Below are 130439 nucleotides of genomic sequence, written 5' to 3'. Positions count from 1 at the left end.
ACTTTCCCTCCTAATCCAAAAAACATCCTTTCCCACCCCACCATATGTGACAAAGATGAAAAAAGAGATGCTCCATCTCCAAATGATTTAAGCAAACCAGATCGATTTTTTGAGAGAGCTTTAGCCTACTGTCAGAAGCAGGATGTTAGAATAATATAGCATGGTTATTCACTCTGTGCTAAAACTTCCAGTTACAGAAAAATTAGGTGGTTTCTACTACCACTGCTTCTCTAAAGGCATAGTTTGGAAAATCAAGATCTGAAAATGTAGAGAAATAAAAAATGTGGCACAGATAAGCCCTGTCAGACACCAGGAGGAGAAGAGAAAAATTTCCAGTGACATTTAGTGACTTACCCAGAGGTATTAACAAAGCAAGTATTTAATTTTTGTTATATGTTTCATTTTTTCTGGATTCTTTGAGTTTTCTTGAGGAAAGTATTGTCTATTATGTGTGTCATTTGTCTAATACTAATGACAATGACAACCCAAACCAGTTGAAACTCACTATTATGTCATATTGACATAATCTAATAATAAATTAAGATTTTGGTGACCTAAACTCTAAATTTCAATCCCTTCTCTGTTATCTCAGACTACTCTTTAAAATTTCTGTTTAGGTAAGGTACCTTTCTAGGCTTCATTTCTCAGAATGGACCATTAATTCATAAAAGAAATGCTGGTTAAAAATAGAAGTCTTTTCAGAGCCAGAGGTTTTTAACAATCCATTCTTCTGAACAGAGAGTAATTAAAAAAGTATTAGTGGTATTTTACCTTAAGCAGAAAAACCTTAAGTTTAGGCTGATGATTTTTAACATCCCTTTTTATAGGGATACAACAAAACTCAATTAAAATGCTCCAAGTCCCAACCAACCTGCCCTTGAACACTTCCAGGGATTGGGCATCCACCAGTTCTCTGGGCAGCTTCTTCCAGTGCTTCACCACCCTCTCAATATGGAATCTCTTCCTAATATCTAATCTAAACTTACTCTCTTTTAATCTAAAGTCATTTTCTCTTATCCTATCCTTACATGCTCTTTTAAAAGTCCCTCTTCAGCTTTCTTGTAGCATCCCTTTAGGCACTGGAAAACTCCTAACTACAAAAGGGCCCAAGTATTAACATAGTCTGCCTGGGTTTTCCCTACAAGGATGACCATTTATTAGCTCCCACATATTCATTAAAGTCTGCCACTTCCATCTTGTTGCATAATAAACTTACCTTGAAGGCATCTAAACCAGATATTTAAAAGACAGCAGTGCATAGACTGCTACCACTCCAGAAACAGCTCTGAGCAGTCAGCTTTCATTTCCAGACTCCTCAGAAACCCAGACTCTGCAATAGCTTTTTTCTGAACATCATTTGATGAGACATTGCAGTTTTCTGCAGTTTGACTTGTTTTCAGAGAAAGAGAATTAGCTTCTTAGGCCTTAGGAATGCTAAATAATATGTGGACAGTTAATAAGCACTTTCATGGGTTTAATTAACTGCACTGGTTGTACATGCATGCTGTACACACAGACAAAATCAATGGCATATGCTGACAGGTTCACCTGTCAATTTCTGGTGTTGTTGTTTTGTTGGTTTTGTTTTATTTTGTTTTGTTGGGTTTTGGAGTTTTTTTATGTTGTTTTGGTTTTGGGTTTTGTTGGGGTTTTTTGTTCTGTTTGGTTTTTTTAAGTTTTACCCAATTCTCAGACATATTTCTGTCATTGAAATCAGTGGAATTTTGGGAGAAATGTCTTGGAACAGAAGAGGGATGAATGAGGATAATTCCAAGATGGGAAGTCTGGAAGCTGGGAGATGTGCATAGATGAAATCCAGACATGGTGGTCAGTCCCTCTGAGCCCAGAAAAATAGCAGCAGGGCTGGTCTCCAACTGCAGGGCAGAAGCAACACCACAGGATATTTAACCTCACTTTGGAGGTGGGTGAATGCCACCAGGCCACATCCTTTAGCTTTTGCAACCTTATTGCAGTGGTGGCAGGATCCTGGGAAGTTTGGGAGCATAAACAATCACATGCTGGCTTGAAGTAACATAATATCCATGGAAGTGTCAGCCATGCCTTTGCTTCTTGTCTGACTACAGTATGTGCTTTCCCCTTCACTGATTCTGTATTTAAATAACTGCATATTTTGATGGCTAAAGCTAGCAATGACTGTAGGGTCAAAGGGCACACTTAGGTTCTGTGTGTAAACATCTTTTGTTTGCTCGCAGCAGATGGAATAGCTGGGGCAGAAGGCAATGTATGCTCTTGCACCTGCATGTGTTCTTATCAGAAGAGTGGGAAACACCAAGGCCTCACTGCACATTGTGTATTGTTCTCATCCCATTTATTTCAGTTGCTCCAAAAGCTCATGAGAAAGCAAATACAAACTCCTTGCCCATCAAGACATTAGAAGAGGGGCACCATTAACTGTAGGATACGTGACAGTTACCTCTATAATTATTTCCAGCACAAATTAGCTGTGGTCACTACACTACGATTTATGATTGCATCTGGGAGAGGAGAAAAAGGTTCAATGTCAGGACATTCTAGATGTAAAGAATCCACTCAGACATGGTCAAATATATTATTCTTTCCCTGCCCCTTCCTGCAAATGGTAGAAAAACCTCCCTGGCAGAAAATATTCAGGCCAAAGATATTTACACATGAGGTAGCACCTTGGACATTCCTCCCAAAAAAATAACAATTAATAACCAAGAGAAGCGTGGGGGTGAAAAATGGTCTTCTGACAGGTTTGTGCTAGAAAATGCTTAAAAATATAGTAATGCTGGCAAAAGCAGTTCTGGCTGTTTTTACTGATTCCAGGCCTCTGAGTATATTCCATACCAGCAAAAGCACTCCTGCCAGTTCTGTATCACATTAGGGCTCTTGCCAGCATCAAACACTGCCAAAAATCATATTCTTAAGAGATATGACTTATACTAACACACATATCTAAAACAAAGCTGGCTTTACAAACTCTAATGAATACTCCACCCAGACAGGCAAACCCACTTTTCCCTGATAAATAGTGAACCTAAGGAATGAGAAAAACTTTACCTGGTTTCTGAAGGGCAGAATACAGTTCTGGACAATATTCAACATCAGAAAAACAGCTCTCAAAGTATGTTATATTCCCAGCAGGCTGTCTTAGATTTTAGTCAAGGTGATGATTCAGTTGTTAAAAATCTGTGACACAATTTAATGCATACACAGAATTTGAAGCAAGAGTCCCATAGTAATGGGAAGCTAAAGCCAAAGCTCAAGTGTGTACTGAAACTGCTGAAGGCAGCAGCAGATCAAACTCAACACTGTCCAGCAATGAAACTTGTAAAGAAGATGGTATATTCAGCAGCAAAAGTTATATCTGTATTTCTGTACTTACTAGATCTACTTGCACTCTAAGAGAAAAAAAAAAAAATCATTTCTTCATGGAAATCTGGACCAAGAACTGCAATGTGGGTTTGTTTTCTGTGGGGTGTTTGGCTTTGTTTATTGGTTTTGGGATTGGTTGGTTTTGGGGTTTTATTGGTAGGGGGGATTTTGTTCATTAGATTTGTTGTTTTTGTTGTTGTTTTTTTTAAGCACTCCCAGCTCTACAGAATACAGAATTGTCCTGGCTTTCATATATCAATAGCTCAAGGAAAATCATTGTTTTCCTCTAGTATTTATCTTAATGAAGAAATAAATATACCATGTCTTAATGTTGATGGAACATTAAATTATATTAGAAGGAGAACATACTAAAACTTTAAAAAGGATCATTCAATCAATGATAAATTAGCTGACAAACTGGACTGAAGAATATCACAGCAGGAACATTCCTGAATGGTGAGCATATGGTTGCCAAAAGGGACTTGGAGGAAGAGCTCTGAAAGTGGTAGAGAAAGATCTCTTTCTCTCTTGAAACAACAAGTGGGTTGGAACTTGTGCCCTAGGGAAAGATTAACAAGATATCTTTTGTACCATGAAAACATTTGTTTCCTCTCTGTAACTAAAGCGGTTTAGTTTGCTCAGTTGCTAGATTACTTTATGCAAAGTGTGTTCCTTAAACAAAGTATTTTTTTGTTTACACCATCTTCATTCTGTCACTAGCCAACTTCCCACAGCCAATATTCTGTTGTACTCTGCAGGGAAGGTTCACTTAGTCCATTCTTACAGAGAAAAGGTACAAAGAGACCTCAAAGGAAGGCAAACAAGTTTGGCTTGAGTTTACATTTCCTACCACTTTCAGCCAGTGAAACAAAGGCAAAGACCCCCTTGGCCCAAGCAGGGTTTTGCAGAGAGCAGCTCTTAGTCCTTGAAGTGATGCCTCCAAATCCAGATCCAAAGCAGAAGCAGCAGCAGAGAGCACGGACACATGGCACTTCCTCCTGCAGCATTAGACTGGGCAAAACAATAACATCTTTCAGGCTGGGAAAAGCCTATTTTGGTCCTAGTTCCTCATTAAGTCACACTTCATTTATATTACATGTCACTAAGGAAAATATTCTATATGACAGTAAATAAAAATCTGATGGCAGAAGAACAGGGTTAGGGTCAAAAAGATCATAACTTAAACAGCAATAAGCAGTGAGGCAAGAAAAATACTGTTCTGTCTCAGATTTTATTGTATTATGCTTCCAGAAATTATTAGCATGCTGTACTCAGTCACACTTGGGTAGAATATAGCTGATTACTGGGGACGGACAAAATAAGATTTTTCTTGGTACTTTTAGCCTGATTTCCTCAGGAAATAGGGTCAACATGCTCATACCATTTCTATATAAGACTCTGATTGATCCTCACCACTACTTTGTGAACTCATGAGCCAGTTCAGCCTAATGCAGGCACAGAATTCTCAGTCTGGGTAGAACACTAGGTTTCATAAAAAGGCTCAAGTGTAAAAGAAAGCTAAAGATACCTGTGGAGGAAAGGTACCTCTATTATTAGACCTCAGAGACTCACAGAAAATTACAAATGAAAGAGGAATGAAATCAAAGCACAAAATCCAGAGAAAGCTTCCTTTTCTAACAGGAAAAAATCCAGTTCAAAACAGAAATTCAAAAGAAATTTGAATCCTAAAGCTGCTCTTGCTCATAGGAACACAGACATCAAGAGCCAGAATCTGATCTCACTGTAGATCCCAAGCAGCTCTGCTGAATTAAGTAGTAGGTGGCTCGCTTTGACTGTATATGTTGTCAACATGGACCTGTTTTTCAGCAATGAGTATGTTAAGAACTTGAAAATCTGGCCATGGGTGCCTCACTCTGGGAGTCAGGAGATACCAGACGCCCTTGAAAGACAAGGCTTTGTTTAGGTGCCTGTATGGAAAGCAGCTGCTTCTGAAAATCAGATTTAAGATATCAGGGAAAGACCTGAAAAATGCCTTGTAGCAGTATTAAAAGCTTAAAACTGATTTTATTCATGTTAGATAGGGGTTGAAAACTCATGTCAATAATAAGAGTTTCATATTCTTTGTGCCATTTAAAGCTGAAATCAGGTACTTACTAGATTGGGTTTCTCCTTTTTGTTTCAGCTTGATAAAAATGCAGTTTTGGAAATGCTCAAAGGCACTAAAATTTTTAGGGTTATACCTCTTTACCAACTTGAACAATTATTTCCTAAATATTTACCAGTTGCATCATAATTATATTTTTTGCCTGTAAATCAGCTATTCATTCCCTTTAAAATAAACTTTACCTCCACTAATATAGGAGCTAATAAGCCCTAAAAATCTAAAAACTACAAAAATCATTGTTTTCTCTTCATTGTAAAGTGAGAGGTTTCGGGTTTTATTCCTCCCATTGAGAACCTTTCATCAGTTTAGTAGAAAACATTTCTCCTAAGTCCAAGGATGCTTTAGCCTGTATTAATAATAAACCCAAATGCAATTGTTTCTATGAACAATTTATCATAAAATGAATTGTTTTTATGAAATTGTTTTTATGTGGTCTAAAGAGCAGATAAGTAAGAAGTCAGCTGAGAAGTTGTGAGTGGAGCTAAAAGCTGATTTCTTGTCCCTCCTCACAATTACCTGGCCTCCATAATTCAACAGCATGGTGCTGCTCACTGTGACATATCCTTGAAATGTGATCTGTTAGAATAAGCCAGATGACTGCACATATCTGCAATAAGTGAAACAATACTCTAAGGTTACAACATTTTTCACCTATCATATCTGGTATTTTATGTCTAATACCTTTAGTATTCATTAGTCATATTCATTGTGTGGTATAGTAGATAAAGAAGTATAAAGGTTACCTCTACAATGTTGCCTACAACTAGATAGGAGTTAGGCTTTCAATAATGTAGTACAAAAAATATTATCTTTACAGCTGTCATAGAATTGCATGAGATGCCTGGATTGATCACGTTTTATTCATCAATTACTTACACGTCATTTCTGAGATTAAAAAGTTACTGAGTTTGGTTGAATTTTCCTTAGATAATTTGATCATATTGATTTTTACAGTGACTCTAATCAGCAAAGTTCTACTAGGCCTTTGCCATATATTTTTGGTACAGGATTGTGCATCTGAGAACTTACTTTTTGTGTGTTCATTTCCTGGGAGAAAGCACTCTGTTTCTCACCATCAGGTGCATCAGGCAAAACAAACCTTTTTATAACAATGCAAAGAAAAAAAAAAACCCCACTGCTGATAAACTGTTTTGCGTTGTATTCACTCAGGTGTTCAGTCAGGTTTTTGAGTCAGCAAAACACAAATTAATCTTATGTTGATGCATATTTAACCATGTATTTTGGTGTTTTGTTCTTTAGGAACAGTATTATCATTTACATTGCATATGTATGTTTTTTTCTGAGCCAGTATCTGAGCTCTGGAGTATGTATCTCTCAGCTTCACAAGCAATCAGCACTACATCATCATGATAATTCTGGCTCACTTTTTAATAACAGAAATGTAATTTTAAAGAAGTTCTAGAAACATCCACCTGACCTGAAAAAAAATACTTCTGTAACTGGAACTTTTCTTCTTTAACAAGGAATTTCCCATGCACTATGAGTACATGACAATTACTCCTAACTCAGTGACCCCACTCCTTTCAGAAAAGGCCTGGCATTGCAAAGGCACCTTTGTAACCTAAAAGCAGGACCTGGCTTTAATTCCCAAGTGACCTCAAAAGGCTAATCTGAAGCTCACATAAAGGCCCAGAGACAGCCTTTCATGTTGCCCAACAAAAGGAATATAATTTCTGGCTCCCTTAGGAGTAATAGGGCAGGAACCCAAGAGCTTTTCAGTTGAAAAGTAACTCTGGCCAGCTCTGGACAGAGCTGTTGTTACCTCTGTGCCCATGGTGCTTAAAAGAGAACCTCGTACTCAGTAATGCCTCCAGTTGCCTTTGATTAGCATAATGACAGTAATTAATGCCTACACCACCAGAGCAGAGTGTGCTGGCCCAGCAGCCCTCCACCCATGGCTGGCACCCCCAGCCATTTCCTGCAGCACACGAGGCAGGGCTGCTCAGCACTCCCTGCCTGCACTGACACCTTCTGCACTGAAGCTGCTGACATGGGAGCAATGGGAATGCAAGGAGAAAATATTCTGACTTAGGCTTCCAGTAACATCGCATTTCTCTTTGTTTCCCTTCTCAGGCTTTCAAAGGTTCTGACTAAAAATGATTTTCCAGCTTAGAGAATACCTACAAGGTGCAGTAAACAGTGGGATTTAAGCACAGCATAAGCTGAGAATGCAGTTATTAAAAGAATTAATTATGCCAGATCTGTTAGTAATCAGGACAACTCTGCTTAAGTGAAGGGAATAATTCCAGTCTGCATTTGCTGAGGATCTGATCCCTACCAAAGCTGTTAAACATGGAACATCAGTACTCTTAGGTGCCTGTTAACAGAAAGATGTGGAAATAGAGGCATATTTGGTTTAGAGGTCTTATGGGGACCTGTTCTGGAAGGCAGGTCTCTGCAAATCGCTGAATATTTTGAGCATTGACTAGCTCGAGGGAGTGCTCAAAAATCTTGCAAGGTTTGTTCCTCTTGCCTTCATTTTGAATGCAATGATTTATCTTTGTTGACACCTACAGGAGCAGATAAGATCAAATAATGAACTGCTTTAAACTTCTTTAAATGACATGGGTGGTTTCAGTAAACATTTTCCATCAAAATAACGCAACCAATGCTTAACCTGGCATCTTCCAGTGTCATAAACAATTCTTTTTGGTTTTTAAATCTAGTGCAGTGAGGAAGTTGTGATTATTCAGAGGCAATGAAATTGCAGTTTTGCTGATTGTGATGTTAACAGCTGCAGCTTTGAGGACTTCAGACAACTTTTGAGTTTCGATCAGCAGTGGTGCTGCCTTGTGGCTGGAAGTTCAGGTAGGAATAAAAAAGAATAAAAAGGGTTGTAAAACTACCTCAAGTGGTAAGAAAAAATAACAGTTGCATTTCAGTAAATGCATGCACCAAAGTTAATCAGTCTAAGATAGTTTAGAGTCACTGGATCAGAGAGTCTATGAGGATTCCCTTTGCATGCATCTTGCTAAAGATCAGTTTCAAAGACATACACAAATTGGACAGTGATGCTGCCATACTTCAGCAAAACATACACACTACAGTAATGCAGATGCAAAAACATGTAAGAAATGCTCATAAATACTTGCACATGTAAAACCCTACATTTTTGCTTTTATATTACTAATTACTCATTTCACTTGGTTAGTTTACTGGCATTTTTGGACTTAATTTCTAAATATAAAAATACTTTTTTGGAATAGGGGATTATTATCTCACTTTATTAACAGTGGACAAGTTTAATCATAGCAAAATACAGTTCAAATATTAATCATTTGAATATGAAGGAAAAGAACTAGTAAAAAAACCTGAAATAAGGTACAGAGAGTACTCTTCCTGATGAGTGCCTTGAAATGGATTCTTCAACAACATCTGCGAGCTGTGATTTTTTTTCCCCTCATAAACATGTAAAATCACATACAAGCTCAGTCATGATTGTTAAATTGTGGATCAAAGGCACAGTTGGTTATGATGAGAGTATTTAAATACGCCCACAAAGAGTGTTCATTACCAGTGCCACCAGGCCCGTTGTTGCTGCCTTTGCTGCTTTTGAGCACAGGCACCAAAGCAGTTCGGTTGAACAAATATACATATTTCTGATCTGGCATTAACAATCCTGTTGTGAGCTCACACTGTGTTGCAGCAGGTACAGCCTGTTGAGCCTCACACACTGAGAGGTCGAGGTTTGTGTGTGAATCCAGGATTCTGTTCCTTGGTAGCCTGGGCCACATCTCCTGCACTGCCCATGCATTGCCTTCACTCTGGTTCCTTTACCAGTGTTTATTTGCTGGCCAGCTGCATGTAGAGCATTTAATTTCAGAATAGAATAATTGCATGCTGGACTGCCTCTTGTGACACGACTTTTCCAGGACTCATTTCTCTGGTCAAAACAGCTCTGCATGATACCAGCCCCTTCAACTCAGGGCTCAATCTCACTTCCCCCTTCCCTGTACCCAGATCCTTCCTCACACACTGAATTGGACAAATTGTGACAAGAAAATTACTAATAAAGTTATAAAATCTGCTAATGAAAGCTGCATTTAAAGCCATTCACCCAAAGCACATGTGCATGCATGTTTCTATGAAGTTTATAGGAATGACTAGATCTTCTCTAATTGGTGCCTCTTCTGTTCAACGTTTGATCGAGTTCTGGACATTGGGAAATGTATTTATGAGCCAAGGAAAAATGTCATAAAATACTTAGATGAATTTGTGTATCTAGTTCTGTCAGATACACTTTCCTTAGAACTTTCCGCTTCCTTGGAATCTCAGGCATTTTCAAAAATTCCTAACTTGACAACTTTTTGGTGGATTTGACCTTGACAAATCATTCCTGCCAAAATGTCTGTGGCAGTTCAGAAATTACACCCTTCACAGACTTTAATCCTTGCTTTTTTGCCAAAGATTCTGTAGCTGGAGCTCATCTAGCATAACATATCAAGTGACTGCTCCTCATTGCATACATAATCTGAAATTGTACTTTGAAAATCCTCCTACTGCAAGCCCATTCTGCCATTTGAATTACAAGGTGCTAAGCTTTGCTGGATATCTTACTTCTAGATTTCAGGAGTGGTGACAAGTAAGATTTTGTCTTCTTTTGCTGCAACTTATATTGGAAGAATCTCCTACCTTTGGAATTTTCCATGTAACTAAGTATGAAAGAAGGTGATTTTTAAAACTCACAACACTTTGCAAACAGTTCAAGCAAGCATTTTAAATTCATTCTTTGCATGTGTCCAAGTTTTCCTATTGTGACTTGAAAAAGTCAGCTGAGAAATTAAAACCATTTCTCCTCCACACATATGTTATCCTTTTGGTCAAATTCCTTGTATCATCATCACAGTTTTTTTTTATTTGGCCTTCAAAACAACATCTTTTTTGTGTAATTTGGATTAAATTTTAGAGTTTTCTATGCCTCCATAGGTTTGTCACATATAATAATGGTATTATTACAGTCTGAAGCTATGCCAAATTCAAAGCATGGGCATTAAAATGAGCAAACAGAGCCTTTGCCATCTCTGTTTTGCTACCCATGTCACCAAGCTCTCAGTAGTATTGGAATTCCTCCAGAAGTTCCCATGACAAGTGTTGAGTCTCAGGGGTGAATAAAATACTGGAATTTTATCACTACAACTTCTCTATACTGAGTAATCTTAAAGACTCCATACGAACTTCTTGTCATTATCCATTTGTGCTCCAATAAAGTCAGTTGCTTTTGCTTGGGAAAGTTACTCTGTCATCTACCATAACTGGATATCCTTTACAAGATCTTGAGATCCATTATTTCTGTTGTCTAATTCTGTGTAACTGGAACTGCACATTTGTTTTTTATGCTTTTCCAGTCGTTCTAAAGTACCAGGATCACATCTGCTTACAAAAAGCAGTTAAAAAAAGTTGTACTCAACTTCTGAGAGACAGGCATGTCTTCAGGTTATTCAATACAGTGACCTTGCAATGAAAATCTTTGTCTCACAAGATTGATACAACTTAGAATTTTGCTATGATTTGCCTTTTTCATTCTTCACTGAATAATGAAAACTTATCAAGTCACTGGTATTCCTTGTGGTAGTTCAAAAATTAAGAGCTTTGGTGCCACAAACTTTTTTTCTTTTTTTTTTTTCTGATTAGGAAATCCTTGCAAAGTAAATTTATATAATCAGAAGTCATTCTCTACTAAAAGCTGCATGACCACAGAGATGGAGCATATGGTCTCAGACTTTGAAGTAAAAACCCTGAAAGTATTGAAATTACAGTGAGAAGAGAAAGGGTTTCATTTCCCTGAGCTACATGGAAGGAAAGGCTTTAGTGATTCTCTGATGAAACGTTTCAACTGTTTTCCTGAGACCAAGTATTATTTTTATTTGTTTCAGGTGCTGATAAGTACAAACCATTACTGCACCAAGAAAAAAAGGTTCACATTTGATGATAAATATAATTCCATTTTTTAATTAAAGCATTTAAAATACATTCAATTTTAAATACATTTAATTATATCTTCAGAAAAACATTGTATTTTCTCATTATTTTGTTCAGTCTCTGCTTATTACATTTCTCAAAATATATAGACCTCCTGATAAATGAAACTTTCTAGCTGAACTTGGATTTATTTGTTAACTGTGGTTTATAGAGTAATCTGAAATTCAGCAGGATGTTGAAGGGAAAGTCAGAAAGTTAGGCTTTTACTTGAGGGGAAAAACCAGTTAAGTACATTTACAGATAACCTTTTTTTTTCTTAAAAAAAAAGATTCTTGCAACTTCACAAAAAATTTCCAAGAGAAATAATGCAATTAAGCAGAAATTTTGACTAAAAATTTAGATTTTTTTTTACTTTTAGAATCATCCTAAAATCACAACAGATTTTGGGAAAGTGATGCAGATTTTTCAACCACAGTTTAACCTCACCACCAGATTCACTCTTAAGAAGTGACTCATACAAAGTTCCCAAACAATATTGGCCAAACTTTCAGTAAGTGCCAGGCTGGCTGTAAATACCACTTTCCTTTATGTTGGATTTTTGAAAAGTAAAAAACCATGAAAAGAGCTATAGCTAGTAAAAAAAAAAAAACAAAACAAACTAAAGCCCTTTACTGTTTATTTACCCTAGAACATATCCTGCCAAAAGCTTCAGGTTCATTTTCTCTATGAACAGCAATATTGCCATAAGAGAAATATCTCTGTAGCTCTAAACATCAGTAAAACATTAATGATTCAGAGAGATAGAAGTGACATAAAAATATGCTGCCAAATCCTAATTTCAAAAGATTTTTTCTTTGTTTAACCCTTTGTTAGATATAAAACACTATTTAATGTATTAGAAGACTAACAAGAAGGTTTCCATTAAATAAACAGATATGAACTATGCCTTCTTCATTCCATAACCAGGAGCCCAGTGGCTCTATAAAGTAAAAAAGCCAGATTGAAATGGAAAATCTATTATATCCATGGAGTATGAATGGTGTATTTTTCTCCATGTCCCTTTCCTTCCCCTTCTGATTTTTTTAGTGTCCTTTCCTCAGTCAATATCATGAAGACCAGCAGCAGTCCACCTATGAAAAAAAAAATCGTTACATTGTTCTGAGTTCTGAAGTTAAGAGAGGTTTAGATTTTGATTTTGCGTATTTGAATGTCACTGTCATGTTTAGTAACAAAATTCTCATGTCAACATACATAACAATGTTTATGTTTATGTTTATCTTATAACATTCATAATATTATCAACTTTTTTGTTGTCACTTTTTCTATGAAGAAAATTTCAATTATTCATTGTTCAGTGGTACTGATAGTATTACTAATTTACCCTTTGAGCATAAAGGTTTCAAGTTATATATTTAACTTGAAAATTTTGCATTTATTGATGTGTGCATTTACATGCTTTTCTGATATCATATTTAAGGGGGCAAAAGTGTTTAAATTCAACTTCTACAGTAACATACATTATTTTGAAAAATTGACTCTCTTGTATAACAGATATCCCATGGAAAGATGAACAAAAAATGTGATGAAGTGGTTTTTATCCATACCACATTATGTTCAGATGATTTGAATAAAGAGATTCTTGAATGTGATCTGTGTATAAATATTTGAAACCAGAGTGAACAGACAATTTGAAAACAAATAATACTCTAACATATTTTACAAACATTTCCACTAACAAAACACCCATGAGTCATATTTTTAAAGCTTTGCAATAAAAAACCTGCTATAACAGGGCTCTATTCCACACGCACACACAGAAATGGTTGGAAACTCACATTAGTTTGATAGTGGAATAATTCTATTCCAGAATCTATTCTTTTGCCAACTTCCTTTTTTTTTTTTTTTCCTATGGAAACAGCAGAGCTTTCCCCATGAAATACAAGGCTGGAAACACAATGTACTCAATCACCAGAAAAGCATGTACATTTTCACAGAGCCTCCTTGTAACAGGATAATGCAATTAGAAATAAAAGCATATTTTTCTTTTATTGATATTTCAGTCAGTGAACTCATAAATGAAAATTTTATGCTTGTCATTATATGTATAATACATACTCCTGAAGAAGAAAACAGAAGTAAAAGAGAAGTTTATAAAGCATATTCTAACAAACTTAGAATTTCCAAAACCTTATGAATCCATCACATATTCCAAGGTATTTACAAACACAAGGTTCCGCAAGCAGATGTAAATCAGGTGTGTTTGTGCCTTCCAGAGTTTGCTCCAGGATCTTTCTAAGAGTGAAGCAGAGAGATGCTGCATGATACAATTGTTTGCAGGTGATGACCTTCAGAGCATCCAGCAGTCCTGGCACCCTGCCACCTCTGATAAACCCTGCAATTTGCTACACAGCTCTGTGCTATTGGGATTCTATCAGAAACAGTGCCAACAGGCAAGAAGGAGGCCAGAAAGTGAGGAAAATATTCTATCCAAATATTTGCCTGGCATTTCTGCAGGAGCCTACACGGAGCTGTAAGACAGGCCTGGGGCAGGTCCATCCAAGTGTAATCTGTTTCAGAGAAATTATGTGGAATGTTTTATCTGGGAGGGCAAAACAGATACCTCAACAGTTCATTCTAACTTTATGATCCATGAAAAATGAAGGATCCCATAAACTTCAGAAAAGTATTTGAGACAAAGATATGGCCAAGCCTATGAAGAAAATTTATAGAGCCAAGACCAGTTTAATATACTACAGCAGCAGAGAGCAGGCCAGGGATGGTTTGCAGCATTGTGCTAACACAGCTGAAGCGTTTGAAAAAAAGGGATGAAAGAATTTTTAATGGAATCAAAGATGTAAAAAGGCTTCTTGGGGCCATGTGATAACTGAGATGCATCAAGAAAAGACTTGTTACAGACTTCTCTTGATGACACAATTTTCATTTTTCATGCAATGATTAATAATATAGGAGCCTTTAATTTTATTTTTTTCTCCTATTTAAAAAAGACCCAACAACCCACTTTAAATCCCATTGGGCTGCAGAGAATAGTGCACAGCCCTAACAAACATTTGAATGCTGATTTTTTTTTTTTGCACCAGTATTTTGCTGAACATAATTTACCACTGGGTCCCATAAATATCATTCCTTACCAAACAAGGTGAACACAGTAGGCACATAGGAAGGTTTTTCATGGAAGTCATGAGATTGCCATGGGCAAAGAGGTGTGGTCCAGAGGCTTGTGGCTGAAGTAACCTCACCAGCTTCAGGAGCCAACAATGGCAGGGGCTGAGGCTCCATTGCCATGACACCTTCTTCTCATGAAATGGAGATGATCTGTGGGTTTTGTTAATGATGTCACCCAATTATCCAAGTGAGACGTTGCTAGATGTCTTTGAATTAGCAGAGTTTATGCATCCTTTTGCTTCTTTTTCTCTCATTGTCTTTGATGTTCAGACTGCACATGTTGTCTTAAGGGAGAAAGAAAACCTTTCTTCTTGTTCCAGGGCAGCTTTTCTGTGTTTTCTTTTCATAATACTGACTGAAGATAAAACTCACAGGTTCACACTTGATCACTGCCAGATATACTGCAGAAAGCTGCAAGTGTCTTTTCAGAAAGCCTACAAACCCTTGGGGGTTGGTTGCCTGTTTCAGTTCTGCACCTGCTGTCTTGTGTAATAATAATTATACAACAGAAGAAAGCCACAGAGAACAGGAAGAGAATGAAGACACTTTTGGCGTTTCCTGTAGTGTTCCTCACTGGAGGACTTGTAACAGGAACTAAGGGAATTTGAGACCTATTAATCCCAAGGGTCATTAAGATCTGGAAAGAAATCACCTCCTGGAACAGAAGTAAAAATTTTTTGGAATCATGTAGCTGTGAACCAAAACCAACTTAGCTGCAGTGTTTCCTAACTTCCAAGCCCTTGATTTTGGAACACAAGTTTTCAACAGAACAGAGAACAGCAGAGCAGCGAGCACACAAACCATCTCTCTGTGGTCTTAATTAGGGGAAGGCAACACAGTTTTAATGAGGCATTTTTCAAGCCTCTGTGGGATGTGAATTGTAGCACCTTTTCCTTGTGCTAATGACCCTTGAGAGGAAATTATCATTTTTCAGGCTACAAGTAAATGCTCAGGAAAATAGTTAAGGTGGCCTTAATGCATGTTTGGTTCTTGGGTGTTTTGTCTGTCTCCACCTCTCTGGGTTAAACACTTTCTAGTGCAGTGCAGGACAAGTGACTGTTATCAATCTTCAAGCTTCCCATGGAAAATTACCACTCTTAGCACAAAAATATGTCTTTTGTATGTATTTCAGCAGTCAGTAGGGATGGCTCTTGGCCATTGGTAGTCAACAGCCACAGTTCTGGAATCTGTGTTTTGAAATACTGGTGAAATTAAACAGAACTGCAAAGCTTTGAAGTGTGTCTCATCACTAATTGCAGTTAAAAAAATAAAAATTATTTTAAAATTAAAAATAAGTGTTCTATTGTGCTTTGTGGGGACAGTTTGTCACTCAGAAATAGGAAATACTGGTCTTGAGAGCTGATGGTAGTAAGTTAGATATACAATTAAAATGTTCAGTTTTCAGTATGATTAAAACTTGGAAACTTTCTCACTAACAGAAAAATTATTACACTTCTAGTCTTCTTTTGCAGTTTTTCATCCTGCTATCAACTTTTTTTCTTCCAGAGGACTTTTTTTCTTTTTTTCTTCCAGAGGTCTCAGTGCCAAAATGGTTGCAGTCACCAGCTGAAGCTGTTAAAGGTTTTGAAGGCAGATCTCTCACTGAAGCATAATATTACTGTTTTGCATGAGGATGATTCTGTGTTGCTCTCTTTATTGTTTAGAATCAGCCCATGGATAAAAGTAAACTCACTATAAACCCACTTTGATTAAGATTCTTACTTTCTTTTTCAAGACCTCATCAAAGGAAGTAATATACAAAAGGGGTTTTAAAAAAGAAATTAAATTCCAGGTTACTTTCATCGCTGGAGTGCAAAACAACACTTCACCTTGGAAAGAAGCTTTTGCTGCTCAGGCTCCCCAACATGCAAAGGAAGAGCAGCTACTCCCAGTCACCTGTCTGGCTACTCACCCTGCAACATGGAGCAAGAAGAAAAGTGCATTACAGTCATGAGAATACATATTAGTAATAGTTTACAGTCATGGTGTCTGTCAATGCAATGTACAATTCAGTCTGTCCCTCCAAAACACAAAACAGACATGAAATGAAAGTGAAAGAGGTCCCAGTCATTCTTACACTGCAGTGCACACTGTTTCTTGTGTGATTTTTAACCCTAGAAACAGCCAAAAAAAAAGACTGCAGATTCTCTGCATATTAAGCTTTGTGCTTTAGCATATGATCAGTATATTGGCATCTCATACAAAAAAAATGGACTGACCTTCTAAACAGTTCATAAGATTCCTGTAGAAATTCTTCTAGCTTTATGTCTAAGCTTCTGCACTTGCAAAACCCTGAATTCAGCATTTGTGTTTACTGTTTCTTATGTTTAATTAGAATTTAAGAGAGAAAAATTGCAGTCAATTTTTCTTTGTTGGTAACAGAGTCAAACCCTTACAATATGAAAAACTGTGTGTCCCAAGGAAGCTTTGGGATGGGAGTGTTTTGAAAAATCGATCTTTTATCAAATGACATATCCAATTCTCATAAAGGATTAGGAAAAAACTGAGCATAGATTTCTCAGTTCATTTGGAGAAAAAAATGTTCAATTCAAATACATGAGTGGGAATCTTCAATAAAGAATGCTTGAGCAGTGATTGTGCCCTACAGCATGCATTTATTTGGAAGAATAAAAAGCACTCATACATTTCTAAGGACCAGTATGTAGGTGAACAGTCCTTTAACACACTACGTGCTTTCAATTCTCAACTAAAGTAGTGGAAAATGCATGAAGGTTCAAACATTTATACATCTAACATTTTTTTTTTTCAAGAGGATAGGAATCCTTTTATTTTTTTCCCCTAAAGGGATTTCAGTAATTTCTTCTAGCAGTATAGTATGTACCATATTATTCATTGTGTGGAGGGCACTAGCCTGGAATCTGACACTTTACTTTACTACAGATTTCCAATATGACCTTGAAAAAGTCAGATTCTTTTAATTTTTTTAAAAAATGAAACTAAAATCTTTTGAATCCCAGACCTTATTCTCACTCTTCTATCTTCAGTACTGTCTTTTGGCACATAAAGTAGAGATAAAAAGGCTCTTCCACCTTATAGATCATAACAAAAAGTAAATTTTAAAAATTAATGCAGTCAGATACTGAAGAGCTTTTCTAATAAGGCTGTTAATGAAGCATTTTAGATGTAGTCTGCATATTTGTTCTTGCTGGGAAAAAATGGTGAAATTATACAAACTATAATTACAGACTTGTCAGTCTCTGTCTTTGAAAACAAGACACTGCCAGTAAATTAAGACACTTAGAACTTAATATATGATAACCACTAAAAAACTAGGCTACTTTTAATTGTCATGACAAGCCTCTTTAATCAGAAAATTTTGAGAGATCTAAAATTCAATATAGGTCATTGTAAGTGGAAGATTGAGAATATGCATGCAGACATAAGAGTTCATACAGCTCTCTGTTATCATAGTCCCAACAGAACAAAGTATTTTCTGCCAGACAGGCTATGAAAAACAGGCATTTCACATGTGTGCAACTGGAATTCATTTTCCTCTGGAATTAATACATATGTGGAAAAGTAAGAACTATGCACAGATTTTCAGATATTTACACGTAAATATAGAAAAGTACACATAGGTGTATGTATCCAATTTATACAGAGTGGGAATAGCTAAGAAAAAAATCCCAAGAAACAATATTTAAATATGACAGGAGAATTAAAAAGATGTAATTTCACAGTTCTGGGAAAATGAGGTATGGTTTATTATTCTAAGGGTTTGGGTTTGACACTAATAACTCTGTAATAGAAATAACATCAGTAGTTCTCTGTGTCTTGGAGTATTGCCTAGGACAAAATAATTATGGAATCCACAGTTTGTGGCAGCCTTTTCCCATTTTTACATAGCATGAATTTAGAGCCTACATAGTGAAAGAACAGGCCATACACATGCACCAACATATGACATAGATATGTATGAAGTATTTAACAAGGGAACATGTTGTACAGTAGATCCCGAATTTCATAGATGTGATCCATAATGCAGATTGTTTATTGCCCAAAAAACCCATACCAAATGATAAAATAAGGAATTCCCCAAGGGCAAAAATAAAGATCTCTGATTCTACAAAGACAACATACATTCTCTCACATATAAACAAAGCACTTCAGCACTTCACCAGCATCATATAAGAAAACAAAATCTTTCTTTTTTAATTAAAGTCTCTAATACAGCAAACTCTGATGCATCATTTTAACAAACAGGATTTATGCATTTCATAAGTCTGGTTTTATAAACTGCAACATGTAATGGCAAGCACAAATTTATTGAACAGACACAGATGAAAAATAGTATCTAGAACAATCAACAGAACAAAAACCAGTAGTATAATGACCTATTATGATGTGAAAATTCAGATCATATCAGCTTCATGATTAGTCATTACAGTTTAAAATACATACTCATGAATGAAAAATAATATCCCTTCACTTTGAAATATAGCTCCAATTAAATAAAAAACAACCCAGTATTTATATTTAGACTGTAAGGAATATTTCTTCCAGTAGCAAAGAGAACTTCCTCTAATAAGTTTGGATGTAGAAAATAAGTATCTAAAAAATCTTGCTTAAATTTAGAACTCCTGTATGATTTTTCCAGGGATGGAAACTACTATGGATAGGTACTAAGTGGAAGCATGTAGGGCAGCAAAACTAATCAAGAAAAGACACCATGACAATTTATTTGGGAACATGAGAATACTGAAGCTATAGATGATGCAGAGAAAATGGAACCTGTAGTGAGAGGAAGAATGTAAAAGACATTTCAGGTTTTTCTCAATGGGAAAAAATGAGACGAGGAAGGATGAAAGCTACCAAAATACAGAGAAACTCAGGGGCTGGAGAGAAACCACCTCAACCTTAAATTTTCTACATATTTGACATCTTATTTCGTATTTGATACTTTTTTACTGTCTCATATTTTCCATTAATTATAATTTTAGTTTGTGTCAGACTGTGCCTTTTTCATCTGTTGACTCAAAGGAGAGATCCGTTTATCTTTGATTTCAACCTTTCTAACCTTTCAGCCTCTCTAACCAGAAGAAATACGTTAATTACGTGAAACTTGAAATATTGAAAAGGTCACAAAAACCTCACAAAAGAGTAAGATGTAAATTTTACATCTTGGGACAAATGCCTATGCATATGTCAATCTATTTGGATTCAGTCCAATGCCAAGCTTATTTTAGCCTTCTTCAGGCATGCACTTTACAGATTTCCACGTCACATTTCACCTCAGCTCTGCAGCTTTTTTTTTTTGTCATTGCTACTTGCAGCTTCCTTTGCATCAGCCTTTTTCTAGGCTATACAGCAGGCTGTGCAATAGGGAAGGAACCACAGCATAAAGATGCTGGAGATGATGGAAATGAAACCTAGAAATGTTCCTCGGCAAGTGGGTGAACAGAACAGAGCCCCCCATGTCGTGCTGTGTGGGAAGGCAGGGATGGAGAGGAAGGCACCTGTCTGCCACCCAGGATGTGAGGCTCAGGCTTGGCAGGTCTGCCCTGCCCTGCCACTGCCAAGAGCTCTCTCTTCTTGGCTCCTGGATCCGTTTTAAGTCAGATGGGGAGTGCCACCTGCTGGGTGACCTTCTGAAACTGAGTCATGGGTTTAACATTAAGATAATTGTAGCACAAATTTACACGAGTAAAAACTCAGCAAGGGCCTAAAATTAAAGAATTGACTAATCAGACTCAGTGAGAAGGACAAATTGGTCTTAAGTAGCTCCCCTACAGTTTCATGGCTAGCTTGCTAACACTTTTAGTAATCCTTTTCCTGCATGCTGGTTAAAAATCTGTAGGGCTTGCCCTATTTTAAGTGTAATAAGGCTTTTCAAAAGGCAGCATGCAACACCTACCTGCCTGTTAAATGTCTCATAGATCTTAGGGTTTTGGCTCCAAGGTGTGATATCACTCTCTCTTTAAATAAAGGAAAGAGAGCTGTCCATCAGCTCTTGACAAGGTCTTTAACATACACATATCAAACTCAATAACAAAATATTCTGAGTCCTCCTAGAGATCGGGAAGGAATTATCCACAGTTCACTCAGTATAACAGTGAACAATCAGTGCATGAGATGGATCAAAATCTTTTGAGCAGTGTGTTTTGAGCACACATCTCTCACTCATCCTGACTCCAGGATTCTTAAAGTGGGGAGACTTACAGCACAGACCAAGAAAGGCAGAATTCTGTCTTGGCTGGGGACATCAGAAAACACTAGTTTTATAAATTGCTACAAGTTTTCCTATCTATTTAGTCTCTTAAGTATGCCTCCAAAATCTGGCCCGAGGAAGTTTAGGAAATAATTTAATGCCTAGAAAATGTTGCAAGTGGTGTATAGAAGATGCATTTCTGTAATTTTCCCTTTTATGGGAGCTGCTCTAAACTAAGGTGAAGGTATGAAAACGTGGCACTCTATAACCAGATTTGGGCAGCTCAACCTCTACCTAAGAATAACTACAATTTACAAACAAAATTCTTATAGTGGTTTAGTTGAAGAAATTCACATTACACATGAAACCTCAATTGTTATCTGCTGATGTTTGGGGGTAAAAGTCAAACCAAAATGCCAAAAGATGCTAATAGTGAAAAGAAAAATGGAAAACTGAAGATAGAGCTGGAATAAAATGTGCTAAAATTCCAGAAGGTTCATGCCTGATGATAGATCTGAATAGGCTAGTGAAGCACAGCAAAGTCTGCAGACTTGGCTGTTGCCAAAATTCACATTGGAAATGGGGAGGTTATCACTTAATTAAATTAACAACAGTGCCACCATTTCCCAATCTGACTACTTCCTGACAAGAGAAAATGGTCTAAAACATGGCAAAGTACTCCTGAGAGAGCTGAATAGAGTTATTTAATCAACGTCTATCTGAAGCACAGGACACAGCAGCAAATGTGACTCTAGCAAAGGGTAAAGCAATAGAAAAATGACACATGCTGGCATTAGTTTAGGTTTTAAGATGATGGTCAATGTTCAAACATAGCAAAGATTTTGGTTCTGTGGCCAAATAAAAAGAAAGAGACTATCCTGCTGAGAGGATTTCAAAGGGACTATCCACAAAATAATGGAGTGTAATTGAGAAGGGGGAGCCAAGCTGTTCATAACAATGTGGTGGTGTTGATATGAGAGACAATGGGTGTAAACTGAAAAAGGAAAAGTCCAGACTAGATAGAAGGAAAAGCTTTTTTAGCTGAAATAGGTTGCCTGGTTATGAGGAGAATGTGTTATGACCATCCTTTGTTTTCACAATAAAGCCCTGAGAAGCCTGGTCTGCCTTTATAGCTGATATGAGCAGGAAGCTGAACTAGATGTTTCCAGAGATTTCTTTCCATCAGAATTTTGTGAGAGACTAAGATTATATTATACTGTGGAAACAAATAGCTGAAAAAATATTTAGACTCTAGGTAACCTACATGAGAAAAAAAAAAATGCTTAAGAATTGATTGTCAGAAAAAGAATTAGATGTCATGATGAGAAAAACAAAAAGAACACAGTAAAATTTCATTATATAAGGATTATACAAGCACTCAAATACCTCTGCTCATGTATAAAGATTGCACAAGTCTTGAAATACTTCAGCTGACAGGCAATGATTGTGAATAGCAATATTAGTCTAAGTGTTAGTGGTCAGGATGAATAGAATAATAAGATGCAAAATTGCCACAACAGGAATATGCTAAATAATCTGCAATGTTAAGTTAATCATTGAACTAGATGATGATTAAGCAAGTCACAAAGTACATGGCAGATTGCTGGCCAGCAAGGAGGGCAAAAGAATTACTATTGCACAGAATGAAAATAAGATTTTTTTGGGAGAGTTCTGCATAAAAGGGCAGATATGCAGAGAAATTCTAATCACTGTCTAGGTAACACCTTTCACAGAATAGCTATGCGAAATGAAAGATTGCATAATGGCCAAAAAAACCCCAAATTAAAAAAGGTTAAAGAAATCACAGGAAAGAACAGAAAGAGCTGAAAGAAATTGTAGTCAACTTGAAAGTAATGAATGAGATCTTCTGGCTCTAACACCAGAATAATAAGACTACTTAAGTTAATATACCTCTATTGCATCTGAGAAAAGAAAATAGTATGAAATAACAGTATCATTTAAAAAATAGTCAGGGATATAAACAAAGACAGAATTTCACCCCTGGGCTTTGTTAAAAAATGCTGATAATATCAAGATGCAGTCTAGGAGGTCTATGTTTCTGTGAGTATTCCTGCCTTGGTGTTGTCCTAATAAATGCTATGTAGCTCTAGGCTGAATACAACAGATGATGACACAAAGGGAAAAGACCAAAGAAAACATACATATGAAGATGCTCTTTTTACTTGAGAATATGAATATTTTAAAAGGGTCCCATTGACGTGCTATACTCACACATTTTCTTGCATTTAACATCCAGCTCATCAATTTTAGTAACAATCATTATTTCCAGCTGATCCATTTCCACTGAGCTTTCCCTATATTCTTTCATTCTGTGTTCCTATCATTCTCCTTTGGTCATTTTTGAGGCTAATATTACTATTTTTTAAGGATCACAAATCAAAATGAAATTTTGAAAGTTGATTTCTGTTTGAAATGGGAGTCTAGGAGCTATAATTTCTTAAAAAGCAAAACATTCCAACAGTTGAACTCATGTTATTGAAGGCAGATATGTTTCCTGGGCTCTTTAGTGGGTGGATATTTGGGCAATGAGTTCCCAGGAACTCTAAGCTTTCACATGCTGAATTGCACTGTCCTGGAAGGATGGAGCTCTTGATTGTCAGGAAGCAGCAAGTATCTGAAGGGCCAGTTAATGAAAACTCTGGGATCTTGATGTCTAGATCAGCAGCCAAAGCCTAAAACCCACTTTGTGAAAAAGCCAAACAAGTGCCTACAGAGATCAACATTCCCCAGGATATTTTCATTTTCAGCAGGTCAGTTTTCTTTGACAGAAAAACTGCACACCAGAAAATACCCAGCTGTCATTCTCACCTTATTATCATTTCTGCACAATGGGCCTGTACACACAAAATATATCATTTTATCATGTCTCCTGCTTCCAGCTTCACAGATCTGCATTTATATTTCTAGGCAGCTAGGAAGTGTATTTTATTGTAGCATACATGAACCCTTCTGAATTCTGCAATTGATGCTTTGGATTTTGTGCTAATAGAATTTTTCCTTGTCATAAAATTGGGAAGCAGGCATTCATAACCACACTGACATCTTGCTCTTCCCAAGACGTTCTTTGGGCAGGATTCCAACTGTTCATGTTGCACATCACAGCAAAGGGTGTCATGCCCAGTAGGGCTTGGGGGCAGCTTTGCATGGTATAAAATTAAAGACAAATGAAAGCCAACAATATCCTCCACCCCTCTGCCAAAAAAAACCAACAGCTTAAGAACTAGGAAAGAGCTGTTCAGTTTTCTTGTGTGGTTACAGTATGTTTGTTCCTTAACAGTAAAGTAATCATCTTCTGGGAAAATATAAGAGTTCTGGGGAGACTGACTGACCCATTATCAGTGGCCATCTGCTGTTAGAAATATGCATAAAGTGAAAAAAGTCCACTTAATTTCTTCTGATTTTCACATTCTTACACTCCCATCTGACATTTGCATCTAGGACATCTGATTATGAAATATCTGTTGATACATTTATTGACTTATGTGTGATTAGCAGTGCTGTGTCTGGAACAATGTTTTCAGTGGCTTCAGGCTTATGCTGGTTTTATGACACAGGAACTTCTACTGCCTGACTTGAGTCAAATCTGTTCTAGCACTGGACCCCTGCCTTAAAATAATACTTCATTGTATGGCTTCAGATATTTTACAGTGGAACTTTTTTTTAATTAATGTTCCCATGCAAGCCAAAGTGCAGAAAATAATACCTTGTATTTTTTTATTTAATTAAAGGATACTGTTTTTATATAACATAAAGGAAGTTGTTTCTATCATTCCAACAAAAGCTCAGTCTTAAAGAAAAGTTATATCACTTAACTTTTCCAGTGTTTTCATTATAAGCTTTACTCCTTGGGGCTCTGCAGACAGAGAATAAAAATACATTCCTTTCATGATTCTTTTGCTAACATAAAAATGTGCCATAGTTCAGAGCTTCAGTGCTTACACCTAGAAAATAGAGAGCATGTGTATTTGCCTTTATAGAATATTTGAACTTCTAAATGAATCAAATTTCAACATCTTGAAGGGTAGAAGGTCACCCATGGGATTTATTTTCATGGTAAAATCATGCTCCAGTTACATTTTTCATTTTTTAAATTGCCTACATTTTGCTTTGCTTATTTTTATTCAATTCCATTTTCCAAGCTGAACTAAATTTGCTTGTAGTTCACTTTTGATTTCAAGTAGCATTTAAACTGTTAAACCCCAAAATTTTACATATCATTTGGATTTTCCCAGCAAAAATCTGAACATCTGCACAAACCACATTTTCCTTTAGAGTATAATATGGATTGCCCCAAATCAATATTTGATGTCCTATTTTGATGGAAATATCTAGACAAGCATTAATATCACTAGATGTCACTAAACCATCATTTCCTTTTCAAAGATTCTACGTCATTGTTTTCCATTTGGTAAGACATTCATATTTCAGTAGTTTAGTTTTCATCTCCAGATATGACTTTGTCTCCTATGACTGCTTTGCTGATCATCTACATTGTGTGTAAACCATTGTGCTCTATGCTTCAGTTTTGGGGAGCTTTTCTGGTCATGGTGCATAATTGTGTGTGGGAGCAGGTAAAGCCTTATTGTGGGTTTTTTTATAAAGTGCTCAGTTTTCACATACTCTAACATCAGAAATTTCATCTGTGATAGGTCAATGCACTTTTTAAAACAAAAACACTAAAAATTTTCTCCCTGTTGAGAATATATAAAGAGACTGTTTCCATCTGGATTTCCAAGAAACTTGCTTTACGTTTCATGTGTACCAAACTATGTATTCTGCTGAAACTTTTCAAAGGAAGCAGAAAATGAATTTGCAGGAGCAGATGGGCAGCCATCCCCACACTTCTCATGTTCAGCAAGTAGAACAGCAATTCCTCTTACCTGCCCATTGTTGATTCCTGTTCCAGTTACCTTGTTCTATGTTGTCAATACCCAAATAACTCACTTTCATGCCATGCTCAACCATTAACAAAAAAATTGGCATGTGCCAGAATACGCAGTGGTGCCACAGCTTATTTAGAAACAATCGTCTGGGTTTATGCCATGCTTGCTGACACTGGAAGTGCATTTGTTCTGAATGTAGTAGCTCAGCTTGTCCAAGTATAACCATTTTAATGCACTGTCCTTGCCTGAAGAATGTATTGCTTCTGCCTTGCCACCAGCCTCTGAGTTGTTGTTTGTGTGGTGTGGAGGACACTTTCTTTGCTTAATGGGATTTTAATATAGTTGAGACTCTTAGTAGCTCCCAGAGGCTACATTTTACTATGTGTCTTTTTGATCCATGTTTTCCCTGTCTGTTGGTGACATATATATATCTGCCTTTTCAATAAAAGCAAAACTTTCAAACTATTTTTACAGAGCATTAGAATTTTGCCTTCCTGATTAAGCTCTTTGTTTCACCTTAATTACAGATTTTTGGTTACCCTTGAAACTTCACCAAAACTTCAGTCAATTCCTCCTCCATTTTCAACACTCAAGTAATTTCTGTCCCATACCTAAATTAGCCTGGTTCAGACAGCACTGGGAACATTTGTGTATCTTGGAGATTAAGCTTTCCCTCTAAAGAATCTCCATGGGCATACATAAATTCCTTTTGAATTTGACATTACTAGTGAGAGAATCATTCAGAGTAAGCCCCTGAGAGCCCAGCTAGGGTTTAGGTAAAGAATAGGTACAAACAGTATTTCTGAACTTCTAAGGGCATTACTTTAACAATCTACTTCCAGAACTGAATGAGGAGGTGACAGTACTTCTTAACCAAACATTAGTGACCAGCTTTGGAAAAAAAAAAATTAATGTGGTCCAAAAATATTTTATTAGAATTGAAAATGTAAGAGAAACAGAGAACTCACATTCGAGCATCAGGTTTTCAAGGAACTCAAACTCATTGAAGAAGAGGTATTTGTGCTTATATAGAAGCACTCTGAAGGAGGTAATCTGGTGCCTACTTCCCATTTGATCAAGCACTAGTTTGGAAGGGTTTCCAAGTATTTTAGTTCTCTAACAAGATTGATTCTGAGCACAGATATACATCTCTATTAGGTAATATATATGATATAAAGGACTTCTAAAAAAACCCAGTCATTTTCACAGAAAAACTTGGCTGGTGGTCACAGCTGTAGAGGAATATTTCAAAATCTGTGCAAATTATTGTCAATAAGACATCCCTGAAGAGAAATCCATTTTCTTTAACAGCTTCCAGATGTAATAATAAGAACATGAAGCTGATCTATCTAATTTATAGCATGAATATTTTCTTCTTTGTGTTCACAGAATCACAGAGTGGATGAGATTGGAAGGGACCACAGTGGGTCATCTGGTCCAACCTCCCTGCTCAAGCAGGGCCATCCTAGAGCACAGGGCACAGGATTGTGTCCAGATGGTTCTTGAATATCTCCAGTGAGGGAGACTCCATAACTCCTCTGGCTAATCTGTTCCAGTGCTTGGTCACCTGCACAGTATATAAGCTTTTTCCTCATGTTCAGGTGGAATTTCCTGTGCAGCAGTTTCTGCCCATGGCCTCTTGTCCTGTTGGTGGGCACCACCAGGAAGAGCCTGGCTCCATTCTCTTGGCACCCTCCCTTTGGGTGCTTGTAGAGATCCCATCTCAGCAGTCTCTTGTTGTGGTACTACATGGCAATGCATTGCTGCAAAAGACCATGTACACTGAATTCCACAAGCTAATTGCTAAAAATGAGAGACCTATGAAAATAATGCTTATAAGAAAAAAAATTATAAATGCAGTACTGATCTTGGCAGGAAATTTCCATTTGGTGAATTACTGTGAAGAGGTCCTTTGATCCAAAAACTTAACAAAGATTTTTGCTTATTCCAAGTGGCAGATGCATGGCTTTCAGAGCAGAAGCACTCATCTTTTCTCCCTCAGAATTTCCACATGGGCTCAGCACATTTTACAGCAATGAAGAAAAAGGAATACGTTTTTACACATTTGTTAGGAATACTAAACTCACAGCAAGAAAGATCCCTTTGCATCAGCAAACTCTTCACAGCTTTTTCAGTGAAGTTTTATCCAATATATTGCTGATTTACCCTTTTCTTTTAAGAGCACTTAGGCAATGTCAAAAAAGTTCCTTCATTGTCTTTTATTAAAAAAAAAAAGTGAACAAAATGTTAGAAGAATGGCTAACCTTTTAAAATTAAAAAGGTTTATAAATTGTCCTTAAACAACAACAGATGATTTAGGATTAGGAATATTTTATTTTACTTTTGATGAAGAAAACAAGGCATACCAGGGCACTGTTTATACTGTTTAAGTAGTGTACTTGTGCCTCAAATTACATTCCTCTGGGGAATCTATGTGCATCTATATTTTGTCCTTGCTCTGGTCCATTTCCATAGCAACGTTTGTTCCTATGGAGAATCTGGGTGAATAATTTCAAATTGAGCCTGAAAGTTTTGAAACAAGGTTTCAGTTCTCTATAAAATAATTATGAACAAAATCAATTTTAAAAAACCTGAAAAAATAAACATAATTTTTCCATTGTTTCTTTTACCCTACTCTAGGCATGATTAACTCTGAACAATCCTTTGATCTCCTTCCCGTGATGTTCAGACTGGGAGCAGACTTATCCACATGATTTCAGCAGCTGCTATAAAATCTGGTCAGGAATTTTTCATTCCAATTTCAATGGCTCACTGTATTCACTAATTATGTTGTTATATACACACACATTCCAAATTTTTACTCAGAAGCTGAGACCTACACTTAAAGAAACCCCTAATAAACAAAAATCCCATGAGGAGAAGGGGGGAACAGAACAGGGCAAGATGACTTTAAAATTACTTTAAAATAATAAAGTTCATTTTATAGGTTCTCTTTAAACTCTAGCCAGTACCACTTCCTGTCCATATTTGTTGCTGTCCACTCTTTCATCTCAGGGAAAGATTTCATAACTGAAAACCATTTATAGCTACAAAACAATAGTACTAAAATAAGTTTTTTAAAAAAAGATAACTCCTCATCAGCATTAATACTAACTAAATAAACGTTCCTTCATTTCTTCAAATGCATGCACTCAGAGAAACAAATAAAATTGAGAAGTTTTTTTTTTTTTTTAAGAGGATATTTCCATCAGAATTTGCTGGAAATTAAATATTTTTTTAAAAAGTCAAAGCAAAGAAAACTAAGGAAAAAAATCCCTAATTACATATTGTAGGTTATTACCATGACTTTTTATAGAGTAGTAGGTCTCTTAAACCTAGCTGTAAAATGATCCATCCAGTTTTTCAGTCAAATAATTTCAGGAAGTCTCTAGGAATTGCCAAATTTTTCTGACCAATGTTACCTTTCCTGCAATGCACAAAACAACAAGACTGAAAATCCTGTGTGCAAACTCACATGAAAGAAAGGACCTCTGTTTTACTTGGTTGGTCAGCTGGCATCAGCCTATTGAATCCAGCTCAGTTTATGCCATTCATCCAACTTAGAAAATTACTGCTGCAAAGACTGAACAATTTTGCAATATTTTGAAGCAGACCCAACATCTGCATCATCTGGAGATAATGATGCTTTCATTCTCCATGCCAGCAATTCAAGCCTTACATCTGATATTCAGAAAGTTTTCACAGATGGTCCATCCCAACCTGCTCTTTTTCTGCTTCCCCTGGGTTTGTACTTTTTTAGGCATTTCCCATCTGCCTGCTTTAAAATCTTTAAATAGGTGGGATTTCTGGTGAAAGGATGAATGTTTCTATTCTTCCTCCAAATTCTTTCCCAATTATGCCATGTGCACACTAGACCTGGCACGTCCATTCTTTGAAAAGAAGCATAAAGTTAAGAAGAAAAATATAGACATGTTTCCTACAATAGTGAGTCACTGCTGCATTTTAGTCACGGGCTACAGACAATAAAAGAGGAATGAAGTGTCAATGATTGAATTGGGAGTAATAGAAGCTCTGTAGAGACAGCATCATCTCTTTTCAACAGAAAAAAAACCAAAACATGTTCATTTACAGGATAGATGCCCCCTACCATCAGCCAATGAAGATGGCTTTAAAAACCTACATGGCATAAGTGAACAGGACATACAATCATGGAAGTGGTTCCTGAATATCACTCAGAACAACATACTTGAATCATACAAAAATGACTGAGAAATAGTTACAGAGTAAAGAAAGATGGTATCAATACTTTTTAATAAAAATGTTGGAAGAAATAAATTCCTACTCCACAGTGAGAAAAAAAAGTTGCAGTATCTGTAACAATTGTTAATAATACAAGCCTACTTTGCCTAGTTCAGCTAGGCAAAAAAAACCAGAAAAATGTGGCAGCTTTGTTTGGAACCAAGTCTAGCTTTCTGTAAGAAAAATGGTGTGTGAAACCATCTTTAGATTTCAGATCACAATCCACTTGGTTTCAGTGAGAACTAGAAGGAAAATCAGCTCCTGTGTAAACTGGATATCCAAAATTATGTTAGTCAATTCCAAGGTAATTTGAAGCCAGGCCATTTTTGAAAATCTGGGTTCAGTATATCACAGTCCACTCATATTTGTAATTCAGTACTTCTGTTGGGAAACTGTATGAACACCTGCAGAAAGAAAGAGAAGCATATTCACCAGAACTGAAGGTATTAAAAACAAATTATTAATCAGGTTTGGGCAATGTTAGTGCTTTCTGTCCTAAATCCAAGCTGATAAATATATCTTGTGGTGGAACATCTGTGTACCATGCCACAGTGAAAGCCATGGGCACTCATCCACTCAGTAGAATATAAATCTAAAAAAACAAGAAAGTGAAGTACTGAAAGGTGCTTTTATGTCACATGAAGATAGGATAATTAACAAGCTAGCCAGGAATAAAACATTGAAATGTGAGGAAAAAAATCAGATTCATTTCAGTAAGTTACAGTAAAAGCTGAGGATAGATATTTCAATGAGATGTTATTAAAAGGCCAAAGGCCTTTTCCTAACAAAGTAATATTTGGAAACTCCCCATCTAAGAGCAAACAGTCATGGATAAATAAGTTCTTCTCTCCAAACCCATTAACTGTCTCTAAATGTGTGGAGCTACCATAGAAAACCCCTGGGAATACTGTATGTGCTTTTGATCACATAAATAAAATGTGACTTTCAAGTGTGGTTATTCTGGTATCTGTGTCATTCTTGAGGTTGTATGAGGTTACACAGGATAAGAGATAAATAGCTGATGAACTGAGCAAAATAAACCAGATTACTATTTATCAGCCTTTGAGAGTGCATATGTTTTGTATAGTCTCATTTCACTCTAAATAAACATTACACTGTCCTCATGAAGGACACAGAGGAATGTCATCTTTCCAGAAACAGCTTCCTATATATCTGTTAAAGAAAGACAGGCTAGAGAAATGTGCTTTGCACTTGGAAGATAATGGGAAAATAATTGAAGTGTTTTTAAAACCCATAGAAGCCAATTCTACCTATGTTTCATATACATAATTTTTACCTTAAAAGAATAAAAATAATTTTATGGAGACAGAATAAGGGCACAACATACTGTATGATTTATGTAAGAGACAGGTTGACATTCTCATTTACCAAAATCATAAACCAGGAGTTAGGGCAATGTTCCAGAATCTGAAAATTGTTAATCCAGGATTTGCCTTAATTACTACACTAGCTTTTCCACCTTGGGTTGGAGAACACTTACCCAGAATGAACTATCCAAGCCTATGTATTACCAGAAAATATTGTTGAAGTGGTGCACTTCAATGAGTTTCTCTGAGAGTGACCTGCAATTTTGGGGCCAGAACACACTTGCTAAAATAAAAACTGGCTGGCAAAACAGGACAGATCTTGGTATGGAAATCCAAGGGAAGGTTTATTGGGTCCCAAAGACAGCCCAAGGACAAAGACAAAACTGGGTTGAGGGTACAGGGTTAAATAGAGAACAAAAGAGGTGGGTCTGAAGGTCAAGGTGCAATAGGAACAGGTAAAGTTGTGCAAAGGACGAGCAACCAATGGGGTGGAGTACTGCGACAAACCAGGACCAATAGGGATCAGGAGAGTGGGGAACATTCTAGGAAGTATACAAATACAGGGACAGAACAGGGGTGGAACAACTGTATAAACCAATAGAACTCAAGAGATTAACATGTGCCTGCAAAAGCCTATGGGAGAGAGGCACTTCTCACCGTAACCTGAGGGGTGTTTCTCCTTGTCTCCTCTTGCCCCTCAAAGGTTGCTGTATCTTCACATATTCGGGTTTCAAAAGAAGAAAAACTTGCAGTTTCTTCATGCATCTGTGGAATTAAGAGCATGTTACTGACTGCTAGTATCTAACTGGGGGCATTATAACAATTAGAAAAATTTTTCAGCGAAGCAGCCACAAGGAATTGAAAACAACAAAGATGCTAGAATATCAATCAGTCAAATGTAAATGTGAGTCAATTAGCCAAAAAGATCCTTTAGACTCCTTAACACTTCTTTAACTCTTCTTGGTTAGCTTTATCACAGACTTCTTACAGGAAATATTCTTATTCAACATTAAGTTGACAGCATGGTTCAAAGTGATGAACACTAATTATAACATTGACATTTCACAGTAAACACAGATACACTCATTAACATAAAATAAAATCCTTTATGTGCACCCTTATACACAGACAGGTAGATTTTACATGACAAATATATAAGAAGAGAGACCAAAATGTACCAACATAATAACAGTTAGCTACTTACAAATTATCTCCCTGTCAACATCCCCTAAGGCCTACCCATTTGATTTATTATGTCATGGATCATGCCTTTCTCCATAAATAGTCTTCCTCAGCAGCTGTTCCTGAAAAGGCTTACCTAGAAATGTAGATGCAATTTCTGCTTTTTTCTATTTCATCGCCTCCTCTGCAGCTCTGGCCCTCTGTTGTGTTTTGTTTACAGAGTAGGAACACTTGTGCTTTACTGTTTCCCTCCATTTAATACTGCTGTATAGCAGGCTGGGAGTGTTGTCTAATTTGGAAGCTTTGGCCACTTAAAACGTAGCCGTCAGCAGCAGTTGCTAAGAAACTACAACTTAACTGCTTTCAAACACAGTATTGCTAAAGTGCAATTACCCACACCTGCTATTATTATTTATATGAGCTAATGTGTAATTCCTTCTTCACTATACTGGACACGTCCTCTCTTACCTCCCATTTCAATAAGCCCCTTCTTTCTGCTAATTTCTGAGATCATTCCTCATCTCATCCAAACAAACATTTCAAACCACCCCCATATCCCAAATATCCCCAGCAGGGAAATGCACCACAAAATATCTTTGTGCAGCTCAGAACAAGAGCACATAAATGCCCTTCTGGTCACTGTCACTTAGAGAACCTGATCATGAGACAGAGTCTCCAAATAAATTTTCCCCTAAGAGAGATTGCATGTTTGAATAGGAGTGGATGGACATTTTTTACTTGAAGAAAATGTTTATGAAGTAATAAAATATTTAACTAAAAAGTAAGTGGATCATTTAGTAACTCTGCTTCTATTAAGCCAGCCTTCATAATTTTAATATATGAATGGAAAAAAAAAAGCCAATAATAAGGAATATACATACAAGAGGAGTGGGTGGAAAACTTTTGTCCTTACCTTTTTTATCTAGTAAACATCTATTGGTGCCTCTTGAATAAAAATGGCATCTTTTACAGTATTTTGGCTGTATTCCACATCAGCTCTGCCCATTCTGTTTACTAAGTAATTTCAACCATGTGAATTAGGTGTCGCCTTCTTTGCTTTCTGGAGATGAATGGAAACCTCTTGGAACCAGTCAAGCAGAGATGTGAATGAGTGGAAGTCTGGGCCAGATAATGGAAGTGAACAATTAAAATGCAAAGAATTTGCAAAGCTTGATGCTTGCCCTTTTTCTGCAGCCTGAGGTATGCAGCAATGTAAGGAGAAATAGACTCAGGAAACGCATGGAACCTCTCCAGAGGTGGGAACAGACAGCTTGGTTTCCTCTTTCCTTCCACTCTTTCCCACTCAGAGCTGATGACACAAGCTAGAGAACAGGCTCTGCAGGGAGGCAGCTGTGTTAGCCCCAGTCCAGCTATGCCTTATTGCAGCTGTACATCTTCTGAAGAGACCCTCGCTGGCACCTGAAGATTCAGAAATACTGGAAATCGGGATTACGTATGTCTGCAGTCACCCACATGGGCTCACACAAAATAGAGGATATGAAAAGGGGAAAAAAAAGAAAAATGAGAGTAGGGAAAAGGTAGAAAAGAATAATTGTAGGTAATAAATATTCACACTCAGGCAGACCTTATATCTCAGAAACTCCGTAAAAGAAAGTAATATATTCCAATGTAAATCTTGTTAGTTGCTGAATTACTAGTCATTTAAGTTAAACTACTTGATTTTTAACATCTGGTTCACAGTCGGGGTACAATTCCTTGTCTCAATGCTGTATTTGGGTATTTGTTCTGCACATATGTAGTTTTTTGGCACTGCAATTTTGACCATCTGAACCTCTCTGTGGGGTGGTGAGGCAATGTGTCCTGCATTAGAGTGCAGAGGTAAACAACAGGATTTGTAACTGCACGTGATTGTTAATTATGCAAAGAAAAACTTTGGGAAAATTACAATAAACAAATAAGGTAATTTGTAAATCTCTCATTCTCTAGTTTTAACTTCCAAACTACATAATACAAATGCAGTCATATTTTCCTGTAGGAAAATGGCAGTAATTTAAAAAAAATAAAAAATAAAAAAGAAAGGCAAGTTCTGCATCAAAAGATATTATTGTGTAGTTATTTAGAAAAACAAAGATGCATTTCTTATCCCTAAGGGAGATCCTTGAGCCTACAGTTTCTTTCAGAGTTTTATTTTCAGTAAAAAACATTTTGATATCTCTAGACAACTTAAGAACACATTGTTAGAATATATATCAACACATCTACTGCCTAAGTGCAACAGTGTAAGCTCAGGATAGTTCATTTTATGAAGCCACCCGCCATTTCCACAAAACCGACTTAGAGAGGAAAGGGAATAATAAGTAGGAACAATAATTCCTGAAGACACTATTTGAATGATCACCTTTGGAGATGCTCAGGAGGCATTACTTTGTGAGAGAGGAAGGGGATCAGCTGCCCTGCTGCGATGGCCATGGGGCAGAGGATGTATGTGCTAAGGCACTACCAAGGGTTTCCAACCTCCAGATCTGCACACAAATTATCATTCATGTTCTGAGTACAACAGGAAGGCACCAGATTGAATGACATTTTTATGATAAATTTATCAGTAGAGTAAGACTTTGGGGTTTAGGATATGCTATTAAGAGTTCTTCGAGATGAACAGGGCTTGCTGGAAGAGCAACAGACTCCAGAGAGTCCTGTATATATCCAACTTTTTAAAGATTGTTTAATCTGTATTTTTATTTGTTTTACTTTTGGATGGATTAGAAATTCATTCTTCATCATATTCTGCTTACTAACTGAGGCAGAGACAATAAAACACACTACTGATATATCTAGGGATTGAAACTGCAGCCCTTGGCTGCCACCTAAAGGTTTGCTATACTCCTTTAGAGGGATAACTCCAGACTCCAGTCTCGTGTTTAGAATGGAAAAATGCTTGTCTACTACCATTACAGGCAACCTCCATGGTCACTATTACTAAAAGAAATTTAAGGGAAAAAAATGTGTTGTAAAAAAAAAAAAAAAAAAAAAAAAAAAAAAAAAAAACCCCAAAAAACACCATCAAAACAAAAACAATAGAAGGAAAAAAAAAACATGGTAGTTCAACAGTACTATGGAAAGAATGCACTTCCAATTTGAAAGACAACCTAAAATTTAAAAAACCAATCCAAAAAAAAGAAGAATAAAAAAGAAAAAGAAAAAAAAAAAGCATGCTACTTGGTTTTGATAAAAGAAGACAGCCAGAACAAAGAAACAGTACAAACTGCTGAGCAATGAATGGCTCAAGAACAAAAAAAAGGATGGTGTGCCCAGCCACCATTTGGGCATCACAATGGGGGCAGCAGGCACTTTGCATAGGTCTTATGCTCTCCACTGAGGAGAGAATTATCTCTACAGACACTCTGAAAACTGAAACTCCTTGAAAATAGAGGAGCTGAGATGGAAAAGAAAATCCTGGCCAGGGCTTCTTTTATCACCAACAGGCAGAATTCTTCAGCTAGGTACAACTATCTGATTGTCATCAATTAACTCAAAATCACTTTTCCTTATTCAGCTAGTGTATGTACTAGCTAGGCAGTACTGACTTCTGTCAGAGGTTTTAAAAATCTATTATAACGTTTTCATTTTTCATGCACTATCAGTTTTACACAATGAAATAATTTGTTGAGAAAACTTTTTTAATGTATGTAGAATTTGTAACATTGCATGGCAAATGTTGCACTTTGCTTCTTGTATAAGGGAATTTTTTTTTTTTTTTTTTGTTAGGCTTTTGATTATTGGGTGTGGATCTGAATGAAAATGAGTGATGTGGCCACCAAGCAAAAAAGTACAAATAGCAGAGAACCAGCCCACAGTTTGAAATGAACCTTCTGTATTACTAATGAACTTTTTATGATTTCATAATGTCCATCATATATTTCTTACATCCTGGAGAACAAATAGCAAATGAAAGAATATATTAAGTAGGAAGTATTTCAAGATACAAAAATAGCCTCTACTATCATAGGCTCAAATAAATTCTGAACAGCAAAAATCTGTTATTTCCTATGGTTTGAGCTTTGAAGTTTAATCCTTATTTATATATCCAACTCCATTTTGACTCTCCACAGGATCTGATTTGTTTAATTTTTTGTTCATTCATTCCTCTTACAGGAATGACACCTCTTGTGTTCTTACAGGGATGTGGATAGACAAATAGACAATGATGTTCAGAAAAATAAACCAAGAATCTACAGAGAACTAGTGGTTTTCACCCACGCATGGGAAGAAGCTTAGTGACAGCATCATCTTGGCCTCCATAGTAAAAATTAAAACCCACAAGTAATCAGTAAAGTCATAACTGTGCATTTTCAAGCTGTGGTCATTGTGTATTTGCAGAATTCCCTGGGGGCAGCTAATGGCTAAGGGCTGAAGATCTAGTCATTCTCTTCTGTGCTTTTGAGTTGTCCATGTGTCTATGTCATCTGTGACAGGCACAGTTATATTTGAGGTTATTACCTGCATCACATCTCTTGTGATCATCACCTCTCATGGTAGTTATTAGCATAGTTTGTGTGTAGGTAAGCAGCATGTCACTGATATCTTCTCAAATTGTCTATGGTGCTGGCTTTTCTGTCCTTTATTTTGGTTTGGCACCTGTATTTTTATATTCAGCAAGGCGAATTTTTAGTTCAATTTGATGCAATCTTTATGGTTTCAGAGTCAGCCAGGACACATCTGCAGATTAACTTCATGTGTTCTGTTTTCTCTTCCAAGGCAAGGTCATATAGTTTTGTTGATCACCTTTAGAAGTGTGGACACGTAGAAGACTGATAGAATTTAAATCAAAAAAGAATTGTAATGGTAATCTTTTCTGATCTCCTGTGCTGTACAGGCTATATATACAACTTCACCCAGGAAATTTAACATGAATACTTCTGTTTCATCTATAGTCTGTCTCTCATACAACCATTAAGTTTTGAATTCAAGACCACCCATGATGAAAAATGGTGCCAAAAAAGTTTTATCAGAAGCATTTTTCTTTAAACATAGTTAGGATCACTAAACTACTCTGCAGGCTCTATTTCCCCTCATCTTCCAGTCTTCATTAGTGTGTCATTCACACAAGGATTATTTGCTGGTACAATATCATATCACATTAACTAAATGTTAATGGAACAAATTATTAGCCTGGCTGTAATTTAATTTTATAAAATATTTTCCATTTGAGATAAAAAGATACAGTCTGGCAAATCCTAAGGTAGCTGTATACTCTATTCAAGTACAAACGAACCATGCGGCCTTAATTTTGGTCCTCAGCTCATACAGACTTTATATATTGTTGAACAATGCAATTACTCCTGACGGCCTCAACTCAGGCTAGAACTGCCTGTCCCCAAAAAAATCTCTGTCCCTTAGCAATACATTAATCCCATAGTCCCTCTCATGCCTTACCCTGACTTTAGTCACAGTTTAGTCACACTTTTATCCTGGCTAACTTGAAGGCACATACAATTCATATAAATACCTCATCTATTTTTAAATCCTACAAATTTCTTATGTACAGCCAATGAATTCCAAGAGTTAGTTATATGTTATTTTAAAAAGAATCTTGGCTTTATTATAGCTTAAAGGATGAACAGTAAAACCGATAACTGCAGTTCCACTGGATGCTGGAGTTAGACAGGAGACTTACTGATATGAAAAAAAAAAAAAAAAAAAAAAAAAAAACAAACCCAGAAGTAGAGATATCTTTTAGAAGAAGGGATGAATTTGTGTGAGGTGCTGGCCGACATACATGATCTAATGCCAAAATTAAAACAGTCTGAGGATAAGCAGGATGTAAGAGGTGAGAAGATATATACACTGACACATACTTGAAACAATTACAAAAATCAACAAGCAATTTTTTTACTATTTCTAATTGTTCCCATCAGACTCCATTCTTTCCTGATTCTGCATTTAAATATTTCTTGATTTATTTTAATTGTCATTTTAGCAGTGAGTGTTGAGCAGCAGTCTGGTAAGAGAGGTGGGAGGATATGCAGGTAAGTACAACACAGAGAGCAACCAGGCTGTAATTTGCACACCATGTTTCAAGACTGAGGACAAGACCAGATGAAATTCTACCAGAGATGTTCAGAACCTTTGATAATTCTGAAAAATCACCCACTTCCTGTCCATGCTCCCCATCCCTCCCACTTCCCCCCTCTGCCACACACACTCAGAGTTTGCCTGTGGGATTTTTCCACTCATCGGTCACTGCTCAATGCAGCAGCTCTGCTACGGGCAGGAGAAACAATTTGTACTCATCAATCACCCAGTTACAAACTTCTGCTTTTGAACTGTAGGACCTTTTTTAGCTTGATCTATACAGGTTATACTGAGCTAGAAATGAACTTTAATTTCTGTTAAAGAGCATCACTGTTGTTTTAAACTGCATGTTAACTTTCCCTTTCAATCTCTAACACCTGATTCCCTCACAAGATTCTCAGGAGGAACTTCAATCTTTCACAAGTCACAAGAAATATTTCCTATTTACTACCTACTCTCTACCACTTCCTTGTAAAACATAACATAGGAAACCTCTGGGAAATAACAAGTGAGCTAATGGTTGTCAGGGGCAAATGTGGGAATTTTCTCTGAAAACTTCCAAAAATGTCAGGCCTGCTGTACTATTACAGAGTATTTCATCTGGACATTTGGTAAGCCAAGGTCTTAAATCCAGGGGACAGAAAAGAGTGGTGTGGAAGGAGGATGTGGAAGAAGAGTCAGTGCTGCTTGAGACAGCTGCAGCAGCAGCAGTCATGACCTTGGGACTCTATTAGGGAAGTGAGAGACACTGGGAAGGAGTAGGTGGGAAAAGCAAGTTAGTATCTGAGGATCCATTCTAAGTGACTGAGCAGGAGGGTGAGAATAAAAACTTTTTAATGCAAATGAGGAAGAAGGCAAAATGGGAGTAGTAGTCTTCAATGGGGAAAAAAATAGGAAAAAAATGTTGAGGAAGAAAATGAAAACACCTGAGGTGTCATGAAGTCACTTCAGGGGCATCTGTGCTGGCTCTCAGCAGAAAAGGAGATTACATACTTTTTTCAAGTACCAGAGAGAAAGGTAGGAGACAGGCAACAAGAACAGAAGGAAATGGGTGGAGATAAAAGAAAGAAAAACACATGGAGTGTCAGTGCTCTGTGGACAGTTTGAGCTTGCAATAATAACAAAAATAAATAAATAAATAAAAAGCCCATGGCTTGCTAAACTTCACAGTGGCTATTGTTCCTCTGTAGGAAGAAAAATGCTATTTGTGCATGTCACAAACTATTCTGTGAAATATGTGTTTTCAGGGTTCAGTTGACTCAGGACCTGTGGTTCTATACCTCCATCTGCCAAAATAAAACCTGGTCTTCACCCATCTTCCATGGAGCTGGAAAACAAGATCTCTTCAATGATGCTATGACTATTTTGGAGTGGGCTGCAGTCCTTTGTGAATATAAAGCTAATTAAAATTATATACTCTTTATTCTCTGTTAGTCACTGAAGGAAAACAGGTGGCACACAGATTACTAACACAGGGTCAGGTCTTTGGCCCTTCAGCCAAAGCCCCACTGGAATAAGGTTAATGAAATAACTCATCTGGCCTACTGTTCTTCTGTCCATTCCTTTCAGAAATCAAGCCATGGTGCCTGTAAGTCCATAAAGTAATATCTGCAAAGTATTAATGACAGCATATAGAAGAATCCCAGGTAAACTTCATACTTCAAAGACAGACCACAGGGGAGCTCATCTCCCTGAAATCAGAAAGACTCTCAAAACACAGCACAGTGTATTTGTCAAAAGAAAACACTTCTGTCTAAAATACCAGTTCCATCACATAAAAACACATAGTGGAAATACCAAAAAATCTTAGTGTAACACTGTTCTTTAAAACTCTTCATGTGACAACTGAAATGTTCTTCTTTCAGAATACATCTGTTCAAGTAAATATACTACTGGGGTTTTTCAGTAATTACTTCCAGAAAGAGATTTTTAGATCATTTGAATAAACAACTTCACATCTGACCACTTGTTACAATACACATTTTTATGGTTTTGAGCATCCTAGGGGATTACATAGATAATTTCTTATGCTCCCTTGTCTCTGGAAAAGTCATCCTATTCTTTCTTAAACAGAGGACAGGGACACCTTCACTGAGGCCTCCCCCAGTGCTAATTTATGGATCAGCTGTCTGCACTACAAATGAGTGTCTGTACAGAACTTAAAGCATTGGGTTTAACCTAGTAAACCCTGAACAGAGTGATACCTTCTCACCTGTGAAGCAACTGCTGTGTCTGTTCTACTGCTTGCTGACCATTTCTTGTGACAACCTGTCTGCACTGGTGGTTTTTTCCTGGAAATAGTCTGAAATATCTCAGGTTTATTGTCTTATTATAAATCTTCTTCAGTGGACTTGTCAGAAGCACTAAAGTACACAAGATCAAGCTCTGGGTATGTAATCAGGAGGATTACATACTCTATTTTTAATGTAAAAATTTTATAATTCAGTTGATTATATAAACAAGAAAGAAAAGTGTACCAGCAAGGTATTGCAAGTAGTTTTCCCAGAAAAGCAGAATGAAGAAACTTCTGCCACATAGACCAGGAAAGAAAATCACTTAAAGTGATTTAAAAGTTTGAGTAACAACAGCATTTATATGCAATATACATAAGTCACCAGGCTGATCATATGGAATATAAACAGTGGTTTTCCACCTGTCTCTGCCTGGCATTGACCATACTGTTAACTCTGAGAGAGTGAAAGGAAAAAGGTGGTGGTTCAGATGTTTCCACATGGTTTCATGCAAGCCTATTGAAGCTGCAAATCTAAGTAAGATTTGTAAACTCAGATAAAATGTCCACCTGAAATAAATGTAAGCCTTCACAAAAAATTAAATAGAGTACTATATAAAAAATTAAATAGAGTACTGGACAATTTGGATTACTGTTTTACCTTAAAATGGTAGCATGGGCTGGTAACAAAGGTAGGTATTAATGAAAAAAAATAATGAAAAATACTATTTTGGGGAGTAAAGATTTTTCTAGTTTGGAAACTGGCATTACCAGTTCTCACAAAAAGAACTGAGCCTAGAAATGAAAATCACAGTTTTATTATGCACAGTTTTAATATCTTATAAAGAAATACTTCACAGCTTTTTCAGAATTACAAAATAAAAGCACATTTTGTTTAAAAAATTGTGTACTGCATCAGGTAGCTGGAATTATATATAGATTTTTTTCTGTATATAATAAACAGCATAGGTGGATTGTTCATAGCCTGCACTTCTGAGGAAGAGGCCTATGACTTCTTGGCAATTGTTTTTTTGGGAATAGTCATTGATTTTTAATTGCTCCATCATTTTTAATTGATGAGTTATAAAGGATTTGCACTATACACTGACCTTTTTATATGAAACATATGCAGTATTAGATTCAAATGGTGTATAAAGAAATGAACCCAAGTGATAGCAAATGCAATTGTATCTGACAGACAAGCATATGATTGTCTTAGTTAGTTACACTGCAAAAAAAATCCAGTTTGCAAGTCAGAGGGATCAAGTGAAGCCACCAAATCCAAAACAATTACTGCACTGTTGCAAGATTCTGTACTACTAAAACAGGGAAGTTGAATTAATTTAACAATACCACAATGCTTTTTATGGGGATTTTAATTGTGTCTAAGATTCCATGATAATGTAAGAAATCACAAGATCAGATTATGAACACTTTTTATTTTAAAAAAGTTTTGATATTAGAAGTTGTAAAACACCATCAGTCTTCCCTTTGCAGTCCAGGTTTGGACTCTCCCCTATGAAATTGTACATTAAAGATGGTTGGAAATATTCAACCAAAAAAGGAACATGGTTTGTGTAAGAAAAGTTTTGGGGTTTTTAACCAGCTCTAGTTAACATTCATTGCAGATGCATTATTTTCAAGGTTGTTTCTTGAAAAGAGAGACTATTCACCAACAAGGTGATAAACAATTACATTTTCTTTCAATAAAGCAAATGTAAATACTGGAAAGAAGCCACAGAAATAACACTTCAAGTAATTTGGGATACATGTAATATAACAACACACTTTCCACCACAAAAATTCATAGAATAACTTAGATTAGAAAAAGCCTACTGAGGCCCAACCATCCCTCTGCTCAGGTCAATTAGTTCAGCCTGCTTGAGAACATGTTCAGCTGAGTTTCAACTCTCTCCAAGGACAGAGATTCCACAAACACATTGCTGCAAGGATTCGTAGCCCTGTGAGTAGAACAATGGATTGAGACTTTCAGTACATTTCCAGTGGTGTTAAATTCCTTGATACAGGAGTTTAAGAGTTGCATACTCTCTTATGTGACCTGGATGATTCAGTTTCTCCACTTTCAAGTCTAGATTATTAAAAACTCCTGCCTATTATATATATAATTGCATTTTAAAAACCATCTAAATAACAACATATTCTAAGATGTTATCACTGCAAAGTAAACGTTTTTAAGTCCTTGGATTCTACCATGGGAAGAATGAAACTAAACAAATAGGGCACTTCACACAAACCAGCAGACTATACCTTAAACTCTTACAGCAGCCTCTACACACTGAGGCCTAAACTAGTGGCATCTTCAGCTCTTGGCTTTTTTACTGGTGACTTTATTCAGGATGCATAGTTCTCACCCAATATTAGCATAATTTTCATTATGTTCTAGGGGTTTAAGTTAATGGCCAGAGTGGTTTCATTTTGGTTATCTTATTATTACATTTTATATAAAAATAATCAATCTTTTTCTTCCACATTAAACTGCAGGCATTGTCTTCCTGCTCAGAATACCAAATCCTTGCATGATGTTCTCATCAGGAGTAGTGCATGCATTGATTCCTATTTGAATGATGAACAGCCTTTGCTTAGAATGCCTCTGCTCAGAAGATAATTCATGCTGTTGAGGACACAGCCATTTTCTTTATGCTGCTTATAATTTACACTCTGTCTAATAGTGTCATACACAATATATCTGTATGGGATATTAACTGTATCCTTCCTCCCCATTAGCAGCACTTAGACTATGCAGGTGAAAAATCCAAAATAGGGATCCCAGTTTCAGTCACTTTTGCTTTTGCTGGCATTTTGCTTAAAAGTATTTCCTTGAATTTCTTCATGTATCATATGAATCTTTTTTTTTTTTTTCCACATACATTTGGATTACCATAAATTCGGAACATCATGATCTACAAATTAGATGTTACAGTACACAGCAGGAGTAAATTGAGTTTATTTCACTCATCACCAGTGTATCTTTCAAGTGGCACCCAGCTGAGTTCTCAAGGGACGTGTAGATTTCCACCTACAGTGTTTGAGATTGTGACCCCTGAAATCATAGAGCTTTTAAGTTAAGAATGCTCCAATATTTGAAGTCCTGTAGATGCTACACTTCTTCCTGCATATTATTGCATATGGTTTTCTCACATCCCATACCCTCATTTGGGCTGTGACACTCTAGGAATCATAGTCAGATGTCTGAAATGGGGATTTTTTCAAAATGAAGCAAAAAAGATGATACATCATTTAAAAACTCCCAAGAGTGGGACCACGGGACTGCTTCATTCCCAAATCCTCCTCAGCACTCTTGAACAATCCCACCGTGTTCACTTTCTGACTTCTGACATTCAGATGCTAAACCACCCCATAGCTCCTCAAGGCTTAGCACAGCATCTGAAAAGGCTTCCACAGCATTTATTTCGTAAAGACAGTGAAAGAGCACAACAGCACTGGTTGTATTTGCGGGATTTATTAACGCTGTAGCCTGCACAGGCAGACTTGGATGCTGCATAAAGATCCTTTTTAGGATCCTGCGCGCACTGTCATCTGTTTTCGGTTTCAGGAATGGAGATGCCACGGGGCTGGCCATCAGAGAGCGGAGATCGGCACACCTACCCTGTAACGAGCCGGGCGGGGCCCGGCCGCCGGCGTGTGGCAGGGCAAGGTGCCCAGCGGGGTTTCACCTGCCGGGGAAGCGCCGGCAGCCCCGTCCCCGGGGAGCGGAGCGGGCGGCGGCCGGAGCTCGCACCTTGGCCCGGCGGGGCTTTCCTGGCCCGCACGGCGCGGTGCTTTCCGGGCACGGATAACCTTTGCGTTACTCCCACTGCGCCCGCAGGGGTGGAAACTCCGCGCACAAATCATTCGGAGAGGGCGGTAAAGGAGGGGAGGTGTTTTTAGGTGACATGAAGTGACGGGGTGTTTTGCCGGTCCGCACCAGGGCCCGGCGCTGCTGTCAGAGGCTCGCCCCGGGGGAGCGGCGGCGTTCCGGGGTCCGGGGCAGCGCCGCGGGTGCGGAGGCGGTGACGGGGCGAGGGTCACACGAGCGAGCGGCGGCGGGGTGACACGGAGCGAGGGCCGGCCCTGCCGGCGGGGCGGGGCGCAGCGGCTGCCACGGGGCCGGGGCGGCGGGCGAGGTGCGGCGGGGGCCGGCGGGGCAGCGGCCGTGCCAAGCTCGGGGAGCCGCGGCCGAACAAAGGCGCGGGCGGGCGCAGTGACTTGAGGGCCGGCCCGCCCCGCACTCCCGCCTGCCCGCTGCCGTCTCCTGGCAACCCGCGGGGACCGCGGGCCCGGCCGGCAGCCTCCGCGCTGGGGCCGGACAGCGCCGCGCAGCGCCGCCCGCCGCGCTCTCCCGCGCTCCCCTCGCCGTGCTCGGCGCACCCCGGCCCGCCGGCGCGGAGAGGCGGCCCCGGCGGCGGCTCGGGACGGCGGCGGGCAGCCCCCACCTGGCCCCGGCGGGGGCGGGCAGGGGGCGGCTGTCCCCGCCTCTCCCGGCAGCCGCCCTCTTCGCCCGAGGGAGGTGCGGAGCCGCCGGCGCCGCTCCCCGCGCGGTGCCAGCAGCCTCCCCGCGCCCCCCGGGCAGGGCGGGCGGCGAGGCGCCGCCGGCGCGCCGGGCTGGAGGCTGATGGAGGGAGCCAAGCTCCGCGCTCGGCCGGGGCCCCCGCTGCCGGCGGGGGGAGGCCGGCCCTGGCGGGGCGCGGGGGCGCGGCCGGCGCTGCCCCCGAGATGCGGCGGCCCCCGCCCGCCCCGCCGAGCGCCCTACCTGTGCCGGGCCCGCCGCCGCCCCTCCCCCGGCCCCGCCGCCGCCGCCCCCGCGGGGGCCGGGACTGAGCGCGCCGCGGCGCCGAGACGCGGCCCCGAGAAGAGGGCGAGGGAGCGCTGCCGGCCGCGGCGCATGATGTGGGTGCCGCTGCTGGCGTGCCTCACCGCGGGGATCGTCTCCGTGCCCAGGTGCCAGCGCGGCCCCGGAGCCTTCCTCGGGGCGGCCTGGCTGCTGGCGGCCGTGCCGGGACTCTGCCAGCGCTGTAAGTGTCCGAGCGCCTGGGGCTGCTCGCCGTGCCCCGGCTGGCCGGGGCTGTGGCTGGGCTCGGTTCTGGCGCGGGGTCGTGCATGGGCGGGGGGCTTGCCCGGGCCCGGCGGCTGCCCTGGGGCACGGCTCTGTCAGCTGGGACCGCCCGGCGCCGCCGGCACTCGCCGGTACCTGCAGGGAGAGCCGGGCTGGAGCGGCTGCCCCAGCCTCACTGCCCGGCCAGCCCGGGATTTCACTGTGCTCGCCTTTAGGGAGCCGTGGTGGCTCCCGGGGAGCCGGCGGGAGGATCGCCCTCCGGGGTGCTGCGGATCCTGAAGCGCACCCTCCGCAGCGCTCCATGGAGCGGCACCCGGAGCCGCCCGGGGCACCCAGCTAGGGATGGACAGCTCTTGGGGACGGTAACGCTCTGTTTTACGTAGTTTATATGGCATGCAATGGCAGGGTTAAATAGGGATAGAGCTACAAGAAGATTGTCTTGTGTTTACCTTGGGATAGTGCGCGTGTTGACAGTTCCCCGGGAGAAAAAGGCTCCGGTAAGCGTGGGTAACCCCTCGCGTTGTGGAATTGCTTCCCGAAGCCCCGGGCATCAGTTTTAATGTGTGCAGGCTGAGAGGAGTTAGTGCAGCAGATGACAGAGCAAGCAGGTTAGTCGAGTTTTTCATAAAGGATCTTATTTAGCTAGCAGTGGTCATAAAAGCAGATCTGGTTGTCAATCATCTTTCTGTAATTTTTTTTTTTTTTTTTTTTTTTTTTTTTTTTTTTTTGCTTGTGGAATAATTGGCATTTCCCAGTTTAAGCCTGGAGCTGATTTAAAATGTTAACATGTAACTTCTGAGACTAAGATTTACAATGGGAACAATGTATTACTCTTAAGTTGTTTATTGCAGATGTGACAAATTCATGCCCATTTCAGCGGGATTTGCCCAGTGCTATTAAAAACAATGGAATAATTTGTTAACTTTCATAGGATAATTTATTTTGCTTTTTTGGCTTTGTATTTTGAATTCAGAACCAAACTAAATGTCAATAGGAAAAGTCAAATATATTATTAAATTTCTTATGAAACGTGTCATCTTCTATGTAGTATCCCAGATTTTTTTTTTTTTTATGCAGTGCAATTGAGTTGAAAGGCTAATTGAAACTTTATGAAGAGGATGGTTCTGTGCCTGAATGCAGTGTTGTGCTTGCTCATGAGTGTAGTTCCTGGGTACATGCTAGTGCAAATAATGCATCAGAGAGAATGCCACAGGGGGGAGGTTCTGCATGGGGCTTTTGTGCCAAAGGATGCTTGCTGTCTTTGTTGTGCTTCAGAGTGAAAATATATATGGGCAATGCGTCATGGGTTATGTGTTTATTGTGACAACAGCTCTCAGATTGGGCAGACTGTAACTCACATAGACCTTGTTTTTTTTCCTTTTCATTTGAAACCTCTGCTAATTCATGAAAGCTGAAAGGCACACTGAATTCTTTCCTTCATACATAATCACTTTACAGGCTACAGCCGCAGTTGAAGCAGGAAAAGTTTTCTGTTTTGTTTTTCTGTGAATGAACTCGTTAAATTTTTTGTTATTATTAATGCTGTTTGTGATTTTTACATTTGGTGGTGATATTTACATTGGTTGCAGTGCAGCACCACCTGGATTCTTTGAATGTCTGCAGGCTGATTTGAGAGAGTCTGGGCAGCAGCTCCATGTACAGATATTTGGCAGCATGGCTTTGTTCAAGCAGCCACTCCTCTTCTCCATCGACAGTGCTGGGCATGGAGAAAAGCATCATGCTGCTCCCGTGCCATCAGCAAGTCCAGTTTATTTATGTGCAGTTGGCAGAACCTGCATATCTGTTGTACTGAATCTCCAGTTCTAAAAGAGACTGGAAATAATATGAAATGTACATGGAACTCAAACTTATTTCATTCTTTTTTGGAGCATTTGTGCTCTTGTAATTGAAAAATTGAGAGCTTGGTACTACCTGAGGTATTTGTTCTGCAAACTGCAGTTTGAGACCTGAGTCGTTGCTTGGGGATAAGTAAATGTAGAATTTGGTGCAGGGTTTGAAGTTACACGGAGTGCAGAAGGAAATCTCACAATGCTGTAAATTTGCAATTCCCAAATCACAGGTTCTGTAAGCTCAGATAAAAAGAGTAGTATAGCTGCCTTCTACAAAGAGTCCCTTGTTCAATAAGTCTCACCAAAAGGAAATTTTCAGCTTAGTAAGCCAACTATAACAAATACCTGACATAAGAATCAAGCTAATTCTGTAGGGATTTCTACAGATCCCTCCATTTATGTTTGAACATTAAAACCTGACAAACTCTTAAAGATGTAAACCAGTGAACTGAATAAAAGCTGGATTCTACACCAAAAGCATGTAAATGCATTGTGCTAACCAGTTGAGTAAGTGCTCACTTCAGTGAAGACAGTTCCCTCGCCTTGTTCAGAAACCAAATGCTGAAACTCTTTTTTTTTTTTTTTTTTTTTTTTTTTTACCTGCTGTATAAGTACATGGGCTGTGTGGGGCTTAAGTACTGAATAATGACTGGTTGGTCAGGGTTAACAGAGGACATTGGTTCAAATCTCAGCAGTATCCCAAAACCGCTTATAATTACTATTAAAATCTGAAAACTAAGGTATTTGGTGCTTTCCAGAATACCTAGGGAGTACCTCTATGAAGCTCAAGTAAACAGAGTGTACTTGTGATGTCAAACAGGGATGGGATGGAATGAAAAATCTTTATCTCTGGTTTAAAAGTTGGAGAACAGTCACACAGCAATTCTCTTAGATAGCTGTGATTGACAGTCTCTTTAAATACCAACTTTAAGAGTTTGTATTTTAAGTCTTCTTGAGAGTGTCATTTGGAAAGACCACTGGGGCAAGTGAGGGATCTGTGATCATTAAGGGGTCAGTTGTTAATTGATTTATGCCAATAACATAACTTTTGATTGATTAATTTTCTCCCATTAAGGTCTTTGGTGCTTTGCCAGTCTTGTCACATCCGATTTCCATGTGTTCCCTCCAGTAAGAAAGTTTTATAAACCATTACCATGTTACTTCTCAAAGGAATAAGAAAAGTTATTCAAACCACCCATGGAAGTTTTTGGAGGGAGGTGATCAGGAAATGTCCCATGACACACAAGCACACAAAAAGTCTGAAATAAAAGATACATCATGATTGCTTTGATTGGTGTTTGTCTGTTAATTCTCTTGTGTACTCACGTGGCCTGTTTTCTTTTGGGACTCAATGGAAGAAGCTGAGTTGTATGGAATACCCAACATTGAGCCAGTTCGGCCTTTCCTGAGGCTTAGAACAATCCAAGAAGAGAAAACTTATTTTTCATTTCCTGAGTCTGCGTGGGTGATCTGCTCCCTGGGGCTAATGGACCATCTTTGGGAAAGCCAATCTTTTGGCAACCTTTGGGAACCAGCTGTTGGGAAAAACAACCTGGTGTTTGAGAGGGCTGTAAGTTGCAGCTCTGAGTAGTGAGGGAGAGGTTGGTTTATGTTTATGTTGCTCAAGGAGAGTATTTTGCCAATAACATGCGTACATTTGCTTTGTCTCTTTGGGGGGCTTGTGTGGTAAGGTTCTTTTTTATTTTATGGATTTTACAAGTTGAATGAAACTCATAGTTGCATGTGTAGTATTTACAGTGTTTTCATGCCGCAGATGTTTAGATGAGACTGGCAAAAAAGAGGAGAGGGGCAGTGTATGAACTAGAAGAGCAATAACCACACTCTTAATGCTCTGGGAAGGTTGATTCTGATGTTTTGGATATGCTGTTGCTGAGGAAAGTTGTCAAGGCAGCCTGAAGATTGCATGCAGCAGAAATACTCTCTACAATTTGAAGAGGCAGTTGTTTCTTTTTGGGCCCTTAAACTTTCAAGGACTGGAACTGCAGTGATGAAGAAAAGCAAAACTACACCCCATTAGTCAAGAGGCCTGAATGAATAAATTTGATTTTCCATTAAAATGCAATCTAAATTTAATTTACTTCCCCAGACCATCAGAAAGATGTAAGAGTGTGAACTTCATTGAAACTAAAGGAAATCTTCATTAAATGACCCCCATTCCACAAGTGGACATTAAAATGTCAGATTATAACCTCCTTTGTACTTTACAGAGCACATAAATGCTGGTAATATTTTTAAAATACATGTGGGGAATTTGTGATGACTTGTCCATGTTGTGTCTTGAGTTTGGGACAATTAGAACTAATTGCTAATTACCATAGAAGAAAAATTGAAGATATTTACAAATTGTGTAAGGTGACATGGGCTAATATTTATCAAGACTTTTTCAGAAAGTCAGAGTCATTATTATTTTTGTAAGTTCTTACTTAGAAACTAGGCACCTCACATTTCTGGGTGCCTTCTGCCAAGTAACAGGTTGTAGGATGAGAGGAAATAGCCTCAAGTTGTTCCAGGGAAGATTTAGATTGGATATCAAAAAAAAATTTTCACTGAAAGGGCTGTCAAACCTTGGAACAGGCTGCCTGGGGAAGTGGACAATTCACCATCCCTGGAGAGATTTAAAAGACACATAGATATGATGCTTAGAACATGTTTTAGTGGTGGACTTGTGCTGGGTTAACAGTTGGACTTGAGGATTTAAAGGATCCTTTCCAGCCTAAATGATTCTATGATTCAAGGAGGTACTCCTGAGCTTACATGTGCTTTCTTATCCTCATCTCTGAAGTTCCACCACTTATATGGAGATGGAATCATTCAGAACTAAAACTTGAAGAACAGAAGCCTCAGACAGCTGCATATAAACTCAAGTTTTTCATGTAAATATATATTAAGGTAGAGGACTATTGGTGGACTTGGCAGTATTGAGTTAAGCACTGGTCTATGTGATCTTAGCAGTCCTTTCCAACCTAAATTACTCTGATTCTATCCCTATGATTCTATGAATAGATCTGATGTAAGAAACCTTAATATACAAATTAAATCTACATTACCTACATGATTTTTTTTCAACAGTGTATATTTTGAAATCTTCATGTAGAAAAAGTGTACTTTTTTTAGGTCAGGATAGGTGTATCTTAGACAGTGACTGGGATTTAATGAGTTGTGTCAGGGTAAGGAGGACAAGTGGAATAACTTGGTATGCTGACCTTTGAAGTTGGTTCGTAAAATATATTAATGGCACTAAAGTCATATGTTATATTTTTGAAGCTTACATATGTGAACTATGGTAATCCAGACATCTTAGTAGAAATTGTACCTCTCATGATGAGTTTACTGAAAAAGAAAACTGGAGAAGAATATTGTTTCCATTTTGTTAATAAACCTTCTGGTTTGGTTTTGTTGGGGTTTTTTTGTTGTTGTTCTTTTGGGTTTTTTGTTTTGTTTTTTTTTTTAATAGAATTCTTAAGGCTTAGTTGCTTCTCGTTCTACTTGCATTCTCCTTTACAGCAAAATCCCATTTTCAAAGTCATGTATCTCCACTACTAATTGCTGACTTCTGTCTAACCAGTGGAAAGATGTAATAATTCTTTTTCATCTGCTTAAGCAAACATAGTTTTTGATGGACAAAATAGAAATCAGTCTGTTATTCCTTTATAGGTACTTGAACTTTAATTTTTTTTTTTTGGCAGTTTACATAAGTGGACTTGGGCTATTTAGTTTAACTTTTGGGAAGGAAGTGGGCTCTAATGAATTAGTTCACTGTACACTGTAATGGAACCTTTCTCCAAGAAGAAAAGTAAGCTTCTTGCCAGCCATTCAGGATTCCCCCTTGTTCTGGTGGCAGAACAAGAATAACCCCTTGAGCAAAATGTAAGTGTTTCAGGATGATTGGAATTTACAGCATTAAAAAGCTGCCAAGAAAGCAACTTCTAGCTGAGGCTAAATTGGCCTAAATTGAAAACTTTGCAAAGCTCATAATTGACTTTTTTCTTTATATGTTTCTCTGCTTCCCATGACTTCATTGTCATATGCCTGTGGTGACTTCTTGGTATTTACCCATGGTGACAATAATAATGTGTCTGAAGTATTTATGGTCATCAAAAGATACTGAGGCAAATTTTTCAACTATGGTTATTGAAGGAGGAAATTTCTGTAGCTTCAGGCGAGTAGAATGACGTTCCTGGATGTTTGATTTTTATTTTACTTCAGGCCTCTTCTCTGCCCACTGATTTGGGAGTTAGGTTGTTTAGCAGCAGTAGTTCACTGGGTTCAGATGTTGAACACTTCAGTGTTTTTTGGTGTTTTGCAATTGTAGCAATGTTATTAACGCAGCTGCATGATGTATGGTGGCATCACAAAAGTAGTCCAAGTATGATTAAACCAGTAGCTGCCCTTTCCAAAATAAATTCTGTTCCTTCTCTATATTCAAGGGAATTAGGCTAAGTGAATTCTGCTTTTTCTATACTTGAGAGTACAATTTATTTCCATCTTATCTCTGCAGGGTGGAAAGGGTTAGTACTGTGATGAGGACAACTTGCTTCTCTCAGATGGGAGCTCCTTCCTGGAAACAAGCAAGTTCCCATCTTTTTGTTGGAATAAGACTACCAGGAAATAAGAAAACTTGTAACAACTTACATGCTGGCACAAATGGCACAAAATAACTAAATAAAACTAATGACATCAGCAAGCAGGCTCTTCCAATCTAAGCAAAATTGTTGGAGTGCATTTTGCTGTTAAAAATGTTGTGGCATTACTTCAGAACATCAAATAAACCACTACCTATTTAAAATCTAGAATTTGCATGTTTGAAATTTGTCCTTTAGAGAGCATTTAAGCTGCACCTGCAGACCATACACATGTGAATGCTTCTTGAAGGAGCAGAAGCAGAAGCTTGCATTCAAACAGTCTGTGTGCACCTGTAGTTTAGTTATAATTAGTACATGAGTCTGCATATTTTATAGCCTGCAGTCATGTTTTGTGTAATCTTTGCCCCCAGATTATAAAATTTTTTCAGACTAAACCTAAAACAGAGGTTTGGCCAGTGTCTCTTCCTAGACAAGTGGGTTTGGTTTTGAGGTTTTTAATTATGAAAAAATCTCAGAAAGTTTTTTACCAATTTGTCTCAGGGATAATAACCATCTTTGGAGATTGAAAATAGTATTGAAAAGCAAATTACTGAAATCACAAGTACCAAAGACTTGGTACTTGTAACATTTTTTAAATATCCCTCTTGCATAAATGTCTCTCCCAGTCTTGTGGGCTACATACAAGTCCTTAGGGAGCAGTGTTTATCTTCTCTGATACCAGTCATAGCTTTTATTTCATATTCTTGAGGTTCTCTCATTGTGAGTGTAAACTATGTATTATGCCTTCAGTATTTTTTAACTCTGACCTGTCTCCATAATCCATATGTGCACAGCTTTTGGTTTGGCACTTTTGGTTTGTTTCAGGAAAATCTTCTGTATAAGGACAATTCATTTTATGTTCAGAACTGAGGGACTTGTTCCCCTAGGTTGTCAGCTTTGGGAATTTTGGTCTAAAATTCAAAGTAGGTTTCTTCCAAACCACCATGTATGCAGATAAGAGAGAGTGAAGCAAACTGTTTGCATTGCTATGGACTAAGATCCTATCAGGTGGTCTTTGGTGGCACTGTGTGGGAAGAAATAGCTCTGAGCTATTCTTAGCAATTGCTGATCCTCTGCACTGCTGCTGGGTATGTGAATGAAGACACAGTGCCAGGATGAGGTCATGCTTCTCTGGGGCAGAAAGCAATAATTCAGTGATGATTAGATGTGCAATTAAAAGGTACCTTAGAGAAACAACTGGGGGTTGAAGGCATGGTTTGAGAAGGTAGAGCTATAGAAGATGTTGGGAGATAAAGCTTGGGTCTGTCTTTTATTCAAGGCTGAACTTCTTAAGCAGGCAGAAAATAGTCATTTTTATCTATCTAGCTTTATATCCATCATGACCTCCTAATTAGGTAAGACTTTATAGAATACACAGGAACATACCAACCATTCAGGGCTGTTGATGGGCTACTTGCTAGCACTGCATACTAATGTACAAGAAATTAAGTTAGCAGTGATATATGTCACTAGCCATTCCAGGCTTTGCTTAAGCAGCATGGCTGTATTCAAGCTGGTCAACTCCGAGGGAGCTTCTAGCAGCTGTAGATGACTGGAGTACAATGATTCCTATGCCCATGTTCCATCCTAGGAAACAGAATTAACACAACTTCACACATCTTGAAGTTTCCTTGAAATTAAGGGATTTAATAAAAAAATAAAAAAATTTAAAAAGCAGCATTTTAAGTTCTCTGGTTCCATATACTTTGCATTTTTATCGGTGCAAAGCTGTGCAAACAGGACCATCGAACGTGTGCCATAGAAGCATTAGCTTTTATGACTGTGGGAAATTAGTCTCTTCTAATGATAAAATTCTAGTAAATTTTCCTGTATGTTTTTATTTGCAAGAGACAGGATAGGTTAGTTTCTGAAGCCAAGTAGTTTTTGACTCATTGTTTGCAGGCACAAATTGCATCATCAACAAATTGTAACCATCTCCAGAAAAGCAGGAAGTTTCATAGAAATAGAGAGGCTACAACTAAAGTTGGCCAAGAAACAAAAATTGTGTTGTGAAAAATTTCAAGGTTGCATTGCTTGTTTTCAGTCTGTATTGTGGCTTGGGAACAAAGTCAGACTGAAGTAGTCAATAGGTCTGTCTCTCACAGTCAAGGCCATGTCTGAGGCTGTGGTTTGAATGTTGTGTTTTTGAGTCCTAACTGTGATGCCAGTATCTAATATGAGTAATAAAATGTTGCTATATACATATTTCTGGGAAAAAAAATCTTCAAAATTAAAAACTTAGGTTGCTACTCATCTGTCTGAGGCTTATGTTCCCCAAGTCTTCATCTTGAATGTAAGTGCTGGAACTCTTCAGAGAGATGAGGCTAAGAAAGACACGTAGGCTCAGAGAATGTCAGGAGCATCTCTTCAAATCATAGCATCATTTACGCTGGAAAAGACCCTGAAGATTCTCTAGTCCAGCTGTTAACCCAGCACAAGCCCACCACTGAAACATGTTCCTAAACATCACATCTATATGTCTTATAAATCTCTCCAGGGAATGGTGACTTCACCAGTTCCCTGGGCAGCCTGTTTCAAGGCTTAACAGCCCTTTCAGTGAAAATATTTTTCCTGATACTCAATCTAAACCTTCCCCAGCACAACTTGAGGCCATTTCCTTTTGTCTTGTTTGTTGTTAGCTGGGAGAAGAGGCCATCCTCCACATTGCTTCAACGTCCTTTTCAGGTAACTGTAGAGCCTGATAAGGTTCCCCCAAGCCTTCTTTTCTCTAGACTAAACAACCCCAGCTCCCTCAGCTGCTCCTCATAAGGCTTGTGCCAGACCCTTCCCCAGCTCCTATGCTCTTCTCCGGACACACTCCCCCCTCAATGTTTTTTCCACTAGCAGCTTTCCAGCCCCTTTTCCCCCAGCCTGTAGTGCCACATGGGGTTGCTCTGACTGAAATGCTGAATCCAGCACTTCCCCTTACTGAGCCTTACGTAATTGGCTCAAAGCCTAGTATGAATATCATTCTCTAATTACAGAAGTGTCCATACACTTCTTGGGAGCTCCATGTCTACGTGCCATTACAGAGCAGACTTACTATGCATTTTCTATCCTCCAGCATGAGCTATGACTGTTGTTTTCTGCTTTCCTAATGCTGTGTTGACAGAGGTGTCCTCCCCTTTTGTCTGCACTGTTCAGCTGAAATCCAGCGTCAGCTCTCTCCAGTGACATCACTCAGATCTTGCACAATGTGCAAAAAAGGAAGATCTTGGAGTTTTTTCCTGCATGTTTTGCAAAGGCACAAACCCACTCAGGGCAGACTGCTGCATTGCTTTGCATTTTAATGGCTTTTAAAATCACTTGTGTTGCTCTCACTAATGACCCTCACATTCAAAAAGTACTGAGGTCATGTGGTAATACAGATTAATTTGGGACCCCCAAAACTCTCAGTATATTGGCAGAGTTAGGAATGGAAAGTCCCTATCAGTTATCAGGACTTGTTCACTAGTGATTCTTTTCACTGCATTAATTTAGATGTGTAAAGACTTTTTATTCAATTCTCACCTCTACCTCTTACCATCTCACTATGGTTTATCTCTTCCAGTTCCATTTTTCTTTTTAGGAACACTGTAACAGTTGCTTAGTTTGGTTTTGGGATTTTTTTAGCTTTTGTTTATTTTTTTTTCTGGAAAGATGTTTTTACTCACTTGCCAGGTTTACGGAAATATTTTTTGAGAGCTCAGAATTTAACAATGTTTTGCACCTTTCTTTTACACATCTTTATTTTCTTAGCAAAATCATGACTGTGCCATGCAAAGTTTTAGTTTACTGCTTTTAATGTTGCTGGCAAAAAACATTTTAAAATCAGTGTGCAACGTATTTTCTTTCTGTCTGAATAATGAAACTAAAGTGCCCAACCATTAATGGAGAAGTGAAACAAATCAACAAATCCCATATATAATAGAAAAAAAAAAGGGATAAGAAAGAAAAGTTCCTTGGTATTCTTATTAAGTAATCTTAGGATTTTATTATAAAACATAAAAAGTGTCCAGTATTCAAGTTGAAATCTCCTTTCCTGGGCAAGGTTGAGTACCTCTAAAAGCTGATTTTGAAGCATACCTTGTAATCTTATTGAAAAATCTGGCGATGGCATAGTGTGCTTTTAAAGCATGGCACAAAAGGCAGACAGAATTATTTCTGGTCAAAAAAAAACCCAAAAAACCAGGGGAAAAATCCCTAATTCCAGGACTGGGTTTTAGGATTGGCAGTTAAAGTACAGACACTGATTTTCTTCATGTAATCTGAGCAAGTAACTGACACAATAATAATGGAAAAATAATCCCTCCTCTGTAGCATTTTTATAATGCTTTTCATTGTACCTGCACACTCAGCCAAAGTGAATCAGGAGTCCATGTTTTAGGTGGGACAGCCACTGTCTTGTCCCCTCTGCAGGGGCATGTTGCTCTGTTCTGAAGACAGAAAGGTGAAGGTAACTGCAGTGTACTACATAAAAGCTGCAGCTTTCCTCATAAATTGGGCTATACATGAGTTACTGAAGGCCTCATTCATTATCTGTGCAGAGGGGTAGCCTGGCTGTTTGCTGCCCTAGAACAAGATTAGATGCACAATTGAAGGAAAACCAGCTCTGTGGAAGCTGGATCATTTCCTATCTTCTTGCCTTAATGAGTGTTCACCAGTCTGAGGGCCATGATCAGGGAGTATAAGCTGCAAGCTACATTTTGGCTTTCTCTTTTAAGAAAGCAAGTGGTACACCCTCCAAAACCAGCACAAGCCTGTACCAACTGTGAAGCTGATACAAATCCGAATTCTTGGCTGTACTTGAACAAAGTGCTGTCTGTTTGAAAACCTGTTTAACATCCCCTCTGAGACGCCAAAGTGCTTTATTGCCATTTCATCTCTGAGATAAATACCCTGACTGTGATAAGGTTACTTTCATAATAAGGAGGCAGGATATAATTATAACATATATGATGTTTGTCTTGCCTTGATCCCTCTTGTTGCTGAGAGTTTAGGCTTGCCACACCTGTGATCACTGTAAATAGCTGCAGTTGTTGGAGCATGGTTGTAATTTTGTGGAGTAGGCTGGAAAAGTGTAGTTTAACCTGATGCACTTTTTATTATATGCATATGCCTGTGCAGTTCCCAGCACAGAATTTGGCCCTTGTTGAAAATACCTTTTGGCATACATCAGTTCAAACTAAGCCAGTAGAAACTAGCCCTTAGCTTTGGCTGCACAGTAACTCAGTCTTGTCTGGACTCTGTTTTTGGTGAAGTGGCAGGAAAAATCTCAGTTCTTTTTTAAGTCAACTCATAAAAAAATATTTCTTGATTTGCCATGATTTTTCTTAAGTGACTGAAAAATTTATACTTAAACAGTTATGGTTTTAGAGTAGGCTTACAACTAAATAATAAATATTTGATGAATGAAAGCACGTCCATAAATGTTGCTGTTATAATGGATTATGTAGTTGGGAACCAGAGAAGTGATGTAGACAGAATAATAAATAAAGAAATTAATTCAACTATTTTAAGTTTCTCTTCATTAAAGAAAAAATAAATAAATAAATTCAACCTTTTGCTCCAATGGTACCAAGCTTGTCTATTGCCAATCTGTGACTTCTTGTGGTGTAAATGGATCTCTTGAGACTGGAGAGATATCAGCAAAGAAATTTGCATCCAGCAGTACCATATATCTCATTTGTTAAAGTGTTTTGTCTTCTGTGATCACACTGAAACTGGATTTTACAAATTTTTTTCTGTCTTAGCGGTCTGCAAAGGCACACAGACCCCCCTATATTTTACTAGACAGGCTGTATTAATAACCTAAACTAAATCAAGTTTCAATAGATTACAAAAACTAACCATACAGAAAAAAATTGGGACTGTTATTTTTCATTCAGTTTTCCAATGCATCTGGAAAATGGCACATATAACACATATTGTTATTTTTTTAGCAAGTGCATATTAAAAAAAAAAAAAAAAGGTGTTAATATTTTGTTATATGGTCAATGGCATTTAAATTAAAGTATGTGTTTTGCAGATAGGATTATATGTCTTAAGAAAGGAGTCTCAGATATTATTGCAGGAAATCACTTAGGCCATACTTATTATTTGGCTTACTTGGTTTAATGATTGCAATGACAATTCCTTATCTGTACAGCTAGAAATACAGGTGTCTCATTTTTTCATGTCAACTATTTATTTTTATCAGAACAGCTCTCTCTCTTACAATGGATATTAACTTGAATGACTAACTTCAAAGTTCATGTTGTTTTCTCCCTGTTTTGCTCCATGATGGTCTTAAAACCCCTATTATGCAGCAGATCAGCAGCTTATATTTTTCGCTATTCTTGGACACTTTTACTAAATCTATCACTCTTTTTTTCTTGTAACACCTTTCATTTCTGCTATCTTTGGTATCCAGTTGAAGATGGGAGGAATCTTTGTGTGCCAAGAACAATTACATTACTTTAATTTTACTCCTTCAACAACTTTTCATTCTGAATATTTCATTATGAATACTGCCTAGAAAGGGATCTGTGTCAAGGTCTACAGCCCTGGGCATGTCAGTACCTACCCAAAACCTTCATACTTTTTTCCCTCTCCTGCAGTATGTGGTAACATTTTCTATGGCCTCCAGGTCTGCTCTTTTAGACTTCAGACCATAAAGTGCAGTTGCTATCTTATAGATGCATAAAAATTTTTTATTGTGTTAGTGCTGAATGAGCTTACTCTCATTTCACATCCAAGTTAAACTTGCTGTGTTTGTTTTTATAACAAAAAAAGACCAAACAAAAACCTTTAAACCTTTCAGATTTTGTCTTGTTCTTTCCTCTCTCCTTAGCAACTTCTCCTTTATTTATCCCTACTAACCTCTCCCACCCTTTAATCAGTTTTCCTTGTGTTCCAGCACCTTCCTGGGCTGCTTTTCAACTTACTGTTTATATCATACCTGTAGGTCTCCTTTTCTTTTGTGCTTTTTTTTTTCACATTACCTTCATGGCAAAAATTGTCAGCAGCAATTGATATGAAATAGAAATACAGGTATGACCTTTGAAATTATTTAAATTGCCACTAACATAAGCATTATCAGTATAATGCTGCAATTGTGCTGCACTAGGCTTGTTAATGCTGATATTAGTATATGTGTTCTTGATACTGATAACAAGCAAACTGTGATTAGTTCCTTGCATCAGACATTTTTCTAAGTGACCTGTTGAAAACCAGCTGTTTATATGATACAGGATCTCATCTTAGAATCCATAGCTGAAATCAGCAAAATAAATCTAAATAAAGGATATTTTAGTACATATTTTCCTAATAGAGCTGTTCACTGAGAAGTTTGTCTCATTACCTAAAAAGAGAGATGGTTTTCATTAGTATTGCAGGCTGGAAAGAAATAATCTGAGACAGTGCACGTAGCCAAAGTTTTGGATGGAAACCAAACCTTTCATCAAACTATTTTAATACAATGATGCCTGCTATCACAATGGACCAATTAACATATGTAGTCTTTTGTTGTTTGCAGAAATTAAATTTATTTTGTTCCCTGTATATTTTCTAATATGGCATGCTGAACATGCCACAAAACAGTATTGTTGAACAGCACTACTACCAAGCTGTGCATTTTGTGCCCTCCATATCACTCTTAGCAGGTGATTTCTGTCTTGTTTAGAGGTGCACTGGTCTGAAGGAGAGAGTTGTGCTCAACGTGCTGAAAGGATACACTAATGCTGGCATTGAAGCTGAGCTGACCAAGTCCCTTGAAAAGACTTCTCAATACCAGCTGCCAAAGTTTCATAGGAAAGAGTAGTAACTTAAGCAATGATTTATGAAACAAAGATGTGAAAAGGATATAAGGGACTTTGCTGGTAGACATGTAAGTAGGCACAATTTGTGCAATTGTTGGTACAGAATGATGTGTCTTCAATCTGTGACACATGTAGTGTTGGATACATTTCTATTTGCTTCTGGAAAAGAAAATCTTCCTCTTCTGGGAAACTATTCATTGCAAAAATGAATATGCAGAGGGGGAATATTTATAGAAGGTGAGAAAATACTTTGGGTTTCATGAGGAGTGAAAAATGAATAATTCAGTCAAGTGTAAATGACTTAAAGGGAAAATGTCTGTGAAAAGATAAGCTACCTAGTAAATTTTTTTCTGTTAGGCAATAAATCAGCACGATGCATGCCAAAGATAAACTTGCACTTCAAAATTATTCTAAATCAGGATCTTAAAAATTTGGACTTGTGAATTGTGAATGGAGTTTATTCAATCTGTGCATATAGTTCTTGACTGTAGATAAAAGAAAATTATAAAAGAAAATTGTATTCCCTCACCACAGTTCCCTTGTTCTGTTTTACTTCTGTTTTAATGAATTGTCATCACTCTTAATCTGGAGAAGTAATTTTTGAAATCTTGGTTTAAAATTAGGTACTTTACAATTTCACATATCATCATAAATCATGAATGTTTGGGTTTGTATTTCATTGCAGCGGAAAACAGATGTGCCACTTCAAATGCAGTAACGTGCACAAAGTGTCTTGCTTTGGGTCCAGAGTGTGGATGGTGTGCTCAAGAGGTATGGCATTTTACTTAATTACATTTGACTTGATATTTTACCTGCTTCTGATCTTTATAAAGATAAAGACTTTTAAACTGAGAAAATTATAGCTAGAAATAGCAAGAAAATTTTTAAATGATCTCTAGAGACAGAACCTGAGAAATCATGTTTCCAAAGGAGAAAATGCAATCTTTTATTTGGAAAATTGCAGTAATTTTAAATAAAGTGAGACATTTTTAATGCATTCCATCTGCTATGTAGACAGCTTTGGCAGACTTACAGTAGCTTTGAGACTTTAACAGCTTCTGGCTTCAAAAGGAAAATTACTTATCAGTACTTTATATTAAGTCCTCATCATATTTGAAAACAAGTCTATACATATATGTCTACTGCATTTAGCAGTGGAGTTGATTTCAACTTCACCTTATATTAGGATCCTATCACAAATGGAAAAAATTGCTCTTTTCTCATTTTGACACTTGAAACTATCAGTTCTGAGACTTAGCACAGAAGTAGATCTTAGTAAGAATTATTCTGAAATTATTGTTACTTTGCAAACTGTAAGAATATAGGAATTTATGGTTTTGTTTGACAGAAAAAAAATGACCCTATTGGTAGCATGATTTTGAGTAATGGCTTCAGAGGAGTGAGCTTTTGAAGAATATCACCAACAATCACAATCTCATATGCTCTTTAAATTCACATGGAAATTACTGGTAATAGCTTTCAGGTTAGCAGAGTAGGTAGATAAGTACCTGGGGTGTGTCTGGAAGAGATAAGGAGTGTAAGGCACGGCAATATCTGAGATATTATGTCTTGGAATCATTAACTTAGTCTGCCAAAGGTAGAAGGCAGGGATATGTAGATAATGCAGGGATAGGTAGAGGCATGCAGGGCTTGTTTTCCCAGAGGAAGCTTAGTATGTGGAGATGGCACAATGGATTATTACAATGTGGAGGGGTTCATTATTCATGTCCTGTCTTACAAAGGGCAAAGTTTCATCCTCCTCCCTCTGCATTATCACAGAACAGCATTTGCTGACTTTGCAGTGCTATGTAGCTGCAGTGGGTCCCCTTCTAAGTAGGCACATGGACTTGGCCAGTTTCATTTCTGTTCTGCTTGTCTTGCTTCACTTCTCAAGTCAATCCTGAGAGCTGTTCGTGGACACCAGGGCTTGGTCAAGCCCTCCTAAATAGCTGGTTCACCTGCACACCATCCATGGTTATGAAATGGCAAAACCCATATTACTGCAGATGGAAATATTTCAGTGCAGTTTAGCCTGCCTGCTTCATGAGAACAACATTTTTAATAAGAAATTAGCCCTGAGGAACTCTTGAGATGTTTTGAGTTTATACCCACACACAGTGAACCTCAAAAAAACACTACAAATCTACTAGTCATTACTGGTAAGGACAGTAGCTAAATTCTTTATGCATTTAAAAATCTAGCCTTTTGAAAAATATGCACTAAAAAGAGTATATAAATAGCAGTAACATAAAAAATAGTCTATGTTGTTTTTAAAAAGAGGGTTATAAAAATATATCAGAGGTAGACGACAAAAATAAGCTGGAATTCGAAAACCAAGATACAGGACTGTCCCATTTCATTCTTCGGGGGCTTTCTCTAGTATTTACAGGGTCTGGATGACTATTTATTATCTAATATGCAGTTGACTGTCTTTTAGATTGCTTATTTTCCTCATTTGCATCTGAAAGGTCAGGAATTGTCCTTTGGTTGGTTGGTCTTCAGCTTTGACTCAATAGACCAATACTTTGAAAAGATCTTGTCCTTTTTTTTATCTTTTTTTTGATCTTTTTTTTCTTTTTCCCTGAATGTTCAGAATCATATTAATCATCAGATTAGTGGTCAGGAAGGAATTTTGCTTTGGATCATTTTGGCACAATTTGTGACAACTTTCCATCAATGCAGAAAAGGATGGACTGCTTCTGACATCATCCTTCTACTAATCACTTTTCTGTTGCTACAAGGGCTTATTTATGTTGGTGGCATTTTAAACTGTCCATTCTTCTAATAATGCATGGTTTCCTCTTTCTGGGAATTGAGATTGTGTAGTACAGCAGGTCTTTGGGTTTTGAGTAGTGGGATAGACAAATTCAGGTTGGCTTACTCTAGAGCTGACCTCTGGTGTTCCTACTAAATATCATCCTGAGTAATATTACCAGTGGATTCTTCTGAAAACTAACTTGATTTGATGTTGAAGAAATGATGCTTTCTTGCTAAAACAAGCTCATAGCATGGCAGAGATTTTTTTTTTTTTTTTTTTGTGACATAATAATTTCTTTTATATTTCCTTTAATAATTTCATTTTTCTCCCAAGTCAGCTTGTTCTGAGTGTTCAAGATCCTATTTCTCATTAAAAAAAAAAATCTGTGTAGAAAAGGGTCAATGTGGCAATTTGGTTTAACTTCTAATTTAAATATTGCATCATTGCCATTATTAAAATCATATGGCTTCATGAACTTGTTCTGTAATTTATGCAATTATAGTAGCATATTTTATTGTTTCAAAGACTATTATTTTGGTTTTCTTCATCCTTTGAAGGTGGTACGGGGTTTTTTTCAGCTCAGATTGTTTTGTACTTTTTGTTTCTTACTAAACAGGATTTCATGGCTGGCACAACACAGAAGGGACGCTGTGACACTGTTTTCAACTTAATGAAAAGAGGCTGCCAATCAGATTTGGTTGAAAACCCCACGGTTCATGTCACAATACCTAGTGACCATGAAACAAATACACAAGTGACACCAGGAAAAGTTTCAGTCCAGCTGCGTCCAGGTTGGGTCATCTCTAACACAATGATATTGTAATAAATTTAAAATAAAAACAATACTTTCTAAGTGCAGATATTTTGTGAAGAGGCATCTGGAATAATTATTTGGAAGAATGATGCTATAGCATTGTATTGTAGAACTGTGATAGTGTTGCTCCCATATTTGAGTATCACCTGCACCAAGAATTGTTTCTGTCAAATACAGCTGAAGGTCAGAATAATGCAAGTAATATGTGGAAAGGGAATTTTAAGTAGTCTTTTGTGTTTTCTTATGTGGTTTCTTGATTCTTTAGCCACTTACACTAACAGTTTTGCCTTACATGTGTATAAACTATTCCTTCTGAAAGTTGTTGTAATTCTTAAATTCATAATTTGATACACTTCTTGATTATTTCTTTACTTTCAAGCATATTGCTTAGACAACTAGATAAATGCCAAACCCATTATATAAGAAAGGACTAAATTCCTAAGGAGGACTTAGGTGTTCACTGCCTGCATTTTTTATAACTAGTATATCTCCATTTGCCCTCAGCTCAAGTCTAGTTAAATCAGTTTTTATTCTCTCTCTCTAAAAACACCAACAGCAGAAGTGAAAGTGATATAAAGGGATGCAGGGTTATCTTTTGCTCAATAAAATTTAATTTCTTTCTTTCTTTTGCAAATAATTGGATAAAGAAATATGTGAGAGGGATCGGTCTTTGTCAGGAAAACATTAGGTGTTTAGAATAAGTATTTTGCTGATCTCCTCTGTAAAAATGATAATTTTCTGTCAATTACAAGGGAAAAAAGAAGCATCTGCATGAGTGTAAAGCACAGAGCAGCTCTGGTTTTCACTCTCTGTTATAATAAAACAGTCAAGGTAACATTAGCACTTATCCTTTCCTCACTCCCCTTCCAAAAATGTGAATGATACTCACTTTGTACTGAGAAATGGTTTCAGGGACTGAGCTACCTCTGAGCTCTGCCTGCAAACACATTTATTTCCAAAGGCATACTGGATTCACAGGAAAAAAAGTTAGCTTTCTAAAATTTGATTTCATTAATCTTTTTTCCAGTAAATAATGAAATTAAGTTTGGTGTTCCTTATGCTTTGCTGAAGTTTTTGCATCAGGGTGGCAGAAGAATGAAATTTCAAGAAGAAAAACTTTTCATATATGGATATCTTGCCCATATTTTCAACCTCAGGCAAACACTTAGATATGCCACTCTAGTTTTTCCTGTAAACAGTCATTTGATAGAGTGTAATCATGCAGACAAACATGCTTTTGTTTTGATACTGGGGGGTTTTGTCACTGTTTACATATACTTCTCATTTAGGATTTATGTGGGAAAATATAAAAGCTGTGCTCAGTATCTCACTATATGCAAGCTGGAGACCTGCAAGGGTCGTTTACAAAAAGTAATTCAATTTACACTGGCAAAGAGGAAACATAAATTACAGCACACTGAAATTGTTTTCCTCATGCAAGACCTAATACAGACAAATACTGACATTTCAGATGGATTATGTTCAAAGACCATTGGAAGAAAGTACTTTGCATATTTAACAGAGTCAGATCCCTGTACTGGATGTACCTTTTGATAGTTTTTATTGAAAACCTGCATAGTTCTTCTGTAACATCTTCCTTCCTTCTGTCCTTTGCTGTATCTTCATTGCACAATACTGGACTAGATTCTACACTCACCACATGAAGATCCTGAACTCATTCCTGCTGTGAGCTCACACTTTGGATGACATAAAATGATGGCTAATTTGAAGCCAATTCTGCACTCTGCCCATACAAATCACTTGTTTTGCTGACATTACAGAATTAGACAAGCAAAAATGTGAGGACTAGTTTTAGCAGCTTCCAAAGCATTAATTTTTTAAATTATATATAAAAATATGTTGTGGTTCTGCAGGGCACACAGACATCTATCATCCTGAAATTAGAGTTCTGTTTTATACATGCCAAAAGATGGATTTTTTTAATATTAAAACCTTTTTTAAAAAAATATATGTTTTGATCCTATGGAGTTTTCTCATCAAATCTTTGGAAACTGTTTGAGATAAACTTGTACTATCATTTATATGAGATTTTTCAGTCTGTGTTGTCCTTGTGGTGTGTATGTGGTTTTAAATTCTGTCATATGACAAGCTATTTGCAGGATACATTTACATACTTTGAAGTGACAACCTTGAAGGGACTGACCCCAATTTGTATGCAGATCTGTGTCCTTTGTGAGCCACAACTGCTTTTTGTTATAATGCCAAAGGGATTGCATAACCATGAATTTAAAACAAAATGGGGAGAAGTCAGAATTTTACAATAAATTACGCAGTGCTCCTGCAAGAAGAAAACCCTGAGATTTTCTACAAAACATCCCTTTGTGGCTTATTTTTGAATGATTCTTCAAGGTTTCATTTACTCTTGGGAGATTTTCTTGTTTGTTTGTTTTTCTCTTTGCTGACACAAACAACTTTGTGCTGAGATTGCTACCAAAATAAATGTATTTTTAAGCATGTCTATTCAAAAATAGTAAATAAACGTATTTGTTTCTTTTTTTAATCAGGAAGTGAAGCAAACTTTATGTTAAAAGTTCGTCCTTTAGAGAAATACCCTGTGGATCTTTACTATTTAGTTGATGTCTCAGCCTCCATGCACAACAATATAGAAAAGTTAAATTCTGTTGGATTTGCTTTATCTAAAAAGATGGAGAATATTTCTCTTGATTTTCGACTTGGATTTGGATCTTATGTGGATAAAACTGTGTCACCCTATATTAGCATTCATCCAGGTAGAATCCATAACCAGTGCAGGTATGTAGTCTTTTTACATTTACCATAGCACTGAGATGTGTATTGAATGACAGAAATATGCATTATACATATTTTTCTTAAATTCTTAAGAATTTATGTTTGTTTACTTTTACCATGGTTCTTTGACAAAGTTCCTAAGCAAATGCTGAAAATTGTTTAGGAATGATTATTTCTGAAATACCTGGTGAGTGATTTCAGAAGAACAGTTTCTGTATCAAAAAAAATGTTCTGTATTTTCTTTAGCAAAACAAGGCCAAAACCCGTGCTGCTTTGGAATATTTGGTTATGTTTTATATTTAATCTTAAAGTCAACTGTTGTGGTTTTGGTTATTTTTGATATGTTACCTAGATTCACCACAAAGTTTTTCCTTTCTGACCTATGTACTTTCTACTGTGTGGTCATGTATTCATTATCTCTTTCCTGAAAATTCTACTTTTGTCAACATGGATGTAGTTTCTTTCAGCTCATTTAATGAGCATAAGTGATCCTCTGATGTTCTACAGTTCTGATGTGAAGGAACTCCCCTTTTAAATAGAAAAGATGTTCTGGACTGCATTTCTTTTTTCATGCCATGCCTTACATACCTTGAGTATATAAAGTAAGGGATCAATTTCAAAAGCCCCTGGAGAACAAGATTATTTACAATAAATTCAGAACTTAATAAATAACAGTAGTTGGAAAAGTGGATATTAATTATTCATACTTTCTTACTTGCCTTTTCTGGGAAGACATGATCCAAAGTTCTGTGAAGTCCCTAAGTACCTTTTGTGATTTCAGTGGGTTTTGAATTGGTTCCTAGTAGTGGAATTCATTCTAGAGACGTGACTATCTATGGATAAAGCAATCATGGAGATCATCTATATTATATATAGTGAGTGGATATTGATTAGCATTTCTAGGTCACGATGCATTTTGCCCGAGAAGAGACATTTGCAGAGGTATTAACCCTTTCAATGCCAGTTTATCTTCTTTGACTGGACCTTGATTTGGAGGAGGACAGGTTACAGTCTGGATGCAGTAGAAATTAAGAGAGTTAAAACCTGCTTAGCATCTGTGAAAAGGATGAGCCCTTCAACTTGTGCCATAAATCACAGCTGTGAATGGGTCCCAGATCAATGACCTGTATAAGTGCTATTTCACTAACTTATCTATGACAAAAATCAGACTTTTTCCCTTATGCACAATTTGAGAAAGTATCATTTGCTATGATGTTACTTAAAATGGATTTTCTCATCTCTTTGATAAGTTAATTATTATTAATATATATATTAGTTTATTTATGTAACACTAGTGGATATAGGAACTTAGATTTTGTTACAGTTTGATCCAGTAGTCTGTTTAGCAACCTATTAAAAGACCTTACTATTGCAGTGTGATATCCTTTCTCAGGATAATGAAAAGCAAAGCTGTAACATGCTGTAGATATTCCAAAAGAATTTACATACTGCCTGAGATCATACCATCCTTCTTGTTGTATTTTTGTTCTGTATGAAACACTACGTATATACTGTTAATATATTAAGTTGTTATATACACAGTTCCAAAAATACAAGATAATATTAATTTTTAATTATAGTTAAAATATTAGTTATATTATATATTATATTATATTATATTATATTATATTATATTATATTATATTATATTATATTATATTATATTATATTATTATATATTATATTATTATATTATTGTTAAAATAGTTAATTATAGCTACTTCCCACTGAACTTAATTTCATATGGAATTGCTCTTTTTGCTGTGTTTCTTATTCTGTGCTACCTCATCTTCATTAATATGAGGATTTTAGGGGTTAATGGGGAAGCAATATTTTCATCTCCTTCAAAGGAAAAATAAGCCTTTTGATTTGTTTTGTTTTTGTACAGTGATTACAATTTAGATTGTATGCCTCCTCATGGTTATATTCATGTGCTATCCCTGACTGACAATATAGCAGAATTCAGAAATGCAGTAAATAAGCAAAAAATTTCTGGGAATATTGATACACCTGAAGGGGGTTTCGATGCAATGCTCCAAGCAGCTGTGTGCCAGGTAAGGAAGGAGCTTATTTACAAAAGAGTAAAGAAATAGTAATTCAGGATTCAGGCATATTATATATATTTATATATATGTATGTATGTATGTATGTATATGGGTACAGTGGTGGTCAGTTTTCATGAATTCAAAATGCCAGTGCTATGCCTGATAATACTAAGATTTTTTTCCTCCTTTTCCATTATTTCCCCCTTAACTATACATTTTCAATAGAAACTGAAAAAAGGAGAGCATGAAGGAACATGTTTCAATATTGATTATGGATCTTCAATTTTTGGCTTTAACCAGCCTAACCAAGATAGGATGGATGATGAAAGCAACTGCTTTTTATTTGAACAGACAGATGTATTAATTTCAGTCAATTACCTAATTAGTTTTAAAAATCATTAAAGTACTACTTGTGTTTATCAATGAAGACATACCATTTGACATTTCTTCTCCTTAAGAACTTGAAAATTGAATGAGAAGTTTTACATATCTGCTTTTATAGATAAGGAAAACAGAAGATCTTCTATGTTCTCTGCTTTTAAAGATTTCAAATTTTAAACCAGCAAAAATCAACTAAAAATTAGCTTTTGTATATTGGTAAAATTTCCTCACAGTCTCTCCCATGAAGAAAAGGATGGAAAAAATCTGCATCAGTAAATCTCAACCTATAAGCATGTTAGATAGAGTTTGTTTTGCTCTAGAGAGCTATTTTGGTTGTTGTTTTTCTTCTTATGCTTATTAAAGCAATGCAAATTTTGAAATTTGGCTGATTCGTGGGTTGGGTAATGCTCTATAAAATATTCAACTCCCATTCAGATCACAGGCTTGGCGTGTTTCTCATCTAGTAGCATGATGTCAGGACAATTGTTTTATCTTGTCCATCTTCACACTGCTTTTCTGAGCAGTACAATACCTCAAGATGAAAAGTAACTCAAACTATGCTAAAAATTGATAGTATGGTCCAATTATTTTCAAATTTTGATGAACAGGTAAGTAAAAACCACTCTTCATAGACACTGTTATTGAAGCTGTTACAAAAATTATTCTGGAACTTCAGAAAAATTCCTAAAAATTCAGTGTTTCTCACTGGACACATTCCACACTTATGACATGTGAGTTCTAGAATAATATATTCTGTGTTCCAAGAACAATAGAATGGAAACATTCCTAAAAATGTGGAGGCTTTCCTGTTAAGTGAATTATGAACTGGAATGGATGGAGAAAATGTGCAATTCATAATGATCATCATGAAATTATATTAATGTGCACTCATTTTGCCTACAATAGACCTTTATAACTTGCTTCATCTTGCTTTAACCAATGCATCATAGCTACAGGAGGTAGCAGGTTAGGACATGGAGCTACTGTAAAATTTTGCTTGCTGTGACATATGTAACTAGGAATTAAGAGTCACAGAACATTTCAAGTCAGAAGATCATTGAGTCCAACTCCCTGCTCCTTACAGGATTATCTACAATTTTAAAAGTCTCAAGGTGAAAAAGTCAAATGATGGAGTCTTGGGAGAAGAGGCTTTTACAGTGCTGGAGGAGAAACTGAAATTATTTAAGACAAAATCTGTTTACAAATAAAACTTGTAATTCTCCTTCTTTAGAGGAATGCTGTCTAGGAGTATCCAAGGGAGACTGATGCCTGAAGTATAAGTTGGAAAAGACATGACACCCTCTGCATTTGTTATTCTTGCTGGTTTGAGATATTTAATCCCTATTCAGAGATAGTAAGAGACTGAGCCTGAGAAGGGAGCTAAATCCCTCTCCCTGAAGAAAGGAAAGCAGAGAGTAAGTCACAAACATGTGGCTGAGTACCTGGAATGTATTGCAGGTACATGTTTCACATGAGAATGGCAGAGATTCTGTGTCATAGGAAGGAGACAAAATGGAAGCAGTGAAAAAAAACATTGAATAAGCAAGAGAGGGAATAATGAAAAAGCATACGATGTGTTTCCTGTGTGCCTCAGAAATTTAATAATAATCAAGGGGAGATAAATGTTTTGAAAATACAAATTGGCATCTAAATCAATTTAAATATAAGCTTACCCTGCTGAATCCTTCACATCACCAAATTCCTAAAAGACATTCAATTCACTCTTGAGGTTGCCACTTTGCTACCAATCCCTTAAGATGGTGGATAAATGTAGCATTTTGCTCTATAATAAGGATTTTCTCAATTTGTAATTGCATGAAGACCTTCAAACTTTAGTTTATTGATTTGTGCTTGCATACTAATGTCCTTTCCAGGAAATTATGTAGGAGAAGGAAATTATAGAGTGATGAGAATATAAAGTAATTAAATCCAAGTAAAAATAGAACAGAGTGCCAAGTATCAATATGGATGAATGCATATTCACTGGTTGTAATGCTTCCTTGGACCCCAGAGGATTTTACAAACTATGTGCTTTGTATTTGTACATAATAGTGACACACATAATGTGGCAGCTGTTATCAAGCCCACTATATAAAGCATAACTGGCATGGATAGTGGGACATCTTTCTTTAAAAAGCAAAGAAAATGGTAAATGGAAAAAAACAAAGGAGTTGGTAGTTTTCAGATGTAGTACATCATGTCTTTTTCCACACAAAGTACTTTAAATAACCTGGTTTAAATGCAGTGCTGCCAGGTAATGTAAAATCTGAAAGTGGTCTTTCATGTTAATTTTTCATTTTATTGTTGATTATTTTAGAAAATAGGTAGCTACTGCTTTCATATGCCTAATTTTGTTTTCTTTGTAGAGCCATATTGGATGGCGTAAAGAAGCAAAGCGACTGCTCCTAGTGATGACAGATCAAACTTCCCATCTGGCCCTGGACAGTAAATTAGCAGGAATTGTAATTCCCCATGATGGAAACTGTCACTTGAAAGATAATGTGTACATCAAAGCTACGAGTATGGTAAGGTATATGTCATAGATTTTGCCTTCAGAGAAGCAGTGCAAAACTGTGTAAAGGAGGTTTTAAGACTGCTCTCAAAGCATTGCTTTTATTTCAGCTATTAGAATAGCATTTTTCCAGGTAGGCAAGTTGTGAATTGAAGAATTGGTCATCTGGTACATTGGCATTCTTTTTGTGTGGACTAAAGTATTTTGGAGTCTGAAAAAAACAGTACACAGCAAAGGAGGATATGTTATGGTTTTGGTGTGGGTTTTTTATTAGACTTTCACAAAAATCACACACATTTTGTATAAAATATAAATAAGAAGTGTGTGGTGCAATTTTTTGCACAAGTAGAAGCTGGTAGTATGTAAGAGTTGTACAATTTATGCTCACAAGAAAGGTAGTGGCTATGGTTTATGGCCAGAGGATGCACAGCAGCATTGGTTGAAAAGGCTTAGTAAGAGTAAGCCAGAGGGCATACAACAGAAATGAGCTGCTTCAAATGGATAGACTAGCATTAAATGCATTCAGATTTCACAGAAGAAAGCCAATGTGTTGTGATATACACCTCTACAAAAAGTCCCATCAAATCTGCTGTAGCAAAATGAGACGCCTTCCACAGATATTTTTAGCTTTCAAAATATTTTCTTCAATAATAGCTAAAGCACTCATAAGTGACTGAATAAAGGAATTTTTGCCTAAGAATTGTAGGTTTCAACTACTTTGGGTGTTTTCTTAAATAAATATCAATTGTTTATATAGGAAACATGAATCACTGCTTAATTGTGATGTAATCAGAAAAGCAGAAGTATGAACTGTGGTACAGTTAGGGCACATTGAAGTTTTGTTCTCTGTGCTGGCTGCACTTAATTAAAGTGTTCAGCCTGTGTTCAGCCAGAGCCAGCAAAGTGCAAGTGAAGCCAGTGAGGGCTTGTTTAAGTGAGGTTAGACCTGAATATCATCCTGGCAACTGGTGTTTCCAGGGATGGTGGGGCAGCAGGAAGAGGCTGCTGGCTGTTGTGTGACCATGAAATGCGGGAGTTCTGGGAAGCGGTGAGTGTTCGGGACCTTGCTGCGCGGAGGAGGGAGATCAGCGTGTGCTAACAGGAACATTATTTAGATTTCCCATTATCTGGCGTTCTTGCATTCATATACTCCCTCTGTTACCTCCTGGATATTTCCTCACAGTTGTCAGAATTATTTTTTTCCCATTCTAATCAGTGTATTCAGTTTATTTTACTTAGAGCAAACTTTTCTTTCCCAAAGCAGAACGTTCCCTGTTTTTCTTTCTTTTTAGTTTTCCTTAGTTACAGTACTGTAAATCAGAGGATGTTTGCTCTCCTTTTTAAATAATTGCTAAAGGTAAAAATCTTTCTCTGGTGTTCAGGATTCCTTTGTTAATAAAGATACTGTCTGTTTCAGAAAACAAACAAACAAACAACAAACTGTATTTATTTTCTTTCCAACTTCGAGAATTAATTTCTGTCATAACTAAGAAAATCACCAATGGAAAATAAAGACAAAATTAATTAATGTCTTTCTAAGCAGCTATGATAGATTGATGGCAGACTGAAAAAAAAAAAGCTGTTTTAACTGATATTCTGCATTCTGGTTTGAAAGATCTTAATTTTACTGTCCTGTATGGAGAAAGAAATCTCCATAATGGCTACTATTGATGTGTTTTATAAAATGAGTTTTTTCAGCCACCCAAATGAAATTACCTTGAAAGACCTTAGACCTGTGGTGGCACATTTAGATCCACATATTTTCTGTCTGCTAATCCTTTTTTTTTTAACATGGGCTAATTTTTGCATGCTAACAGTAGGCATGCACTTAGTAGTAGGAATTGCATTTTCTGGAGCAGATTTGATGAAAACACAATAGTGTCTGTAAGGGAAAATGTGCTGGTTTCTTGCTTTTTTCTTCTTATTCATGGTGCATGTGATTATTTTATTCACAGATATCTATAATGAAACTTCAAATGAATGAGGGAAATCTGGGCTAGGATAACTGTTTGATATTTAAATGAAAGATCACGAAAGTCTGTCAGTCTTTTAGAAAACATCATATGAAACATATTTTTGGGGTTTTTTCATATCAATACAATTTTGTTTGGCTGTGCTAAAGAGACTTCTGCAATCAAATTTTTTTCCTGCTTTGATTCTAAGCTTTGGGTAGTCACGAGAAGATTGCATTTTGGCATATTTTTATTTCTTACTTGTGCCAGTTATGAGGACTTGACTTTATTTGAATAAGCTTAGCGTTTACATCAGAAATATTTCCACTTAGACATTTTTCTGCACATTTCTTTCTAACTTTTGCTAAGCAGTCACAGAAAGGTCAGCAAAAAAAAATGCATGACAGGAAAGAAATCCAGTCTCTTTTATTTAAATCTGTGCTTGGTTAACTCCCTTTCTGAAATACTTAACATTTGTATTAATTATCTTCTCAGCTTAACACAGTAGGTTAAAATAATAAAATGAATTATGTAATTGAAATAAGAAAAATGATCTAAAATTAAACCACCTGACCAATAGTGGGAAGAGATAAGATAAAAAGACAGTGTACAGCAAGGTTTTCACAGCAAGCATGCTTAAAATTAAAAAGCTAATGTAGGTCTGTGGATGCTTTGGTGTTTGGTTGTGGTTTTTGTTTTTTTTTTAAACTCAATTCTAATAAAAAGAAACAAGAAGCTGGACACTCTAGAGACTTACTGATGACAAGTACATGGAAGTTCAGCCTTCCTTGTGAGCAGATGTAGTCTGGGGATCCTGTCCCTCTAGCCCTTGCCTGTCTATGGTCATCTTCTCTTGACTTCAGTAAGCTCCATCTGAATAAGATTTGTTTTATGAAGGCTTGGAAAGCTGTTTCTGATACTCCTGATTCCAGAGTTCAGCTAGTTTCAGAGTTCTTGAGAGGCCACTCTGCTGGAATTCAGACAGGTCTAATACCATGTGCTAAGCAGGAAGGCTGACTTATTTTGCCACCATCTCATGATCCCTTGATATTGCCCCTGTCATCCCCACATTTATGGTGCAGGAGGTGTTTGCAGAACATCTTCACTTGTGTCCTGGGACCCCTTGGTGTGTCTGTGATCTGCCAGCCAGCTGCACATGGCCTGTAGGACTGTGCAGCACAATGGGGGCCCACCACTGTGCTCTGAGCCATGGAGAAGGAAGGAGGGCTTAGCACTGTGCTGTAGGCTACTCTCTCCAGCTGAGCTGTAAGAAGGCCTGTTTAATACTGTGTTATCTATCTTTCATCAGTTATCTTAAGGAATATAATCTTTTACCAAAGCATTGAAACGTTGAAGGAGGCATGTACCCTGGCTGATACCAAACTGCACAAGAAACTCTTGTTCTCTCTGTACAAGGCTCTTTGTAATGGTGCAATATGATGGAAAATGGATTTTGCTCCCTTGCATAACTTTGTCTCAGTTGTCTTGCTATTCAGATTATTGCTAGCAGAGCTACTGACTTGCAGGTGCCTTAAGTAACAAGGGACAACGTGAGGAGAAAAGAATTGTTCAGGGTAGCAGACTGTGTTTGTGTAAGATAGATAATATGGGGTAGATGGTGAAAAATACCAGGAAAAGAAAGACAGCAAAAACATGTGGGAGATAAAGGTTGAAGTATCTGACATAAGTGGAGGTGTCCAGATTAAATCTCAGTAAGTGGAATCACAGGCCAAGGCCCCAGTAACTTCTTTCTTTTTAGTAATGAATTTTAAGTATTGAATTTACTTCTTGAGAACTATTCACTTAAGACTGGTTAATAAGTGGTGATTTTCAGATACAGTTTGGTTTACAGTACTGGAGCTGAAGGGATCTCACATAACCCAGGTGTGGAAAGCCCATTGGGTCACACAGACCCCCTGAACTTTACCAGATCTTGGATGAAGAGACAGAAACACAGCTCTTGTTCTTAAATCCATGCCAGATCTCTCAATGAGAAGTGTAGAAGAGCAGGTCATTGGCACAGGACATGCTGCCATAGGTACTTCACCAAATAGAACAATGCATTACTGAGGAGAGCTGTGAAACTCATGCCATCTTCTTCAAGCATGAGTGTGGTTAAGAAAATGTAGTAGTGAGGGCTGGAGTCATCAGTCCTTAGAAAGGTCTTGAATATGCAGAGGAGAAAGCTGTCAGTCAGTCATAAGTGAGATAAGCATAGAACACTGACATTGCCAGAACCTGATCCAGTGGCTGCATTTAATGCCAAACCACATGTCTGAGAATCAAACATTTTTAATTACCCTTCTTGCTGTTCCCAAAAGACACCTCATTTCAATGCTTCATGTTGTACTTTCTCCCTGACTTTTGCACAAGAACCCTGTTCTTCTAGAAGGACCATGGGCCACATCATATCCATATTTCTTAAGCATCAGACTCAAACCAACAAAACAGTACTGTAGAGTTGGTCCTCCCACTGTGCAGCAGATCTACATAGCTGGCAACAGATAAGCCTAGCTCATGCCCTAATGATTTTTTTTTTACTGTTTGTTCAGATGGCCTCATCCTGGTTTTGATGTCAGTCTAGCCTTCTCAGTACATTTAGAAGTTAGGACTGAATTGGTTTTGGAAATCTATAATGTATCATATGTGAAATATAAGACTTTTCCCTACTAATCTGCAGTCTTCTCTTTCCTGTCTTATTTTGCAGGAGCATCCATCTCTTGGGCAGCTCTCTGAAAAATTGATTGACAATAACATCAATGTTATTTTTGCTGTTCAAGGAAGCCAGTTTCATTGGTATAAAGTAGGTTAGAAACCTGATTTATTTTTTCAATTTTGAAGGCACAATATTTATATTTAAAATTAAAACTGTGCATAAATTATTGTCTTTTTCATAGGATCTGTTGCCTCTCTTGCCTGGTACTGTTGCAAGACAAATAGAATCCCAAGCAGCAAATCTCAATGATTTGGTGGTAGAAGCCTATCAGGTATGATGAGAGTGACACTGTTGTAATATTTGTACACTTTTCATCTTTCATAGCCTGAAGTTGGAATTTCCAGGACCTTGTCTTCTATCCCAAGTCCACAAGGATACATTCCCTACTTTTCCTAATGTCCAGGTGGATAAATGGTAGTATCTTATGATAGCTCTCAAAGTCCCAGGCTGACAGGGGCTCAAAGCCAAGGGCTACTGTTTTTTAATTTCTAAGGATGTTTCTAAATATTCTGTTTGATTCTCTGCACCTGTTGCTATGTCACTTCAAAAGATGGTTTATTTATTTGAATTGTGGAATCTCAGTTCTTTAGTTTCAGACTAGACACCACTATCTAGGCACCATATAAATTCAGAGTTAAAACCCAATGCAGTATCTGGAGAGTTTTGCAGCATAATTTTTAGCAAACAAATGAGATGGGAATTTACAAGGAGGTAGTTTGAGAATGGTAGATATCATAAAAAGCAGTATCTGTACTGTAAAAAGCAGTGTAATGACTTGGGGGTTTGAGGCATGGAAGTGAAAAAGAGTTTTGATAGGGATTTGGGAGAGAACAATGGAAATGGCTTTGTGAAGTCTTGCTTGGAGTCATCTATTGAACATAATACTTTGGAAAAGATAATTAAAACATAATAGTATGGGAAAGAAATAGCATAAAGTCATTTTCCACATGATTGACACAGACTGGCAGTTTGAAAGCGAAACAGGCATGTTTTTAGTGAAGGAAAGATGGTATAAACAGCTTTGAAATTAAGTCAAGAAATGGACATTTGAGGTAGTAGAGCACGGGGAGAGAGCAGAATCAAAATGAATGTGATGGGTTGCATGGTTGAATGCTGTTAAGTTATGCAGTCATACACAAACATTCCATTTCAGAAAAGCTGATATCTCATCTACAAAACTATATGCAAAATATCACTTCATTTTTTTTTAATTAGTTGGATTTGGGAAGCTGAAATTATGCATTTTACTTGCTTAACCACAGAATCAAGCAATTTGCTCATAGCAGATTTGCTATAATGAAGAGCCAGCTCCCATGTCTGCTGCTAGTCCATAGAGTGCTTTTGCACACATTGTTCTCACTGTCACATTGGAGACACTGGGAAAAAGACAAACACATTCAAAAGCAGAGGAGTTTAGGGGTAGTCAAATTGCAGAGAAGTTCTCACTGGTATTTTACTGTCTCCTAAAGTCAAGAGATCTTGTTTCGAATATGGAGGTTTGCAGGAAGTTGCTGGCATAAAATTTTGAAAATTATGGTCCTTTTGTATGACAGCTTTACACTGCAAAGCTAAATTGAAGCACAGTTTTTACCCAGTGCAGGGCAAACATGCAAGGGGAGGAAATGCAGTTTTATCAAACAATTGTTTAATTCAATTCAAGATTCAGTGGGACTTTCCTGGTCCAGCCACCCCCAGCTTGTTTTTGCTTTATTTTCATTTTCAGACACTGTCTTTCTTCCCATCCTAACCTTCATTGGATTTCACTATTTGAGATTTTTATCATAGTTTTAGGGGATTTTTCATATATAAACACATGATGAACAGGTTTTGAATGGGTTGCATTCTAGGAAAAAGAAGAACTTAGATAAGAAAATAAATTTAGTGTTGATATTCAATGACAGTGGGCCTCTTGCACTCTTGTTCCAAGCAGGGAAACCTTAGGCTTAGCTATGGAAAATCCTGGCTGAAAATCCCTGGCTAAAAAGCCAAAGATGAGTCACTGATTTTCAAAAAGTTACTAAGACAAACATGTGTTAAGATTCATATAATTGAATTTCCATTTGTAGCAGTAAAAATATCCCGCTAAACTCATCTTTAATAGTAATATGACAGGAATTTTAAAAATCCCTCTGTACAATTTTCAGCTCATAAGTTTGTACAGCTTTAATAAATTTTTTAATGGTCAGGGAGCAGTATTTCTTCCTTGAAGGATTTTAGGTTATGTAGTGAATACAAGTTAGAAAGCAGTTGCTTTTTCATTTTTTTTATTGCAAAATGCCTTAATGGGATCAGCCAATTGTTGGCTTATATATCTTAGCTGGCCCAGAAAAATTAGTAAGAATAATCCCAATAGCTTTTAGGTCACCCTAGGGTTTGTTCAGAGAAAATTTTTCTAAGACAGATGCAAAATATCAGAAGTTTTTAAAATGTCAAGTCAATTAGGAAGCTTTTCTGCTGGATAACAGTGGTTGTATATATGTTTACTGTTGTATTTTAGGTGTGTGGCTAAAAGGCAGCATAGACTCAAACAATGAGCAGTTTTTGTTGCTCATGGTTGTTGGAAGAGATTTTCAAATTGTTAAGAATTGCAGTCTCAAAACCATGTTAGCAAAGCTGAAAACATTTTTATCTGGAAAAACTAATCCTCTTTATCAGAATTACCAGTTCACTGGTTATGTATATTTGGAATGTAATTGGGTCTCTACATGGGAAACAATGCTTTAATTCATTCCTTTATTCACACAGACAAGCTTTCTTTGCTTTTAGTCAGACATAGGAGCCATACTTGGTGTTAGTCACTAATGTACATTATATTTTGAGATGCAATGCAATTAAAACTTGTTTTCTGGTTACAGAAACTAATCTCTGAAGTGAAAATTCAAGTGGATAACCAGATCCAAGGTCTTCATTTCAATATCACTGCAATCTGTCCTGATGGAAGTAAAAAAACTGGCATGGAAGGATGTAAAAATGTGGGATATAATAAAGAAGTATGTTGATAGTTCTCATTCTTCAAGGAGCTGGAATACTTAGTTTTCTGTTTGGTTGGGTTTCAATGGTGTGAAATCTTCTAGGGATTTACTTAAACTGAAAATGGATTTATGTGATTAATGATCACAGGCTCTCTATTATTCTCTGGGTTTATTTTTCCTGAATCTTATTTTAATTCTCACTAATCCCATGGAACTAAGGCTCAAAGCTTTTCCTGAAAGCTAACGTCCATTAAAACTTTCCTTCTTTGTCCTCCACTGGGCACAACCACCACATCCATTGTGATGAAATCTGTACGTAAAGAGGTTGAAAGATAATCACCCAGTGGAAAAAAAATCACTGGAATTTGTGTTCCTTGGGTCTGTACTAGATGTCACCTTTCTCTCTTCCTGCTTTAGTAGTCTTCCTGCACAAACAGGGTTCTGCATAATTAATTTATTTTATAAATCAAATTAATGGAATAATTTGTTCCCATTTGAATTGGTTCCACCTACTGAATGAAAACAGAGCATCATGTACCATGAAAATGCAGGGGAAGATGTTTGGCTGATGTAAAGAACATGGTTTTCTTCCCAGAAAAACTTCTCTGTGCCTTGATATATTTATTTAATTGCTTGGACTACTGGAGTAATTATTTTTGCTTGCCAGGAAGAGGTCTGTGTTTCTAGAGAGCAGGGTCAGGGAGTTCTTTCCTGCTTGACATGTATATATGTCTCAGCTAGTGTGATAAATAGCTTGTGTCTGTGTGTAGAAATAGCAAAACAAATTAAATGTGTGAATTGTAAATTTGAATATATCTTATACTCTTCTGAATTTTATCTGCATGCTGCTGATTGTAGCTTCTACAGTTTATGGGAGATTTTCTGTTTTCATTCTTGATGCATCTTTTCCCCACTGTTGCTCCCTGGGCATGTCATAAGAAACAGGACTGGAATTTGTTCTGTTTAATGAAAAGAAAAATATTTATATCTGTTTCTTTTTAATAAAAAGCCAAGCCAGTTGATTGTAAAAGATTGCATGTGGTCCTAAACCTCTACAACTGTTGAAAATGAGCCATCCTTAAGAGATTAATTTATTTTAACCGTAAATCCTTCTTTCAGTATTTGTTTACAGACAAAATGCTTTTCCTTAATTCTCACATTCCTTTCATTGTCTAATCCTTCTTCCTTCCTTTTCTTACCAAAACACAAAGTGGATTAAATTCTGGAAGAATCCTGTGGCCTCTTCAGGGTGTAAAACTAACTTTGGCTATTAGCAAGTGTCATGGTGTTGTAATTATTTAGTCACCACAGGTTTAATCTATTTGCTGCTGTGTTCAGAATCAAATTTCACGACTCATATGCACGATATGATTTTCCCTTCCCTCCCATTTCCCTGCCATTCTTCCAGTACTGTTTTATACATGATGATGATGTTTTCTGGCAGGGCTCTGTGTTGAATAAAAAGCACATTCCCTAGCTGCAGCCTGTGCTCCTCCCCAGATACACACCTGCTGTATGAATCAATTCCCCTACAGCCACACTTTTGCCCTGCAACCTAAGGGAAGAAATCTCAATGCATGGACAGCGTGGGCTACTGAGGGGTTATGTGTGTAGTGGCACATTTGAGAAATGAGAAGAAGAAAAGCAAAGGGTGAGACAAAGCCTGTGTGCCCCCTGAATATGACATAAAGTGCATGTTTCTGCACAGCATTCTTCTCCTGTTGTGTGTGTAGGCAGCAGCAGCCCCACTGGCCACAAAGCCACCATTGTCCCCAGGGGCTGGGCTGTTCTCGTGTGGGGGCGCAGCGGGAGGGAGAGACAGTGATGAGAGATGAATGGCCTTAGTATTTGTGGGTAGTTTCAGCCTCATATGTAATCAGTTTCTCGGGGTTTCTCCTTTTTTATTTTGAAATCTTTATTTCTTGGTAGTAAAGATTAAAGGTACTTGCTTCTCTGGTGTTCCTTTCTCACTTTTTCCTCCTGGTTATGTTTTCTTTGTGAGGAGCTGAGAAGGAGTTGTTTTAGATCAGGAAGCTGAAAAAATTCAAAACCTTTGAGAGAATACTCTGTCAGAAGAGCACTGGTGAAAAAAAAAAAAGCCAAAAAACAATTGTGAAATACAAGATTGATGTCTAGTGTGTCACACATGTCAGAGCTGTCAAAAACTTTTACGGGTGATTGATAGAAATTCTATGGCAATCACCTAACCACCAAAATGATCCTTAGCCCTGTGCCAGGACTGCCAAAGCCATGGGAGCTGCTGCTGGGATAAGGACCTGGAGGATGGTGGTGATGGCCATCACATGGCCTGGAACTAGGCACTGGGTCCATGGAATTGGGAAAAGTGACTGCTAACTTGTGAGCCATTTCTGTGTTTTAGTAGGAGTAGACAGGGTCATCCAAAAACCTGTGTAGTTTCTATGTGCATGACCAATTCTGCAGCAGGACATTCATTTTAGAGTATTTTTATGAAGCATATCTCTTTCTGTTTGTATATTGTCTTACTCAATCTAGTCCCCATTCTTACCTGTGTATTGCTGTGATATAACAGAATATGCACATTAAATAATAGCAGGAAGATGGTGGTGATATTTCTATTTCCATTTAATTTGTATTAAACTTGTCCTTTGCAATTATGTTTTCTTAACTTGAAAAGTAGTCTTCTGTCAATCCTCTGTTGTTAGGACTTTAACTGTGTGATGCCTATCAAATATATCATATTTGACAAGTGACCACTGTGTATTTTGCTATTATCAACTACTGCATATTCATATACAATATAATATTCTTCTTTATTTATGTATTGAAAAGCTTAAGCAAATGTGAGCACGAAAATAATAATAATAATAATAATAATAATAATAATGTTAAATCTGTCTTTATTTCTTCTTAGGTACTTTTCAATGTGTCAGTCACAATGAAAGGATGTCACACAACTGGAGGAAGAAAATATGCCATACTTAAGCCTATTGGTTTCAATGAAACTGCCATTGTCAATGTGCAGCAAAGCTGTGCCTGCCAGTATGGAGACAGCACAGGGCACAAAAGAGTGTGGGCTGATGAAACTTCTCTTGACAGCAAACAGTCCCAGTGCAGTGACAATAACTGTAGCTCTAACAGAGACACACTACCCTCAGAGAAGTGCAGGCAACACCAGGACCAACCCATCTGCAGTGGTCAAGGAAATTGCATAGATGGAAAATGTTTCTGCTACAAAAACAAGCTAGGCAAGGTGTATGGCAAGTACTGTGAAATGGATGATTTTTCCTGCCCATATCACCAGGGAAATTTATGTTCTGGTAAGTTGCAGCATTTATGTTTGTATTTTCCTGGTTGTTTTGCTTTCTGAGGCTACTGATGCAGCTGAAAACAATGATATAAGGCTGTCAAGAACAAGAATTGTTTGTGCAGGATTAGTGTGGGAAATGTCCTGAGCATCCTGTTAAGGATTCACACTCCTGGGCTCTCTTCACCACAGCATACACACAGTCTTCTAAATTTCACCACCATTTTCTAGGGGATGCATTGATTTTTTTTCCTAAGTTTAGCTATTTTATTATTTAAATCTCAAGATTCTTTATAAGTAATTATGCTGATTTCTCAAACAAAAAATAATGTTATTCTAGAAAGCTGGTTGAAACATTTCAGTCTAATGGGAATATGAGACACTGAGAGACTAGGAAGGGATCATAGCTTCCAGGTGAGGTTCTGATTTTGTACCATTCTAAATCAGTCCTGTGAGAGATACAGTGGCACTTAATTTCAAATACTGATATGAACACAAATACTGTAGGGAGTTCCTGCTTCAGAAAGGAGACTCTAAGTGAAAGAGAGTTGTTAGAAATTCCTATTCTTGTTGTAATCCACTTTATGGTAGGGAAGAGAGGAAAAAAAGAGGAAAAGGGAAAAAAAGGAAATGGAAATGGAAATGGAAAATTAAGGAAAGAACCTGGCCTGTGCACATAGACTTTATTCTCCTTCCACTGAATCTTGCTGTTTACTTGAATGGAATGTTTTCTTGCTAAAGAGAAGTTTGTTTATTATGCCTGAAAACTATTTTCCTGGTCATTGTGTAATTCCTAATCTCCATTGTTTTGATCCAGAGCAAAAAAGAAAAATTTTAGTTAAAGGTTTTAGGGTAACCTCATAGTAGCAACTTTTGCTCAACTTTACAATGAGCAGCAGTCTTAGTATCGGTCATGCCAGTAACTTGAGTCTAAGTTGCTAACTTAAAAACTAGTTAGAATGTCCAGGTCTAAATTTGCTCTGTTTGAGGTAAAGCACAAGCAATACGAATATATCCATCTAAAATTTATTTTCTGTGTTTTCATGGAAGCATATGACTCCAGACTCTCTGTGTTGTAGGTAATGGTGAATGTGAAGGTGGTAAATGCAAATGCTTTGCTGGCTGGGAAGGTGATCGTTGCGAGTGCTCATCACAATCAGCAAAGCACTGCCTGAATTCAAAGGGCCAAATTTGCAGTGGAAGAGGAAAATGTGTATGTGGAAAGTGTGAGTGCACAGATCCAAGAAGCTTTGGCCGTTTCTGTGAATATTGCCCTACTTGTAACAAAGCCTGTGAAGAAAACTGGTATGTTTCTTGTGCTAGACTTGACTTTTTCACTCCCTAGTGTTGAAACATGAAGAAAATTTGTGCTTAGCTAGATGCTATATTTCTTAGCTATTCAGATTGTAAGAAATTGGTACAATTCATACTTGGTACTTCTCTGTGTAGTTGGAATCACACTGGCAATTAAGAGAATTGCATGTCAGCATCTATTTTAACCATTCTTCATATGAGATCTATGGGTAGGAAATAAAATCATACATTTGTATTTTTAAAAAATGGAAAATAGATCCTACTTTTGAATGCCACCAAGTCCAATACTAGTCTCTACACTTGTTTCTGCACACTCCTTGTGTTTCTCAGCTGAAAGAAAGAGGTGTGGAACTAGAGCAGAACTTGTGCATTGTCACTGTCATTGATCAGCAGAGCAGAGCTGGTATTACTAGAGAGCAACATTCTTTATTGCTCAGTTTTAAAACACTTAGTCTTTGCCATGCTAATCTTAAAGCATGTCATTTTTCCTTAATCCTGTAAAGGAAGGGACAGTGTGGAGGTCAAAATGTGCAAGCCCAGGAGCAGAGAAGCTGGACCAGGCTCTCAGTGGCACACTCTGTGGTCCTGGCATAGACAGCAAATGAAGCCCTTTCCTTGGCCACAGCTCTTCTGTGCCCTCTCATCACATGTGTGATGTTCTGCATCTCACTGTGGTACAGAGGGTGAAAGATCAGCCTTTCATTGGAAAGGTCATTGTGCTCAAAACAGAATCATTGTTTATTTGTATTTATTTAAATTGCAGCTTTTCTGGTGGAAATGCTGGAGAGCCAATCTTGGCCATATCTGGAAAGGTTGCTGCTAAGATTTCACTAGATAAAATGCAGTTAACCTTTCTGGATTACACTTGCTCCAAGTCTCTGTGAAATGTGTGCCTTTAATAAATTTAGAGTATGGCATATCTTCATTAAAAATTCAGTTAGGGCTTTTTTGGGGATCTCTTGTGACAGTTGTGTCTTTCAGGGCTATAACAATGAAGACGGTAAGACTGACAACATTGTCTGTCACTTGTAATCTTCCCTCTCTAAAACTGCCCAGCAATGCAAACTTACTTGGCTTTGTCTTAACATAGCACCCAAAAGGTGTCTACCTACCTCTACCTTTGAGTTCTAGCTGCATCCAAATGAGATTGATAGGTAAGGAAAGACTAGAAAAGAACTGTAGGCTGAAAGCTGAAGAAAGCTGGACCTTAGCTACGCCCTGTGACAAACTTGCATCACAAAAGGCAGAGCAGGGATTGAATGAAGGTGGCTGGAAGCCAAAGACATGTTTTAATTTGCAGCTTCTGACTAGTTGGTTCTGAGAAGCATCAGAGGGATAAAATACTGAGAGAGGCATCACATTTCAGAAGATAAATAAATGTTGCAATGTTTTTACTAACAACAGGAAAGCATTATGTGCAAGCAATACGTCAGCCTGTTGATACAATCTCTTAAAGGAGACTGCAGAGAAAGACATAGGTTCTCAATTATAATTTTTATTTTACAGGAACTGTGTTCAGTGCTATCATTCTAACAATGCATCTCAAGTAATACTTGATCAGTGCACAACCTCATGCACTTACCTACTGCATTATATTGACAATACTTCAGGTAAGTGGCATTTTCTAGGTTATTTTAATAAGAGATTAAAATCTATTGCAATAAGTAATTGAATTTTCCAGTGTTAGAATGTCTTTCAGAAGTATATAACATAATTACAATAACAAAGAAAGAAAGCAGGACAACGAGAAAAATCATTCACAGTTTTAGGGAAAGTAAAAGATAAATAATAACAGGAAATAAGCATCACGAAGTTCAGTTTTTCCAGCTCCTCGAGAAGTCACATCTAATAATTATAAATCCTGTCTGAGCAATGCTTAAAGAAATATTTGTAAAAATTTTTTATGGCATCTGTATGTTTTATTACTTTGAACATGCTTATATTATTTGACATTACCAGAAACAAGAAAGAAAGAAGTAGAATGCTTACCTCGAGTTCAGTAGTGTTTAAATGTTCCTTTCAAGAATAAAAAACTGCAGTTGTGAGGTCTATAGAAGAATAAAATCTTTTTCAATAAAATTCCATAAAGTTAATCACTCCATGCAGCAATAAAAATACAGGTAAATGGTTACGTTTTGTCACTTAATATTTATATAAATCTTTTTATACTACAGTTCATAAATGAGGAAACTAATTGTGAATACTTTTTTCATAACTTTAATATTAAGAGAAGATTGCTGTATTAATCTACCAGTGAGGAGAACTCACTGGTCCAGTGAGGAGAGGTGAGACAAGGATTCAATAAAATACATTTTCTTTTAAATTTTGCCAGTGATCTTCATGTCATTTTGTGAAGATTAAATTCTCTCTGCCCCAAACATCTCTAATATTTCATCCTCTCTACTTCAGCTATAAACTCACTTGTCTACAGAGAATTTATGGTGGGCAATACAATGAAGCCTGATTCTCAGTTCTAGAGATTAAAGGAATAATAGTTTCACTATTTTTCTACAATAGATCTGATCTAAATTGCCTTTCTTGATATGCCCAACTTTAAAAGCTTGCATGTGACAACGTTGCCTCAGTTTATTTTCCCTTAATTTTTATCAGGTTTGTATTACATTTATGCAGCATTGCTAAGCTATACAGGATATGCCTGTGTTAGAAGGATGTGCCTGTTCCATACATGGGGCTTTACCCTTGTGTTTTCCTTTCATTGCAGATTGTTTCCCTGGACGAAACTACTTTAGAGTCTTTTCCATAATCTTTATAGTTACCTTTCTGATCGGGTTGCTTGTTGTCCTTATCATCAGGCAGATAATTCTGCAGGGGAGTAGCAATAAAATTAAATCTTCATCTGATTACAGAGTATCTACAGCAAAGAAGGTAATTGATTTCAGAGCCATCATCTTCAGTAATCTTTTTCTTGCCTATAAAAGTTAGCTAATTGCTGATAAAAATTGTATCTTCTCCTTCAAGGATAAGATGTTTTTGCCTACAGTTTGTACAAGAACAGTAACATACAGACGAGACAAACCAGAGGAAATAAATATCGACATCAGCAAGTTGCGACTAAACGAAACTTTCAAGTGTGAATTCTGAAGACTGCAAATGTCTATTTCCATCAGGCTCGACTTTTAAAAAAATTACCTTTTCTACTCTGTGGGAGTCTTGACTGTTGCCATATGGTTTTGTGTTGTGCATTTTGTTGAATACTGTAACAAAGTGACATGTAAACATACTCACATTATGTGATTATGTTTGAAACTATAGCTGCTGTATTTTTTAAATTTTTTTTTGAAAGAGAAATGTGCGTTACTACTGTTCAGAAACATTAGTGTTGATGTAGCACTTTAGCATATTCTAATTTATTTAGTTATGGCCTAGAATGTAGATACAAACCGGTCTGACAAAGCACTGATCTCACTCTACATGTAGCTAGTACTGATGTGCTCTGTGGGAATGGACAAAAGCTGTGACTGAAGTATTAACATTGCTGTATATTATAGCAATAGATTAAATTATTAAAATGCTCTTAAATAGAGTAAATGGTACTTTGATAGATCTCTCAGTTGACAGAATCCACTGATTTGTCTGCTTATGCCTCATATATTTTCCTCATAGAAATTATGGGATTAAATGGGTGTATGTTGTGTGTGTATCCACACACATATGCTGGCACACACAGGTAAATTATATATATATATATAGGGTTTTTTGTATGGATAATGTCACTTAAGGATAATTTATATCTGGTAAAGAGTGATTTTTTAGCTTTTTTACTTGTTTGAATATAACCCCCCCCCCTCCAATTTTATGCAAAATTTAAGGTGTTTGGAAACTGAGTGGCTACAGAAAATGAGAGTTCCTCTATCCAACAGCATAGTCTACATGATGATCACTGTCAGCAGACTACATCTTTAGAGTCAGCAGCATCAATTCCATTGGAAATAGATAAATTACACCAGAGCTGTGTTTGGTTTTCTAGCTACATGTCAGTGTTTTGCCAAATAAGGACTTGGATCTTTTTGTAGGATGTCAGGCATAAGCCTGACTTTACATGTGCTCTTTTTCTCTATGTAAATTAGTTTATAAAATTAGGTTTTCTAAGTTTTTTTGTAACCACTACAGTTTTTTTGTCACTTTTGTGCATTGAGAAATCTGTCCAGTGTGTGATGGAAGAAAGAATCTGCAATTTAGAAGCGAGTGAGGAAAACAGGAGTCTTTTTCTCAAGAGAACACATTAATTGACTTTATAAATATGGATCAGATTCTGCCTTCAGAAATATGCAAAATTCTTCCAAACATGGTGGGACCAATATAAGCTTATTTGAAAGCAGAATGTGAACTACAGATTCAAGCAGAAGCATCTTATTTTTTTATCCCTGAAACCAGCTACAGTGGTAGAAGACATGTTATTGTTATATATTCGTTGGAAGTGTCAGTCTGATTTACTAACTCCATGCTGCTGAAACCCTATGAAAATCTGATCAACCTCTAATGCACTAAAACCTTGCTGACAAAAAGAAAAATCATCTCAGAACACAGTGTCTCATTTTAACAACATTTATTACTAATACTAAATATTGTCACTATTTTTCATAGATAAGAATTTCAGAAACAAAGCAGGACTTATGTGCAGTCTTTAGAAATTACCTGTATTTCCTATTCTGTATTTTTTCTGTAAATTCCCACTGAAACCTGAGGACTGTGAGGGTTGAAAGGAAGGCAGGATGTAGAAAAATGATGAGTGTTTTATGAGTGCTAAGTTTTTTGGGTAATGGATCAAGTGGGAATGAGAAAATTGATATACAGACAATGGGCCTTTCATTAGTCGTAAAATATTAGAGATTGTTTTTTTAAAAAAATCATAAATTGAACTGTTAAATATTTTTAAAGCAGTCTCCAAAGTAGGTCCTGAGCTTTCTACCACACAGTAAAATTGTCTCATTTAACAAAAGGAGAGTACTGACCCTGACTCTAATGATAGCATAATTGTAGAACCTTAGTTGTATATTAATTCTGTCTTCTATCAAGTACAGCTTAAACTCTCATTTTCTTTTAAAGGCTATAGGACCTTTTCCTCCTGTATAAAATAAAAGATTCCAAAAAGTTGGTTTTGGTGGGATAAAGATAAAAAATTGATAAAGGTTGACCTGCTGTTACCCTTGTCACAAGTCATGGCTATTTGTGAGTCAGAAACAATCTCTGGTTGTCTATTTAACTTAAAAAAAAACAAAACAAAACAAAAAAAAAAAGCAAAAAGCTTAGTGGAGTATATATAAGTATATAAAAAACAGGTTAATTATGTTCTTTGAGCAGTGTGATAAACCCTTTAAAAAAAAAGATTCCTCAGAATGTATTTATATATATATATATATATATCCCCATAATGGCCTGTACTAAAGCATTTATTGAACTGATAACTATCCTTTTTTCATTAGAAATTACTTTTCCCTGTTAGAGGGAGTTCAGTTTTTTGTGGGTAGGGGATAATGGAACTGGGTTCTTGGTGGAAGAAAAACTTGAGCTGTAATACCCATCTTCCAGACACATCACATCACACTGCTACTGCTTTTCTTCTGTAGCACTTGGCATTGGAGTGCTGCCTGTGAAGGGGCACGGCCAGTATTTCCTTATCAGACACCTGCCTGAATGTTTAAAATGCTCTGGTGAAATGGAGCAGGCTCACAGGACAAATTGCACTGTAAGCTGCTTGCTGTCCTGAGATTAAAAAATATATATAAATTTTTTTTTTTTTTTTTTTTTTTTAATTTTGAGAAAAGAAAAAAAAAAGCTTTTTTGCATCTCCTTCATGGCTTTGCTGTATTGTGGAAGAGGCTGGTGAAAGAGAATAAGCTGCTGCTAATGTGACAGGTCAAGGCTTTTAGAAGGCCCGTGGGGAGCTTATACAGAGCAGGATTCTTGGGAAGAGGCTTTGTTTCTAGGGATGGAATCTATCCATGAGAAACTCTGGCTTTGCTTGGTACTTGTTTCCCTCTGCCTTTGACCATGTTTTTCAGAAGAGCTGCTGCAGGAGATGAATAGCTCAACAAAAGCCTCACTATTTAGGGAGCTGTGTTCCCTCAGCACATGACCTTAAATGAGAAAGCAGCCTTTAATTCACAAGGAATTTCTTCAGTGATTGCAGAAGGACTGTGCTTCCTATAGTGCTTAATATGGGAGATATTAAAGACAAATTAGTTCATATTAGTTTTCAATGTATTGAAACTAACTAACCTCAGAGTAGAATGTTCCAAAGTTCTCAAGTAACACTGCTTATACTGGGCTTTAAAAAAAAAAAATTTAAAAAGAAGTCCAATAATTCTACTCATGCTTATATCCAAAAATATACGAGCAGATACTGCTGCATCTCATCATTGGTTTGGGGAATTGTTTTTAGATTTGATCCCACAAATGGAGCCTGATTTTTCATAGCATATTTGTTATTACTGTTAAAATCCATATGTATAGTTTTCAAATTCTAGTCCCATTTTTTAATCTTTTACTTGTTATTTGCCTGACACTTCAGAAATTGCATGTTTATGTAATTTAAAAGTATGTATTTTGCTTCAGATTTTTTTTGAGTACTATAAAATGAAGAAATGCTATGGAACAGTTATTTTCAAGCATCATCACTACACTAATAAGATTGCTGCAGAAGTGTGTGGGAAAATAGCTGTTTCATCCAGAAAACGTGCACATGGTATGCAAGGAATTTTCATTGTGCCCAGCTGAAATTCCCTTACATTTGCAAGGACGTTGAAAATGAACCTTAAAAAGGAAGGATGTTCGTATGGGCATAGTTTACATTTTAGCTATTATTTACAACTGGATTTATTTTTTCCTCTCTATGATGTCATGAAAACCTGCTATGTGAAGCATTTTACAGACTGCAATGGAAAAATATTATATTCCCAGTCTGATCATATATAATATTTATTTCCTGCTTAGTGTGAATGTTTTGCAAACCATGGGAATAAACGTTTGAAACAGCTTCAAGCAACCCTCCATCCTAAACAGACATAGGGTCTGGTGGTGCCCAGGGCAGAGGATGCAAGGGTGGACACTTCAAGAGGGACAGTACTGGGGCTCCCCACAGCATCCCTGCAGAAATGGTGCTCTGAGATCTTGCTTTTGCCAGGGCAGGAAAGCTCTTCAGAGTAGGCTGGCTTGGCAGCAGTGGTGTCCTGGGTTTGCATTGCAGCACTTGGCCCCACACTGGGTCTGCTTTGTGTGCAGTCTGACCCCTATTGCTGCAGGCTTTGCACATCTTTACTCTCAAAAATGCCTGCACACAACCCAGCAAGGGGCAGCCTGTAAACGTGCATGCTGCAGAGCTCCATTAGAGCTCCTGGGGAGCGTTTGGGCACCTGCCCATTGACTTCCACCAGCCCCTGGCTCTCCAGCAGCCAGCCCTAAGGAATGCAAGCAGTGTCTGTAAAGGGCACTTCTCACAGAGGCATTTGTGCTGAGTCAGTGCTGGGTGACTCCTGCTCTGCCCTGGCTGCCAGTGACGCATGGGGACAATGTCCTGGCTACCATTTTGCAACAGAGGGGAAAGCAGAAATGAAGCAATACTTAAGAAAAACACTAATTTTTAATTCTGATCCGGAGGCTGATCTGATGCACAGGTACCTGTTGGCTCTTAGAGAGAATTCAAATTCATGGAGAGGGGGGAAAAAGGTTAAAGTTAACCAGAGGGAATGTATCTTTATAGCAAGCCAAATCAGAGGGGTTTCACTGAAAGCAAGCCAGCTCAGAATGGTTGGCCTGTCTAGGGAGGGAGCGGGGGGGAAAGAAAAAAATCTAAATTTTCTATATTCTTAAGCTTTAGAAATGCTGTTCTGAATTGCATGTTCTCTTTGTTTCCTTTTCTGAACATGCTTTAAAAGAAAAGGTACCTATAAAAAAAATTAAATAAAATATCTGGCATTTGTTAAAATAATTACTTCTGTAAAAACTCTAACATTTCATCCTGATACCTATATTGCATTTGGGCTGTTTCAGCTATATATTTTCAAGGGAGATGTTGAAAAAATGAAAGTCTTTTGCAGAGGCATTAGTGTTGGATGAATTCGCTATGCTGACATCTTCACTCTTACCTACTACTGCTTCAAAAATAATGCTACTTTAAAGTGTCTTACTTAGCAACTGTGTGACAGCTATTAATAATACTACCGTTTTAACTTTCTATTTAACATATACTACCTTTTGTATAAAAGAAATATAGAGAAATAAATAATATGTCTCTAGATTTTATGCATAGAGAATGTTAGTAAGGGAAGAGGTTTTAAATTTGATAACTTTTTACTGCTCGTTTTTCATTTTAAATGATACTTTTTAAATCACTACTTTTGTTCTTCTGGAAATATACTGAATATTTTATTATTTAAAATAGTATACTTTTATAGCTATTTTAATTTCAGTTGACTACTAACTTCTATTGTGATATTTATTAATGAGTTACACTGTAGCATATTGAGATGTCTATTTTTCTATCAGAGCTGTAACAACTATGACATAGCATTATTTTAATGCAACATCATTGTACTTGCTCTCTAAAAAATAAAATCAATATTTAATCCATATGGATTTTTCATATTTTTAATATTAAATATGTCTATGACAAGGAAGAGCACATTTACTGAGGTGCACCAACGTCTGCAAAGGGAAGAATATGATTGTGGTTATTTTAAAATTGTACAATACTGTGTCTAGAGAGATAAAATACCAAGAATACCTTTGTCAGATGTAGGCAAATGGGTAGCTGTACATTTAGGATGAACTTTGAGAAGATGGGAAGGAAGAAAACCTCATTTATGAGTCTGGAGGTGCAGCTGGTTTACCTTGCCCAGCCCATCCGAAACCTGAATGCACCAGGAGGTGCTAGTACTTTGTGGAAGACAAGAAGATACTTCAGTAAATACAATCTCTAGATGGATGAGTGGTTGTGATGGCCTCTCTTCTCCCTTGCTTGTTGGGTGGTAGAGGAGCTGGATTTCTGGGAATGGGTGAATCTCTGCAGATGCTCATCTCTGTCACTCCCTGCACACTTGGGTCACTTCACGAGTGCTGGTGAAAACATGTCACTGGTGGGGAGGGTGACACACTGCCCTCGTGCAGTCAGTCACAGCATTTGCTTTGCACAGTGGCACGAAATTGCTCTTGAAAAAGACTTTAAATATGCCCTATATAAGGACATTTAAAATTTTCTGTGATGCCTCAGTAAGAGATATGTGGCACTAAGACACCTGCCAGACATCACTGATAAAACTACCTGTCTGTGCTGCTAACATGATCCAGTTTTTGTTTTCAGAGTGAGAGCTGGAATCGAGTGACAACTGATGTGTTCTCAATCATCATGTAACTTAGTGTCCAGGAGTTAACAATAAAAGAGAAACACTAAGAAGAGGTCAAAACTGGAAGGAGAAAAACAAGTAAATATCACAGGGAAAACCTGTAAATATTTTTTGCTTTTTTTATCAAAGTAAGGAACGTCATCTTGACATGTATTCTGAGACTGTCTGAATAATTTCCTTTCACAGATGCTGTAATCAACCTTCACTGACACCAGAGCAAGCAGAAGCAACAAGTCCTATAAACAGAAATACGCATTTTCTTTGAAATCTCCTTTTTGAAAAAACATTAATGTTATCATTCAGGGTAAACATAAGCCTAGATATGAGACATAGAATTCAAGCACATAACTTGAGCCAGAGTACAGGCTCCACTTTGCCATTTGGCAGTACTCATGAAGCTGAGGTTTTCTTAACATTTAATTCTCCCATAGCCAGTGATCCTGGCACCAAGCAGGGTTGCATATCCTGTATGTTGTGAAATGATTGTAAGTGCTCTGTATAAAAACTTTCTTTCTCTCTTCATTCCTATGTTCTGTAATCCAGTAACTAATTCATGCCAATATATCTTTAAATATCCTGATGCTGGCATTGTATTTAGCCAATTTTTACCCATATATGCATAGTTGCCAGCAAGGGTAAATAGGACCAAAAGGTGTTTCTAAAGGTAATGCAACTGCTATTTTGTTGCAGCTGCCATTGCCAAGGAAAAGCCTTGCTGCCCAGACTCCAAAGGGAAAAGAAACCTAAATTACAGTCTGTAAAGCCAGAAGGGGAAAGAGAAATTTTAGCCACATTTTTGACACCAGTCATGTAGGTGTATGCTATTACAGAATTTCTCTGCCTGCATGATTTCTTTTGTAATAGCTGCAGAATTTGATCCAATATTCAATGGCATTAGTGAGAGTTGGTTTGAATGAGTATCTGAATATGCCTGATGGCAACCAAAAGATTGTCATCTGCTACTCTCTGTTTAAAATCAATCTGTTTCATGTGTTGTATAAAATTAATAAAAACTATTTGTACAGAAGCTCAAGCCATCTGAAGCCGTGTTTAGAACACAGGTGCTGTCAGTTCTTCTGGCTGCTCATCTTCTGCTTGGGAGTTTAGGAGTTGTCCAAGTCGGGCTGGACTGTACAGAATTCATATGTGGTAGATGTAGGCTGCCAGTCTGATTTATTACTTCCCAAGGGACCCCAACATTATCATCTGGTTCCTCATTTCAGGGAAACTGTAGTGGGTGGCAGAAAGCAGAATTCTCCTTATTTTTTGCAAACCATTCTTTCTCCTCAGCACAGAGCATAGCATGGTCTCTGATTATGTTCTTGGCCTTGAACTGCATGATTCATGAAGGACAGTTACTGTTTAATAAAGATGATGTGTATGCAAGCAGATAAAACTCAATTATTAACCACAACAGCATAATAATGCCAAGTTATGTCACATATGCTTATTGAAAGCAGTACATGTGATATATTTCTTTCAGCTCTGCAGCTTGCCAAGTCCCCCTTTTGGGGCTCTAAGCCTCATCCTAAGCCTCTTGTTTATGCCTGAGCAATCTGGAGAGCCCAGGACCTGTTTCTGAGTGGTGTTCCTCTGCTTTCAAAACTGCTCCCAGGAGAAGCCTTTCTCACAAATTCCCTTTTGACATTTTGGACTTTGACCATAGTCTTACAGAGGCATTCTGAAAACATCACTAAGGCTGTAAGATCTGTGACCTTCTGAGGACACTGGGGACATGACAGTGAATGGATTTTTCCCAAAATTTTTAGACACACTTTCGCTTTACTCTGCTCTAGACAAAGTAGGAATTTCAAAGATGTATACAACTTAATCACAGTGTTCTCTAGATTATCCTTGTCTTCAGGAGTGTTTATGATTAGCTTCTTTCATTGAGAAGCTGCACCCAGGATCCTGTGAAAAAACAAAGACACAGCAGCTAAAATAAACAATTCCTGTCTTTCTCAGATTCTTTTCTCCTCTTCTTGTTCATCACTTTATATCTAAATTGAGCTCTACCCGTGTCTTCTTTGAAAACTGCAGACACGGGATCAGAGGACTTCATCAGGAAACAGCTGAAGAGGAGAGGTTTTTTACTTTTGGGCAGAAAATAGCAAGTTAAAGTCTGTAGTGCAAAGTTAAACAGAGCATCTCTGAACTTGGTCAGGTGCAGTCCCATTCCCCTGCTCCTTTCCAGAGTTAAGAAGTCAGGGCTGTTTCTTGGTATACTAGCAAGCCCTCAGATGCCCACAGGAATTTTCCTGCTGTAAGCTTTAAATCACAGCTTCTGCAAGGTGTATGACACATACAAACCTCAGAGACATATTTCTCCTCTAATATCTCTAATTTCCCCATTCTGATGACAATTTGTTTTCATTTGTAAATATTTCTTTCTGTATAATTTTATATGTGTGTGTGTTTGCATATTCCATCCAAATTAACTTCTCTTCAGCATCAAGAAGTCCATCTCTGATTGCCAGCAGCCTGTCATAGTCTCACATACCTTTTTTTCTATATGCTTAAAATGGGACTCCTCCCCTAATTTCTTATGTATAGCAGTAGCTTCCTTTTAAAATTCCTGTCTCTGTTAATAGTTAGGCTGCTGTCATGTTGAAACTGTGACTTGAAATGTTCTCTGCTGTCCCTATTTATTCTTTGTGCTTTTTATCCTTTTTGGCTGCTGCCTAGCACATTAAACCTAAAACATAGAAGACAGAAACTGCACCTTACCCAGGGATTTTTGGTTCACAAATAGGTCCTAATCACAATGTTAAAAATAATAAATGAATGTTTCCTTAGTCAGTTTTTATCTCATGCCTTTGAAAGAAGAAGACTTTTCCTTGTGCCTTTGATTTTCTTAAAAAATATAATCATTTGGCTCAAAGAAAAAAATGTGTCAGATTATTTTGCAAACCCAAAAAGTGTCATTCTCAGAAGGAAGATTTATCATTGTGTGACAGACTGAGAGTGTTTCATTCTGTCTAAAATGAAAACCAAGTAGTTTAGTTTCCAGACCCTAAATCAAATAAATTCTGGTTTCAACAATTTTATCCAAGGTTCACTTCTCTGAAATTGCTGGGCCCTTGTGGTTCAGCTGAAGACTGTGTTAGAAGTGAACATGCTGAGCATCTTTAAATATCAAATCCATAAGATCTCTTTTGATATCAGATATATAGGAACTCAGGAATGTTAATGTAATATGTTATATTCCTTTTTAAAAAAAAACACAACCTTCTACAGAACTTGTTTGGTAATCCAAAACATAAGAAGTTTTATTTGTTTTCTTAGCTGATGTTCTGTCTTGGGTCACAAAGAATTTCTGTTAAAAAAGTAATGTGGAATATTCTTACATTTTATATTTCTCCCCTTTTAATACACCAAAAAAATGCAATGCATATTTTACTGTAATTTCCTGTACTAACCAAGAACTTTGCTTGTCTAATTAGCTGGCTTTTTGTCAAGTGTGTTATTGTACTCAGTTACTTTTACTCCCTTATTTTCCTTTCTATTTTTTTTTAAGCACGGAAGAAAAATTTAGCAAATGTCTGTCAGCATCACTTGAAATGTCCCAAAGAAAAGTGCCTTACCTAGTCTACTTGCTGTTATTTAAGTGATTTGGTACATTTGGTGCCCTAATTCCTATGGAATTCAAGTGTTTTTACCTTGCCAAATTTTACTCTCTTACTTGGTCAGTGCTTGGCTCCTGCTCCTTCCTTAGGTCAATGGAAGTGCTTGCCAGCAAATCTGCAATTGTCCTTTGAACTAATGAAATAACAGAATTTATATTCTCCAACAAGCTTGGGCAAAAAGGATAGTATTTTGATTTTTTATATGATTACAACACCTGGACTATTGAAGTTTTATTGCCTATAAAATGTGTAGTGAATTTATACACAGCTGCCCTGAAGTCAGCAGTAAAACATAACTGAATTTTCACTAATTCTAAAGGTTATGGTGTGAGGGACTTTCTTGAAGAACTTTTTTTTTATTGGAGTATTTTTGAGAACCCCCTTGGAATGATATTTTCAGAGACTTTATTTCCCTCTAGTGCCTCCCTAGAGGTCATTAAAATAGGATTTAATTTACAGTATTCACAAGGAAGAAGAATGTTGCAGTGCCCTCCTTGCCTTAGTGATACAGAAATGCCAAGTGCTCTCACAGCACCAGAACTGTGTTCCAACAAGAGTTCTTACTTTTTATATCAGTATCTCATGAGAATAGCCAGGTTTTTTCAAACCTGGAGTCCATCTAACATGGTCTCTGTCTCTAGCAGTGGAGACAAGATGCCATGGGAAGCATAAGCACACTCCAGCTAAATATTACTTCCATGAAGTCCCCAGTAGCCTCAAGTCATTTTTCAGCATGAGGAATTTCCTTCATCTCATTATTTTGGTAAATCAGTAACCCTCACTTTTAAGTATGTGCCATTGAGCTTGCTTTAAAAAAAAAAAATTAATAAGAAAAAAGTCAGCCACCAAGTCTGGAACTGCTACATGACGAAGAGCTTCCCCTGGTTTTGAATGCAGCACTTGGAATGCAGCAGCTTTGGGCAACCAAGAAAAGAGTGGACATTGAACCCCAGGCACTCTTTTCTGAAAAACTTGTCACATGTCCCCTTTCCCAGGCTGGGAAGTCCAAGCATACAGAATCCTTTATATCAAAGCCTATGTCCTTGATCATCTTTGCAGCACTTTTCAGATCCTCTCCTATTGCTAACATTCTCCTTTCCTTCTTTAAGGATGAATTCAAAATTCAGAATGTACACAACTCACCTGTTTACTAGGGACATACTGATATTTCTTCCTTTTCATTTTATTGAAATTGCTTCCTAACATTTTTATTACTTCATTTGATACAGAATTTCCATGTCTTTCTCCTTAATAAAGACCATATACTGAATAATAACATACTTTCCTGTTTAGCTCTGAAGCCATTGAATGAAGATGATTCCTCACAGATCTTTTGCATACAAGTTTTAGAAGTCCAGTTCCCTTTCAGCTCAAGAAGAATCTCTGTCTCTCTCCCTCTTTCTTTTTTTTTATCTCTCCATCACAGTTTCTGCTTTTTCTGCACATAGCATCCCTCCTGGTGAAGCAGAAATCTCTGCCAAATACCCCCCTCCAGTATTACAGCTCTGCTTTTCTACTTCTCTCTTCAGTTCTTCACAGGGTATACTAAAGATTTCACAGAAAGTTGCCAGCAAAGTCCTGGTCTCCAGCTGGTTTTTTTCCAGCATGAAAATATTTTCCTCCAGAATTTCCTACCTTGTCTCTTCTATATGTAATTGATGGTTACCTAAATACTACCCACTGCAACCCACTGCCTCTGAGGTTAACCAGCTTTGCACTTAGTAGGTAATTGTATGTTTGCCTGTGTGTCTGAACTTTGTGCTGTATCAGAGCATTTTGCTCCTCTTCCCTTCCTGCTGGACATCCTAATTCCAGAAGGGCATTTGCATTGAGAGAGTGCTCATACAATCCACTTAAGAGAAACCTACTGCTGGAGTCACGTTTCCTTTCACTTGCCACTGTGGCATTCCTGGTTATCTCATCTGCCAGCCTAGGTCTCAGCAGAAGTAAACAGCTTTTTAAAAGACAAAATATTCAGCAACTGCAATGTGTCCTAAATGAATGTCTCCATCAGCCCAGTTCCCTCTGGGCCAGCTGTCTGACTGATATCCATACACACATATGCTGGCTTTTTCACAGAGGCAATACTTACATGAGTCTCACTCTCTCCCCGCAGGAAAGGCACTTCTAGTGTTCTTCCTTCTTTTTGCTTTTTTGAACAGCTAAAACATCAGTTCTAGAAGAAGCCTCCACTGCCAGCTGCTCCTTTTTCTTTTACCTCCCATAGCAGCCAGGAGGGCCAGCCCTGTCCTGGGGCATCAGGCACAGCATCACAGCTGGGCAAGGGAGGGGATTGTCCTGCTCTGCTCTGAGCTGGGGCAGCCTCACCTCCAGTGCTGGGGACAGCTTTGGGTTCAACAATATAAAAAACCCATTAAGCTGTCAGAGAGTGTCCAAAGAGTCACAGGATGGGGAAGGTTCTGGAAGAAAAGCCATAGAAGGAGCACTTGAGGTCATTTGGCCTTTTTGGCCTGGAGGAGACTGAGGGAAAACCTCTTTGCAGTTTCAACTTCACAAGGGGAAATGCAGGAGCAGGCACTGCTCTCTTCTCTGTGGTGACCAGTGACAGGACTTGTGGAAATGGCCCAAAGTTGTGTCAGGGGGCTTTAGGCTGGATATCAGGTAAAGGTTCTTCACCTAGAGAGTGTTTGGGCACTGGAACAGCTCCCCAGGGAAGCAGCCACAGCACCAAGCTGTCTGAGTCCAATAAGAGCTTGAAAAATGCTCTCAGGCTCATTGTGTGATTCCTGGTGTCCTATGCAAGACACATAGAAGATGAAAATGCTATATATGGGCCCTAAACAATCCTGTTATAAATGATAGCAACTGATAACTAGATCATTTGGTAAGAAAGTCTCCCTGAATTATAAGATGAATTTTTTATTAGATATAACTATGAATTGTAAGCTGAATTTTTCATTAGATACAACTATGGCAATGCAAAGGATTGCTTCTTAGGGAACAGCTAAAATGAGGAAGAAATAAGAATGCAACTGAGAAAAGTTACAACAAAGATTATAATGTCCTCTACTGTGGTGATTACCACCTTAAAAATAGTCTCTTGGGGGGGATGGTAAATCACTATTTCATTTCTAGGTTTTATTCAAAGACTAAAGTTTTGAGCTTCAAAATTTTGGCAGAGATTCCTCCAATTTTTGGCACAGCACATTCCCAAATGCACTCCTACATTTGTTGAATCACAAGAAGTGGAAAATTAAAAACAAGAAAAGACCACTGGGATAAATCTGAAAGTAAGAGTCATCATGTCTGAAATCTGTTAAGGTATTTTCCACAATATGAATTTCTACTGTTTTCCACATGGAGTGTGTATTTAGATAAGGCAGAGAACTTGACAGGAGCCTTGTGACTTTCAGCAAGAGCAAATGCCAAGTCCTGCACCTGGGACAGACTAACCCATTGCACCAGTCTGGACCAGGATTTGCCTGTTGGGGGGCAGCTCTGCTGGGAAGGATCTGTTAAGCCTGGTGGTTGCAAGCTGAATGTGTGACAGCAGAGTTCTGGCACCAAAGCACACCTACAGCACCATCTTGGTTGTATTTATGGAAGCATAGCAAGTGAAATGATGGAAGAAGTCGTCCCCATTGTACTCAGCTCTTGTCAGTACCACACCTAGATACTGCATCAACTTTTGTGTCTCAGTACAAGAAAGGCATTGAGGACCTTGAGCAAGTTCAGCCAAGGGGTACTGAGTGGTCAGGGCTGCAGCACTTGCCCAGTGAGAAGAGACCAAGGGATATGGGTTTGCTCAGCCTCAACAAGAGGTGGCTCAAGGACACCAAAGAGCAGCCTGTCAGTGTCTATGGGCAATGGAATCAGCCTCTTCACCAAGATTCATGGTAAGATAATGGACATAGGCTGAAATGGGAGTTTGAGACTGGATATTCAGAAAAAAAAAAAGTTCATTCTAAGAGCAATTAAGCCTTCTAAGAGATTACTCAGAGAAGCTGTGGGGTCTCTGTTCTTCAATGCTTCTGAAATCCAGCTGGACAATGCTTTCAGCAAACTTTTCCAATGCAGCATTGCTCTCCTTTGAGCAGGAGGTTGGACTAGAGACCTCTCAAGGTCTGTTCCAATCTGAATAGGTCTGTTCCAATCTGAATAGGTCTGTGAGTCTATGAGATGTGTGGAGCCTGGTTAACTCCTAAGCACACATCATTGTTCCCCTCTTTTTTCCCATTGTTTCAAGAGTCTTGCTGTAGCCAGGTGGTCAGTGGAACAGCTCACAAGAGTTTGCTAAGGATCTGCTAGGAAGGAAAAGCTGCAATCATCACACTCCTTTACAAACCAGACAGATTTCACTGAAGAAATAGCTATATAAAGGAACTCAATTCAGTGACATTTATAGCACACATTGATTTTGAAAGTGTATTCCTTATCTGGCCATGGAAGATTTTTGCTGTCTGAAGTAAAGAACCATGCTCTCCTTCAAGGCATATACAAATCCCTTTAGCTTCAGTGGGAATAACATGCACATAGCTGAGGGCATGGCTTGGCCCATGGTCAATAGACTCTTTAAAGCACATTTTCATAGACTTTTTTTTCTTACAATATTCATATTTTTCCTTTCCAAAGGTTCTGATGTCATTCCTGTTGCTGAAGTTATAGGGCTCAATTTAGTGGGAACATCTTTGAAGTTTAATTAGATTTCTTGAGAAAGACCATGGGTAATCTGAAATACAAATTCATAAGATTGCTTCAGGCCAAAAGTGTCATGCAACAATATTAGACCAAATATTATGCAATTGTTCTGTAATTCATGCTCTCTTCCCACTCATCAGTTGGGTTTGAAAGGCTTGTGGAATATATATGACATATCAGAGAAGTGCCAAATGTTCCTTATATAGTCCATTCTCATATTTCCTATGGAAAATGCTCCTTCTCACAGTCTTCCCTTTCCCACATTAAGCTGAAGTTTGTCCATTACACCAGGGTAACATCATCCATGTCCACAAAATTTCAGGGAAAACCTCACACGTCCACAACATCTGTTCCAACAGTAGCATCCAACATCAGGTACAGACTCATCCACAGAGCTAGCAAGATGAAATGTTACATAATGCACATAGCTGCCATCTATGCCCTTTTTCTAGAAATGCATGAGTGTTTATACAGAATTATTCACATCTGATTACAAAAACTTGAAAATTGAACCCTGTAGCTGTTTTGAACTAGTCCTGGGCTTGTCCACCTGCAACAGTGTTTGCAGTGGGTGTGAAATCAACTCTGATTTGCCTTTAGGGGCAGGGGCAGAGACCCAGGAGAAGAGGGCATGAGATTACACATGCACACTCCTGTTCTTTATTCAGGTGGTGGCTCAAAGGCACACTGGCAAGTGTGGGGAATGGGGAGAGAAGCTGTATCCCACTGTCTGGCATCACAGCATTCCCTCGTGCCCAACAGGCAAGTGCATCTGCTTGGCAGCACAGAAGCTGGGCTAGAGCAGAACAGCATCTTGTTCAAAACTACAGCATTTTCAGCACAGAAGATCCTGAAGTGCGTTTACAAACTGTTAAGTTAAAATTTACTCTTAGTAACTAATTGTCCAGCCATTTCTGTCTTCAGTAGTATTGTGACAACAAAGCTGGTGTCAGCTTGTCCAGATGTGACTCTTTCCAAGGGCTGACTCAAAACAATGCATTCACCAAGCTCAACCTAAAAGTGCTGCTCATTTGGCCTCTTTACAAATACTCCTGGCAATGGTCAATACATAATTCTTTGGGCAGAGTCTGCAAGGCAAGACTAAGAGGTGACCAGTGGCAGTGACACAGATGTTTTGTCAGCAGGTCATGGTGATGACAAACCACGTGGTTGCAGTCCATGACACTTCCTTCTTTTAATGAATATGGGGAAGTTTAAGATCCCAGAAGAAAAAATCCCACATGGAGGTGGGATGATATTGCCTTAATCTTGAACAGACTTAATACATGGAGTTATTTGGACCTATTGAATCCTCAGGCAAAATCAGCACTTTTTTGTTATCACTGAAATAAAGGTTTTGTGGATAAAAATCTTCCATTCTGTACTTTCAATGTTTATATCTTATAAAGGAATTAAAGAAATCATCAAGAGAACAGAGCAAGTAGAATTTTACTGATGTTGCAACCCACAAACAGCAAGAGATCCCTTTGTGTGAAATAAAACTTATATTTGGTTACAATCATCATTTTACAGCACATAGCTTTGAGATCTGATTCACTATGGCAGAACTCCAGTTTTATAAATGGCATTTAGAGTAACATTAGACTGACGCTAAGATGAATATGTCTTTTTAATATTGTAATAGTTTAATGTTCTTTAACTGTCAGAGTTATTTGTTGAAAAAGTAATTTATGTGTTGAAAAAGTAACAGCTGTATGTAATTTTCACAGGCATAAGTCCATGCAAAGAAGTGCCCACAGGTCTCCTACTGCTGCCTAAGGAAAAGAGTGTGACTATGGACTGAGAATTAAATATGTTATAGAACAGAAGTTTTGGGCAACATATTTGGGATAGTTAGTATTTTTCATGGTGTGTAAATCTGTCATGTGAGGGCCTGAACACGTGGTATCTTTGTGGGATGCAAATATGGCATCTATATAAGGTCCATGAGTGCTGGCATGTTTGTTTCTCTACATGTCAGATTTTGCTCTGAAGCTGTGTTCTCCAGGTCACCCAAATGACCCAAAAATGGTCACCTGAAAGAAGCCACTCAGGCCCACCCAGCCCAAAGCCCCACAACTGGACCTCACTGACATGTCATGCTTTCCTCAACAATTTTTTTAGCAGCTGATTTATAAACCAGGAGAAGGATGGGAAGAGTACAACAGAGCTGTGGGGCTGGAGCCAGCAGGGACCAGCTCAGGAGAAGCCCTGGGGGGAAATCCCACTGCAGTTCATGACTTGGGCCCTGCAAAATGGGCTATATTCTCACAGTGCCCAGTGCAGAGTGCCCACACAAATCAGCAGTCTCTGTTAATGTAAAACACTTCTTTTTGCCCCTTCCTTTCCTCATTTTAAATACTCTGAGGAAAGATTTGGTGTCCCTAACTCATATGCCTTCTATAGGAGGGCTGACTTGTGTACTACAGACTGATGCTGTGCCAGGACTTCTCCTTACAGAAAAATTAGTTTCTCCTCTATGATTGTGCTTTGAGTTTATGTAGGAGTGTTTGGTAATATTAAGTACATACTTTTTTCACTTCATCCAGTGGTATTAGGTCTCAGGAGCACTACTCCTTTCCCCCTTTAAGGGGATCCCTCCTCCACATATGAACTGGTCAGCTATTCATACAAATACTGTTTATTCTTCTGGTTTTGAATTATGCCTATTAAAGAATTTGCTTTGCTGCGAGAGAAGCGTCCCTGGGATTTGGGACTGGCCACGTGCCATGGTTTCCACATGCAAACCCTTGGAGCTACTCTCAGCCTTTCCATTGTGGCTTTGTGCTTTGACAGCCTTCAAGGGTAACATTACTTATTTATTTTCTCTTCTTTTGTTGTGTGTTTGAAACTAGGCATCTGATTCTGCTTTTCAGTCTTTGAAACAAGTTTAAAAAGCATGAGTTGTGGATATGATGGTTGCTCTCCATCTACCAGAAATCTCCACATCTTTCCCTGATAACCCCAGCACACTCCTTCACACCCCTGTTCATTTGATTAGTAGTCAAAGGGTGGAAATAATGCATATGGCCATTGGCAGGTTGGTGTACCAAAAGACCAGCAACAGCCAGCCTTTGGAAACAGTAGAACAACACAATTGTTCCTGTATCTTGTGTTCTCAGGCACCATTTTATCCAAACACCAAACTGGGAGAAATTTCTACATTTAAGAACTGTAGGCTGATTTCATCTTTCAGAAGTTATGAATGGCAAGTGGCCAGTTGAAAATTAAGTGATCGTGCAAATCTCTCTTTCTCCTGCTTTTATTTTTAAGTGTTGTTTTTTAGGAAACCACAAGAGTTAAATCAGCAGTTCCTAAGCTTTTTTCCTGTGGTTGATTTGGGCAAACAATGGTGCCCACCCACTTTGCAGTTCTTGCTGTGTTTATATTTCCTCATGAGAAACCAACCAAAATCACTGCTGGAGAAGGAGTTGGGAAGGAGAGGTCCCATAAGAGCAGTAAACTGCCAGCAAAGTCTATCAAAAAGGATGCTGCTGCTGTTGCTGTGTATTATTACTGTACTTCCAAGGTTGAATATCAGTCTTACATGATCTTTCTCTTCTTGAAACACTATTTGGGTAAATAGGAATATATCCCACAGGAGGCAAAATTCATATGTCATAGCCTTCCAGGTTATGAATTATTGACATCTTCTCATGCTTCCTCCAGGGAGGAAAAAGGTGTGGATCTAAAGAATGTCAGCAAGAAAAATCATCAAGCAATTTCAGTATGCTCCACACATGAAACAGGCTTTGAAATAAAATAACCTTTTTTTGAGGTTCCAAAAAAAATTAATAGGGAAATTAGGGACACTTCCAAAATTTTAATAAGCTATTATTTATAGCTTATTTTTAAAACAGTAAGTTTTTTATCAGGAAGCCTTATTTCATTTGATATACCTTTACATTTAACATTTTCAACCATTTTCCTTCTATTTTCTTTTATTTACAAATTTGATGACACTGGAACAGTGTAAACAGCACACAAAGCAAAGCTCAGTATTTGGAAAATTGCTCATCTAGTTGTTTTGGTTGGTTGATCTATTAAAGTAGTGGTGTTAACAGAACATCTTAAATTGCACAGTAATAATATGTACTTCCTACTTGGAGCATGATGGTTTTCCAGTTTTGTTTATTACACTGTAAATAACTCCCTTGCATCTGGGTTGATTTGTTTATTCAATTAAATCTGAAGGAAAAACAACCCAGTTTTGCAACAGTTAAATAACACAATTGTGCCATCCAGTGGCTAGCTAGGTTAACTCATGTCTTCTCCTTTCACATGATCATTTGGTTTTTCTTTTTTCTTACTCAAAATAATATGCAATTCTTGCATCATGCAATGTTCCATGGCTACAACTCTCTCTCTCTCTCTCTATATATATATATGTAACACAATTTTAATACTATTCAAACTTCTTTTTTCTACATTATTTAAAGTGGGGGCCCAAAAGAGGAATAAGACAAGCCATATATTCTTTTGAATAGAGATAAGTTACAGGTTATTACACATCCTATTATCAAATATCATGGACCACTGACAGCAATGAGCAAATAAAAGCATAACATTTATCTGCTGTGACCATGAAGCAGGGCAGAACCTTTAATGAAGTGTTCCCAACAACTTTTTGTAATAACAACTGTGACTGATTTTATAAATTGGTTTGTGAAACATCCCTGAATATTTGAAAGAAAAAGTCAGAGGGGGCAGACAATAAGACAAAATAATCTATTATTATTGATACGGTATGAATATATTCTTAAATGTCTCACTCATCTTTTGAGGATAATTTCTAAGGCAGTTCTCTGGAGCTTAGTGTGAGAGCTGGGCCTTATTTCTGGAGTCTGTACTGGGTAGATTGGGAAATGTGGCCACGAGTCACAGCTTGAAAATATATCATCATTTCCAAACCAAAATCCACCTTGATCACTTCCAAGGAAGAAGAACCTCCCTGATTACAACATTCTCTTGGTGATTCATGGCCTGTTTTAGGGAAAGTTTCATTGCACAAATTAACTTATGGCATCCACGTGCAGCCTGCAGTTTGGACAAACACAACACTCCATGCAGGGGTGCAGAGAACCAGGCATAAACACATAGGTGTATTTTGTCTCAAATATTCTGTTGTGACAGGAAAGTTGTAGTCAGAAGAGAAAGTCCCACAGAGGTGGGCAGCACTTTGTTGAGCCAACTTCTTTATCCACCCTGAGACTCACTCCTACCCTCCCCTGACTCCCTTCCTTGGAGGGCTCAGAAGGGCTGAGTGCACAGATGCAAACAATGTGGCTGTCTGTGTGATGAAATGGGATGAAAAATCAGTTTTACATAAGAGACTTGCACCAGAAAAACTATAAAAGCAAGTCCATCAGTCTCACTTACTCTTTCTCTTTTTCTTCTTTTTCCTTTGTCTCGCTACTCCAATCCAGACTGCCCACACAGTAGGACCATTGCAGAGTCTAAGAACTGGTGATCTTCTTGCTTCTTTTTCTCTTTTCCACCTTTATTTCTCTCCTCTCTTGCTTTGTTCTGTCAAAGTGTATCATATTCTACCCTGTTCTTTGCACTCGAGTTTGTTCCAGAAGTCGGGAGCTTGTTGAAGTGTGTTGTAAAAGTTAAGGGCTTGATAGAAAACACTTTTGAGACTAAAGAGTGGGCTAGTTGCCAGACCTAAGACAATTATGCTATAAAGTCAAAGAGAGTTCCCTGATAAGTGGACTGGTGTCTTTGTTCAGCCTAATGGGAATTTATAACAAACACTGCTCTCCCTACCTTGTGCACAGGAGTTGCACATCCTGGAAACTGTCACCAGGAGAAAAAATGCATCATTAAAACAGAGTGGGGGCCTCATGCTGTGGGTAGGACTCATGGAGGGACATCTCCCAGTCCCAGCACACAGTGACAGCTTGCTTCTTGTACTAGAGCTCTGTGTTCTTCTAACCATGTCAGCATACTCTTTTAGCAGCTAGACTGGCCATTTATTTTCACTTGGGTTTAATCATAGGGTGTAGCTCTTGGGCTTTTCATGTGATCCAGCTGTGTAGTCCTTCCAGGGGCAGCACAAACACATGTTGGGATCCCATGAAAAGCTCTGTCTGTCAGGCACAGCTGCCAAACCATCTCCCATTCTGATGTGTCCTCCCCATTGTCCTCCACATTACTACCACAGGTGTGACTCACTGTATCTCAAACATTGTATCTCTGTTAAGTATTAAGCCATTCCCAAAGGATTTTTTTTTTTTTTTTTTTTTTTTAATGCAAGCAGAAATTCCCCTATCCCAGGACATCCAAGGAAATCTCTCTGCAATGCTGCCCTGCTTCTCAGGGACATGAATTACCATACAAGTGCCTTGTGCACTTCATCATGAGATATGAGAGAATAGTTAACACTGCAACAATCCTTTTGCTACAGAGACACAGGACTGTTCTCTCCCAAGGAAAACCTCAGATGTAAGCAAAACTGTATCTTGACCTGAGACTTAGGTGTCTACAGATTTAAGGTGTCTTTTGAGAGGGCCAGTCTAAGAGGGACTTAATTGGCAAGAATCCAACATTTTTGAAGTTTCTTAAAAATGAGGTAGCAAAATCACTGGTCACTTTTGAAATGTGGCCGAAGATACTTTGTTCCTTATGAATACAAGTTCACTGTGCCTCCACACCTGGAAATGATACTCATACTATTGCTTTTATTTTAGATATCATAGCTCTTCATAATGAGAGAGATGATGATGATGATTATTGTTATTTTTAGACTATATTAAATATAATGTAACATTAAATATATAGAACATATATAGAGATTAAACATAAAAATATACAGACTATAATACATATAAACTATATTAAATATAATATATAGATAACTTATGCTATATTATATTGCATACATTCCATTGTATTATATCATATAATTTCTAATATATACACATCTATTCTCAGAAAACAGATGAATAACAGCTAAATGCAGATGTTCTCTGCTGGTTTTTTGATGATTTTGTCTTTTCTAGGTTGTTACAAAAAGAAACTGTTTAAAAATGAAACAAACAAACAAGAAACCACAAAGCCCAGCATTAAAATGTCAGGAGGGATGAAGAACCAAGACCTTCTCAAGCCAAATTTTTTCTCAGCTTCCCAGCTGCAAAACTCCAAAGAGACTAAATGACAATTTTGAATGTTTATGTTGTTGAAAAAAAAATCTTCCTCAAGCACAAGACCCAGCCTTCCAAGTCAGATACAAATTCACTGCTCTGTAGCCCTTTGAAGAAGAGAAGTGTTGACAGTTGTCGCTATTTCACTCCCACTGAGTGTGTGTCTGCTGGGCAGACCTCTGCCACCCTTCCTGTATGAATCCCACTTATCAAATCCAGCTGAAGTTGGGACCAGGTGTGGATACAGAATTGTGGATGAGATCAGAACTGCTGTGATAACCATGGTTCAGATCAAAGGAGAAAAAAAGAAATTTATGCTGTCTTAAAAAATATTAACAAATTTTAGTGAATAATTTTTACTGGTCAGAGGAGCTTAAGTAGTATGTAAACAACAATCCTCATATTTAGCACCAAGAGAAAACACAGTATTAGTGCTTTAGCATGGCAAATAGCCTGGCCACCTAGTTAATAAATAAGCCAAATGGAAGGAAGCTATGGTAGGGATATTTCTCTGTTTTCACCCTCTTGCTAGACGTGCTGGCACAGTTTTTTGAGTCAAATCTCAGAAGGGAGAAGATAAGGCTGTGATTATTAGTCCTCTGACTCCTAACCCTGCCCTGTTAAAGCAAAGTTAGAGCTAGGCTGGCCCTGCAAACAAAGAGGCATTCACTGGGCTAAACTTTCATTCACTGGAGTATGTGTAGCTAGAGATATCTCACTGCATTCAGATTCTTGTGTGCTTGGTTTTCTTGGTTCCATAGTTCAGTCACTCCATTCCTTTCCCATTCATTTTTGGCTCCCTAAGCTCGGCTGCCTTTGTCACTTGTTCTTGGGGAGCTCTTGGCTCTAGAGGCATGAACTCCTGCCATGTAACTCCTGTTAGTTAAAGCCAACCTCTGATAGCTTTGATATGCCTGGGTCACCTTCCAGAGTCTGCTGTGTTAATGCACAAAAACAAAAATGAGGCAGGCAGGCTCATCTTTTTGAAGATGTTATATTTGTCTCATCTATGGCTTATCTATTGCAGGATACAACAGCCATGCCTGACCTCTTCTGAGAACACTTTATTGGCAGTGTGCAATGGTCATTTCCACTTACCATGAAGAGCAATTGTCATGTTGTCAAGTTCATAAGGAAACTTCATCAAAGGCAATCATCAGAGATGATTCTCTGTCTTCTTTCAGCTGTGAATTCTTCTGCAGCAGTAATATTTGTGAGCTACTCTGACAGAAATAATTCTCAATAATTAATTTCTCTCACAGTAGTCACCACCCAGGGGAAGATGCCAAATCTCTTTTTGTTCTGTCTCATTAGTCACAAGTAATGAGCATGTGTGCATATTGCAACTCTGATTCTTAAAACTTCAGGCAGGGAGGCAGCATCAGAAATTAACTACCAAAAATCAGCAACAAGTTTACTTTTGGCTGTGCTGTTTCATGCTCATATCCAGATGTACAGCTGCTTGGTAATCTCTGCTCACTCATCTATTCTCACCATCTACTGTTAAGGTAAACAGACTTTTTGCCCATTGGTAGTATTGTCATCTCATGTATCATTTTCCTCCTGTGTTTTCTAGTTGACTTTTCTAAGATTCATTTTCACTTTAGAGAAATTAAGGTTTACTTTAAAACTTTTCAGTAATATGTTGGCTTAAAAATCAGGACCCAGTCAGCAGTTACTGCCCACTTTCAGTACTGATACAGTGTCCTGGACGTGCAACAGTTCTCCAAATTCTTTCTAGCATTCTTATTCTTCCAGAAGTATTTCTGTTGACATGATTGCTGATTAATGATATCATATGATATGATATATGATATATGATATATGATAAATTATATAAGATATATAATATAATATAATATAATATAATATAATATAATATAATATAATATAATATAATATAATATAATATAATATAATATAATATAATATAATATAATATAATATAATATAATATAATATAATATAATATAATATAATATAAATACTGTGAGGAGAAGCAGACTACTTTCAGTAGATTCCTAGCTTGTAGGAGGTTCCCAGTCCTTAATCTTTCATGAAGCTGGTTCTAGAACTTCACATTCACTTGGTGCTTTCTTGCACATCTGCAGTATCACTAAATTTTTTGGAAAGGAAGCAGAACAATTAAGAAGACAAGCTGAAGACTGTTAAAACATTGATTGTGCTGAAATGCACAAGCTTTTTCCCACCACATCTGATGCTGTTCTTCTTATGGCAGAGGGAGGAGATTTTGAAGTGGTTTTCTCAAAACCATTATTCTCATCCTGGAAACCTCTGGTGTGTGTTGGTTCAAGGTCTGATTTTTATACATACTTAATCATGATGAGTCCTAAATAGATATGTGATTACATATCTATTTAGTAGATACTATCTAGTAGAGCTACTAACAGAGTAAATTACTATAAATATTTAAAAAGTCATAAAGTCTTATTGAAAGAGATAATCCTCAGTCAACATTGACAGCAACAAAACATGGAGTAAATTACAGGTCAAAATAGCTCCAGCACTGCTGTGACTTTCATGTATTCTAAGAAAGTTTCTCCTGTTGAAATCTCCCAGTCTTCATTTCTGTCCAATTTTGGCTGATTTGATGAAAAGCTATTGAATTAGCTGGGTTTGACTTTTCTTTTTGTTTTAGGGAGTTTGATACCATTCTTCCTGGTTCTGGCAAAGACAAGCTCAACTTTTTGCCATAGCCAGGAGTGGCATGTCCAGGACTGAGAGGTTGTTGTAAGACACCTCATGTCACTGTGGGCAGTGAGGGAAGGGGTCCCTTTCAGGTCAGGTATCATTGTGCAGTCATGTGTATGGGGGCTCACATGTGCTGAGCATTCACATGGGAGTCGTTCCCCTCTTGTGTTCTCTGCTACCATTATTGTCCTTCTTATTTTTCTTTTTCTTTCATTGCTATTTCCAGTAAATTGGTCACATCTCAACCAGTAATCTTTACCTTTTGTGCCTCCAATTCTTCTCTCTGTCCCACCACCATGGAGTGAGAGGGGAGACAGGGGATCGAGTGAGTGGCACATGGTTTGGAGTGTTTTGGTGGCAACACTAAACTGGGGAATACCATTCCTAAATCATGACAGCCTTATTTGGAATGGGTAAGGCCTCTGTGATATGGTGGACAATGGCTGAAATAAAAATACTATGAGGCTTGGCAGATTGATGACATCACACTCCGACAAATCTGCCAAGGCCAGTGCCAGGAGTTCACAATGGTAGAAGCAGCCACTGAATGGCTGGAGAGGGACCCTAAGCCTCAGTTCACTGACCAGAACACCATCCTGTGCTTTGGCACCTTCAAAAGAGCCAAGTCAGACAACAGGACTCATTGCAAAAACAGCCTCAGAGAGCACTTGGTCCAGGTTTAGAGCAGGTGTATCATATTGTCTTCCAAGCACCAGCCCTGGGAAATTGAATGGTGCAATGGACTGTTAAAAACAACATTGAAAACAGGGAGAGGTGCACCTTCAAACACCGGGATTTAGTGAGGGCCACCCAGTCTTCACCAATGAAATCCTCCACATACCACAGAAGGAATTGAAGTCCCTGTAGTGCATATGAGGAACATGTTAGGGGATTAGTGCTGCCTCAAAGACAAACACACCTGTGGGATTGTTTTTGCTCAGGGACCTGGGTGTATTTGTGAGTAATACAGGACAGGGAAGTATGATGCTTACCTCAAAGGGATTTAATTTTTTGGGTAAAAAAAGTTTGTAATGTTGAATTTTATAATACTATTGCTGAATGATGCTACCACTGTATGCCAGAACTACCAAGGACACAAAGTATGAACTGCTGCAGATACACCATCCATGAAGTCCTTATGTCCACCCAACAGCACACCAGCATTCCTGCAGTGGAAGACAGCTAGGATGGATAGAGCCCACAGTCAGGACTAAATAAACTCAACAGTCATCTTGGAGAGAAAGCCATTGACTATGGAAATTATGCCCATGCTTAGATATAGATATAGATATAGATATAGATATAGATATAGATATAGATATAGATGATATAGATACATATAGATTAGATAAAGATAGATATAGATATAGATTAGATATAGATATAGATATAGATATAGATATGGATTATATAGATATAGATGATTATATAGATATATAGATACATTATATAGATATAGATATATATACAATATAGATTAGAGACAGACAGATAGATAGATAGATACAGATATAGATATAGATATGTATACATGAGAGGTGTAGGATCTGGACAAGATGTAAATGGTATAGAATAGGGGATGGTAATGTGAGTGCTATGGTCATCCAGGAAGAGCCCAGCTGTGGGGCAGATGTGTGCCAGCACATGCAGCTCTGTGAGTCAGTGGGGAGGAGAGACCCTGCACCCTATGAACTGTGTCACACCACATACAGAGTGCTAAGGCTGTGTCAAGGCAGTGGCAGAGCAATTTATGTAGGTATGCTTAAAGACAGCAGAGTGCTTTACTTCGGATTAGCACCAAACACTGAGTGTCATACAGTTATACAATGTGAAGATGAAGTGCAAAAAGATGAAGTTTTTCTGATTATCTACAGAACAGAAAGGGAAACCGGGCAAAAGGAGCAAAGTTAACACAAATTTTATCACAATTACCTTACAAATTATAGGGAATTTCTCTGTTGAGATAAATATTTAATCCTGATGCTGTAAATTCTAACTGTCCCAATAAATTTGCTAGACCTGACCATCATAATATCAGTGCAGAGCAAAGCTTGAGGGCAGAGTAGCATTATGGGCTCAGTTTGTCTATGGTCTCTTGGACCTGCTGTCGTGTCACTAGCAAAAAATTCATGTGCAGAAACAGGCTGAACTATACTTTACCCCCTGTAAATTCTGACTGTGCAAGTTCTGAGGGAGTTTTTAATTCAAAATTCCTTTTGTAAAATGAAATAGGCATAGAACTCTTGCTAGACTTTTCTGAGATAAAACTAAAGACTTGGGAACTTGTGGTGATTTAATTGGTTATTTATTTACTTTTCTATTACCTTTTAATGTGTGGTGTTAATTTCTTTCTAAAAACTAGAGCAAAGGTTTTTGCTGAGTGTATTTTGGCAGGATCTGGGAACCAGCAGCCTCAGACGGAATGCTGCTCTTTCCAGTTTTGTTTTGTTTTGTTTTCTTCTGGGAAACAATGGAATTGTGCTACTAAATTTTCTTTACTGCTAGTAAAGAGGCTCATAGATGCTCTGACCAACATGCAGATTTTTCACGTTAGATGCAATACGTGAAGCTGTATAAATTAAATCTGTTAACACAGGGCATGGAAACAAAGTGATTAATTTTAGAGAGAGAAAATAAGAAAATTAGGGCAAGGCAGTAGTGCTATTGTGAGAGGCCAGACCCAGGAACAAACACTTGTCTAAGGGCAGCTGGCAGCTAGTAGATATAGGCCTGCCTCAGGATGGAGTAAATGCTGAGGTTAAGCAGATTTGCAGCTTATTCCCACTACACTTCTGCTTCTTATTGCAGAGATTTCCACAGTTGAAGGTAGGATGCTTTTTAGCAGGACTGGAAGACCTGTTCTGCAAGAAGCTCTCCTTCTCTGCTGTCACTGAATTTATGAGCATAAAGAAATACCAAACAATACAGTCTGCTGTGCCTGTATAAAATACACTTGAAAGTACCAAAGAAAATGTTTAAAATGTGTATGCTCCCAAGTACAAGGTGACATTTAAAAATGTTCACCACCCAAAAACCATTAGTCAATGGGACTTGGGAAAAAAACTCAAAACACAACAATCTGTTTCCATTAAGAGTTCTTCTTAGTCATGAAGTGCTTTATTCAACAATGAATTGATTCCCAGCCTTGCTCCCCAGATTGAGTGAACAGGTTTTTGATAAGCTATTATAGACTGAATGCCAGTGATGGAACTCCTTTCCATTTGAGCATCTTTGATCAGAAGTAGGTGTAAGATTTGCTAAAAGCCCACAAACTGGTTTGATCAGCAAGAAGCTGCATTTTTCCATGCAGGAGAAGGATTATTTTCAGTTTGGAAACCCCCTCTCAGTAGTGGGAGCTGCTCTAGCTGTCCCTGCAAGTAAGGGGAGTGTGTGAACCACACCTCACTGCTCCTGTCCAGTACCAGCATCCCCAGCTGTGCCCTTCCAGAACAGGAAGGCACAGTCTACAGGCTACCCTTCACTTCCAACATCTGTACTTATATTTTCTAAGTTCAACCAGCAGAGAAGAGTCCAGAGCAATAATCAGGCTCCAAGACCTCAGTGACTCACAGCAAGAGTTCAAACCTCAGAGACAGCACAAGGCTTGGTCTTCTGGCTGCTCAGCTGCACATGCTTTCTAACCAGCTTCATCATAGAGAACAAGTTCTGTCATGGTTTGGAGGAGCTGAAAGGCTTTGGCAAAATTCCAGGCTACAGACACAGTCTACAGACACAGGCTACAGATTTTTATTCAGGGTAGAAGCATAAGTCATCAGTATGAGTGATTAATTTAATTTGATTTCATAATCTCATTCATATTTTCAATTCACGGTTTCTATTTATTACAATGAGTTTATCCATACAACTCTAGAAATTCTGATTGAAAGTATGTTTGTTTTCTATACTTTCCCCAATATTTGGACCATTTTCCCATCTTAGAACTTCCACTTTTTTTTTTCCACTTTACTTATCCAACAAAAGCTACATTATTTCTGCATATACCCTGTACTCTTTTTCAGTTAGTTAATTACTTTATCAATTTTTACAGGCCAGAATTCAATCAATGTGAAAAACTAGTTACTTCTGGGCTTTAATTAATACTTCATCTGCCCATCTGGAGTTCTTAACTCAACATGGAAAGATAAGGATTCTATTATGCCAAACCTTCTTTCTCCCCTTGTACTTCTCAGGATCCCCTGCAGGACTTTGAGTTGGTACTAAACAAAGTACTTTGACCAAATGATAGCTTCTTTATTTGCATACTTTCATACTATAATGCCTAATTAAAAGCAGGCTGTACTTTTTTTCCTCATTTAGTGCTGATCAGATCAGATAGCATGAAGTAAATATTATCTCAAGCTAAGCAAGGTATGAGAGCCATCAGATATCAGATTTGGTGGTTTGTTTTCTTTGCCATTTTAATGGACTTTCAAAAATATAGCAAAAAATCTATGAAGTGTGCATTTGGAACTGCTCAAGTTACACAAAGATGAAGTGAAGCATCCCAAGCATTCTTTGCCTGCAATGGGAAATGCAAAACCTGTCAAAACTACTCATTTGAACAGGCAGCCCCAACAGAGCTGTCACACCAGCCACCAGCCATCACCCTTGACACTCTGCAGCTCTCCTCTCTGCATGCCAGCAGTGCTCCACTCCTCTTTCCCTTGGCTGTGATGCCCACCTCTTCCTGGTACCTGCTGTCTAGAGGATTTGTGGGTTATATCTTATCTGCCTTTTTAAAAACAGCCCAAATATTCATTTACAGAAGTGTCAGTCCAAATATGACAAAGTACTTATTAAATTTTCATGTATGCTCATTACCTAATAGGATGTTTTCCAGGTATGAATAACCTCAGCCTCTTTAATTAATCACACAGGACACAGTATCCCCAAATATCTCAACTTCTGTCAGGTGGACCACTCCACAGGTGCAAGTAGGTTCAACAGTTTTTTCTCCAGTGTTGTAGGAGACATTGGGATTTGGCTGAAATGTACTATTCAGTGGACTTTAGAATCTTGGATCATTTAAATTACGAAGTGCAACTTTCTTTTTCTTAAGAATATTTAATATTTTTCTGTTCCACTTCAATTAATGTTGCCATAAGAAAAAATCTCTCTGAAATTATATTATTACCAAAATTTACCCTGAGCTGGGGTGAAAGCTGGAAAGCACCACGGACAACATCAGGTTGAAAACAGAGGCTAGACTTCTCCAAAACAATTTTCCTTCAGAGAGCTAACTGTGCTCAGTGATTTAGATATACTAAAAGCAAACTTTTCCTACAATATTTTGGCTTTTCTACTTGCAGTCCTAGCTGGGTCCTTCAGATTTGAAATAAGCAGATATCAAAAATAAACTTTCCTAAAAACAGAGCCAACTTGAGCACACCTCCAAAAATACTGGATCCTAATGTTGGGGTTAACCCAAACAAATTCTTTTGTGTCATCCAGTTCCATTATCTAACATTTGATTGGTTCATCAGAAAGGAATCACTATTTCAGTAAAGGCAACAGCAGTAAACAGCTTACTTTCAGGGAAAGCACTATCTGCTTTAACATTTCTTGGCCATTGGTTTTGATTTGTTTGTGGTTGGGTTTTTTCCCATTCCTTGGGTATTAATGCTTTTAATTAGTTTCCAGAAAATACGCAGTGCATCTGCAAGTTCTCTAAATTTGCCATCTTCCCATTGTTGTAATCCAATATCCAAGAGGTATAAGGAATGGTTTGTCCTAAAACCCCTGTAAATGTCCCATAGTATAACCCTTCCTCTCTGTTTCTATCCCATTGGCCAATGTTTCCTTCCTGCCCTTATCCTAGAAAAGGCCACTACCCATTTCCTTCTTCCTCTTTTGCTCTCAGACCACCATGAAATAAACCTCAAACCCTAAGAAAGGCAAAGAGCTTCTTTTGAATCCTTTGTTCTGTCTTTTCAGGAGCCTAACTCCTTCTTAGAAACTGATCAGAGTCGTTAGCTAGGAAAGGGTTACAGCATTCTGCATCCCATCACGTGACTTACACCATGGAAGGTTTCCCCTATTTTTTATCTTCTTTCAGGTATTAAACATATAATAAATACAAAGTGAGAGAGCCTTATGATTTTTCCAGTGTCACTGAGGTCTCATGTGATTAACCCACTGAGTAGAGCGTGAAATAGTGAAGAAAAATTGTTCCATAAGACAGGAACTGCACACAGTAAATGAAGCAAATCATGGCTTAATGCTTCATATGAATGTTTGCTTCTGCTTTGTTTCCCTGAGGGTAAATGAATATTTTATTACTTTTGGTTGATATATTTAAACAGATAAATACACTAATGCTGATTACTGATATCAACTTATGGACAAAAACAAAGTAAATTACATATGTGGGAAAGAAAAAGGTATACAGTCCTGGTCTTCTTGAAATCAATTACATAATTTTCAAGCTTACCTGGGCCATGTGTTTTATTTTATTAGGACCACCTCCATTAATGCAGTAAAACAGGAGGTGATTGAATTTCTAAGTAGCATTATGTTTAGATAGTGCATCCAATAACTACTGCTATAAGTTGCAGCTAAAGTCACAGTTATCTGTAAGAATTTTGCTTCAGAGTGTAAGATCCACCTGGAAAAGGATCTTGGAGTGTAAGAAAGTTTCTGACCAGCAGGAAAACATTCACCCAAATTTCTTGTGATGTGAAGTCAGCCTTGTGTTAAGTCAATTTGCAAATGTGCTCTGTTTAGGGCAGGATAATAGTTTTGGGGAGCAGCCTCCTCCACAAAGCAAAACGGATCCTGGAGAAAATTTTCACTTCACATTGGACTTTTTTTCCTTTGGACAAAGATTCATACTTATTCCTTGTGTTTGGCCAGTGTTTGCTTCATAATGTTTCTGCAAACTTGCTTCAGTTTTACTTGCATTTCTCCATGTCGTAAGCAAATGCATTTAGGAATGGCACTGGGATGAATATATTTCCCTTGCATATGATACTAATGGTATAATCAATAAAAGTCATTAATTTTAGAATTTTTTATGCTTCTTCTTTGCCAAAGTATTTGCTATATTCAAAGTCCATGTAACCCCACAGCAGTAAAATCTGGTTCTAAGAAACATTTGTCTGTGAAAACTCCTTCACACCCTTCAGCTGTCTTCCTCTTCTTTATGCCTTTCATCATTACACGTTCTATAAAAAGCAAATATTAAAGGACTGGTTCTTGTATGCCTCTGACAAAAGATCTGAAATACATGTAATAGAATAATTGAAATTACATATACATATAAGTACATCTATATATATAAAATATCAAATGGAATAAAGGATATAAAGAATATATCAGTGGCTCATAGATTTTTTGGAAAACATCTCAATTCTATCAGGTGAAAATGATAAACTTACCCTTGTTGATATTAATTTTTTTTCAGGAAGTTGCATTTCAGAAATCATGTGTCCAGAAGCCCTGTCATTTTAAAGTTGTTTTGAAACTAAAGTAAGCCTTACTGCCTTAGAGGTAAGATCTTGCCAGACCAGACACTAGAAATATCAAGGAAATTAGCCATGAAGATAATTTGAGATAGGAATTTTTAAAATGTAAATGCGTTTTGAATGCATTTTGGAAAATTCCAGATGAAGTGACACTCTGGTAGTAAAAATGTTTCAAGTGTTATAAAGCAGATGTCAAATTTGACTGAAATCTTGTTCAGAGAAGATGGCTGAGAAGGAGAAGTGGGAACTGATTTTTTTCCCCTTTTTCTCTCTTTTTTTTTATTTGAAACAAGTCCTGTTTTCTTGGGAATCGTTTTCCCAGGTGCTGGAGGAAGTATTAGAAAATTCTTTCTTATTATGTATTTGAGACTCTGATTTCCTAAACATAGACATGTCAGAAAAACAGTAAGAATTGATCATAAAGAAATAAACAATAATTCTTTTCCTCACAGATAGTAAATGATACAACAAAAACTTGAATTCTGTGGCAGGTCTTTTTATCAGAAATTAATTTACAATATTCATGACATTTCTGCTGAGAAAAACATTCACACACTATCACTAAAGCTGGAAATACTCCATATTGAACAGAATTATTTTTTTTATTTTTATGAAATGAATGGCAACTTTCCAATACCATGAATGACCCTCCTGGAAAAAAACATTATTTTGGTAAGAAAAAAACCCTCATCCTTATTCACTGGTAGCTTTAGAGTTTTTGTTTTATTTTTTACAAGTAATACCAATTTCCAAAAGTTAAAACTGAAATGTTGATCTCCCCAACTCCTGAAACACGTCCCTTTTCCTGTGCTGGACAAGACTATGTCTATAACAGCTAAAACTTTGGGCTCTGATGGGCACAAATCTAGAAAAATATCTAAAAATTCTTGGAAAGAAAACAACTGAGACAATAGAAAATTCTACACCTGTAAATTTCTCATACTTTTGTGTCCTTACATGACCCTGTTGTGATGTTACACACTCCCTTCTGCTCTCAAGGCAATAGCTGGACTTTCCCTGGGCTGATTTACCACACAAAAAAATCCCACACAATGTGGAGATTATTCTTGGAGCTCCCTGCCTGCTGGCATACATTAACCTGGTACAGTAAAAGATCTACTGAGCTGTATCCAGCAATGACTGGTTTCTAAATATTGATCTTTGGCACCAGGGCAGCTCTTACCTTCTGCACAGCAAAGCAGCTGAGCAGATTGCCTTCTGCCAGTGATGCTTGTTTGAATTAATAAATTTACAGGAGAAAGAGGTGTGTTCTACTCATCACGGTGATAGAGCTTTTCTACACTAGAAGGTGAGCTGAAATGAACCCCACTCCCTTTCTGTCACCTTGCATGAGCATCAGGACCAGGTTCCTGGTTCATAACCTTTTATCTCTTTGAAAATATTAAACATAAACCACCCTCTGATAAGCAGTGATAATGTATTTTGTAAAGGAGCTGTGAAACAGATAAGGCAGTTGAGAAACTTGACTTAAATTTTTCCCTCTGGCTCAAGGGAATTTCCTGCTCCTTGAATACAAAATTGGTCTGTGGGGGAGAGAAAAACAGCAACCAACTGAAGGTGTGAGGAGTTCTACAGCTCTTGAATAATTACAAATAGTAAGTGATGAGAAATAACAGGAACTAGTGGTTTTATTTCAACATTTTCTGACCATCCAACAAGTCTATTTATGGACTCTTTGGTGAGTGAAGGCACTTTATCTCTCTCTGATTGTGGTTATATTCAGTTATCTTCTTCCCACTGCATAAAACTCTGGTCTGTTTGCTAGTCACTTGTTACCAAAAGTTGCAAGTGTAATTTAATTCTGATAACCCTGACATTACACAGAGACAGATTTAGTAGCAAAGTTAAAACTGAAAGTTGGTTGAACTGATCACAGATTATATCTCTTCTATAACACCCACAAGGGCCTTGTGGTGGGAGGGATATCATATCCCAACATTTCCTTTGTCTCTTAGGAATTATGTTTTTACCACAACGTTTCAGATTTCAATGTCTGGGTTTGTAGCTGGAGCTCGGTGCTAGCAGTCACCCTGTCTTGGCTAGGTTCACTTTACTGTGATTAACTTAACTGATCATTTACTCAAATGTTGCCTTTTTTTTTTTTTAATAAAATATAAGGAAATAAAAAGGTCTTGCTGTTTCACTAGGAAGTTGAAATCCAGTACATACTGTAATATTGTTGAAAAAGTCCTAAGTCTCAGATGGCAGTCCCTGTCAAGCTCAAGATATTACTAATTTAGGGGTGTTAAGTAACTAGTCCAAGAATGAAATTGTTCCTGCTGTGAGGTGCCTAATGGGTGAATCCTAAGCACAACCAGAGATGAGAGGGAAACATCTGGATTTTCCTTTCATGCTCAGGGATTCCTAATTTTGTTCTGCAGGTTCTTACAGAGCCAGGACTGGGACTTTAGTGCCTTTACTCACTGGCAGCATGCAGGGCAGCAGCAGGATATCTGTCCTTGGTGACCTGTGGGAGGCACATGGCAGGGACAAGCACAGCTGAGCCTGGCCAGGAGTGCCCAGGAGGGCTGGTGGAGGAAAGCAGGAGTTTTATAAGGTCGAGGACAGAGGGGAGAAAGAACAGCCCTGGGAATTAGAGCAGGAGGTATCCTGTTTGCCACAGTGCCTTTCTATCGGGCTGTTTATTACTATGGAGCATGCAACAGAGGGCACCTCTTTTATAGCGGGAGGTAAACAGGAATAGCCTCAGCACAGCACTTTAAGTCCTTAATTAGATTGCCCTTCACTTTTTTATCACGTGCTTCAGCAAGAGCCCAGCCTGTGAGTGCTGGCTGAGCAGGCTTGTACATGTGCATGACCCTGCATAATGATAATTCAGCAGCTCCTTCAGCTTTTTCTCACTGTCTTCCCCCTCATGCATCCTTACTGTTTGGGTTGTTAGTGAGCTAAGAAACAGCTTCAGCTACTGAAATACTTTTCCTCTCTTTAAAATACATCATGTGGGAAAGAAAATGAAAGATAGAAGGTGATGTTTTCATAAAATGCAATAGTAGCCCCTCTGCAGTTTACAGCCCACACAATGCTGTACAAAATATCCAAGCTTTAAACAGAAGGTATGTCCTGCTGTGGCCTTCCAGATTTGCCAAGATTTCCTGACCAGCCTGGTACAGTTCTATTCTTCCTTAAGAAAAGTCAACAGGTTTTTTTCATACACCATAACATTCAGCAAAATTCTAACAGGTGTGACTCATATTAATAAGTTCTGCAAAATGGAAACCTTAGCTTTAACACATCTGCTAACACCACAGAAATTCCAGCTCCTCTTTTGTGGGCAAATGTCATTCCCAATTGAAAGTTTCTGAGCTCTAGCCCACACAGTTCATCCTCTCAGAAAAGAATAAAAATTTATTGGCTTTTGTTTTTTATCTGCTGACTGATGTTTTGTACTATGTATATATTTGACTTTTCTGTATATAGAATTTGGGTATTTCACCCTTTCTATGTATTCTCAGAGCAGTTCTGCAGATCAGAAAAGGTGCATTTCATAAATTCAATTTCATAAATATATAAATAATTTAAAACTTCAATAAAATCTCTCCATTTTTTTTAAGTAAATAGGAGAAAATTATCTCCCCAAGATCACACCAGTTAGAGGTTAAAGAGCTGAAAAAGCAAACAAATCACCACTTTCTGGACTATCTCATATCTAATAATTATTTTCCTAAATATTTAGAGCTAAGTTCTTATTGTTAGAAGATGTGGGGAGTTAAATCATTACAGGAATAAGGGATATAACATAAGGAAAGCTTTGTGTGAAGTTTCAGTTTAATCCCCCACATTAGTATTCTTGAATAAATGCTCAATCAACCATTTCATGTCTGATTCCCATCTCCCATGAACCTTCTGGCTTCATGGCAAAAGAACTTTAATTCAGGATCTGCACATAAAAGCAGATGGTTGGTAATAAAATAACACTTTTTAATTTCATGTTCATGTATCCTCAGTACCAAAAAGTGTGAAGTACTATCTTAAGGGAGCTACTTTGAATCTTTGTTTTGCAATATTTTTAGGAAAGCTTCTGGTAATTTGAAGAGCATAAAAATAATCTAGCCACTTAGAGAATTTTTTTTTTTTAAATATTGCATTTTGTAGCTATATAGAAATAAATCTGCCACAAAATAATTTTGAAGATTTCCCTGAATTTAGTGCAAGGTGTACTTCTTACCAAAATCCATAAGAAATTCCTTCTTCAAAAAGTGACAGCCATCAGGAAATAACCTGAACAATATTCAATGTCATAGAAATGCAGAGTTTGTCATGACAGCATGATTTTAGAAACACTTCATGGATTCTCACTTCTACAATTCATCTGAATGGAATTTTAAAGTTACACCATGCTTTATACTGTCCCTGTGATACTTAGAAAAAAAAAAAGCAAAGAAAAGCAAGATATACCACTCTCCCTGACCCTCTACTCAACTGGTAATTCTTTCCTGGCAGTTACAGTGGAAATATTATGCTATATTGGTATAGATAAATTCCATTATTTTACTTCTTGTATTAAATCTATCTTAATGGGTAGGATAAGTCTTGACTGTAAGTGCAGTCTTTCTCTTTCAATGAGGATATTTTATTGAAGATAGCAAGTTTTATCCAAAACAGCAACATTTCTGGTTTTTTATAAAAGAGGCCATCAAAGCAGGCAATTCAATATACCTTTTTTTTTAAACTATGAATTTAGCTAGTCTTTTTTCATGTGTATGACCATTCTCACCACAAGCCACGTGATTTTTCTGCATGTAAATACTCAAAACACTAAATGCAAGTCCATAATATTTACCAATTCCACAGGTCGTTTTCAATGTTTTTGGTTATTTTAAACTCACATTATTTTCAAAACATCTGCTGGCACATAAAATGAAAATCATCAGAAGGAAACACCCATAAGCACAGCTTTTTATAAGGGAAGGTTTAACCAAGTCAGATGTTCTTTTTTCTGAAACAATGAGCCTTATATACTGACAGCGAGGGACACAGTTATCCTAACCTCAACTTCATTTTTTGCTCTCCAAGAGAATGACAACTAAGATCACTGTGATTCCTCCAGAGTAACATTTCAAGGGGATGATAGAGCAGAATGGAGTATGGACTTGGTTTATTTAAACAAAAAAATCATGCTCACTGAAAGTTTTGACCATCCAGAACCATCATCTTTCCAGGCTTTCCACTGGGGAAAAATGCATTAACATTTTCAAAAACACAGTGATGCTCAGCTATGTTCAATGTGGGACACTGTCCCCACCTTCAGACACATTATTTGAGATGTCTGCTTGTAGAGATGTCCTACTCCCAGAGCAGATACTTGTACCCACACTCAGCAGAGCAGCAATTTAAATGTGCATCCCACAGAATGCTGAGCTGCTGGTAGATAAGAGTTTCCTGCCCTCACTCTTGGTTGCTTTTAGCAGATCAGTAATTTTTGGCTTTGTCTTTTTCCAAGGATGAACTTTTATGTGCTTTTGGCAAGAGAGGGATTATTCCCTGTTGGATTCTGGTTAAGGCTATGATAAGTTATTCTGAGGTCTTTGGAAGGAAAAGATACAATAATAGTTTTCTTGATTAAAAAATGCATAAATCTCCAAGTTCTCAGGAGAAATAGCTGGGTTCTGAGCTTATTAATTTTTATCAAGTGTATAGCTAAGGCAACATAGCAGAATGTTGTATTCCATGCATTGCAGTACAAATGCCTTGAAAGTGTAAAAGTGATGAATGTTCAGATTGTGTCTTCTTACTGGTAATAGGACAGCATCCAATATAAACAGAAAAAAAAAAATCCAATGCTTTACAGCATTACTGGCTGAAAGTTCCTCCCAGTTGCCTTCTTGGACATACGGTATGAATTTACTTGCAATTCATTGAAAGCTTTTCTGAATGACATTAAAAAGGGTAACACAGTACATATTGACTTCCAGGATATTTGGTAATGGGTAGTGGGTACTGCTGGGATCTTCTAATTATTTCCATAAGTATCAGTTCATCAGAATAGTACAACTAGGTCATAATGAATGACAGATTGTTACAAGGAGGGACAAGAGTTCTTGGATCGTTTTGTTGTTGTTTGTTTTATTTTGGGGTTATGTGTGTGTGTGTGCCTAAACAAATTTGTATCCCATAATAAATCAAATCAATATTTGAGTAGCAACCATATTAAAACTGAATTTCTTATTGTACTTTGAGTTTACTTCTGCTGACACTGACCCCAAACAGTTACAGTAAAATATCTATTTTACTACCATTATGCAAAGCAACTAAAGATCCCTTAAAATGAAGTATTACTTCTCTGAATGTAGTTATTTTATGAGCCAGTTAATGAAGTGATTTACTACCTGAATTTATTCCTGTACTAAGACATTCATTAGGCAACGGTGAGACCATTCAGGATCTTCCAATAGCTTTTGGTAGTATTGCGGAGATGATTTGACATCCTTTTGGAAAGAATAAAGAGGAATTAAAATTGATTATCATTATTTTTCAGTACTCCCATCCTTTCTCTTATAGGCACATAAAGGAAGATTGATATATTTCAAAACCTAGTCTCTGGTAACCCAATCTTTTTTGGGATGCTGTTGCTAATTTGAAACAGCTAACCATTTCCCTAATCTTTAAGAACTATTCAGACATGTTTTGTGCATACCTTGGAAGAATTAAATTCTACTTAAAAGGAAGTATCTTTCATCACCTTGTTGTTAGCCATGTTAATTTCAGTCCAACCAGAAGTGCTTTAGAGTTCTTGCAGTCTGTTTACAAAGTGGTACAACAGAAGGAAAGTTTAGTGAGAGCCCAGGCATCACTGTGCAGTGATGCATACAAAAATGTACACTTACATAACTAGTTTAATATTGCAAACACATTTAGAGCTAAAAGTTCAGCCCTGCATGAAAACAGTACAGAGTCCTGATTTAGAGTTTACATCACAACAAAAACCAGGATCTGTATCTCATTAGCCCCTTTAGCCACCTGAGGACTCCTCAGTCCATGTAAAGGGCTTCCTTCATTCTTGGAAGTGTAAACTGTTAAAGATTGCACTGGAAAAACATGTTCCTAAACTCTGTTCACCTGTCAGCTGAAGGACTGGCTCAGGAACTTATGGGAAACAGATGTAGTTTTAGATCCCAGTCTGCAGAGTATGCAAATAGCCAAGGTCAGTGAATACTCTTACTTCTCAAAGAGGAAGGGGGAAGAAGTAGGAAAGGGAGATTGTAGTGACACCTGAGGGACTACCTCCTCAAAGGGAAAGAAATTTAGAAGTTGCCAGCATCTTCCTTTTAAGCACTGGAGTATGACTAAGGCAGCTTTAGGACATGGCGCTCTCACTGCCTCTCACCACAATTTATTCACCTATGGGACAGACAGGTGTGATACTTTGTTCCTCCCCTCAGCCCTGTCAGTCTTGTTATCTCTGAACCAGAACTCAGTGCCATCATAGCCAGCATCAAAACCAGCCACCAGACACTGTAGTCTGAAACACAGGAACCACTAGCTGGCAGAAATCCTACTGCTTTTTTGTGGAATGCCAAAATATTTTTCCTCAGAAGAGAACGTGGCCAAGTACATGTGAATGGTTTGTCATGGAAAAAACCTAACTACCCCAAGGCAAAACAATATTGTGACCACATAGCAGAACTTCATGAGCAGAAGCAACAACTCTAATCTGAGAGATTTAAGCCAAGTGTATAATCGGGATAATTTATTCTGGGGATCAAGTATTATTTGCATGCAAGTAGTACAAGGCAGTTGCCTTCAGAAATTTCCCTCATCTCCTCTGTTCTGAGTCAATTTCTTATTAATCCTAGGATGCTTTTCCCTTTCATGTCCTCAGGGACCACATACCTTGGAGGTGACTATGAGATGTAAAGCCAGGGGATAGCTAAGATTTTCATGAGGCATGCCAAAAGAAATGGGAGCTTTTAAACAAAAGAAAAATAAAGGTTTGAAATGAGGGAAGTGGTGATACCAGAGCAGAGGCAGGTGCTGTGTGTCTCAGAAGAGGGGACAGCTAGGGTGCAGAGCTGGGTGGGGGAGCAGGTAAGAAGAACTATTTAGGAAAACCTATGCTCTCACACATTAACATCAGCTCAATCCAGAGACAGCCACTCTCTCCATCTGTCAGGACTTGTCTATATGCATTATTTAAATACAAAACTCACAGTTGTGTGCCTTGAGAGTTTTATTTTAGGTAGGGTTAAATGTTTTATGTGTCTTCATCACTTTTTTTCTGCCTCTGCATTTTAACTTCCTTTTCTTCCTAGATTAGATATTATCAGCGGAAGGCCACTCTACACATATTTTTTTTAAAAAATTTAAAACCTTAATTTTTATTATGGCCTGTCCTGACAAGGGAAAGATTCAGTGATGTGCTCATCAGTCATGAAGAGCATGCTCAGAGAGAAGAAATGTTTACACTGGTTCCTTTAGATGAAAATTACTACATTTGTTGACCCTCGGGAGCATACAAACATTTAATCAGAACATCTTCCAGTAGGAAACACATCCTACAGGTATGAATAATAACCCATTTGATTCAGTCATGTTATTTAAATTATATATATTTAGCAAATGTTCTATTATTGGAGGGTGAGATGTTAAAGTAAAAGAAAGAGGTTCTTGCCCTCAAGATTTGGTATTATGTTGAGAAATACAAATATTTAAAAGAAAGTAATTGCCACTTGGTAATTCCCTTTGAGAGTTTGAGACTAAAAAGTGAACTTTCTCTGTGCTGCTCACATCCTGCCCAGCACTATGCAGCACGTTCAGTTCAAAGACAGGAGCTTGACTGATGCCATCCTTGTAGTAAAGACATCTGATATTTTCTCCACATTTTTGTATTGTGAACTATCGATAATTCACTGTCACCTAACTTTGTGATAGGTGAGATGGGATAGGTGATTGGATAGGACATTTCAGGTACAAAAAGGTTTCATTTCACACAGCTTTGTTTATCTCAGGGTTATATTAATGAAACGCTATGAAATTGTATCAGTGAAAAAAAATGTATCAGGATATGTCTACACTACTGAAAATATATCTATTACCTGAAGAAGTGGTCCATGGATTTCATGGTTTTAACAGCTTTTATTCATTTTGCTCAGAAATAGTCCCTCTGGACAGCCTTGTTTCTACGGAACACCACACAGCCTGAGTTTCCTTGGCATCTTAGCAGAGATGGAAAGGAAAAACACAGAGAAACAGTTTTGTAGGCCAAAGATAAGGATATGCAGTGCATTCTCTAGAATGCATCATGTCAATGCAGAAACAAAGCTACAAGTTCAATGTTCCAGGATGGCAAAAGATGGAAAGAATCAATAGTTTTCTATAGAAATAAACTCTTGGGACTAAACTCAGAAACAAACTATTCCCAAAAACAAACCACACTTTCATCTGAAAGTGAAACAACTGATGTACTCCAAAAAGAAGCCTGAAAATTTATATTAATTTCAATGGGCAATGTCAATGACCCACCCCAGGGTACAGACTGGGTGGTGAAGTCACTGCCATTTGTCCACTTTCCCATCTTTTGCCCATGGAAACCTTCACCAAAACTGTTTCCAGGTGTTCCACAGACTCAGTTTATTGCTAAACTCATTCTTTAATCACAATGCAAATTGTAATTTGTTTAGTTTTGTTTTACCCTTCACTATATTTATCAGTACAACAGAGAAAATTAAGGTAATGAAGATCTCAGAAGACAATTTCATCTGTTCCCAATCTTCAAGGTAAAATCATCTATATCAATCTTTTCCTTGTAAAAAAATTTGCTTCACTTTAAAAGGAAAAAAAAAATAAATGGAAATACATCAAAGTCTAGACACCAAGAGTTTCATCAGTTATTTGGCCCAGTGCATTCTGGATTTTTTCTTTCTTATTGTAAGTCATACCATAGATATGGAAGACACTGGATTACTGATTTTGCAACAGAGTCTCAGATTTTTCTAGAGTCAATTGCATATTTTCCATTATACCAAACTCAATTCCATCTGTTTTTCCTCCAGAGTCATATCTTTTCTATGCCTTCAGCCTCACTTTCCTTCTTAATTCCTATTACCCACATTTGTCTTGAAACAATCAAAATTAGAACTCCACCTCAGGACTTGACACAGAGAAAAGACTTCTCCATATGTTTCACATGTGACTCTTCTGTGCTTTTGTAAATTTGGCTTCTTTTTCAGCCCAGTTGGACAGCATTGGCTTCTATTCAGTTTTCCTCCCAGTACATCTTACAGATGTTATTTTGCAGAAAAGCTGCCTGTAAAGTTCTTCCCAGGTTCTGCTTATTGATAGATTATCTCTACACAAGAATCTTGTCCTTCTGAATGAAGTGCTCTCTTATTTGTGTTTCAAGTTCTTAACAAGTTTCTATTAATTATCAACTCTTTTTATCCCTTTTGCCCTTAGACTGTCTTTCCATAAGTAACAATGATCCTATATTCAAGCTTTCATTTATTCTGTTGTCATTCCTCTCTTTTTTTTTCAAAATAATAATGAACTACAGAATATCACTGTCTCTTGCATGGAAATCTCCTTCCTTGATTTCATTCCATTTCTCAGGATGAAATGTAGAAAAGCCCATCTCCAGCTGCTTTTTTTTGACTCTTGAAAGAAAATTCTGTTCTTGGCACTTTCCAAGAATTTAAGGCCCATTTTTTTACCTTTTGTCTCTGTTGCCCACTTAATACTCCTGAACTGATAGCTGAAAACTCATTGTTCTGTCTTTCTCGTAATACAGGATGGAAGGCCCTGGAGTTAGTAACTTGATTACAAAAGGCAGTTCCTCCTCCCTTTCCCTTTCTTTTCTCCCTTTCTTTCTGAAATATGTGTATAGCAACATCCAGTCCCCTGAACTATCTCTGTAGATCTTTACTGGTTTAAGTCACCATTTTCATAATGTATGACATTTTCTGGTTCAAGACATACAAAGTTTTCACCAGAATGACTGCTTTCTTTGCTTGATATCTCATTGTATTACTTCAAAGGAAAAAAGAATAAAACATCTCTATTTTATGAAAAGCAATGAATCACATTGACTTGACTTTTTTTGTTTAGGTCAAGAAGATTATAGTGATTCTACCAAATTCTTCACATTTATCACTTAAGTGTCTCTTAAAACAGACCTGCAAATTTCACAGACAAGAATAAAATGCATGTCCTTGTTTTTATTCTTTGAGAATATGTGTACTACAGAGAACTTGAAAAAGTATTTCAGAGTTAATGAACTAATTTTTGAAAGTTGTTCTGTTAGAAATTGTTATAAATAAATAGCTATCTTTGATGTTACTTTTTAGTTAAAAAGAATCAGATGTGTTCCTGCTCCCCAGTTTGTAGGAAACCACAGATAATGTTTTTTATTGGTTACAGCATTAGGACTTTTGGACAACATAGCTCAGTTTTTCTCAGAACGTTCAAGTGTTGGGACATATTTTTTATCTGATTTTTCATTCTTCCCACATTCACCTCTACCCACACCTTCTCCCTCCACTGCCTCGAACCTCCAATAGCTCTGCAGTTTCCAGTGTTACAGAAGAACAAATAATATTGTTTCAGTTTGGAGAATTACAACATTTAGTTCGCTGCTTCCTTTATTAAACCACTCCATTTATGCCCACCAAAATCCACTCTCCTAATTCCAAATACTGTGCCATGTCCACAGCTACTCCCAGTGATTATTAACAGTATTACAGTTGAGCTTCAGTATATAAATAAATATATAAATGTATATATCTATATCTATATCTATATCTATATATATATATATATATATATATAGTACTGCTGTGGATATGTGGGAGGGGGTTATAACTGATGGCCCCCAAAACCTACAATAGAAATTTCCCATTTTTTATTCGGATTGCCAACAAGTA

The 130439-nt window shown here is 37.6% G+C and overlaps 1 protein-coding gene across 1 annotated transcript; it reads left to right on the top strand.

Moving 5' to 3' along the window:
• Nucleotides 1–44903: 44903 nt before the first annotated feature.
• On the top strand, nucleotides 44904–89337 carry ITGB8 (integrin subunit beta 8). The gene is made up of 14 exons (XM_079302275.1): nucleotides 44904–45744; nucleotides 60742–60827; nucleotides 63431–63605; nucleotides 66154–66400; nucleotides 68286–68451; nucleotides 71190–71348; nucleotides 75995–76090; nucleotides 76185–76274; nucleotides 78859–78993; nucleotides 81869–82274; nucleotides 83341–83566; nucleotides 85082–85185; nucleotides 86298–86461; nucleotides 86555–89337. Exons 1-14 carry the CDS (start codon nucleotides 45345–45347, stop codon nucleotides 86675–86677), a joined length of 2577 nt encoding a protein of 858 aa, XP_079158401.1. The 5' UTR covers nucleotides 44904–45344; the 3' UTR covers nucleotides 86678–89337.
• Nucleotides 89338–130439: the final 41102 nt, after the last annotated feature.

This window comes from Erithacus rubecula (assembly GCF_903797595.1).
Source record: "Erithacus rubecula genome assembly, chromosome: 3".
NCBI classification, from domain to species: domain Eukaryota; kingdom Metazoa; phylum Chordata; class Aves; order Passeriformes; family Muscicapidae; genus Erithacus; species Erithacus rubecula.
Note: the sequence above shows the minus strand (reverse complement) of the source record. Positions and strands in the feature narration are given on the sequence as shown.

Coding starts and splice junctions, on each gene's coding strand:
- ITGB8 (XM_079302275.1), top strand. CDS start 45,345: ATGGAGGGAGCCAAGCTCCGCGCTCGGCCGGGGCCCCCGCTGCCGGCG. Junction 76,091..76,184: donor GCCAGTTTCATTGGTATAAA/GTAGGTTAGAAA, acceptor TCTTTTTCATAG/GATCTGTTGCCTCTCTTGCC. Junction 82,275..83,340: donor CCAGGGAAATTTATGTTCTG/GTAAGTTGCAGC, acceptor TCTGTGTTGTAG/GTAATGGTGAATGTGAAGGT.